The sequence below is a fragment of the Dipodomys spectabilis genome, unplaced genomic scaffold (assembly GCF_019054845.1).
Source record: "Dipodomys spectabilis isolate Male_0828 unplaced genomic scaffold, ASM1905484v1 ptg000002l, whole genome shotgun sequence".
Taxonomy (NCBI): Eukaryota; Metazoa; Chordata; class Mammalia; order Rodentia; family Heteromyidae; genus Dipodomys; species Dipodomys spectabilis.
In genome coordinates, this window is record NW_024870679.1 from 56,823,124 (window position 1) to 56,932,647 (window position 109,524).

General features: G+C 43.2%; 2 protein-coding genes, 1 long non-coding RNA gene and 1 pseudogene across 3 annotated transcripts in view; 3 read left to right on the forward strand and 1 right to left on the reverse strand.

Moving 5' to 3' along the window:
• Nucleotides 1-5,419, reverse strand: part of LOC122107424 (cytochrome c oxidase assembly factor 7) — an 8,496-nt gene extending 3,077 nt beyond the window's left edge. Inside the window, exons 1-2 of the mRNA XM_042679142.1 lie at nucleotides 5,281-5,419; nucleotides 3,193-3,333 (exon numbers count right to left, since the gene is read on the reverse strand). Of these exons, the coding sequence (XP_042535076.1) occupies nucleotides 3,193-3,333; nucleotides 5,281-5,386 (247 nt within the window). The 5' untranslated portion in view covers nucleotides 5,387-5,419. The remainder of the gene's footprint in view (nucleotides 1-3,192; nucleotides 3,334-5,280) is intronic.
• A 4,346-nt stretch (nucleotides 5,420-9,765) lies between these two features.
• On the forward strand, nucleotides 9,766-11,925 carry LOC122103933 (annotated as a pseudogene).
• Nucleotides 11,926-36,707: 24,782 nt separating this feature from the next.
• Nucleotides 36,708-100,145, forward strand: Zyg11b (zyg-11 family member B, cell cycle regulator). The gene is made up of 14 exons (XM_042676167.1): nucleotides 36,708-36,923; nucleotides 48,336-48,501; nucleotides 54,876-55,630; nucleotides 60,827-60,967; nucleotides 65,829-66,005; nucleotides 72,019-72,083; nucleotides 74,062-74,161; nucleotides 74,718-74,768; nucleotides 81,233-81,394; nucleotides 81,500-81,547; nucleotides 90,964-91,161; nucleotides 91,298-91,350; nucleotides 94,717-94,814; nucleotides 98,648-100,145. Exons 1-14 carry the CDS (start codon nucleotides 36,894-36,896, stop codon nucleotides 98,836-98,838), a joined length of 2,235 nt encoding a protein of 744 aa, XP_042532101.1. The 5' UTR covers nucleotides 36,708-36,893; the 3' UTR covers nucleotides 98,839-100,145.
• Nucleotides 100,146-101,322: 1,177 nt separating this feature from the next.
• Nucleotides 101,323-103,433, forward strand: LOC122105087. The gene is made up of 3 exons (XR_006147003.1): nucleotides 101,323-102,467; nucleotides 102,602-102,860; nucleotides 103,090-103,433. It is a non-coding gene; the product is annotated as an uncharacterized LOC122105087 (long non-coding RNA).
• Nucleotides 103,434-109,524: the final 6,091 nt, after the last annotated feature.

Sequence of the window (109,524 nt, forward strand, 5' to 3'; positions counted from 1 at the left end):
CACCACTTCCGACTTCTTCTGCTTATATGGTATTGAGGAATCGAACTCAGGGCCTCATGCATGCAAGGCAAGCGCTCTAACCACTGAGCCACCATCCAGCCCAAGTCAGTGAGATTCTTTTTTTTTTTTTTGTCGGTCATGGGGCTTGAACTCTGGGCCTGGGTGCTGTCCCTCAGCTCTTCAGCTCAAGGCGAGCGCTCTACCACTTGAGCTACAACGCCACTTCCGGTTTTCTGGTGGTTTATTGGAGATAGGAGTCTCACGGTCTCTCCTGCCCGGGCTGGCTTTGAACCGCGATCCTCAGATCTCAGCCTCCTGAGTAGCTAGGATTACAGGCGTGAGCCACCAGCGCCCAGCGTCAGTGAGATTCTTATCTCTTACCTGGCCAGCAAAGCCCAGAAGTGGAGGTGTGGCGCATGTGATAGAGTAGTATTAGCTTTCCTGAAAAGGTTCAAGGACGATTGCTGGTGGGAAGGTACATTAATACAACCACTTTGGAAAGCAGTCTGGAGGTACCTCAGAAAGCTAAATATGGGTTCAAAGCCAGCCATGAATAAACCACTTGAATAAACCACTCAGAAAACCAGAAGTGGCGCTGTAGAGTGCTGGCCTTGAGATGAAGAGCACAGGGACAGTGCCCAAGCACAGAGTTCAAGCCCCACAACAAACATAAAGAAAAAGAGACCGACAAAAAAAAAGAAGTGGTGGAGTATTATCCTTGAGCAGAAAAGCTCAGGGACAGTGCTCAGGCCCTGAGTTCAAGCCCCACAACGAACATAAAGAAAAAGAGAAGAGCCGGACTCCAGTGGCTCAAGCCTGTAATCCTAGCTACTCAGGAGGCTGAGATCTGAGGATCCCGTTTCAAAGCCATCTCAGGCAGGAAAGTCCATGATGCTCTTATCTCCAATAAACCACTAGAAAACCCGAAGTGGCGCTGTGGCTCAAGTGGTAGAATGCTAGCCTTAAGCTGAAGAGCTGAGGAACAGTGCCCAGGCCCAGTTCAGGCTCCATGACCGATATAAAAAAAAAAAAGGGGGTGGGGGGGAGATGGGAAGGGATGGGAAGGAAAACAAAGGAGGAGGCAACAATGCTTGATAAGAAATGTACTCATTACCTTGCCCATGTAATTGTAACCCCTCTGTACGGTATTTTCACAATAAAAAATTAAAAAGATAAAAGGAAAAGAGGAGAAACTGCTTTTGATAAAAAGCACTGACTCGCTCCTTTCTTAGACCCATGAATTAACTAAATTCATGGGAGGGAGAAAAGCTTGGTATAAGTTTCCACTGTTGTATCAGTCTTCATTATAATCCATTCACCACCTTGGATTCCAGGAAGCCCAGGACAGATCAACATCTTTAAAGGTAGGATGAAGGACACTGCCCCATATAAGAGCAGAGCCTCTGCAGGACAGACCATCCACCAGGAAACAAAGACATCCTGAATATATTGCTTTCTCAAGTGATAAACCTAGTAACAATTTCTATTTAGAATCCCTCCCCAAACCAACAGTGAGATAAAGATCAACCAGAAAATAATAACTATGCATACCTTTTATTCCAGATCTAAAGTCTTTCTCTATTTAAAGATCGTATTTGCATCCTAAAGATGAAGTGCTTATTTTGCTTCTTCCTGCAATTTGATACATAAGAAATCTGCTTTCAAGCCAGGCGCTGGCTCACGCCTGCAATCCTAGCTACTCAGGAGGCTGAGAGCTGAGGATCATGGTTCAAAGCCAGCCCGGGTAAGAATGTCTACAAGACTCTTATCTCCAATAAACCACTAGAAAACTGGAAGTGGCACTGTAGCTCCAGTGGTAGAGTGCTTGCCTTGAGCTGAAGAGCTGAGGGACAGTACCTAGAACCAGAGTTCAAGCCCCACAACTGAGAAAAAAAAGAAAAAGAAAATTTCCTTTCAACTAGGAGCTGGTGACTCACATCTATAATCCTAAAAGGTCAAGAGGCTGAGATCTAAGAATCCAGGTTTGAAGCCAGCCCAGGGAGGAAAGTATGAGACTAATCTCCAATTAGCCAGCAAAAGGCTGGAAGGGGAAACTGTGGCAAGTGGTAGAGTGCTAGCCTTGATTAAAAAACTCAAAGGGGGCTGGGAAGGTAGCTCAGTGGTAGAGCACTTGCCTTGCATGCTCCAGGCCCTGGGTTCGATTCCTCAGCACCACATAAGAAAAAAAAAGCCGGAAGTGGCGCTGTGGCTCAAGTGGTAGAGTGCTAGCCTTGAGCTGAAGAGCTGAGGGACAGTGCCCAGGCCCAGAGTTCAGGCCCCACGACTGGACCCAAAAAAAAAAAAAAACTCAAAGGGGGCCGGGGACTGGTGGCTCACGCCTGTAATCCTAGCTACTGAGAAGGCTGAGATCTGAGCATCACGGTTCAAAGCCAGCCCAGGCATGAAAGTCCGTGAAACTCTTCTCTCCAATATACCACTCAGAAAACTGGAAGTGGCGCTGTAGCTCAACTGGTAGAGCACCTAGCCTTGAGCTGAAGAGCTGAGGGACAGTGCTTAGGCCCAGAGTTCAAGCCCCATGACCAAAACAAAAACAAAAACAGAAACAAAAAAACAAAAAAAACTCAAAGGGGGGCTGGGATGTAGCTCAGTGGCAAAGCGCTTGCCTAGGAAGTGCAACGTCCTGGGTTCAATCCCCAGTACCAAAAAAGAAAAGACAAAAAAAAAAATACAGTGAAAAAAAACCCAAACAAAAAACTCAAAGGGCTGGGAAGGTGGCTCAGTGGTAAGAGCGCTTGCCTCGCATGCATGAAGCCCTGGGTTCAATTCCTCAGCACCACATAAGCAGAAAAAGCTGGAAGTGGTGCTGTAGCTCAAGTGGTAGAGTGCTAGCCTTGAGCTGAAGGACAGCGCCCAGATCCTGACTGACCAAAAACAACAACAACAACAACAAACTCTGAGACTATGCCCAGGTTCTAAGTTCAACCCCAGTACTGGCACAAGAAGGAAAAGGGGGAGGTACAGGGGGGGGGGGGGGGACAACAAACTTTATTCTGCTCTTTTCTATTACTCATCTCTTTATTTGGCTTGTAGGCCAAGTGTCAAGACCTGTGATATGCAATCTTTGGAGTTGGGTTCTGGAACCTAAAATCTGTTTCAAAGGATGAGATTTGTGATTCAGACGTGACACCAACACTCGTTAACAAGGACCAAAGAAAGTAGGCCTCCCCTTACCTTTTCCAGTCATATAATAGGCTCCTAGTTTGTAGCAGCTATTACTATGTTTGTTCTCTTCACAGTTGAACTTCAACACCTTAGCTGCCTCATCAAAATTCTTCTGGATCCCTTCCAAATAGTCCACCAGCCGGTAGCAACCTGTGAGAAGAGAGCTGTTCAGGTCTGGGTTGCAGAGGGCCAAGACATGGAAGGTGAAATTGAATCTTTTATGTAGAACCAGCCCTTATCCCTTTAAGTATGGCAAGCTGACCTTACCACAAAGAAGGAAGGTGGTGATCATCCACTCCCACAAGTAGCCTTGTCTCCTTAGCTAGGGACTGAGCAATATATGGACTGGGGAGACCTAGATCTTTGCAATATCTCTACCACTCACTCTCCAGCTTTTCTGCTCCTGATCAGCCTGGCTCAAGACCTACTGACTTCCATGACTGAAAATCTACTAGCTTCAGAACATCTCATGAAATTTAGTAGTAAGATAGTTAAAAAACGTAATGGGCTAATCTTTTTTTTTTTTTTTGGGTCTGGTTGTGGGGCCTGAACTCTGGGCATGGGCACTGTCCCTCAGCTTTTCAGCTCAAGGTGACCACTCTACCACTTGAGCCACAGCGCCACTTTCGGCTTTTTTTTTCTTTTTGCTTATGTGTGCTGGGGAAATCGAAACCAGGGAGGGCCTCATGCATGCAAGGCAAGTGCTCTACCACTGAGCCACCTTCCCAGCCCCTGGGCTAATCTTGTAGCAGCATGAAATGCAACAATGACTGGTCCTCATGCCTTTGACTCATTGCTATGTGGATCCTAAAGAGAAGTGGAAGCAGGGGCTGGGAATGTGGCTTAGTGGTAAGAGTGCTTGCCTTAGCCAGGCGCTGGTGGCTCATGTAATCCAAGCTACTCAGGAGGCTGAGATCTGAGGATCGCGGTTCAAAGCCAGCCCGGGCAGGAGAGACTGTGAGACTCTTATCTCCAATAAACCACCAGAAAACCGGAAGTGGCCCTGTAGCTCAAGTGGTAGAGCGATCGCCTTGAGATGCAGAGCTGAGGGACGGCGCCCAGGCCCAGAGTTCAAGCCCCACGACCGAGTGCTTGCCTTGCATGCATGAAGCCCTGGATTCCATTCCTCAGTACAACATACACATAAAGAACTGGAAGTGGCACTGTGGCTCAAATGGTAGGGTGCTAACCTTGAGCATAAGAAGCTCAGGGTCAGTGCCCAGGCCCTGAGTTCAAGCCCTAGGACTGGGAAAAATAAAGTGGGAAAGGAAACCAGAAGACCAGATCAACCTTTGGAGTTAGGACTTTATTTTTCTTGTAAATATTGAGGTTTGAACTCAGGCCCTCTTATTCCAGCTTGTGTGCTAGGCTGGAGCCATGTTTCAAACCAGACTTTCTGCTAGTTACTTTGGAGACAGTCTCACCGGCTTTCTGTCCCAAATTAGCTTCTCTTTGATCCTACAGATCTCAGCTTCCCGAGTTGCAAAGGTTAGAGGCATGAGCCAGCTGCGTGAGTGTGTGTGTTTCTGTGTGTGCAGGCGCTTACGGCTGAAATCTGGGCTTTTTCATGCTAGGCCAAACACTCTACATTTCCAACCCAGGAGTTAGGATACTATTCTAAGTACAACAGTAACAGCAAGGTTTTACGGGGAGAGGAGAGTTTCCAGAACTTTGTTTTCCCCCTGAGCTGACCTTGAACTGTGATCCTCTAATTCTGTCTTGGGAGTAGCTAGGATCACAGTTTAAACAACCTCTGTGCTCAGCCCCTCGCACCGCAGAATCACTCTAGCTGGGGAGAGAGCTCCTGAGCGCCGGTGCCCGCGCGGCCTCGGCCTCCGAGCGCAGAGGTGACAGACGCACGCCGCCGCGCCCGGCTGGCGCTCGCGCCCACGCCCAGCCGGCACGACCGACTGCAGGACCATCTCCCCGGGTGCCGAGACAGCTCCAGGCTTCACACCGCCGACGCCCGGACCCCGCTCTCCCTCACGCCCACCGCAACGCAACGCCGCGCCCACCCCGCACCAGACCCCGCGGCGTCCACAGGGGCCCGCCAGGTCTCCTCTCCCCCCACTCCCTCCCCCCGCGAACCCCGCTCACCATCCGGGTCTTTCTCTTTGTAGCACTGGTAGTGGCACTCCACCTTCATGTTGTCTAGGAATAACTTTACCTGTTCCTCGTCTTGGAAGTCCACTGGACCAGCCATGATTCGGCTTTCCTCCACCCACGTTGCCCCGGCGTCCCGCCTACGGTCACGTGAGCCGGCGCGTGGAGGCGGGGCGTGGAGGCGGGGCGTGGAGGCGGGGCGTGGAGGCGGGGCGTGGAGGCGGGGCGTGGAGGCGGGGCGTGGAGGCGGGGCGTGGAGGCGGGGCGTGGAGGCGGGGCGTGGAGGCGGGGCGTGGAGGCGGGGCGTGGAGGCGGGGCGGGGGAGGGCCGGCGCTGACGCCTGTACTCCCCGCGGAAGTTCCAGGGAGCGCGCGGCACGCATGCGCGGAGCTTCCCGTCAGCCATTGCGCTGTGCGGGTCTTCCGGCGCCGGAAATCTTAGGACGGTCTGGTGTCTCCAAAGAAGGGCTTGAGTTTCAGCGGCACCTGACCTGTCCCTGCAGCGCTTTATCCAGCGTACCTTTCTTTCCTTCCTTCGTTCCTTCAGCAATGCCTTAAGTGCCTTTGTCACCGGACACAGGTGAGGTTTAGGGAAGCTCCCCTTTAAATATAGGAACTCTTCACTTAGGGTCCTTGACTTCCAGCGCAGAGTAAGAATTTCTGGGCAAGTCACAATGGTAAGAAAACTTGGCAGAGCTTTATTAAGTAAACAAGCAAGGAGACAGACGAGCTGACAAAAAAAAAAGCAGGCAAACAGAAGGGCAGAGGCACACTCTAGCAGAGTGTGGGTGCTTCTTTCCTAGGCAACACTAGGCCTATTTAGTAAAGGCAGTAAATAATCAGCCTCCAACCCCCTCTACCTTGGGACAGCTACCAACATATAAGGCAACAAGAGCCCCTTAGAGTGACCTTCACATCTGGGCAGCTGCAAGGCCCCTTATCTGCTACTAGGGCAGCAGCCATAAATCCTAGATCACTAAGATGAAGTCCCTGGTCCTCATGTCCATTCCAGGGTTTCTGCCTCTTAGGTTATATAGGTCACCTCAGACAGCAGCTGGCACTTCTCACTTCTCTCTTGTGAGAAGAGGTCTTGCCAGCCCCTTTTCCTGGTAATAAACCTTTCTTTGTTCTTTTACCTAGATCTCTGCATGGTTTTCTAGCAAAGTCTGATATACTCTACCACCAACCATTTATTTTTTGGTCGGTTGTGGGGCCTGAACTCTGGGCCTGGGCTCTGTCCCTCAGCTCTTCAACTGTAGACTAGTGCTCTACCACTTGAGCCTCAGCCCCACTTCTGGCTTTTTCTGCTTATGTGGTGCTGAGGAATCAAACCCGAGGGCCTCATGCATGCAAGGCAAGCACTCTACCACTGAGCCACCTTCCCAGCCCTATATTTTTATAGATGTAATGTGTGTAAGCCCAGTGAGCTCCATTCCCATAGTTTAGGATGCTCCTTTCCTAGGCAACACTAAGCCCATTTAGTAAAGGCAATAAATAATCAACCTCCAACCTCCTCACCCCTTTACCTTGGGATGACACTCCTCTCAGGCAGCTACCACCATAAAAGGCAACCAGAGCCCCTTAGAGTGACCTTCAGGTCTGGGCAGCTACAGGGCTCCTTATCTACTACTTGGGCGGCAGCCATAAATCCTAGCCTGCCATGATGAAGCCACTGGTCCTCACGTCCATATCAGGGTCTTCACTTCCTAGCCCCTACTAGACTTCTAGGTTATATAGTCACCTTGGACAATAGCTGGCACTTCTCACTTCTCTCTTGTGAGAGTGGGTCTTACTGGTCCCTTTAATGGGTCTGCTGATCCCTTTATTAGCAATAAACCTTTCCTTTGTTTTTTGTACTTGGATGTCTGCTTGGTTTTCTGGCAAAGTCTAATATACTATAACAATGTGCTTATTAGCACAGTACCTGGCTTAGAATAATTCTGTTCCAGAAATGTTTCTTGTCTTGTTTGTCATTGCATGAAAGTCTGTATCTCTTAGCATACTGTGATCACTGTGACCCTTCGAAGTGGCCTGGCACCGGTGGCTCACATCTGTAATCCTAGCTATTCAGGAGGTTGAGATCTGAGAATCACAGTTCAAAGCCGGCCTGGGCAGGAAAGTCCATGAGACTCTTCTCTCCAATTAATCACCAGAAAACCAGAAGTGGCATTGTGGCTCAGGTGGTAGAGCACTAGCCTTCAGCTGAAGAGCTGAGGGACAGTGCCCATGCCCAGAATTCAAGCCCCAGGACCGACAAAAACAAACAAACAAAAAAACAATACGGAAGTGCATTGAGAGTATAGCTCAGTAGAGCACTTGTCTAGCATGTGCAAAATCCTGGGTTCAGTTCCCAATTCCACAATACAAAAAACAAAAGAAAATATGGGTAAATGAGGTGGTTGAGCTCTATAATCCCAGCTATTTGGGAGGTGTAGATTAGGAGAATCATGGTTTGAGGCTAACCCATGCAAAAAGTTAGTGAGACTCCCATCTTAATCAACGAAGTCAATGTTATGGCATACACCTGTGTTCTCAGCTATGTAGGAGACCTTGGTAGGAGGATTGAGGTCAGGCCTGGCCCATGGTTAATCCTGGAGGCCCCCCTGAAAACTAAACCAGAAAAGGGTGGGTTTGGGGCTGGAAAGGTGGCTCAGTGGTAGAGTGCTTGCCTTGCATGCCTGAGGCCCTGGGTTCAATTCCCCAGCACCACATAAGCAAAAAGAAAAAAAAAGCCAGAAGTGGCGCTGTGGCTCAAGTGGTACCCACGCCCAGAGTTCAGGCCCCAGGACCGGACCCCCCCCAAAAAAAGAAAAGGGTGGGTTTCCAGTGGTAGAAGGCTTGCCTATCAAGTGAAAGGCCCTAAGATTTTTTTGTTTTTGTCTTTTAATGTTTTTTATTGTAAAAATACTGTATAGAGAGGTTACAGTTACATGAGTAAGGTAATGAGTACTTTTCCTATTGAGCATGATTACCCCCTCCTTTGTTTTTAAGGCCCTAAGTTTATTTATTTATTTTTTTAGGGGTCCGGTCGTGGGGCCTGAACTCTGGGCCTGGGCGCTGTCCCTCAGCTCTTCAGCTCAAGGCTAGCGCTCTACCACTTGAGCCACAGCGCCACTTCCGGCTTTTTTCTTTTTGCTTATGTGGTGCTGAGGAATCGAACCCAGGGCCTCAGGCATGCAAGGCAAGCACCACCTTCCCAGCCCTAGGCCCTAAGTTTAAACTTCAGTAACACACACACATATGCAAAGACACACAAACACACATATACTTCTGAGAGCTCAGAGATGATATAAGATAACCAAGTCAAGCACTCAGACCGACTAAAAGTAATGCTTTTAATCATTTTTTCAGTTGAATTTCTTTGAAATGAAATCACTTGAACAGTAGAGGACAGTAGAGAGTTGGTAAAAGGGAAAAGAGGCTGGGCCAAGTATGAAATGCTGGTCCCTGGGATTGAACTGTCCCTGAACTTCTTTTTACTCAAGGCTAGCATTCTACCACTTGAGTCATAGCACCACTTTCAGATTTTTCTGAGTAGTTTATTGGAAATAAAAGTCTCATGGACTTTCTTGCCCAGCTGGCTTTGAAACAGGATCCTCAGACCTTATCCTCCTGAGTAGCTAAGATTATAGGTGTGAGTAACAAGTACCTGGATTGTCTCTGAAGTTTTTTGCTCAAGGCTAGCACCCTACTACTTGAGCCACAGCTCCACTTGCAACTTTTTGCTTGTTAATTGGAGTAAGAGTCTCATGGACTTTCCTGCCTAGACTGGCTTCAAACTGTGATCCTCAGATCTTAGTCTCCTGAGTAGCTAGGATTACAGGTATAAGCCACCAGCACCTGGCTGAAGTCATACTTTAAAAAGAAATTTTATATCTTTGCAAGGGCAGTCTCTCAGCCCAGTACCAGTGGCTCATACTTGTAATCCTAGCTACTCAGATCTGAGGATCACAGTTCAAAGCCAGCCCTGGCAGGAAAGTCTGTAAGACTCTTATCTTCAATTAATCACAGAAAAAAACAGAAGTGGTGTTATAGCTCAAGTGGTAGAGTGCTAACCTTGAGCAAAAGGAGCTTAGGGACAGCACCCAGGCCCAGAGTTCAAGGCCTAGCGCTGGAAAAAAAAAAAAGAAAAGGGGCAGACTTCTCCTCTTCTCCCCTTCCTCCTCTTTGTCTCCCTATAGTCTTCTTCCTTCTCCCCTCCAACTCCCTCCCCCCCATTTTCTGATTGGTTGTGCGGCTTGAACTCTACTTTTCACTCATTCCACAGATATTCTGAGTGCTCAATAATGAATAGGGCTTAAGGGATGCAATTTTGAAAAGTTCAAGTTCAAAAAAGTTCAAGAACATACTCTTTGAAAAGGAAAGACACTTTTTAATAAACACCTACAATGTTTATAAGATTTATTCCTTTTGTACTGAACAGTGCTGCTCCTAGCAGTGCTGTTATGGCAGTGCTGGAGAGAGGTATGACCTTTTGAGGATGAAGTATAATGGAACAGACTTTACCACCTCTAATTGCTCCTTTAAGTTCAGATCAGGCAAGGAACAAACCTCTTATCAACCAACAAGACCAAAGGATTATATATTAAATTGAAGATCAACATTTAAATCTAAAACACAAAGTTTGTGTCTACTCAACAGCTTTGAAAGAACACTCCACAATGCTGTTAGTAGTTTTAGTGTTTTTTTTTTTCAGTGCTGTACTGTGAGATTTCTTGGTGCAACAATAGTTGTATTTTTTGTTTGTTTGTTTTTGTTGGTTATGGGGCTTGAACTTTGGGCCTGGGTGCTAGCCCTGAGCTCTGTAGCTGAAGGCTAACCCTCTACCACTTAAGCCACAGTGCCACTTCTGGTTTTCTGGTGGTTAACTGGAGATAAGAGTTCCATGGAGGGCTGGAAAGGTGGCTCAGTGGTAGAGTGCTTGCCTTGCATGCCTGAGGCCCTGGGTTCGATTTCTCAGTACCACATAAGCAGAAAACGCTGGAAGTGGTGCTGTGGCTCAAGTGGTAGAGCACTAGCCTTGAGCTGAAGAGCTAAGGGACAGCGCCCAGGCCCAGAGTTCAGGCACCATGACTGGCAAAAAAAAAAAAAAAGAGTTCCATGGACTTTCCTGTCTGGAACCAGGATCCTCAGATCTCAGCCTCCTGAGTAGCTAGGATTACAGGTGTAAGCCACTGGTGCCCAGCAATAGTTGTATTCTTTATTGGCTTCGTAGATCATTTTATTTTACTCGTGTGTGTGTGTGTGTGTTTGTGCACGTGTGCGCGCACGCACGCGCACACACACATGTGCATGCGCACTATTCCTGGAGCTTGAATTCAGGGCCTGAGCACTGTCCTAGAGCTTTGGTACTTAAGGCTAGTGCACTACCACTTTAGCCACAATTCCACTACTGGCTTTTAGGTGATTAATTGGAAATCAGAATCTCACACTTTTCTTCCTAGACTGGCTTTAACTCCTCAAATCTCAGCTTCCTGACTAGCTAGAATTAAAAGTGTTGAGCCACTGACTCCTGGCACTTGTTTTTTTTTTCTTTTTTGCCAGTCCTGGTGCTTGAACTCAGGGCCTGGGTGCTGTCTCTGAGCTTATTTTGCTCAAGGCTAGCACTCTACCACTTGAGCCACAGCACCACTTCCAGCCTTTTCTGTTTATGTAGTACTGAGAAATCGAACCCAAGGCTTCATGCATGTTAAGCTTGCACTCCACTGCTAAGCCACATTCCCAGCCTTTTTTTTTTTAATACTAACAGCTTTTATCCTTTAAAACTTGTGCTGAAAAAGAAGAGCAATCAGCATAAAAGTTCTATCAAATATATTTCAGTTCACCAGTGAAGCTGAAGAAAGGGTATGATTGCTAGCATGAGAGATGGTTTTGGTTTCATCAAATGTGTCTTGTGGTTCTTGTAGGTTCTTCCACTTCGGTGAAATTCTAGATGAGAACTAGCTCTATATTGCAGATAAAATAAAGTCTCCTCTGGTCCTGATATGTTCTCTGCCCAAAGAAACCGGATGGTTTCTTTGGGCATGTTTCTTTGGGATGATTTCTTCTGGGATGTTAAGCACATCCCAGTGGTATGGTTTCATTCCATTCCCTTTTAGATCATTGTTTCTGAGCACTATGGAAAACAAAGCTACTTTTCCAATCCTAAAACCACTAGCCCAAATAGAGGCAAAAGGAGGGGATGGTATTACTACTGCTTGCTGCTTATAATGATTATATAGGTAAAGCTGGCAGTTGCTTTTCAAGCCAGAGATGTGGAAGGAACTATTTCTCCACAAATAAGATTGAGTTTATTTTCTGGATAGAAGATTACAATTTATGAGCAACTTCTAAGTCATAATTCCAGTTTCTAAAGGTTCTTGGGTTATGTGGCAACTCAGAAACATAATTTTGGATTCATCCACTCAGCCAATCATGATAAGGAAATCATTTTCCATTATAGTGAGTTCTCGGGTGATGTGGATAGCTTGAAACTGGGTATCCGAGTCACATACAGCTTTTCCATAAGCAAAGGCAATAGAGTCAGTGCTGAAAAACTAAAGTTCACTCAGTGAATGACATTACTCAGGAAGTTGATCCTACTGCTTACCTCTTGAGGGTTGTTGATGTAGCCCAGACTGGATATCAAGGAATTATTTGAGATTATAGAGAATTTGGGAGGGGAGGGTAAGAAAGGTGATGTCTAGGGGCTGGGAAGGTGGCTCAGTGGTAGAGCGCTTGCCTTGCATGCCTGAGGCCCTGGGTTCGATTCCTCAGCACCACATAAGCAGAAAAAAAAAAAAAAAGGAAGGTGATGTCTATGCCTTAGGCATAATAGGGATGACCAGAAAAGGGGATGGCCTGCAGAAAGGTGAGCGTCACATTCTACTGTGTCTCCTAGGCCACAACAGACTATGACTACATTCACCCTACATTGGGCCCTGGAGGACTGTGTGAGGTCAGTTTGGCTTCATTAATTAGGAAGTAGGATCAGCATAGGAAAAAAATTTCCATGTGAAATATTATCTATGTGAAAAAAAAATTCAGGATAGCACTGAGCTACAGGCAGAATACAAGGTGGGGTTCTCAGTGATTCTAAACAAACATTGAGCCCAAGGTCCTGAATTAAGGCCCCACTTCCAGTACGTTCACACACACACACACACACACAGTGTTTTTGTTTGCTTTTTGTTGATTCTGGAGCTTGAACTCTGAGCCTGGGCACTGTCCCTCAGCTATTCAGCTCAAGGCAAGCACTCTACCACTTAAGCCACAGAGCTACTTCTGATTTTCTGGTGGTTAATTGCAGATAAAAGTCTCACGGGCTTTTCCTGCCCTGGCTGGCTTTGAAACACGATCCTCAGATCTCAGTCTCCTAAAGTAGCTAGGCTTACAGTCATGAGCCACTGGCGCCTGGCTGCACACAGTGTTTTTTACCTAGAAATTCAACTTCCCTGAACGTATCACTTACACACACATGCACACACACTATGTTTTTCATCTAGAAATTCAACTTCCCTGAATATATCATACTTTTGCACAAGTACTATTTGCTATAGGTTTTGTTGTTGCACTGTTGGTAGTCTTAAAATAGAACAAGTTCCATGATAGTGAATTAGTGAATTCACAATAGTGAAATAGTGAATGTCTACAATGTAGATACTAAAAAGAATCAGAGCGAGGCCCAGGTGGCTCATGCCTATGATCATAACTACTCAGGAAGCTGAGATCTGAGAATCACATTTCAAAACCAAACAGCAGGAAAGCCCATGAGACTCTTAATATCCAGTTACCACCAAAAATCCAGATGTGGAGCTGTAGCTCAAGTGGTAGAGTGCTAGCTTTGAGCAAACAGCTCTTGGGAAGAGCATCCAAGCCCTGAGTTCAAGCCTAGGAATGGCAAAAAAGAAAAAAGAAAGAGAAGGAGACAGAGAGAGGAGGGAGGAGAGAAGGAGGAAGGGAGGGAAGAACGGAAGGAAGGAAGAGGGCTGGGAATGTGGCTTAGTGGTAGAGTACATGCCTAACATGCATGAAATCCTGGGTTTGATTCCACAGTACCACATACACAGAAAATGCCAGAAGTGGTGCTGTGGCTCAAGTAGTAGAGTGCTAGCCTTGAGCAAAAAGAAGCTCAGGGACAGTGCCCAGGCCCTGAGTTCAAGCCCCAGGACTGGGGAAAGAAAGAAAGAAAGAAAAAAAGGAAGGAAGGGAAGGAAAGAAAGGAGGGGGGGAAGAGAGAGAGGTTTGAATGTATTGTTTTGTGGGGTTTTTTTGGGTTTTTTTTGGGGGGGGGTCTGCTCATGGGGCCTGAACTCTGGGCCTGGGCACTGTCCCTCAGCTCTTCAGCTCAAGGCTAGCACTCTACCACTTGAGCCATAGCATCACTTTTGTTTTTTTTCTTTTTGCTTATGTGGTGCTGAGGAATTGAACCCAGGGCCTCATGCATGCAAGGCAAGCGCTCTACCACTGAGCCACCTTCCCAGCCCTGTTTTGTGGGGGGTTTTTGTCAGTGGTGGGACTTGACCTCTGGGCCTGGGCACTGTCCCTCAGCTCTTCAGCTCAAGGCTAGCGCTCTACCACTTGAGCCACAGTGCCACTTCCAGTTTTCTGGTGGTTTATTGGAGATAAAAGTCTCACAGACTTTCCTGCCCAAATTGGCTTTGAATCATGATCCTCAGATCTCAGCCTCCTGAGTAGCTAGGATTACATGTGTGAGACAATGGTGCCTGGCTGAATGTATTATTGTATGGTATAATTTAGTTTTAAAATTGAATTATTTAAAAATTAAAATTTTAGCCATACATGGTAATATGAGCCTGTAATTCTATCTCCCTGGAGGCTGAGGGTCAAGGATTGCTTGAACTCAGGAAGTCCAAGACAGAGTGGGAAAGGCAGGAAGACATCTTAAAAAAAAAAAAAGGGCTGGGAAGGTGGCTCAGTGGTAGAGTGCTTGCCTTGCATGCATGAGGCCCTGGGTTTGATTCCTCAGTACCACATAAGCAAAAAAAGCCAGAAGTGGCACTGTGGCTCAAGTGGTAGAGTGCTAGCCTTGAGCAAAAGAAGCTCAGGAACAGCGTCCAGGCCCTGAGTTCTAGCCCCACAACAGACAAAAAAAAAAAAAAAAAATTCAGGGCTGGGAAGGTGGCGCTGGGAAGGTGGCTCAGTGGTAGAGCTCTTGCCTTGCATGCCTGAGGCCTTGGGTTCCATTCCTCAGCACCACATAAGCAAAAAGAAAAAAAAAAATAGCCGGAAGTGGCGCTGTGGCTCAAGTGATAGAGTGCTAGCCTTGAGCTGAAGAGCTGAGGGACATGCCCAGGCCCAGAGTTCAGGCCCCACGACCAGACCCAAAAAAAAAAAAAAAAATCACATTTAATTCCATTTTGAAAATAAAATAAAGATTAAACTTTGTGAGCTGGACATTTAACCCAGTGATCGATTGCTTGCTTAGCATGTACAAGGCCCTGTATTCAACTTCTAGTATTGAAAATAAAAGGTTAAACTTGAGGTAAATATACTAAACTGTAAACAGCTTAAAAGTATGCAGGTCAGAAACAAAGGAAAAGTACTCTTAACACCGGAGCCACAGTGCCACTTCTGGCTTTTTCTGTGTATGTGATACTGAGGAATCGAACCCAGGGCTTCATGCATGCTAGGTATGCACTCTACCACTAAGCCGCATACCCAGCCCTCATGTATTATTTTTGTAAAATAAGAAGAGTACCTTTTAAAGACAATTTTTTTCTAGACGTGTCCATTGTCATATTGGCTCTTTCAGAACAGGTTATTAGTATTTCCATTTTTAAAAGAAGATGCAAAGAAATAAAGTGATTTTCTCAAGGTCACACCGAGGTCTAAGAAAGCGTTCCCAGGCAGCAAGCTAACAGGACCCACCCCTTGCAGAGAAACAAGACCAATCATGTTTGCAGTGAGATCACTTTAAAGGCCTGGGATTGGTGCTCTGAGCTGCCTTTCCCGGGAGCTGGTGCTGCTCCCGGAGGAAGCTGGGCACTGGCTGGCCCTGGGGCTTACTCAGGGTCGTGCCCATCTCCCAGGCTCTGGCAAATCCCCCGAAAATCTTCAGCATTCAGTGAGTTAGAGGTGCAAGAGACCCTTCCTGCTCTGGCCAATCGCCGGAGCCTGCACCCCTCCCTCACGGCACCACTCCCCCTCACCCCAGACTAAGGGTGTAACAGCTGCCACCCCTGCCCATACTCGGATCCGCACAGGGATGCTTGCACAGCGCATAATCCTTACATGACCTGCCTGGCCTAGAGCCAGTGCAGAGCCAGAAACTGGGCTCACTACAACCTCTGCTCCTCTGCCTTGCTTGTCAATGAGGCTGTGCACTGCGCTTTAAACTGGAAATTCTCCTGCTTTTCAGAGAGGAAGGATGATAAGAAAGGGGAGAGGGGAATTGCCCCAGGGCACACAAAAAGTTAGTGACAAGACCCAAAGTCTCCCCTCAGGGCAGCAAGTTGGGTGCTATCCATTTCAACTTAATCTTCAGCTCTTATTGGGCAATCTCCTACCTTGCTCAGTTTCAGCAGGGTACCTAGGGGATGATAGGGACTTTGTTAATTTGCTGTGGGATCTTGGAAACTGTTACTTTTCTGGCTTCGTTTTTCCCCCCTCATCTGCTAGAGAACACGAATCTCCACTTTGGCCTTATTTGGGGGGGCGCTGGTTTTTAAAGTGTGAATGAGGGCTGGGAAGTTGGCTCAGTGGTAGAGCACTTGCCTTGCATGCTCCAGGCCCTGGGTTCGATTCCTCAGCACCACATAAGCAAAAAGAAAAAAGCCGGAAGTGGCACTGTGGCTCAAGTGGTAGAGTGCTAGCCTGGAGCTGAAGAGCTGAGGGACAGTGCCCAGGCCCAGAGTTCAGGCCCCACGACCAGACCCAAAAATAAAGTGTGAATGAGCACCATCAGAATCATCTGGTAAATTGTTAGGAATGAGAATCCCTCAATCTACAGAATTGTATGTTCTGGGTGTGGGAGCCTCACACACACTCCTGCATAATTATGGTGCATGCATTTGAGAACCAGGGATAGACCTAGAATAAGTCCCTCGGGTGACACCATCAGACAATCTTGGATTCTAAAAGCACTTTGGTTCTACCTTTTACTGTTGGGAGGCCTCAAGGAGAACTTTTTACCAACATAATCCTTAGTTTACAATCATGTGAAACAGAGGTAAAAGTCATTTATCTAACAAGCTTGTTTATTCATTTGACAACAAGATTTTAATGCCAGCCAGGAGTGATGATATTCATCTATAATTCCAATTCTTGAGATGTTGAAGCAGAAGGACATGTTGGACTATGTAGCTAGAACCTATTGAAAGAAAAGGAAGGAAGGATGGAAGGGAGGGAGGGAGGAAGGAAGGAAAGAAAAAAGGAAGGGACAGAAGAGAAAAGCGAGGAAAAAAATAATCTGGGACATAGTGGCTCATGCCTGTAATCCTAGCTACTCAGTAGGCTGACATTTAGAGTTCAAATGGAGCCAGCCTGGGTAGGAAAGTCCATTAAAATGTCAGAAGTGGAGCCCTGGCTCAAGTAACAGGAGTACCAACCTTGGATTAAAAAAACAAAAAACAAGCTGGGCTAGGAAGGTGGCTCAGTGGTAGAATGCTTGCCTTGCATGCATGAGACCCTGGGTTCGATTCTTAAACACTATATAAGCAGAAAAAGGCGGAAGTGGTGCTATGACTCAAGTGGGAGAGTGCTAGGCTTGAGCTGAAGAGCTGAGGGACAGTGCCCAGGCCCAGAGTTTAGGCCCCATGACTGAAAAAACAACAACAACAACAAAACCCTAAACTTTCCCTTAGCTTTTTCACTCAAGAGTCAAGCCTTAGTACATACACAAAAGAATAATGTCTACCATGTGGCATGTTCTAGGTTCTAAGTTTACACCAGTAAAGAAAATTCCCTGCACACTATAGTGAAGTTGAGGATTAGTTAAAATAATTATGACTAAAATGCATGCAGTTTAGTTCAATGCTGCCCATATTAAGCACTCAGTAAATGGCATTGTTATTCATGGGAAAAGAGTTTATAAACAGAAAAACCGTTGAATTAGACTAAGATAATTTTTCCTTATGCTAACAGCTCAAGTGTAAGCCACAAGCTCTAATAGCCTTCTTCCCTATATTTGTATTTTTATTCTTTTCAGTTAAGAGTTCAGTATTCACATCCTTAGCAGTCATACGTTGTGACTCTATCTAAAATATAGTTGCTGTGGGACTTACCCCTTATAAGTCCCTGCTAAATCAATGAGTGAACACTTCAATTATAAAGCATGAGAATATGCTGGAAATGGCACTGTAATATGTTTCAGGAGACATGGGCTCTAATTCTATTCTGCCAGTTCTATACTCTTTGACTCTTTCCCTTTTCAGATACCCAGTCTCCTGTAAAATAGGACTCATATTCCCTTCCCCACTCCAAAGTTTTAGAAATAGCTCTGGATGTTGGGGTGTCACATAGGAACAAGACCAACTCCAAAGGAACTCAGCAGGGCAAAGTTTACTAAAAGGCTGGCAAGTAAGCATACAGCCTGCTCTGATTTTATCCTTAACCCAGCAGGCCCTGCCCCCCCTGCTCATATTGGCTGAGCTCAGATTCACAATCTGCAAAAGGATGTGGTCCAATTAACAGGATACAACTAAAATTCTAGGAGCTTCTAACAAGTTGTCTTAATTAAAGTACTCGGGAAAAGGATGTATGTAACCCAAACATAATCAACAAGTGCCAAAGCTCTTGGCCAAAGCAGGAACCCTTCAGAAAAACAATTCTCTCAAGATTAACACTTAAATCTCTCAGTTAAATCTCTCAAGATTTAACTACTTTGGTAGAAAAGACACTTTTCTAACATAGTTAGGAAAATACAGATCAACCTTAATACCTGAGTCTTAAAGGTATTTTCCACAACTCAAATTGTGTTGTCTCTGTATCTTACTTCTTGCAAATGGGTATTGGGATGTTCTCCTTCTCTCAGTATATCTCTTTGTAATCCTTAAAATACTGTAAAAAATAAATAAAATACTATTTCTAGCCAGATAATTTGTGGAACTTACACACTGAAAGGACTCTAAAGCCTTGTTCTCAAAATGCAGCATAGGTATCATTTGAGATCTTGGCAGAAATGGAGAATCTTGGGTCCCCAATTCAAACCTACCAAACTAAAATGAGGAAATCAGAATCTACATTTTAACAAGGCTTCCAGCTGACTTGACAGGTGAGAAAGTATGAGAAAATCAGACTCCTGAGACACATGCATTGAAAAAAAAATTGAAAATGATCATCTCCTTCATTTTATAGCACACTAGGCCTGACAAATTGGTTTTCTGAAAGGCAGAGCAAGCTCTGTTGCCTCTATTTGGAAATCAAAGGCTCCACAAGACACACTCAGCATCCCTGCCATCCCTCCACTGGAGACCACATCGCCGGATACTTCCCCACCTATACGATATGAACCAACCATTCCAAATGGCTCCTTTTCTCTGAACTACTCAGGCTTTCTCTGAAGGCTACCCTATTACTTCTCTCCAGCCTCAGCATAAGCTGTACCACCCTTGACCTCAATCCTTACCTAAGATGCCTTCCTAATCTTCACTGACCCTGGGCAGAGGTTAGCCAACTAAGACTTCCTCTTCCTGAGGCATTAAGATAACTTCCTGTTTTTTTATTGGGGGGGGGGGGTCCGGTCGTGGGGCCTGTACTCTGGGCCTGGGCGCTGTCCCTCAGCTCTTCAGCTCAAGGCTAGCGCTCTACCACTTGAGCCACAGCGCCGCTTCCAGCTTTTTCTTTTTGCTTATGTGGTGCTGAGGAATCTTACCCAGGGCCTCAGGCATGCAAGGCAAGCGCTCTACCACTGAGCCACCTTCCCAGCCCAACTTCCTATTTTTTGTTTGTTTGTTTTTGTCAGTCATGGGGCCTGAACTCTGGGTCTCTTCACTGTCCCTCAGCTCTTCAGCTCAAGGCTAGAGCTCTGCCACTTGAGCCATAGCTCTACTTCCAGCTTTTTCTGCTCATATGGTGCTGAGGACTGGAACCCAGGGCCTCATGCATGCAAGGCAAGCACTCTAGCACTGAGCCACCTTCCCAGCCCTCTTCCTGTTTTTCATTACTTATTTAGCTAGTACTCAGATTTTAAAGTCATAACCTAGGTGCTCTCCCTTATATTTTTCACCCAAGGCTGATACTCTACCACATGAGCCACAGTGCCACTTCCTGCTTTTTCTGTTTATGTGGTGCTGAGGATACAAACCCAGGGCTTCATGCATGCCAGGCAAGCCCTCTAACACTAAGCCATATTACCAGCCCTACAGTACCTATTTTATCAGACTATGAACTCATTAAGGATAGGAATCAGCTGAGCACCCAATAGTTCATGCCTATAATCCTAACTGCTCAGGAGGCTGAGATCTGAGGATCATGGCCAGCATGGGCAGGAAAGCCCATGAGACTCTTCAATAAGCCACTCAGAAAACCAGAAGTGGTGCTGTGGCTCAAATGGTAGAGCGCTCACCTTGAGCAAAAATAGCTCAGGGATGGCACCCAAGCCCTGAGTTGGAGCCTCAGGACTGGCCAAAAAAAAAAAAAAAAATGAAAAGAAAGAAAAAAAGGAACCAGGTCTGATTTATTTGCTCACCAGATTCCAACTCTGGGCTGAGATTTAGTGCCTTCTAAAAATGTTCACAAGGATTTAAACTATGACTTCTATTTGTGAAGCCTTTCACTTGTAATTAGGAACAGATATAAGAGCTCAGAGCATGTGCATGAATGAGTAAATTAATATGACTTCTAAATGTAACCAAATGCTGATGGTCAGAAAAAAAAGCTCTTGTGCCAGAAGAGAATTTGTAACCAAATGTCATATAGCATGAAAGATGAACTATCAGCTGTTTACCTTTGTCCACAAAGCCATCAGTAATCTGCCCCAGCCTGCCTTCCCAGCTTCATCTCTTTCCCTATCCATGCACACTATTTGTAGACCCTAGGAACATCATCTGGTTTCATGCTCCAATGCCTTCACATAAATGGTTCTCTATACATAGGATGCTCTTCCTTCCCTTCCTAATGGAAGTAATTCTTATTTGTCCTTCAAAATCCAGGTCAAGCCTTGCAGTAACTCTGTAAAGAAACCTGTTCTGATTACCACCCCCACCCCAACCTGGGTAGAATGCCTAGGTCTGTAAAAGGCTCTTTTTATTTTTTTATATTAACATACATTAGTTTACTGGAGGGCTTAATTTCCATACATGCATACATTGTATCTCACCCCCATCACTTTCTCTTACCCTTCTCCCTACTTCTTAAAAGAATTCTACAGGCTTATTTCATTATTCCATTTTCTTCTTTAAATTTTTTTTTCTTCCTTAATCAGTGTCTATGTTGCCCTGGTTGTTGTCCAACTCTTGTGTTCTATCAAACCTCCATCTCAGCCATCCAAGCAGATGGGACTATTGGATCACACTACCACACCAGCCTAACAATATGTCTTTTTTTTTTTTTTTTTGGTTGGTCGTGGGGCTTGAACTCTGGGCTTGGGCGCTGTCCCTGCACTCTTCAGCTCAAGGCGAGCGCTCTACTGCTTGAGCCACAGCACCACTTCTAGGTTTCTAGTGGTTTATTAGAGATAAAGAGTCTCATGGGGTTTCCTGCCCAGGCTGGCTTTGAACCGTGATCCTCAGATCTCAGCCTCCTGAGTAGCTAGGATTGCAGGTGTGAGCCACCGTCGCCCAGCATAATATGTCTTTTTTGGAGAACTAATCATATTTCTTTTTTCCATTTTTTTTTTTTTTTTTTGGGTCCAGTCGTGGGGCCTGAACTCTGGGCCTGGGCACTGTCCCTCAGCTCTTCAGCTCAAGGCTAGCACTCTACCACTTGAGCCACAGCGCCACTTCCAGCTTTTTTTCTCTTTGCATATGTGGTGCTGAGGAATCAAACCCAGGGCCTCATGCATGCAAGGCAAGCGCTCTACCACTGAGCCACCTTCCCAGCCCTCTCTTTTTCTTTTGTGGAGGTTGGTGCTGGGCTTTGAACTCAGGGCCAGGGTACACTCAGCTTTTTTTGGTAAATGCTGGTGCTCTCCCACTTGAGATACACCTCCACCACTTTTTTGTGGTTAATTGGAGATAAGATTATGACATACTTTTCTGCCCAGGCTGGCTTCCCTTCCTGTCTCTTTCTTTCCTTTCCCTGTTTAAGATTTATGGCACTGTGGATCCAACCCACATGCTAGGCAAGTGCTCTATTACTGAGCTGCATCAACAGCCCCAGATTGGCATGTTTCTAAAGAAGACTGTGGTCTATTGCCTCACCAATAAAATAATTATCTGAAAAGGACGGTGTCTGGCCCATAGCAAATACTGAGAAACAAAAAGGTAATTCAGTACTCACAGTTGATGAGATGGAATAGGCTGAGATTACATTACTCTCAGGAGTGTGTGTGTGTGTGTGTGTGTGTGTGTGTATATGTGTGTGTGTGTGTGTGTGTGTGTGTGTGTGTGTGTGTGTGTGTGTGTGTGTGGTGTTTCTGTCCTGGGGCTTGAACTCAGGGTCTGGGCACTGTCCCTGAGCTATTTTGCTCAAGGCTAGCATTCAATTAATTGAGTCTTACAGGAGAGAAAAACTGTGAGAAAACAAGGGACAAGCTGGGCACTGGTAGCTCACACTTGTAATCCTAGTTACTCAGGAGGCTGAGATCTGAGGATCATGGTTCAAAGCCAGTCAGGGCAGCAAAGTCTGTGAGACTCTTATCCCCACTAAACCACCAGAAAACCAGAATTGGCACTGTGGCTCAAGTGGTAGAGCACTAGCCTTGAGCTAAAGAGCTGAGGGACAGTGCCCAGGCCCAGAGTTCAGGCCCCATGACTGGACCCAAAAAAAAAAAAAAAGTCTCACTGACTTTCCTGCGCAGGCTGGCTTTGAACCGCTGTTCTCAGATCTCAGCCTCCTGAGTAGCTAGGATTACATGTGTGAGCCATCAGTGCCTGGCTGCCTATGGCTATTTTATTATTTTTTTTGGGGGGGGGTCCGGTCGTAGGGCCTGAACTCTGGGCCTGGGCGCTGTCTCTCAGCTCTTCAGCTCAAGGCTAGCACTCTACCACTTGAGCCACAGCACCACTTCCAGCTTTTTTCTTTTTGCTTATGTGGTGCTGAGGAATTGAACCCAGGGCCTCAGGCATGCAAGGCAAGCGCTCTACCACTGAGCCACCTTCCCAGCCCCGTCTATGTCTATTTGTCTATTTTAATATGCCTAAAGAGGCAAGCTGGTTTTGCTTTCTGAGAAATTGGAAGAAATTCTTAGTATTTGAGCCAGAGGGCACTTGGAGGACACTGGCATCATATGAAATAAATTCCTTCCAGTCAGGCTATGTTCTAGGTTTTGAAGATGAATATAAATCAAATCCAGCTCTCAAGCTGCTCACAGCCTAAAGGAAAAAGAAACAAAAAGGACAATCCAATACAGTGGAATCCATAGTAGGATGGCCATAAAGGGTGATTAAGTGAATTATGCAGGGAATGATCAGGAAAAGTCTTCCAAAAGAGAAGAGACATGAATCTAGTATTAAAAGGCAAGTGGAAAGCATATTTAAAGAAAGCAAGACCAAGTTTATTGGCAGAGGGAATGCCATGAGCAAATGCACAGAGCCCTGAAATAGCATTGTATATTCTAAGAGCTATGAGTAATTCAGTTACAGCTTTGGTGGCAGGGCAGAGCTGTAAGACATGGAGTGAAGGTGTTGATAATCAAGTGTTAGAATTTGAGTTGGAAATGTCCCCCACAGGCTCAAATGTTGAATGTTTGGTTCCCAGGGGGTAGTTAGTGTTACTTGGGAAGTTTCTTGAACCCTCAGGAGGTAGAACCCAATAAGAGGAAAAAGGTCGCTGAAATCCTTTCCTTTGCTTTGCTTTCTGTCTACCAGGAGATCACAATCTCCTTCTCATCTATCTCTGGGGGGTAAAGAGGCCAGGGCGGGGGGCACAGAATGGAGGGATAAAGGGTGAACAAATGTAGCAGTTGTACTCACTGGAAAACATGTTGAAAATGAACTATAATCCAGGCACCAGTAGCTCACATCTGTAATCCTAGCTATTCAGGAGCTGAGATCTGAGGATTGCAGTTTGAAGCCAGCCGTGGCAGGAAAAGCCTCAAGACTCTTATCTCCAGTTAACTGCCAGAAAACTTGAAGTGGCCCTCTAGCTTAAAGTGTTAGAGTGCTAGCCTTCAGTGAAAAAGCTCAGGGACAGTGTCCAGGTCCCGAGTTCAAACCCCATGACCTACAAAATACAAGAACTACATAACTTTTTTTTTTTTTGGGGGGGGGGTCCAGTCTTGGGGCCTGAACTCTGGGCCTGTGCGCTCAGCTCTTCCGCTTAAGGCTAGCACTCTACCACTTGAGCCACAGCGCTACTTCCGGCCCTGACTTCAAGCCCCAGGACTTGCAAAACATAAATAAACAAATAGAATAGAATAACCATATGACACAGTGGTTTTGCTTCTTGTCCAAGAGAAATGAAAATAAACATTTGTGCTCATAGTATTATTCATAATCTCCAAAAAAGTAAACATAATACAAATGCCAATCATATACATAATATGTAGCTGTAAAAAGGAATTAAATCCTGATAAAAGCTACAACATACATGAGCCTTGAAAATATAATGCAGAGTGGAAAGAGTCAGACACACACAAAAAATTACATGTTATATGATTACATTTCTATTAAATGTCCAAAGTAGGCAAATCCACAGAAATAGAGTAGATTTGTGGTTACCAGGGGCTGGGGAGTAATAAGAGTCACTGCTGCTAGAGCGCTAGCCTTGAGCTGAAGAGCTGAGGGACAGCGCTCAGGCCCAGAGTTCAAACCCTATGACTGACCAAAAAAAAAAAAAAATTACTGCTTTTCAATATGGGTTTCTGAAGGTAGTAGTAATAATTGTATGATTTTGTAAATATCAGCAAAAGCCACTGAATGATACCTTTTTTAAAGAATGAGATTTGCTGGGCTCTGGTAGCTCATGCCTGTAATCTTAAACTACTCAGGCAGCTGAGATCTGAGGATCATGGTTCAAAGCCAGCCCAGGCAGGAAAAGTCCATGAAACTCATATCTCCAATAAATCACCAAAAAGCTGCAAGTGGAGGAATAGCTCAGATGGTAGAGTACTAGCCTTCAGCGAAAAGCTCGGGGACAGTGCCCAGGCCTGAGTTTAAGTTCCAGAATGGGTACATGCACATGCGTGCACGCACCAACACACACACACACACACACATATACACAAAGGATGCAATTTATTACTTGTGGCAGAGTGGCCAGTAAAAAGGTTGCAGCAATACTCTTTCAGGCTTCAAGTAGTGGAAACTTATCCATCCCTGGAGACTCACAACAAGACTATGAATTCTGAGGTCAGCTGACTTGTGAAGGTTTCTTTCTCTGCGACTGCATTTTCTCATTGTTAGAAATGGCTCTGTATGTTGGGGTGTTGTTGTTGTTTTTTTTTTTTTTTGGGTCTGGTCATGGGGCCTGAACTCTGGGCCTGGGCGCTGTCCCTCAGCTCTTCAGCTCAAGGCTAGCGCTCTACAACTTGAGCCACAGAACCACTTCCGGATTTTTTCTTTTTGCATATGTGGTGCTGAGGAATCGAACCCAGGGCCTCTGGCATGCAAGGCATGCGCTCTACCACTGAGCCACCTTCCCAGCCCCTGTTGGGGGTGTTATGTAGGAACATCAACTTGACCGGAGCTCACAATGCAAAGTTCACTTCTGCAGAAGGTTAGATACGTCATCAGTCTAAAAACCCGGCAAGCAATCACACAGAACAGGCAAGTTTCTCCCTTTTTGTCCCTAACTCAGCAGGCCCTGCCCCTCTGCTCAGATTGGCAAAGCTCAGGTTCACAAACTGCAAAAAGATGTGTCTTAATTAACAGGATGTAACTAAAATTCAAAGAGTTTCTAACAGGACATTTTACTTAAAGAGCAGCAGGAAAAGGATATAACTAAAATGTAATCAACAAGGGCTAAGCCTCCAGGCCAAAGCAGGAACTTTTCAGAAAAACAGTTCTCACAAGATTGATAAAAAAGAGACAACCTACTTTCATAGGAAAGACCTGCCAAATGCAACAATAGCACCTTTTCTCAGCAACAAAGAACTGTAATGGGACTGGCTGATAAGTTTTTTTAAAAATAAAATCAAATCAAAACAAACAAAACACCCCAAAAAATAAAAACTGGGCAGGCCCATACCTGTAATTGCAGTTTTTAGGAGGCCAGTAGATTCAGAGTTTGAGGCCAGCCTGGGCTCAATCTAAGACCTTGTCTTAAACAAATAAAACTACAACAAGAAGGGGGATATAGTTCAGTGGTAAAGTGCTGTGTAGCATGCCCAAGACCTTGAGTGATTCCCAGGAGGGAGTGACCTCAAGAACAAAAACTTTTTATACTATACATGGCTGATACTTTATATGATTTAAAACAGCAACAAACAACAAAGTAACTATCTGCTATGACTCTGAAAAGGATTGCTGTTTTTCAGTTCTGGAAAACCCTGTGCTATGCCTATGCCTAATTCAGCAGAGAATAGTCCAGCCCACAAACTACAGGCATTCTTTAAATAGATGGTGTTTGCTGGAAACTTCTGTGTCTTGTGTTCTGTGAGTTGTTGGACTAACTAGGATTACAGGCCTGAGCCATAGTACCCACCCAGCAAGAGAGTATTTAAAAACCTTTCTTTTTGGCTTTTTTTTCGGGTGTGGGGCCTGAACTCTGGGTCTGGGTGCTGTCCCTTCAGCTCAAGGCTAGTGCTTTACTCCTTGAGCCACAGCACCACTTCCAGCTTTTTTCGCTTATGTGGTGTTGAGGACCTTATGCATGCAAGGCAAGCACTCTACCACTGAGTCACCTTCCCAGCCCTTTTTTTTTTTTTTTTGAGACTAGTTTGCTAAGTAGCTGGAGCTAGCCTTCATAAGTTGGCAGTAGAAGTTGAAATTTCATCATCCTGTTAGTTTGTGTTCTTTATTAAATAGTTAAGGAGTGGGCTGGAAATGTGGCTTAGTGGTAGAATGCTTGCCTAGCGTACATGAAGCCCTGGGTTTGAGTCCTCAGTACCACATAAACAGAAAAAGCTACAAGTGGCACTGTGACTCAAGTGGTAGAGTGCTAGCCATGAGCAAAAGAAGCTCAGGGACAGTGCCCAGGCCCTAAATTAAAGCCTGAAGACTGGCAAAAAAAAAAAAAAAGTTAAGGAAGAGTTCATTTATTTTTAATTGAGTTTTTTCCCCTCTATCATTGAATTCATGTCAAAGATCTACTTCTACTAAATGCTTCCTTATAAAATTGAGTTTCTGTGTTAATCAAAACAAAGGAGAGCTTTCAAAAACAGAAAAAAAAAAAGTTTAATAGTTCCCACACATTTTATTTGTATTTTTGAAATATGAATTGCCAGGAAGAAATTATGAATTGTTATTAAGAATTGTTATGGGGCTGGGAAGGTGGCTCAGCGGTAGAGCGCTTGCCTTGCATGCATGAGGCCCTGGGTTCGATTCCTCAGCACCACATAAGCAAAAAGAAAAAAAACCGGAAGTGGTGCTGTGGCTCAAGTGGTAGAGCGCTAGCCTATGACTGGACCCAAAAAAAAAAAAAAAAGAATTGTTATAAAGAGAGGGCTGGGAAGGTGGCTCAGTGGTAGAGTGCTTGCCTTGCATGCCTGAGGCCCTGGGTTCGATTCCTCAGCACCACATAAGTAAAATGAAAAAAGCCATAAGTGGCGCTGTGGCTCAAGTGGTAGAGTGCTAGCCCTGAGCTGAAGAGCTGAGGGACAGCGCCCAAGCCCAGAGTTCAGTCCCTACGACCGACCAAAAAAAATTGTATATATATGAGTTCAGTCCCTACGACCGACCCAAAACAATTGTGTGTGGATATATATATATATTCTTCAAAACAATTCTTTTTTTTGGAGGGGGGGAGTCTGATCGTGGGGCCTGAACTCTGGGCCTGGGCACTATCCCTCAGCTCTTCAGCTCAGGGCTAGCACTCTATCACTTGAGCCACCTTCCCATCCTTGAGCTCTTCAGCTCAAGGCTAGGGCTCTACCATTCAAGCCACAGTGCCACTTTCTGGCTTTTTTCTGTTTATGTGGTGTTGAGGAATCAAACCTAGGGCCACATGCATGTGAGGCAAGCACTCTACCACTGAGCCCAGCCCCAAGAATTATATTTGTTAGAGTATTTGCAGTTAAAAAAAAAACCAGAAACATTTGGTTACAGAGTTCAAGCCCCACTAACTGACAAAAAAAAAAAAAAAAGTTCAAGTCACCAGTAAGCTGTCCAAAAGATGTAGGGGTAAAGATGTAGTTCAGTAGTTGAGTGCTTGCCTAACATGTGCAAGGCAAATCCCAGTAACACAAATAACAACAACAACAATAATAATAAAATCATTCCAACTTACTGGAAGTGGCACTGTAGCTCAAGTGGTAGAGCACTCGCCTTGAGCTGAAGAGCCGAAGGACAGCGCCCAGGCCCAGAGTTCAAGCCCCACGGCCGACCAAAAAAAAAAAAAAAAAAGAAAAAATTATTCCAACTTACACTCCCAATAAGAAAATGGAAATATTTGAAAAAAAAGAACATATATGGTAAATATCACCTCTTTCTTATTACACATCTTATCAGTTATATGGCTTTCTGTTTGAAACTAAATTCTTATTTTTCTTTTGATTAAGAGAGTATTTTATTTTAAAATATATATATATATTTTTAGGTTGGTTGTAGAGCTTGAATTCAGGGCCTGGGTGCTGTCCCTCAGCTCTTCAGCTCAAGGCTAGTTTTCTACCACATGAACCAAAGCGTCACTTCCAGTCTTCTGGTAGTTAATTGGAGATAAGAGTCTCACAGACTTTCCTGCCTAGGCTGGCTTTGAACTGTAATCCTCAGACCTCAGACTCCTGAGTAGCTAGGATTACAGGTATGAGCCACTGGTTCCTGGCTTAAGAGAAAGTATTTTTTTTTAAAATTTTTTGTGCCAGTAATGGGGCTTGAACTTAGGACCTTGGCTGTTTTTTAGGTTTCTTTCTTTCTTTCTTTCCTCCCTTTCTTTTCTTTCTTTCTTTGTTTTTTGGTCAGTCCTAGGACTTGAACTCTGGGCCTGGGTCCCTCAGCTCTTCAGCTCAAGGCAAGCGCTCTATCACTTTAGCCACAGCACCATTTCCGGTTTTCTGAGTGGTTTATTGGAGTTAAGAGTCTCAAGGAAGCCGGCATCGGTGGCTCAGGCCTGTAATCGTAGCTCCTCAGGAGGGAGATCTGAGGATCCAGGTTTAAAGCCAGCCCAAGCAGGAAAGTCAGTGAAATTCTTATCTCCAATAAGCCACCAGAAAACCGGAAGTGTCACTGTAGCTCAAGTGGTAGAGCGCCCGCCTTGAGCTGAAGAGCTGAGGGACAGTGCCCAGGCCCAGAGTTCAAGAGGGAGTTTCTTGCTCATCTGGCTTTGAACCGCAATCCTCAGATCTCAGCCTCCTTAGTAGCCAGGATTACAGGCCTGAGCCACTGGCACCTGGCATTTTATCTTCTTTTTCTCAAAACTAATGTTCTCACATTTGGGCCACAGCTCCACTTCTGGCCTCTCTGTCTGTCTGTTACCCCCACATACACCCACACCCACACCCACTCTCTCTCTTTGCGATTATTAATTAGACATTAGAGATCCACAGACTTTTCTGTCTAGGCTAGCTTTGGACCACAGTGCTCAGGTCTCAGCCTTCTGAATAGCTAGGATTATAAGCCTGAGCCATCAGCACCCAGCAAGAGAGAGTACTTTTTATTTTTATGGCTTTTTTTTTTTAGACAAAGTCTTTTTATGAAGCTGAGGTGGGCCTTGAACTGGTGATTTTCCTGCTTCTAATGGGCTTATAAGCATGTGCCACCATACCTGGCTTCTGGCTTCTGTTTCTTTTTGTATCAGTTCAAGTCTCCTGTTCGATTTATTCTTTTTTTTTTGTCTGTCATGGAGCTTGAATTCTGGGCCTGGGCACTGTCCCTTCGCTCAAGGCTAACCACTTCCAGTTTTTTGGTGGTTTACTGGAGTCACACTCTCACAGACTTTCCTTGCCAGGGCTGGCTTTGAACTTCGATCCTCAGATCTCAGGCTCCTGAATAGCTAGGATTACAGGCGTGAGCCACCAGCACCTGGTTTCCTTTGCTTTTTTTTTTTTTTTTTTTTAGTGGTACTAAGTTGTGTGTGTGTGTGTGTACATATATATATATATATATATATATATATATATATATTTTTTTTTTTTTTTTTCCCTTTTTTGTCAGCATGGGGCTTGAACTCTGGGCTTGGGCACTGTCCCTGTGCTCTTCAGCTCAAGGCGAGTACTCTACCGCTTGAGCCACAGTGTCACTTCCAGTTTTCTAGTGTTTTTTATTGGAGATTCGAGTCTCACAGACTTTCTTGCCCGGGCTGGCTTTGAACCATGATCCTCAGATCTCAGCCTGCTGAGTAGCTAGGATTACAGGCGTGAGCCATCGGCGCCCGGCTTAACTTATGTATATTAACATAACCATTATCTATTTTCCTAAGATATGAAATGCAAATATATGTACAATGTCATTTGTCATCTGATTCTATTGATTTTTGCCTTACATACATTTTTTTTTCTACATAGCTGAATGTATCAGTCTTCTTTTTTATGTTAGGTTTTATTTTGTATTTAAAAAGATCTTCTCCACTTTGAGATTATTTTTTAAAAAGTTCTCCCATGATTCCTTCCAGTATATTTATTTTGTTGCTTTTTTTCCCCCTAACATTTAAATTTATCATGCTGGATAATGTACTGTGTAGTGGCTATCCAGCCATTCTTTTTCTTCTTATTATTATTGTGAGAATACCAATTACATGGGCAAGATAATGAGTACATTTCTTTTTCTTTTCTTTTCTTTTTTCTTTTTGGTTGTGGGGCTTGAACTTTAGTATTGGGCACTGTCCCTGAGCTCTTCAGCTCAAGGTTAGCACTCTACCACTTGAGCAAAAGCGCCACTTCCAGCTTTTTGTGTTTATGTAGTGCTGAGGAACTGAACCCAGGGCCTTGTGTATACAGGGCAAGCACTATACTGCTGAGCCACCTTCCCAGCCCCATGAAGAGTACATTTCTTTTTTTTGGGGGGGGGTTCCAGTCGTGGGGCCTGAACTCTGGGCCTGGGCGCTATCCCTTAGCTCTTCAGCTCAAGGCTAGTGTTCTACCACTTGAGCCACAGTGCCACTTCCAGCTTTTTTCTTTTTGCTTATGTGGTGCTGAGGAATAGAACCCAGGGCCTCAGGCATGCAAGGCAGGTGGCAGTACATGTGACAGAGCCACATGTAGGTGACAATGTATGTGACAGAAGCAGTCAATAATCACGAATAACAATTTCCAGGGTTTAACTGATGTTTACTAAAACACATCCCAAACTTCCTATTTACAAAAAAAAAAAATACATTTCAAACACACTTCACATATTCTAAACAAAAATACATTTCAAACACATCTCACACACCCTAAATTTCTTGTTTGCCAAATCTAAGGCCAAACCACCTTCCGGGTTTCTGGGCTTTTCCTTAATTCTGCTGTTATTTACCACATTTCAGTAAATTGATGTTTAACTTGTGTAATCTGGACTTTCTCTCTACGAAGAGGTTCTGCCTTAAATGCTTTGTCCTATTTTTGTGTGTGTGTGTGTATGTCGGTTGTGGGCCTGGGCTCTGTCCCTCAGCTATTAGCTCAAGGTGAATACTCTACCACTTGTACCACAGGACCACTTCTGGTTTTTTGGTGGTTAATTGGAGATAAGAGTCTCATGGACTTTCCTGCCCAGGCTGGATTTGAACTATGATCCTCAGATCTCAGCTTCCTGAGTAACCAGAATTAGGTGTGAGCCACCAGCACCTGGCTGCTTTGACTTTTTTGGGGGGGGGTCTGGTCATGGGGCCTGAACTCTGGGCCTGAGCGCTGTCCCTCAGCTCTTCAGCTCAAGGCTAGTGCTCTACCACTTGAGCCATAGCGCCACTTCCGGCTTTTTTCTTTTTGCTTATGTGGTGCTGAGGAATCGAACCCAGGGCCACATGCATGCAAGGCAAGCGCGCTACCACTGAGACACCTTCCCAGCCCCAACTTTGTCTTATTTTTAATAATCAGTAATTTTGTTCTGTTTCTGATTTCTCATTTTACAGGCTTAATTAGGTAGACAATGAAGAGAATACCATGCAGTATGCAGGCAGGAAAGAGAAGTTTATTTTATTACAGATCTGTTGTCCCACTGTGCATGGTGGAAAGCACATGGCCAGTAAGGGCTAGCTGATGTCCTCCCACGGTTTAAGTAGGGAAGGGGCAGGGGAGAAGGTGGGGCCAGGTGGGCCAGGTGTCAGGGAGGGGTGGTCATGCTGGATGTGACCTCATGGCTTGGGGCAGCCTAGGATGTGACCTCAGAGGAAGGGGAGGTGACTGCTATTACATAAGCCATGCTTTTACTCTTTTTTTTTTTCCTGGTTCATTAGAGGTAGTCTTGGACTTCTCTTCCAGGGCTGGTCTTGAACCTTGATCCTCAGATCTTAGCCTCCTGAGTATCTAGGATTACAAGTATGAGTCACTAGGAGTCACTAGCATGCAGCGCTGACTTTTTGTTGTTCTGTTTTGGTGTGTGAGTAAATATTTTGAGTACTAGAAGTATAAATAAGAAAGGCACAGGAAGTGGTGCCAGGCCCAGAGGTCAAGTCCCACCACTGACAAAAAACCCCACAAAACAGGGCTGGGAAGGTGGCTCAGTGGTAGAGCGCTTGCCTTGCGTGCATGAGGCCCTGGGTTCGATTCCTCAGCACCACATAAGCAAAAAGAAAAAAGCCAAAAGTGATGCTGTGGCTCAAGTGGTAGAGCGCTAGCCTTGAGGTGAAGAGCTCAGGTACAGCACCCAGGCCCAGAGTTCAAGACCCACGACCGACAAAAAAAAAAAAGAAAAGAAAGAAAGGAAGGAAGGAAGGCACCAGTGACTCATGTTTTAATCCTAGCTACTCAGAAAGCTGGGATCTGAGAACTGTGGTTTGAAGCCAGCTTGGGCAGGAAAGTCCTCATGAGATTCATCTCCAAAAACCACCAGAAAACTGGAAATGATGCTATGGCTCAAAGTGGTAGAGCACTAGCCTTGAGTGAAAAAGCTCAGGGACAGAGCTGAGGCCCTGAGCTTAAGCCCCATGATGGACCAATTTTTTTTTAAAAAAAGGACCTGAAAGGTGTACTCAATAGACCCACAGATTTTTTTTTTTGGACTGAAAAACCTGAATAAGGCAACTAAGTCTCCTTCAGTCTGGCTGAAGAAAAATTGCCTGGCCTTCTGAACTACTAAGGTCTTTTTATTATGCAGATAGATTCAGGGTGACCTGGAGGTGGGTGAGTTGGAGGCTGGGAGCAAAGTTACCTTTTTTTTTTTTTTTTGTCAGTTGTGGGGCTTGAAAACTGGGCTGGGGCGCTGTCCCTGCACTCTTCAGCTCAAGGTGAGCGCTCTACCTCTTAAGCCACAGCGCTACTTCTGGTTTTCTAGTGGTTTATTGGAGATCAGAGTATCACCGACTTTTCTGCCCGGGCTGGCTTTGAACTGTGATCCTCAGATCTCAGGCTCCTGAGTAGCTAGGATTACAGGCGTGAGCCACTGGCACCCAGCTGCAACGTTATCTTCAGCAGAGAGTTTCAAGGTCTGGACAGCATCTGCATTCCTTTGGCAGTGATGTCAGCACAGACCTTGGCCTTGGTCTCAGGCTTTCTTCCCAGACCTCTGAGTGCAGGTGCATTTGTTTAGGAGAGAAGTTGATTCTGTGTATAGTGAGGACAGTTCTAAGATACGGCTGTCAAGGGGAAAGGTAAGTGCTTTTAAGTCATTTTCCTTTATGGTGCTGGTACTGGGTCTTGAACTCGGGCTTGAGCACTGTCCCTGAGCTTTTTGGCTCAAAGCTACTTCTCTACCACTTGAGCCACAGCTCCACTTCTGGCTTTTTGGTGCTCCCCCTTGTTGCCAGTCCTGGGGCTTTTAAACTCAAGGTCTGGGTGCTATCCCTGAGTTTTTGTGTTCAAGGCTACTGCTCTACCACTTGAGTCACAGCACCACTTCTGCCTTTTTGGTGGTTAATTGGAGATTAACCTGCACAAACTGGCTGCAAACAGCAATCCTCAGATTTTAGTCTCCAGAGAAGCTAGTATTATAGATGTGAGCCACTGGTGTCCAGATGAAAACTTAAAGAAAAAAAATTGACATGGATCACCATGTTGCCTAGGCTGTTATCAATCTTCTGGGCCTGCTAGACAGATATTATTATTATCATCATCATGATTATCATTATTATTATTTTGGTTGTGGGCCTTGAACTCTGGGCCTAGATGCTGTCCCTCAGTTCTTCAGCTCAAGGCAAGTACTCTACCACGTGAACCACAATGCCACTTCCGGTTTTCTGGTGGTTTATTGGAGGTAAGAGTCTCATGGAGCTGGGCACCCGTGGCTCACACCTGTAATCCTAGCTACTCAGTAGCCTGAGATCTGAGGATCACGGTTCAAAGCCATCCGGGGCAGGAAAGTCCATGAGATTCTTATCTCCAATAAATCACCAGAAAACTGGAAGTGGCACTGTAACTCAAGTGGTAGAGCACTCGCCTTGAGCTGAATAGCTGAGGGACAGTGCTCAGGTCCAGAGTTTAAGCCCCATAACCGACAGAAAAAAAAGTCTCATGGATGTTCCTGTTCGGGCTGGCTTTGAACTGAGATCCTCAGACATAAACCTCTTGGGTAGCTAGGACTGCAGGTGTGAGCCACTGGCGCCTGGCTAGACAGAAATTTTTGTTTGTTTGTTTATATTTATTATTATATAATAATAAAAATCTGGAATTTGCATTGTGATTCAGTGGTACAGTGTTTGGCAGCCTTCCCAGCACCTTCAAAGCACTGGATGTAACCCCTAACATAAAGAAACAAATAAGTTGGGCGCTGGTGGCTCATGCCTATAATTCTAGCTACTCAGGAGGCCGAGATCATGGTTCAAAGCCAGCCTGGGCAAGAAACTCCATGAGACTTATCTCCATTGAACCACTTGCATGAGGCCCTGGGTTCAATTCCTGAGCACCACATAAGCAGAAAAAAGCCAGAAATGGTGCTGTGGCTCAAGTGGTAGAGTGCTAGCCTTGAGCTGAAGAGCTGAGGGACAGTGCCCAGGCCCAGAGTTCAGCCCCCATGACCAGACCCCCCCAAAAAAGAGATCCTGACTTCCATCCTCAGTACCATCACCAAAAAAAATAATTCTAATCTATAGCTGAGTAGTCAGATTCATATAGAATAATTCATAGAGACTAATGCATCCTCCACTACTATAATGTGAACTGCTCTGCTCTGCTCTGCTCTGTCATGTCTTCTCGGTCTGATGGACTGACATCTCTGAAATAGCTAAAACAAATTTTTCTGAGGAGGAAGAAGAACAAGAGGAAGAGGAAGAGGAGGAGGAGTTGTCTGTGGCAGCCACTTAGAGTGAGGTAGAGTTCACACAGCACTCCTGAGGCCCTCAGTTTAATTCCCAACACTGAAAACCCAACAACAAAGATAGACCATGCCTATCAGTGAATGGAGGGGGAGAAGACAGAATGAAGTTATTGTTTACTGGATACAAAGCTCCCATTTTGCAAGATGAAAAAATTTCTGGAGCTGCATGGTGATGATTGCTGCACAATAATGGATATGTATTTAATGACACTGAATTGTATCCTTAAAAATGGCTAGCTACTATTGGGGCTGGGAAGGTGGCTCAGTGGTAGAGCACTTGCCTTGCATGCATGAGGCCCTGGGTTCAATTCCTCAGCACCACATAAGCAAAAAGAAAAAAGCCGGAAGTGGCGCTGTGGCTCAAGTGGTAGAGCGCTAGCGTTGAGCTGAAGAGCTGAGGAACAGTGCCCAGGCCCAGAGTTCAGGCCCCACAACGGGACCCAAAAAACAAAACAAAAACTGGAAATGGTTCTGTGGCTCAAAGTGGTAGAGTGCTTGCAAAAGAGTTTTTTTTGGGGTCCGGTCATGGGGCCTGAACTCTGGGCCTGGGCGCTGTCCCTGTACTCTTCAGCTCAAGGCTAGCACTCTACCACTTGAGCCACAGTGCCACTTCTGCCTTTCTCTGCTAATGTAGTGCTGTGGAATCCGACCCCAAGGCCTCATGCATGCAAGACAAGCACTCTACCACTGAGCCACCTTCCCAGCCCAGGTGGTAGAAACATGTACACCTCTCCCTCCCATCTGTCTTTTTGTTAGTCCTTGGGCTTGAACTCTGAGCAGGGTGGGGCACTGTCCCTCAGCTTCTTTTGTCCAATGCAAGTGCTCTACCACTTTTGCTACAGCTCCATTTTTTTTTTCTTTTTGTTGGTTATAGGGCTTGAACTCTGGGCCTGGGCACTGTCCCCCAGCTCTTCAGCTCAAGAGGAGCGCTCTTCCACTTGAGCCACAGCGCCAATTCTGGTTTTCTAGTGGTTTATTCGAGATAAGATTCTCACAGAGTTTCTTGCCCTGGCTGACTTTGAACTATGATCCTGTGATTTCAACCTCCTGAGTAGCTACGATTATAGGTATGAGCCACCCGTGCCACGCTACATTCTCTTTTGTTCTTTTCATTTTCTCAGTGATTGGGAAGAAAAAAGTATCAAGGCGATTAGACTGTGGGAGGAAATGTTGGAGGTTTGAAATAATTATTTAGGAGGGTAGGAGAGCATATGCAACTGACAAAATGTAGTGTGATTTAGCATTAAGACCCCATTAATGTCAAATTTAAAAAAGTTACTCTCACCTCTAGGTTTTGCTGCAAGTTCAGAATAAATGAAGGTGAGGACTGAAAATGAAGGTGAATACTTTCAACGTGGACAGTAGGATCTAAACTATTTAAAGGAAGGAAGTGAACAGATGAGGGCAGTATGGGCAGTAGTGAAAAAGCACTGTCAATTGATTTTGAGTCTCCGTGCAGTTGAACAATTGGAGTTGGAGTGCTGGAATGCTGAAATACTGCCGGAGGTTGCATTGGAAAAATTTAGATGAATAAATATATGGGGATTGGACTACAGGGATTGTAGACATGCCTCAGTAGTGGAGCCACATAATGAATGTCAGAGAATCAGAAGTAGCTAGGAACGCAGGCGAAAGGCACAGTACGTCTGGAGACGAAAGCGAGTACTCTAATGGGCTACTCTATGTTTAAAGCTCTTCTAATTAAAGGGGATAAGCGGCTTTGAAGGGGGTATCGCCCCTTTAAGGGCTGGCGGATGAGAAGCTAGAGGTGTGATTGGCTGCAGACCTCCGCAGCGAGTCTGCGCAGAAGCGGAGGCGGAGGCAAGGTGGCCGGGCGCCGGGGTGGGGCCTCGCGCTGGGGCGGGGCCTCGGGGGGCGGAGCCTTGCTGGCTTTGGGCTGGGGCTGCGGCTGCGGCTGGGGCTGCGGCTGCGGCTGCTGCAGCAGCGCTGCTCTTCTGAGGGCCTGGAGGCCGAGGCCTGGGTTGAGCCCGGAGCCGCTGCTCGACAGAGCCTCCTGGAGCCCCCGCGCCGGCTGAGCCTGGGGGCGGGCTCGGGTCCGGCCCGTCGCAGCACCCAGGACCGAGGCTGCATGCGCGAGGACCAGGCCGGCGCAGCCATGGTGAGGGAACTAGGCCTGCCGCGGCGTAGCCACCCGGCCGCCCGCCTAACCCCCGCGGGCCTGCCTCTCCCCTGGTGTCCCTCGGGTTCCCGCTTCGCCTCACCCCTCGTTCCCTCACCCTCGGCGTCCAGCTCCTTTTTCCTAGTGCCCCCTGTCCACCTACTGGGCGAACCCCTTTCGGTGACACCCCCTTAATCTCCCAGCCCTTCGGTGACACCCTTTTGTCACCCCCAGTGACAGCCTCCTTTGCGACCCCCCATCATCCTGAACCCTTCTTTCTTTTCTCTATCATTTTGCCTGTTTCCTCAGCTGTGATCTTTAGCGCTTCTCTGTTTCCCTCCCCATGTTTTGCTCCTGTAGTTTGTCCCCCACTCCCTTCACCGATTTCCATCTCCCCTTCTCCCTTTCACCACGTTCCACATTTCCTTGACCCCTTCTCGGATCTCCTAGCCCCTCGGCTCTCCAGCTGCCCTCACTTCCTTCCACCCGCTTTGAGGGCGGGGGCTCAGCAGGAACAATTTGTAAGCGATTGCTTTTCAGGAGCTGTGATCGAGCACACAAACGATTCATAGGATTTCTGCTCTCTCTCTCTCTTTCTTTCCCTCCTTCCCTTCCTCCTTCTCCCCCCTTCCTCCCTCCGCATCTCCCTCTTTTTCGGAGGGTGGAAAGGGGAGAAGGGAGGTAAAGGAAGAGAGTCTGGAAGCTGTGCCGCCTGGTGTCATTGCAAAACCTGAGTGATGACCCTCATGTATGTTGTGACCTTATAAGAATCTAGCCTTTTTGACAGAAGTCTTTAAAAATGCTTTTAAATTTATTTTTATTTTGAGCCTACTTGGATTGGAGATAGGGTTTGGGAATTTTTTTTAATTGCAATTTTGACTGATAATTACTTAGAACAATTGATTTGGTTTTGTTTGGAGGCAGACGAAGGGCATTTGAGGACTGAAAATCAACTTGGCAGTCAGACTGACAATCTATTTAATACCTTCTGAAGGGTTCATTTGTTTTGCCCTTCCTGCCCTTTCTTCAGGGAATCTTTTATTTGCAAATTTTCTTCCTGTTTCAAAATAGATTGTGACTTCAGTTGGTTTTTCATTGCGTTGGATTGCAAGTGTTTTGCAATACATTAAATTGAAAACATGGCTTTATATACAGTAGGTATAATTTTTATCTCTGGGAAGGATAAGACATTTTAGACAAGTAAGTCCTAATAATCATGTTCTCCTAGGTTAGTCACTTGTTTTTCTTTCATCTGATTTTTAGGAAAGTGGTGTATTAACATATCACTTAATCTATAAACATTCCTGACTCATTGACTCCTGTATTTATAGGTTGTTAATCTCTTGTGTCTGTCTCTCTCACTTTTACAACCCACCACAGTCATTGTGTTCTAACCTGTTTCTTCTAGGGAATGCAAGTTCTTGAAGCAATTGTGCCTTATTTATTCCTGTTATTCCAGGAATGAGTGAGTGCTTGATTTCCGTTATGGTCTCATTTTCCTACCAAGTAGTCTCAAACTGTAATTTGAAGCAACTAGTGGACTACAGAGTGAGTTGAGCATTTTAGGATTATTTGTGTGTGTTTGTGCAGATACTGGGGCTTGAACTCTGGGCCTGGATGGTGTCCCTAAGCTCTTTTGCTTAAAGCTAGTGCTCTACTACTCACAGTTCCCCTTCTGGCATTTTGAGGTTAATTGGAGATAAGAGTTTCACAGAGTTTCCTGCTAGGCTGGCTTCAAACTGATTTTCACATCTCAGCCTACTGAGTAGCTAGGATTACAAGTAGGAGCTACTGGCGCCTGGCTGAGCATCTTTTTTTTGGGGGGGGTTTGGTTGTGGGGTTTGAACTCTGAGCCTGGATGCTGTCCCTCAGCTCTTTAGCTGAAGGCTAGTGCTCTACCACTTGAGCCACAGCACCACTTGAGCATCTTATTTTTTATATGAAAAGGAATATAGTAAGAGGTGAGCCATTACATCCAGGACAAAAAGGTAGCATCAAACTTACACATTTTTGGAAATCTACTGAGAAAGAGTATGTGGCTATGAACTTCCCTTTGGGTATTTAGGATCCCAGAGTGTCATTAGAGGTATGAGGAAGAATGTTTTATTGTGAATGGGAGTTGAAAGAGTAGGATGTGTTGTAGGAAGGATTACCTTTATATAATATAGAAAGATGCAGGAGTCAAGAGGTATAGTAAGAAGTGAATCTAGAAAGATAGTTTATTAAATTCTTTTGGGCTGCTAGAACAAAATACCATAAATTGACTATAGACAACAGAAATTTCTCAGAGTGGGCTGGGAAGGTGGCTCAGTGGTAGAGTACTTGCCTTGCATGCATGAGGCCCTGGGTTCGATTTCTCAGCACCACGTAAGCAAAAAGAAAAAAGCTGGAAGTGGCACTGTGGCTCAAGTGGTAGAGCGCTAGCCTTGAGCTGAAGAGCTGAGGGACAGTGCCCAGACCCAGAGTTCAGGCCCCATGACCCGACCCCCCCCCCCCAAAAAAAAATCCTACTTCCCATGTCATCACCTTGGGGGTTAAGAGTTCATTTGGTTTATTTGGGAGAGACAAACGTTCAGGTCTACTAGGCATTGTGTTTCAGACTTTGCATCTAACTAATGTGAATTTACTTGTGAAAACATGTACATAAATGTAGTAAAGAGCACAAAGAGAAAAAAATACCAGGGCTAGGAAGATAGCTCAGTGGTAGAGCGCTTGCCTTGCATGCCTGAGGCCCTAGGTTCCATTCCTCAGCACCACATAAGCAAAAAGAAAAAAAAGCCGGAAGTGGCACTGTGGCTCAAGTGGTAGAGCACTAGCCTTGAGCAGAAGAGCTAAGGACAGCGCCCTGGCCCAGAATTCAGTCCCCACGACCAGACCCCCAAAAAAAAAAAAAAAAAAAGAAAAAAATACCAGTTTATTCTGAGCTTGAATTTATAGAGGCTGTTTTTTTTTTTGTTTGTTTGTTTTGTTTTGTTTTTGGTCAGTCATGGGGCTTGAACTCTAAGCTTGGTTGCTGTCCCTGCGTTCTTCAGCTCAAGACAAGTGCTCTACCGCTTGAGCCACAGCTGCATTTCTGGTCTTCTAGTGGTTTATTGGAGATTAGAGTCTCACAAACTTTCCTGCCCAGACTGGCTTTGAGCCGCAATCCTCAGATCTCAGCCTCCAGAGTAGCTAGGATTATAGGTGTGAGTCACCAGCACCCGGGCTGAGACTGTTTTCTTTTCTTTTCTTTTTTTTTTTACTTTTTTTCGGTTCCGGTCGTGGGGCCTGAACTCTGGGCCTGGGCACTGTCCCTCAGCTCTTCAACTCAAGTCTAGCACGCTACCACTTGAACCATAGCACCACTTTCGGCGGTTTTTTTTCCTGCTTATGTGGTGCTGAGGAATTGAACCCAGGGCCTCATGCATGCAAGGCAAGCGCTCTACCACTGAGTCACCTTCTCAGCCCCTGAGACTGTTTTCTTACTTGTGCAATATGTTTAGTAGACATTTGACAAAATAGAATTGAATGAATACTTACACAATTTTGCTTTTTTTATACTCATTTTTCAAATATTCTGTATTGTTATGAGTAGTTGAGAAGTCTGACACAGGGCTTTCTCAAACTTTGCTGCACATCAGAACCACTTAGAGGGCTTGCTGGCTGCTCCATCTCTAGAGTTTGATTTATTAGGTTTAGATTAGGGCCTGAGAGTTGAACTTCTGACAAGAACCTATGTAATACTTCTTGAACTCTGGGCCTGGGCTCTTCAGCTTTACCATTTGAGCCACAGTGCCACTTCCGGTCTTCTGGTGGTGGAGATAAGAGTCTCAGGGACTATCCTGCCTGGGCTGGCTTTGAATAGTGATCCTCAGATCTCAGCCTTCTGAGTAGCTAGGATCACAGGCATGAGCCATCGGTGCCCTGCCAAAAGATGTTTTTGTTTGTTTGAGACAGGATCTTGCTATGTTGTCCAGGCTGATCTTGCTATGTTGTATTCCTGCCTCAGCCTCTTAAAAACTGAGACCATACCTATTTCTTGTGTGAAATAATTAAAGATTTTGAGGATGGTCATTCTAACTACATTATGAAACAGTTGGGAATGAAGAGCACTTTGTACTAGTCTTTTATCCTTGCTTTGTCATAGTAATGTTTATTTAAGCTGGAGGAAAAAGTATAAGGAAATAATATATGACAATATATCACATCACTTTTTGACTTAGTGAACTTTCCAAAGACAGATTATTGTGTTAGGGGCTGGGAAGGTGGCTCAGTGGTAGAGCGCTTGCCTTGCATGCATGAGACCCTGGGTTCGATTCCTCAGCACCACATAAGCAAAAAGAAAAAAGCCAGAAGTGGCTCTATGGCTCAAGTGGTAGAGCGCTAGCCTTGAGCTGAAGAGCTGAGGGACAGCGCCCAGGCCCAGAGTTCAGGCCCCACCACTGGACCCCCCAAAAAAAAAACAACAACAGATTATTGTGTTATTGGAGAGGTGTAGAATCACTAACAGTGTTACAGTTTTGCCTATCAATCTCTGTTTTTGATATATGCTATCTTTGTGGATTTATGAAAATATCAAAATAAATTATTAAAACTAAAACCCTTCACAGTGTCTCAAAGGTCATATATTAGATAATCAACATTTTAACTCATTAATATTTTGGTTGCTTTTCTTTTTCTTTCAGTGCTTGGGATTGAATTTAGGTCCTGTTTATACTAGGCATGACCTCTAGCCCTGAGTTATGTCTCCAGTGCTTTGGTTGCTAATACCATCTTTATTGCCCTATAATGGCTGAATATAGATTATATTGAGCATTATTTACCATATGAAAAGTACAGTAATCCACAGACACATTTTTTTCACATGTGTGCGTATAAGGAAGCCAGAAGTCAGGTAAGAGCACTCTTGACAGTGTTCTCTTGTAAGGTTGGAGTTCCAGGAGCATGTCTTGGTCATTTTCTGAGTACATGGTATTTGCCTAAGGCTTCAGATATAGAGTGTGTTAGGATATGATGAATATAATTTCCTTGTTATAAGAAAAAGTGTGCAAAGCTACAGCAAGAAAATAATTACTAGGCAACTATGTCTTTCCTTAGAATTTGTATCAGGATTATCAATTTTTTCTTTTTCCTTTTTTTTTTTTCTTTCTTTTTTTTAGTACTAGAGGGTTGAAGGCCCTGAGCTTACTAGGTGGGTGCTTTCCTGCTGAGCCATGCCTCTAGCCAGAAGGTAGTTTTTTGAGTGCATGCTGGTCCTGGGGCTTGAACTCAGGGCCTGGACACTGTTCCTGATCTCCTTTTTGTTGTTGTTGTTGTTGATTATGGGGCTTGAACTCTGGGCCTGAGCTCTGTCCCTCAACTCTTCAGCTTAAGGCTAATGCTCTACCACTTGAGCCACAGCGCCATTTCTGGTAGTTAATTGAAGATAAGAGTCTCATGGATTTTCCTGCTCCGGCTTGCTTTGAACTGTGATCCTCAGCTTCCAAATAGCTAGGATTTAGGATTACAGGCGTGAGCTACCAGCAGCAGCTGGCCCCCTATTAATTCTTTTTTTTTTTTTTTTTTTAAGTTTTTTTATTGTGAAAATACTGTACAGAGGGGTTACAGTTACATGAGCAAGGTAATGAGTACATTTCTTTTTTTTTTTTTTTGTCGGTCGTGGGGCTTGAACTCTGGGCCTGGGCACTGTCCCTCAGCTCTTCAGCTCAAGGCGAGCGCTCTACCACTTGAGCTACAGCGCCACTTCCGGTTTTCTGGTGGTTTATTGGAGATAGGAGTCTCACGGTCTTTCCTGCCCGGGCTGGCTTTGAACCGCGATCCTCAGATCTCAGCCTCCTGAGTAGCTAGGATTACAGGCGTGAGCCACCAGCGCCCGGCTATGAGTACATTTCTTATCAAGCATTGTTGCCTCCTCCTTTGTTTTTCCCCTACCGTCCCTTCCCTCACACTTCTACAACTACACTCCCACCCACCCCCCACTAATTCTTTATGTGAGGTCTGTGGGAGGCTCCATGTTCTGTTTTGTTTGTTTGTTTGTTTTTTGGGTCCGGTTGTGGAGCCTGAACTCTGGGCCTGGGCACTGTCCCTCAGCTCTTCAGCTCAAGGCTAGCGCTCTACCACTTGAGACACAGAGCCACTTCCGGCTTTTTTCTTTTTGCTTATGTGGTGCTGAGGAATCGAACCCAGGGCCTCAGGCATGCAAGGCAAGCGCTCTACCACTGAGCCACCTTCCCAGCCCCTGTTTGTTTGTTTTTTAAGATTACAATTGATATCTGATGCTGATTACCTAATAAAATCTGTTCCTAGAAGTGTTTGTCCTTCTACTGAATCTAGGGCTGATATTGGTGTATTTTCCCAGGGTCTCAGTTAATCATTGTAGAAGAAAGGTTAGGTTTTTAATTTTTCATTCTTTCCTAAGTGATCTTTAATCTATTATAATTAACAGCCTTGACACTGTTTATTCTTTCAATTAAGTAATTAATAATGTAATTTCCTAATTCAATATGGCATTCCCAACTCAGTAAATCCAGTATGGTTCATCATTGGGAATGGGAACATTTCCAACCGGTTTAGTTTAGCTTTGACATGGACAGTGTCAGCATAAACCTGATCTGCTGAATGCCACAAACTGAGAAGAGAACACGTAAATCCTTCCAGGTTGTCAAAACCAAGTTTCCCTTTACTTTGAGATAATTTGTTCATGAAAAGAGAACACGTGCCTACTTAGTGCCTCCATCTATAACTGCATTTTAGTTGGTTTTGGTGGTATAATGCACCACTGTGTGTGGTGCCCTCAGAGTTTATTTCTATCAAAGGGGTAAAAGGATATTTGTTGACATAAGTGGGGGGAGGTAGGAAATAATGTGGGAGATATAAATAAGAACTAGATGCTCTAGTATAATTGAGGCAGAGGGAGTGGCTACCTTCTAAAATTCGGTAGCGTCTAGAACAGGGATGCCCATGGAGGAGATCTCCTGACAATTCATCCCGTATCACCCTCTTCCCAGAGGGGAAGCTGGAACATACAGAATCACACATTTTTCTCTGAGTTTAAGGCTTCTGTGTCATCAGAAAAGGCTGTGTATAGAGGTTTTCAGACCAGTTTCCCTGGCTTTTACAAAGCAATCCTAGCTGGAGAACAGTATTAAAACCAAAGCTCTTATTTATAGGCTAGTTTTCTCCCTTACCTAGCTTACATTGTGGTTATAGTGTTTGCAGTAGTAAAATTCTTTAATCCTTTTAAAGACTCCATTATTTGGCTTGAACTCAGGGCCTGGGCTCTGTCCCTGAGCCTCTCTGTACTCAAGGCTAGTGCTCTGCCAGCTAGGCCCAGCACGACTTCTGGCATTTTCTGTGTATGTGGTACTGAGGAATGGAACCCAGGGCTTCATGCATGCTAGGCAAGCATTCTACCACTAAGACAGCTTTTCTTATCCTTTCAACAATTACCTTGAAATTTCTGAAATCTCAGAAATCTGCATGTCAGACAGGAAAAGGGGATCTTCCAGTCACAAAATCCCAAATGCCTTATTAAACCTAAGGAGAGGGTTGCCCTCCTGCCTTTTAACTAAAGGCATAATGTGGAATACTGAGTTCCCAGACTTAAGTATATAGGATATTTGAGCAGGCAAGGAGAAATTTAGTCAAGAAAATTCTTTTCTCCTCCCTGTTTTTCACATCAGTCCTCCTATCAACAAAGTGGTATTCCTACTAAGCTACAATCCTAGCCTAGTATAGGTGTCATAGAGACTATTACCAAATTTTTTATGATGAGAAAACAAGCTTATGCCAATTAATACTTTTTTTTTTTGGTCTGGTCGTGGGGCCTGAACTCTGGGCCTGGGTGCTGTCCCTCAGCTCTTCAGCTCAAGGCTAGCGCTCTACCACTTGAGCCACTTCTGGCTTTTTTTTTCTTTTTGCTTATGTGGTGCTGAGGAATCGAACCCAGGGCCTCAGGCATGCAAGGCAAGCACCCTACCACTGAGCTACCTTCCCAGCCCGCCTATTAATATTCTGACTAGCAGTGTTTGAGAGACCCCCCATTTGGGAAAATGTTGAGTAATTCACAGTTATCAGGATTATTTCATATCCAGAAAGTATTCTGCTAACAAAAAAAAATAAAGATGGATTGCACAGTTCCCTCAGCCTGGAATAGTTTATATTTTCCACAGATACTTTTTCATCCATTGTTCAAAGACAATGTTATACTTCAAGTAGTTAATTATAAGGCTAGTTACTACTTTTTTTTTTTTTGCTGGTCGTTGGACCTGAACTCTGGGCCTGGGCGCTGTCCCTCAGCTCTTCAGCTCAAGGCTAGTACTCTACCACTTGAGCCACAGTGCTACTTCTGGCTTTTTTTTTCTTTTTGCTTATGTGGTACTGAGGAATTGAACCCAGGGCCTTATACATGCAAGGCAAGCACTCTACCACTGAGCCACCTTCCCAGCCCCCCCGCTTTTTTTTTTTTTGAGGAGGGGTGGTCCTGGGCCTTGAACTCAGGGCTTGAGTGTTGCCCCTAAGCATTTGTGTTGGAGGCTAGCACTGTACCACTTTGAGCCACAGCTCCAATTCTGATTTTCTGATGGTTAATTGGAAATAAGACTCTCGTAGACTTTCCTTCTCAGTCTGGCTTTGCACTGTGATCCTCAAATCTCAGACTCCTGAGTAACTAGATTACAAGTGTGAGCCACTAGCGCTCAGCTTGTAACCACTTTTGAGTACTTTATTCATTGTACTGGATATCACCAGTTTGTGGTGGTCTTAAAGTCTATTGTTAAAATCAGCTCACTTCTTTCACTATTTTTGTAATTGTCTAAGCAGTTGTACTTTCCATCTGTTACTTAAAGGGTTGAAGAAATAATCTGTTGCCCAGTGAGGGTATGAGGGTATGTGTGTGTATGAGGGTGTGTGTGTATGTGTGTGTGTGTGAAGAAATAATCTGTTGTCTAGTGAGGGTATGAGGGGGTGTGTGTGTGTGTCTGTGTGTCTGTGTGCCAGTCCTAGGGCTTGAACTCAGGACCAGGCACCTGTCCCTGAGTGTTTTCTCAAGACAAGCACTCTACCACAGCTCCATTTGTGGGTTTTTGGTGGTTAATTGGAGATAAAAAATCTCATGGACTTTATTGGTGGGCTCGCTTTGAACTGTGATCCTCAGATCTCAGCTTCATGAGGAACTAGGATTACAGATGTGAGCTAACAACACCTGGCTCTTGCCCAGTTTTGTTATGTTTTGTCTATAAGATTATGGGAGTATTATAATTTTATTTATTTGAATAGTTGCAGATTTACCCAAAGTTATAAAAATAATAAAAAGGATTCTCATATAATATTTACTTAGATTCTCTAAATGTTAATAAGAAGTGACCATTTTTTTAGATACTGATTACTATTTTTTTGGGGGGGGTCCGATCGTGAGGCCTGAACTCTGGGCCTGGGTGCTGTCCCTCAGCTCTTCAGCCCAAGGTTAGCGCTCTACCACTTAGCCACAGCGCCACTTCTGGCTTTTTTTTTTTTTTTTGTCAGTCGTGGGGTTGAACTCTGGGCCTGGGTGCTATCCCTGAACTCTTCAGCTCAAGGCTAGCGCTCTACCGCTTGAGCCACAGCCCCACTTCCGGCTTTTTTCTTTTTTCTTATGTGGTGCTGAGGAATCAAACCCAGGGCCTCAGGCTTGCAAGGTAAGCGCTCTACCACTGAGCCACCTTCCCAGCACCCCTGATTACTTAAGCCTTGAATTTATATCCCAGCTTCCTCCTCTTCTACCTTTCCTCTCCTTTAGCTAATAGGTAGGAGAAAACAATTCCCAATCAAGGTTCAAGGACTAATTGTGTTGTATTCTAAATGGTTCTATTTGGGTATTCACCCATTATTATTTTTGTGATTCAAGGTTTTCACTTACACAGTGGTCTTTTTTTTCTTGTTTTTTTTTTTGGTCAGTCATGGGGCTTGAACTCTGGGCTTGGACGCTATTCCTCAGCTCTTCAGCTCAAAGAGAGCGCTCTACCTCTTGAGCCACAGTGCCACTTCTGGTTTTCTGGTGGCTTATTGGAGATAAGAGTCTCACGGAGCAACAATGAGAAGTACAAGTTGTCATGTCGAAAACGAACTTTACGGAGCCGGGTGCTGGTGGCTCACGCCTGTAATCCTAGCTACTCAGGAGGCTGAGATCTGAGGATCGCGGTTCAAAGCCAGCCCGGGCAGGAGAGACCGTGAGACTCCTATCTCCAATAAACCACCAGAAAACCGGAAGTGGCGCTGTAGCTCAAGTGGTAGAGCACTCGCCTTGAGCTGAAGAGCTGAGGGACAGCGCCCAGGCCCAGAGTTCAGGCCCCACGACCGACAAAAAAAAAAAAGAAAACGAACTTTACAACTTTGGTGGGGGGGGGGGGGGTGGGAGGAGGATTGGATGGAGGGGGAGGCTTGGAAGGGATGGGAAGGGAAAACAAAGGAGGAGGCTACAATGCTTGATAAGAAATATACTCATTATCTTGCCCATGTAATTGTAACCCCTCTGTACAGTTTTTTCACAATTAAAAAAAAAAAAAGAGTCTCTCGGAGTTCCTGCCCGAACTGGCTTTGAACCGTGATCCTCAGATCTCAGCCTCCTGAGTAGCTAGAATTATAGGAGTGAGCCATCAGCACCTGGCTCCTTTTTTTGCTTTAGTCACTTTTCAGATAGGATCTGATAGTTTTGCCCAGGTCTACCCAGAACCACAGTTCTCACCTGTGACTATTCATGTACCTGGGACTACAGATGCTTACCATCACATATGGCTTATTGATTGAAAAAATAATTTTTTGTGTGCCAGTCCTGGCACTAGAACTCAAGGACGGGTATGGTCTTGCACTTTTGTTCTCAAGGCTAGTGCTAGAAACCACAATGTACATTCATAGTAACCAGTATGTCCTCTATGGTATTTAAAAGATCATGTGGAAATGTTTATTTTAGTGGTTCTTTTCTCTCTCTCTCTCTCTCTCTCTCTCTCTCTCTCTCTCTCTCTCTCTCTCTTTCCTCCCTCCCTCCCTCCCTCCCTCCTTCCTCCCTCTCTCTTTCTCTCTCTCTTTCTCTTTCTTTCTTCTTCTTTTTTTTTTTTTTTTTTGCCAGTCTTGGGGCTTAAACTCAGGGCCTGGGCACTGTCCCTGAGCTGCTCAAGGCTAGTACTCTACCACTTGATTTACAGCACTACATCTGGCTTTTTCTGTTTATATGGTATTGAGGAATCAAGCCCACTGCTTCATGCATGCTAGGCAGGCACTCTACCACTAAGAACATTCCCAGGCCATGTGGTTCTTTTCTTCTTAGAAAATGGGTCACACATGTCTACTGTATATACACTCAGTAAATATTTATTGAATGAGTAATGCTTTTCTGTCTACTTTTCTGGAAATTAATATGTTCATTTTTGTTTCCCTTTATGTTTCTTTCTGGACTCCAAGGAGGAGGCATCTCCTTATTCCTTACTTGATATCTGCTTGAGTTTCCTGACCACTCACCTGGAAAAGTTCTGTTCAGCAAGACAAGATGGAACATTGTGTTTGCAGGAACCTGGAGTATTTCCACAGGAGGTGGCAGATCGCCTGCTTCAGACCATGGCATTTCATGGTAAAACAAAACTATGTGTACCTAATTGGCATTAGATTTTTAAGTACAACAGTGCTTTAATATTATCTTAGAAATAACTGAAAAATGGTAGAGCATCAGCTATGAGTGATAAAGCTGATGTAGAGTGAAGGCCATGAATTAAAAGCACTAGCTTAAAAACAAAAACAAAAAACTAGAGAAAAAGCTGGGCGCTTGTGGCCTATGACTGTAATGGTAGCTACTCATAAGGCTAAGAACTGAGGGAGGATCGCAGTTCACAAGGCTCTTACTTCTAGTAAACTACTCAGAAAAAGCTGGAAGTGGCCTGTGGTTCAAGTAGTAGAGCTCTCGCCTTAAGCACAAAGAGGCTCAATGACAGAGCCCACATCCTGATTTCAAGCTTTAGGACCACAAACAAACAAAAAAATGAAAAACCCACTGCAGAGTAAGAGAAAAGGATAACACAAAAAGCCAAATGAACCTGATTCTGGGAAAAGGAACACTCTCCTCTTTCCCAGCACTTAAATTTGATACCTGATGCTTTTGCTCATTGGCTAATACTCTACCATCTGAGCCACATCTCCAAGTAATTTATTTTTATACATCCTGGCTCTTACTATATAGTTTAAGAATTTTTATTTCTCTTTTCTAATACAGGCAAATGCTTCCTTCCTCCTTCCCTCCCTCATTCCTTCCTTTTCTCTATTCATTTAAATACTCTATGTAAGATTTGCAATTGTGGGCTGGTGCCTGTGGCTTATGCCTTTAATCCTAGCTACTCAGGAGGCTGAGATCTGAGGGTTGAAGTTCGAAGCCAGCTTGGGCAGAAAAGTCTGTGGGCAGAAAAGTCCGTGATACTCTTTATCTCCAATAAACCACTCAGGAAACCGGAAGTGGCACTGTGGCTCAAGTGGTAGAGGGCTAGCCTTGAGCTGAAGAGCTGAGGGACAGCACCCAGGCCCAGAGTTCAAGCCTCAGACTGACCCCCCCCCCAAAAAAAAAGATTTGTAATTGTTTTTGTCTGTGCTCCCAGTGAATCCAGTCCTTTGAGATGAGGGAGGGTAGATGTGGGGATATGGCTTTACTTTTTTTTTTTTTTTGTATGTCTTAGGGCTTGAACTCTGGGCCTGGGCACTGTCCCTCAGCTCTTAAGCTCAAGGCTAGTGCTCTACCACTTGAGCCACAGGACCACTTCTAGTTTTTGGTGGTTATTTGGATATAAGCGTCTCATGTACTTTCCTGCTGGGGCTGGCTTTGATTATAGGTGTGAGCAACTGGCGCCCAGTTTGGCTTTACATTATTTCTTCACTGAAATTTCTTCACTTTTATTTTTATTTTTTTATTTTTTTGGGTCCAGTCATGGGGCCTGAACTCTGTGGGGCCTGGGCGCTGTCCCTCAGCTTTTCAGCTCAAGGCTAGCACTCTACCACTTGAGCCACAGCGCCACTTCCGGCTTTTTTCTTTTTGCTTATATGGTGCTGAGGAATCGAACCCAGGGCCTCATGCATGCAAGGCAAGCGCTCTACCACTGAGCCACCTTCCCAGCCCTTCTTCAACTTTTAAAATGATGATCTAGATGATTACTTTTTTTTTTTTTTTTTTGATCTGGTCATGGAGCCTGAACTCGGCCTGGGTGCTGTCCCTCAGCTCTTCAGCTCAAGGCTAGCGCTCTACCTCTTGAGCCACAGTGCCACTTCCAGCTTTTTTCTTTTTGCTTATGTGGTGCTGAGGAATCGAACCCAGGGCCTCAGGCATGCAAGGCAAGTGCTCTACCACTGAGCTACCTTCCCAGCCCAGCAAATTTTACCCTTCTTTCATTCCTTCCTTCCTTCCTTCCTTCTTTCCTTCCTTCCTTCCTTCCTTCCTTCCTTCCTTCCTTCCTTCCTTCCTTCCTTCCTTCCTTCCTTCCTTCCTTCCTTCCTTCCTTCCTTCCTTCCTTCCTTCCTTCCTTCCTTCCTTCCTTCCTTCCTTCCTTCCTTCCTTCCTTCCTTCCTTCCTTCCTTTCTTATCCTAGGGTTTGAACTCAGGGTCTGGGCACTGTCCCTGAGCTTTTGCTCAAGGTCAGTACTCTACCACTGGAGCCACAGCGCTACTTCTGGCTTTATATGTTTATGTGGTACTGAGGAATTGAACCCAGAGCTTCATGCATGCTAGGCAAGCACTCTACCACTGACCCACATTCCCAGCCCTAGCTGTAGTTTTTAAGCTGTTGTAGTTTTTAAATTGTTTTCTTGATGCTGGTACTTTGTTAGAGATGTGGTTTGCAAATAGTTTCACTCTAGCTTATCTTTTTATCTTTCCTAAAAGATTTTTTTTTAAGTGAAAGTGAGTTTATTGATTATGCTTTTGGTATCAAATGTAGACCCTTTGTCTAACATTATATTACAACAGACTTAGTTCTATTTTTCTAAAAATTTTGCAGTTTTATGTTTATGTATAAGTTCATGGATCTATATTGTTAGAGTTTTGTTGTTGTTATTGTTTTGTTTTTGGTGCTGTACTGGTCTTGAATTCAGAGGTTGGGTGCTGTCCTGTAGCTTTTTCTTCTCAAGTCTAATGTTCTATCACTTGTTTTTACAGCTTTTTGTTTTTTTTTTCCTTCCTTATGTTTCTTCCCTTAAAGAGAACTAGTGACCTCAGTCATAATTGTATTTTTTCAGTTCCTTATGTTTGAAAAAGCTTTTTTTTCAAGGATGCTTGTAATTGTTCACTTTTGAAAATGTAATTGCATTTTTATGATTCCCTCTTTATAATTGTCAAATAATCTTAATGTTCTGTTACCTCAGTTTTGATATTTATTACCTTGCTTTCAGTTTCTTTGTACCATGATGATTTTTGGCTGAAATGTGGACATCTGGGATATTATGTCTTTTTATTTTTTTAGTTTATGTCTCTGAATATGGAAAGTAGGAGCACTGCCTCATTATTGGCAGCAGACATTTAGCTTCCACTTGACTTTTACTGACAACCTGTGTGGAGCTACTTGTTACTACTGTGTAGGAATTGGAATTCTGGCTCTCCTTTAGAACCCTACCAATACCTCTCTAGCTGAAAGGGATATGAATGTGACACTTCGCTTCCCAGTTGGCCTCCACTGACACCATGTTGGTAGGAGATGGTTTTATTACTCTTGGTCAACTGTGAGAGTGTTCACTTTTCACTGAGCTTCTTCTTACACTGCCCCAGCAGGGAGCAGGGAGGATCTCTTTACCGCTGGGTAGGTTTCAAAGTCTTGGCACCCCAGACGGGTGAAGGTGGTTCTTACTACCTTCTGAGTACTAGGATTATAGGTACCACCTTATATAGAGTTATAAATTGAGTGTAGAGGTGTGTCTTGCCTTTCTTTGTATCTACAGCATTTAATAGTTCTTTTTCTTTTTTTTGGGGTCCGATCATGGGGCCTGAACTCTGGGCCTGGGCGCTGTCCCTCAGCTCTTCAGCTCAAGGTAGCACTCTACCACTTGAGCCACAGCGTAACTTCTGGCTTTTTTTTTCTTTTTGCTTATGTGGTGCTGAGGAATTGAACCCAGGGCCTCAGGCATGCAAGGCAAGCGCTCTACCACTGAGCCACCTTCCCAGCCCCACATTTAATAGTTCTTTACTTATAGTGTTTGCTTAGTGGCTATTCAATTGTCAGAACCATGAAACCCCTTTACCCCAGAAAAGAGCTTAGCCTGGAGCTGAAGAGCTGTGGGACAGCATCCAAAGCCCAGAGTTCAGACCCCATGACTGACCAAAAATTTAAAAAAAGGAATGTCTTTAGAGTATCACTGTCCACTCTGATCATATAAAATAATATTTACTGAAATGAACTCTAGGAAATGGGAAACAAGAAGCGTTTTCTTTTTTTTTTTTTTTGGTCGGTCATGGGGCTTGAACTCTGGGTTTGAGTGCTATCCCTCAGCTCTTCAACTCAAGGCTAGCACTCTACCACTTAAGCTTCAGTGGTAGAGTGCTTGCCTTGCATGCCTGGATTAGATTCCTCAGTACAACATAGGCAGAAAAAGCTGGAAGTGGGGTTGTGGCTCAACTGGTAGAGTGCTGGCCGTGAGCTTAAGAGTTCAGGGACAATGCCCAGGCCCAGAGTTCAGGCCCCAGGACTGACAAAAAAGAAGGAAAAGGAGAAGGAGAAGAAGGAGAAGAAAAAAGAAATAGGGGCTGGGAATGTGGCCTAGTGGTAGAGTGCTTGTCTAGCATGCATGAAGCCCTGGATTCAATTCCTCAGTACCACATAAACAGAAAAAGCTGGAAGTCATGCTCTGGTTCAAGTGGTAGAGTGCTAGCCTTGAGCAAATGAAGCTCAGGGACAGTGCCCAGGCCCTGAGTTTAAGCCCCAGGACTAGCAAAAAAAAAAAGACAAATAGATGAAACTAGTTTCAATTTTTATTTTATTTTATTTTTTGTCAGTTGTGGGCCTTGAACTCTGGGCTTGGGTGCTGTCCCTCAGCTTTTCAGCTCAAGGCTAGCGCTCTATCTCTTGAGCCACAGTGCCACTTCCGGTTTTCTGAATGGTTTATTGGAGATAAGAGTCTCATGGACTTTCTTGCCCAGGCTGGCTTTGAACTATGATCTCAGCCTCCTGAGTAACTTAGATTACAGGTGTGAGCAACCAGCCCCCGGCTTCAAAATTTTTTCTGTTATTATAATTTCAACATGTAGTTACTATAAAATATATTGATATTTTTATGTTTTATAAGTCTATGTCTTCAAAATCAGGTATATATTTTACTTCCTTTTTTCTTTTTTTTGTTGGTCATGCGGCTTGAACTCTGGTCCTGAGTGCTGTCCTGAGCTCTTCAGCTCAAGGCTAGTGCTCTACCACTTGAGCCACAGCACCACTAGCAGTACATTTATTTATTTATTTATTTATTTATTTATTTATTTATTTATTTATTTATTTATTTATTTATTGGGTCCGGTCGTGGGGCCTGAACTCTGGGCCTGAGCACTGTCCCTCATCTCTTCAGCTCAAGGCTAGCGCTCTACCACTTGAGCCACAGTGCCTCTTCCGGCTTTTTTCTTTTTGCTTATGTGGTGCTGAGGAATCGAACCTAGGGCTTCATGCGTGCAAGGCAAGCGCTCTACCACTGAGCCACCTGCCCAGCCCCTAGCTGTATATTTTATATTGAAAGCCTTCCTCAGAAGTTTACTATGTCTACTTTTACTCACGTTCGTCTAACAGAAAAGGTATAACTACTAAATCCTTTAAGTAAGTTTCAAATCAGGCTAGCAGTTTAATAAGTTATAGGCATTATATATTTGCTAGATATATATTTTATACATATTTGTGTATATAAAATACATTGTGAATTTAAATGATAGGCTAGAAGTGCAGTGATAAGAAATCAAGTACTTTCTCACACAGTTTAAACCTCACTGTGGTACATAAACTTGCAAATCCATTAAGGTTCTGATCCATAGCCACCTTAGTATTCAGATTAATAGAAGCTCAACCCTTCCAAACCTCTTTAGAACTTGAAGCTTTTTTCCTTTTTCTTTTTTTTTTGGTCCGGTCGTGGGGCCTGAACTCTGGGCCTGGGCGCTTCCCTCAGCTCTTCAGCTCAAGGCTAGCGCTCTACCACTTGAGCCACAGCGCCACTTCCGGCTTTTTTCTTATGTGGTGCTGAGGAATCGAATCCAGGGCCTCGAGCATGCAAGGCAAGTGCTCTACCACTGAGCCACCTTCCCAGCCCCCTTTTTCTTTTTTTTTTTTAATACATTTTTTTTATTGTGAAAATACCGTACAGAGAAGTGACAATTACATGGGCAAGATACTGAGTACATTTCTTATCAAGCATTGAAGGCTCTTTCTTTGTCATAGCAGGACAACATAGCATGGAAAATTATGCGTTGGCTCTCGGGCACTTCAACTTACAGCCCACTGCCAGAACTATCACATGGCTTCATGTAATACTAAGGAAGGGCTACAAAATATAGTTGCCAATGTCTGGTAAAGTGAGAACCCAGTGTTAGTGGATATCCTGTCTACCACAGTCCTACTTGAGCCACTTGTTAGTTCTATAATCTTGGAAAGCCACCTTTGTGGGGGGACAGTAGGTGGGTGGTGGTGGTGGTGGTGGTGGTGGTGGTGGTGGTGGTGGTGGTGGTGATTGAATCCCAGAGCCCTGAACATGCTAAAGCAAGTGCTATACTAATGAGTCTTATCCAAATCCCTCCAGCATTAGAATTTTTGTTGTTGTTGTTGTTGTTAGTACTGGAGTTCAAACTTGAGGTTTTGTGATTTGAAAAGCCCCTTTCCAAAAATGTTATAATCAGCTCACTGAATTGTGAGCATCAAATGAGTTAGCATTACATGGGAACATTTTGGAAATGAAAAGTAAGATAGAAATGTTATTGAACTTTCTTGAAGTTAAAGTGCTGCTTATTTTCCCCAGGTTTACTGAATGATGGTACTGTAGGTATTTTCAGGGGGAACCAGATGCGGTTAAAGAGAGCTTGCATTCGCAAAGCGAAGATATCTGCTGTTGCTTTCCGGAAAGCCTTCTGCCACCACAAGTTAGTAGAACTTGATGCCACAGGTGTGAATGCTGATATTACTATCACAGATATTATCAGTGGTCTTGGCAGTAATAAGTGGATCCAGCAAAATCTCCAGTGCTTAGTGCTGAACTCACTAACTCTCTCCTTGGAAGATCCTTATGAGCGGTGCTTCAGCCGACTTTCTGGTCTTCGAGCTCTAAGCATCACCAATGTTCTGTTTTACAATGAAGACCTGGCTGAAGTTGCCTCATTGCCAAGATTAGAGAGCCTGGATATTTCTAATACCTCCATCACAGACATCACTGCTCTGCTGGCCTGCAAAGACCGACTCAAGTCTCTAACCATGCATCACTTGAAATGTTTAAAAATGACAACTACCCAAATATTGGATGTTGTTCGAGAACTAAAACATCTGAATCATCTTGATATCTCCGATGATAAACAGTTTACATCTGACATAGCTCTTCGCTTACTAGAACAAAAGGATATCCTACCCAATCTTGTCTCTTTGGATGTTTCTGGGAGAAAGCATGTGACAGATAAAGCTGTTGAAGCCTTTATACAACAACGGCCCAGCATGCAGTTTGTAGGTTTGCTGGCTACTGATGCTGGTTACTCTGAATTCCTGACTGGTGCAGGACATTTGAAGGTCAGACATTTAAAACGTATTTTCTCCAACTGAACAATGTCTTAGTTACATAAGACTCTTATTAATAAAGATGAATGTCTAATATATGTAATATCTTTTTATTTTTATTTTTGTCGGTTGTGGGGCTTGAACTTAGGGCCTGGGAGCTCAGTCCCTCAGCTCTTCAGCTCAAAGTGAGCACTTTACCACTTGAGCTACAGTGCCACTTCTGGTTTTCTGGTGAATTATTGGAGACAAGCATCGCACAGATTTTCCTTCCTGGGCTGGCTTTGACCTACAATCCTTGGATCTCAGCTTGCTGAGTAGCTAAGATTACAGGCCTGAGCCATCTGCACCCAGCTTGTAATATGTTTTTGAAAACAGAGCTTTTTCTAGTGGAAAGGCTTGTATTAGGATCAGAATCCTAATTAAAACCTCAGTTTTGTTTGTGACCCAGAGCAAGATACAAGGTTACTTTTTTGTGTTTTCATATCTATATTTGTAATGTAGATATCATTGCATAATTCTCCTGAAGATTACTAACTGGAAATGTAAAGGGCAAGTCATATAGTTTATCCCAGATAAGCAGTGTGACTTGTTAGGGCAATATTTATATATTTTGAGCAATTTAAACAAAAATTTTCATGTAGAGATATTTCAGTAGGGATATTCATTGTTCAATTGAATACCTAATTTGAGATCAAGTTCTCTGAGTTCTCTCATGGTAAATTTTCTTTTCTTTCTTTCTTTTTTTTTTTTCGGTCATGGGGCTTGAACTCTGGGCTTGGGCGCTGTTCTTGTGCTCTTCAGCTCAAGGTGAGCGCTCTACCGCTTGAACCACAAAACCACTTCCGGTTTTCTAGTGGTTTCTTGAAGATAAGAGTCTCACAGGCTTTCCTGCCCAGGCTGGCTTTGAACGGCGATGCTCAGATCTCAGCCTCCTGAGTAGCTAGGATTACAGGTGTGAGCTACCGGCGCCGGGCTATGGTAAATTTTCTTTTCTTTTTTCTTTTTCTTTTTTTGGCCAGTCCTGGGGCTTGAACTCAGGGCCTGGGCACTGGCCCTGAGCTTCTTTTGCTCAAGGCTAGCGTTCTACTACTTGAACCATAATACCACTTCTAGCTTTTACTGTATATGTGGTTCTGAGGAATTGAATCCAGGGCTTCATGCATGCAAGGCAAGTACTCTACCACTAATCCACATTCCCAGCCCCCTTTTCTTTCTTTTTCCTTTTTTTTTTTTTGCCAGGCCATGGGGTCTGAACTCTTCAGCTCAAGACCAGTGCTCTACCACAGCACCACAGCCCCACTTCCAGCTTTTTCTGTTTATGTGGTGCTGAGGAATTGAGCCCAGGGCCTCATGCATGCAAGGCAAGCACTCTACCACTGAACTACCTTCCCAGCCCCTCTTTCTTTTTTTTTTTATTTTTTAAAAATTTTTATTGTTATTATAAAGGTGGTATACAAGGGTTATAATTATATGTCAGTAAAGAGTACCTTCCTTCCTTCCTTCCTTCCTTTCTTTCTTTCTTCCTTCCTTTCTTTCTTTCTTTCTTTTTTTTGGCACTGGTGCTGGGGTTTGAGTGCTATCCCTGAGCTCCTTTTGCTCCAGGCTAGTGTTCTGCCACTTGAGCTACTGGTGCTTGGCAAGAGTACATTTCTTTTTGGACAATGTCAAAATTTTTCTTAAAGATTAGCCAAGTTGGGTGCCAGTGGCTCATGACTAATCCTAGTTACCTTGGAGGCTGAGATCTGAGGATTGTGGTTCAAAGTCACACAGGAAAGTCTGTGAGAGTCTTATCTCCAATTAACCACCAGAAAATCAGAAGTGACACTGTGGCTGCCTGTAATCCTAGCTACTCAGGAGGCTGAGATCTGCAGATCATGGTTTGCAGCCATGCTCGGCAGAAAAGTACATGAGAGTCCTCTCAGTTAACCAGCAAAAACCCAAAGGTGTAGTTATGGCTTAAGTGGTGCATTGCCAGCCTTGTGCTAGAAATTTGAGAGAAAGCACCCAGACCCTAAGTTTCTATACTGGCACACACAAAAAAAGTATTTTGTAAAGAAATTTCCATTGTGTGCTTTTATGGCACATGATATATATCATTGCATATAATTGAGTTTATTTTAAGCCTTTGTAGCATCAATAACAATGTGAAACACTAACCATGGTACATCTATTCATTTCCTCAAGGCTACGTTTTCCAGTATGATTATTAAAAAATTTACTGAGTTTAAGCATTTGATTATTAAAAAAAATTTAAATTATCGTTAGTTGTATGAAAGGTTGCAATTCAACAAATCAGTTTATAAGTAGAGTGCGTATCAGTGTCACCCTGACCATCATTCTCCCCCATATTTCCCAACCCTACCCTGTTTATTTATTTATTTTTGGTTGGTCATGGGACCTGAACTCTGGGCCTAGGCATTGTCCCTCAGCTTTTCAGCTCAAGCTAGCACTCTACCACTTAAGCCACAGCGCCACTCCTGGCTTTTTCTATTTATGTGGTGCTGAGGAATAGAACCCAGGGTCTCATGCATGCTAGGCAAGCACTCTACCACTGAGCCACCTTCCCTGCCCCCCTGTTTATTTTTATGTTAATGAGGTTGCATCTTTCCTGTAATGAGATTATATCTCTTTGAATGACATTTTTGCATTTATTTTTATCTTTTTTTTTTTTTTTTTTGGTCGGTCGCCGGGCTTGAACTCTGGGCCTGGGTGCTGTCCCTCAGCTTTTCAGCTCAAGGCGAGCGCTCTACCACTTGAGCTACAGCGCCACTTCCAGTTTTCTGGTGGTTTATTGGAGATAGGAGTCTCATGGTCTCTCCTGCCCGGGCTGGCTTTGAACCGCGATCCTCAGATCTCAGCCTCCTGAGTAGCTAGGATTACAGGCGTGAGCCACCAGCGCCCGGCTTATTTTTATTTATCTTATTGCAAATAAACCTAGATTTAAAAGTATAAGTAGCAGTTGCATAGCTTATGAGTGAAAATAAGGTGACTGAGACCATCAGTCAGGGAATTTTGTCAGCTTTCTCAAAGGTCTTCTCTGAGCCCTCCTGTGAACACAACTCCCTTTTCCTTTTTTTTTTTTTTTGGTCAGTCATGGGGCCTGAACTCTGGGCCTGGACGCTGTCCCTCAGCTCTTCAGCTCAAGGCTACCCTACCATTCTACCACTTGAACCATGGTTTTTTTCTGCTTATGTGGTGCTGAGGAATCAAACCCAGGGCCTCATGCATGAAAGGCAAGCACTCTACCACTGAGCCACCTTCCCAGCCTACAACTCCCTTTTTCTTCGTCCTCACTTGGATAGTAACTATGTCCTTACATTTACAGTTTTATGACTCAGCTTTCTCATTTAAACACTTTGGGGTTTTTTTGTTTGTTTGTTTGTTTTGGCCAGGCCTGGGTCTTGAACTTGACCTGAGAGTTGTCCCCTGACCTTTGTTGCTCAAGGCTAGCGCTCTGCCACTTGAGCCACAGCTCCACTTACTGCTTTTTGGGTAGCTAATTGGAGATAAGAGTCTCACAGGCTTTTTTGCCTGGTTGACTTTGAATCTTGATCCTCAGTTCTCAGCCTTGTGAGTAGGTAGGATTGTAGACGTGAGCCACCCACATCTAACTTAATATGTCTTTTGAGTTCATAAGTTTCTCCCCCATCTCTTTCCTTCAAAACATGTCCTGCTTGTGGAGTTTTCCTCAATGTGGATCTTATTGATTATATGTGCTTAATGCTGCATATTTCTGTTGGTATGTTTCGCAAATTAATAGCTAGATTTTGGAGGTTTAATTCACTAATACTTGATATCTTTGGCAGGATACTATGTGTTACACTCTTTCATTATATACTGTCTAGTTGTTTCTAATGATGTGTAATGCCTATACCTATTATTTCATTGGTAACATTATGGTAATATTTTAGTCATTTCTTTTGCACTAGTTAATTTTATTTGTTACATTTATAAATAATCATTTACTTAATAGTGTTTGAATCATGTAATATAAGTGTATTATTAACTGGTGTAAATGAAAAATTCCTAGATTTAAGTTTGAGCAGAACTTCTTACAGAAGTTGATGAATCTGGGGAAATTATTTGGGAGTTTATTTGATGGACAGTTATTGTTCTGAGTAAGCATAATGCTAGCTGTTGAGGTGCAGTGGTGAATGGGTCAGTCTGGTGGGAGTAATATGGTAATAACTATGAAGTCCATGAAAAGTTTTGAAGGACCTGATTTATATTTGTGTGTTAAGGAAGACCTCTCAAAGATGTGTTTAACTTTAGTTAGGACTAGTAGAGGGGCTGGGAAGGTGGCTCAGTGGTAGAGCACTTGTCTTGCATGCATGAGGCCCTGGGTTTGATTCCTCAGCACCACATAAGCAGGAAAAAAAAAGCCGGAAGTGGCACTGTGGCTCAAGTGGTAGAGCACTAGCCTTGAGCTGAAAAGCTGAGGGACAGCGCCCAGGCCCAGAATTCAGGCCCATGACCGACACCCCCCCCCCCCCCCCCGAAAAAAAAGAAAGAAAGAAAGAAAGGACTAGTAGAAGTTAGTTAGGCAAAAAAAGACAGAGGTAGCTGGGTAGCTGGGTGCTGGTGGCTCACACCTGTAATCCTTAGGAGGCTGAGATCTGCAGATCACGGTTCAAAGCTAGCCTGGGCAGGAAAATTCAAGAGACTTTTATCTCCAATTAACCACCAGAAAACTGGAAGTGGTGCTGTGGCTCAAGTGGTAGAGTACTTGCCTTGAGCTGTAAGAGCTCAGGGACAGCGCTGAGGCCTAGAGTTCAAACCCCATGACAGACCAAAAAAAAATAAACTGAGGTTTCACTTAGACAATGTATGTAATGGCCTTTTTCTGAAGAAGAGCTTAGTTTATTGAAAGCTTAGAAGAAGAAAAAGGGCCATTGTAGCTATAATATTGGGAGCTAGGGTAGAGGTTTCTTTTTGTTTATCTCCTTCTTATGAGCCTAGTTATATAATAAGACCATGTAATCAGCGTTAAGTATCTTGAGATTTATTTTAGGTACAGAAAAGGTATTTGTGCTAGGTTCTGAGTCTAGCTAACAGACATCTCTGGATGAGCTGAAAAGTAATTTTTCCCACTTAATTAAAGCCTTACATAGCTATACTGGGTAGCATCTTTACAACTGATGTTTAGGTAAAGAAATTTAGAGAGTTGATAATAATTCTGGGCACTAATCTTTTGATTATTTTCAAAAGGTGTCTGGTGAAGCCAATGAAACTCAGATTGCAGAAGCATTAAAGCGGTACAGTGAACGGGCCTTTTTTGTCCGAGAAGCTCTATTTCATCTTTTTAGCCTGACACATGTCATGGAAAAAACAAAGCCAGAAATTTTGAAGGTAAGAAAAAAAAACTGGTTATGAAAATTTTGAAATGGTGTTCCTGGTCAGATGATGAAGGAAATTTTGTATTTTGTTTGTTTATTTATTTATCCTGCCTGTAGCTTGAACTCAGAGACTACTGTTCTCACTCAGCTTTTTTTTCTTATGGTTGATGCTTTGCCATTTGAGCCATGCCTCCCATCTAGCATTTTGCTGGTTAATTGGAGATGAAGTCTCTCAGACTTTTCTTTTTGGGATGGCTTTAAATAGAAAGCCTCTAGGCCTGCACCTCCTGCATAGCTAAGATTACAGATGTCAGCCGCAGGTACTTGGCTTGATTTTTAATGGGATTGATGGTCTGCTATTTCAATTATTAGCTATACATGGGGAAGATGATAGTTGCATAGTATTACTCAAGTTTTATAGTAGTCACAATAAGCAATATAAATGCTTTCTAGTGCATATATAACTACTAAACCATTAACCACATTTTATTTGTACATGTAGTTGAAAATAGAAATATATGACTGGAATCAGCTTACTGCATTGTATATTAACTTTATATTTCTTCCCACTTAAAGAGTTTTTATAGAGGGGTGGGGAAGGTAGCTCAGTGGTAGAATGCTTGCCTTGCAGGCATGAGACCCTGGGTTCAATTCCTCAGCACTACATAAACAGAAAAAGCAGGAAGTGGCACTGTGGCTCATGCTAGCTTTGAGCTGAAGAGCTGAGGGACAGCATTCAGCCCCAGAGCTCAGACCCCATGACCAAAAAAAAGGTCTTTTTAGAAATGCAATATTAAGAAGCCCAAAGACACTTTTCTACACCATTAATGATCCTCCTATGCCTCAGTATTTGATCCCCGTTATTTTCCAATTAAGATGCTTTAAACTAAAGAGCTTTTAACAAGAATAAAAAAGGAGATTCTTAACTTAGTTGCTTAGGGCAGTATTTGTTCTTTTGGTCACTAGAAATCTGAGATATGGCCTATTTTTCCTTCCTTCCCAGATATGGCCTTCCTTCCTTCCTTCTTTCCTTCTTTCCTTTCTTCCTTCCTCCCTTCCTTCCTTCCTTCCTCCCTCCCTTCCTTCCTTCCTTCCTTCCTTCCCTCCCTCCCTCCCTCCCTCCCTCCATCCTTCCCTTCCCTCCCTCCCTCCCTCCTTCCTTCCTTCCTTCCCTCCCTCCTTCCTTCCTTCCTTCCTTGTCCGGGGGTTGAACTTAGGGCCTGGGCACTTTTTCTGAGCTGCTTTTGTTACAGCCAGCACTCTACCACTTGAGGCACAGTACCACTTCCAGCTTTTTCTGCGTATGTGGTACTGAGGAATCGAACCCAGGGCTTCGTGAATGCTAGGCAAGCACTCTACCACTAGGTCACATTCCCATCCAATATCGCCTATTTTCAAAAGCATATTCAGGTCAAGTGTGGTGGCACATTTCTGTAATTTAACCCTCAGGATGCTAAAACATGAGTATTACCAGTTCCAGGCCAGTTTGCACTACTCAGGAGCCTGAGATCTGAGGATTGCTGTTCAAAGCCAGCCCGGGTAGGAAAGTCCGTGAGACTCTTATCTCCAATAAACCACTAGAAAGCCAGAAGTGGCGCTGTGGCTAGAGAGCTCGCCTTGAGCTGAAAAGCACAGGGATAGCACCCAAGCCCAGAGTTCAAGCCCTATGACCAACCAAAAAAAAAGGTATTTGTTTCTAGCTGAGATCTGAGGATTACAGTTCGAAGCTAGCCTGGGCAGGAAAGTCTGTTAGACTCTTACTCCAGTAAACTACTCAGAAAAAGCCGGAAGTGGCACTGTGGCTCAACTGGTAGAACACTAGTCTTTTTTTTTTTTTTCTCAGGTAAGGGGTAGGTTTATTCATCGTTCCAGCTGGCACCAGGCCATCTTGGTCCTCCACGTGGTGGGGAAAGGCCTGGGAAAGAGAGCTGGGAGAGCTGGGAAAGAGAGAGAGGAGCTAGAAAAGAAAAGAGAGAGAGCAGAGAGAGAGGAGAGAGCAGAGAGCAGAGAGAGCTAGAAAAGAGCAGAGAGAGCAGAGCGAGAGCTAGAAAAGAGGAGGGAGCTGGGAAAGAGAAGAGAAGGAAAGAGCTGAGAAAGAGCTAGAAAAGCAGAGAGAGCTAGAACACTAGTCTTAAGCACACAGGGGCTCAGGGACAGAGCTCAGGCCCAGAGTTCAAGCCCCAGGACTGCCAAAAAAAAAAAAAAAAAAAGGTATTTGAGTGGCTACAGGTACAACTAGCTCAGTGCTTTTCTAACATGTGAAAGGTTTGATCCCTGGCATCAAAATAAATGCCTCAAGAAATTTAAATTTGATATGGCTAGATGAGCCCCTGAGATCAATCTTAAGCATACAACTTTGAAAAACAGAGAGTATATTATATTTGGCATTAATATTTATTATTTATTTATTTCCTTATTTATTTATTTATTGTCAGTCCTGGGGCTTGAACTCTGGGCTTGGGCGCTGTCCCTGCGCTATTCAGCTCAAGGTAAGCACTCTGCAGCTTGAGTCACAGCGCCACTTCCGGTTTTCTAGTGGTTTCTTGGAGATAAGAGTCTCATGGTGGGGCTGGGAGGGTGGCTCAGTGGCAGAGCACTTGCCTTGCATGCATGAGGCCCTGGGTTTGATTCCTCAGCACCACATAAGGGAAAAGCCAGAAGTGGTGCTGTGGCTCAAGCGGTAGAGCGCTAGCCTTGAGCTAAAGAGCTGAGGGACAGCGCCCAGGCCAAGAATTCAGGTCCCATGACCGGACCCAAGAAAAAAAAAAAAAAAGAGTCTCACGGACTTCCCTGCTCGGGCTGGCTTTGAACCGCACTCCTCAGATCTCAGCCTTCTGAGTAGCTAGGATTACAGGCGTGAGCCACTGGCACCCAGCTGTTAATATTTATTGAACACAAGATTTTTTTTTTTTTTTTTTGCCTGACCTGGGGCTTGAACTCAGGGCCTGGTCTCTGTCCCTGAGCCTCTCTGTGCTCAAGGCTAGCACTCTACCCACTTGAGTCACAGCGCCAAACCAGCTTTTTTCTGTTTATGGTGCTAAGGAATTGAAGCCAGGGCTTCATGCAGGCTAGGCAAGCACTCTACTAAACCACATTCCCAGCCCTTTATCATCGGTTTTACAGATTGTGAAACTGAGGGTCTGTGAGAGTGCAAATTCAATAAGTTAGTGGAAAAACAAGAAATCACCCTTTAAGTACCTTAAATTTTGAGAATGGGCTGCTTGGATACGAACTACATTGCTTAGTATATCATCATCTACACCTGTCACTCTCTCCATGGGTACCAGAGGACATTGAAATTTACTATGTACTTGTCTTTTTTTTTTTTTTGCTTTTTGAACAAGAAATCTTGTTTCAAAGGTAAACAACAACCAAAAAGGTGGTAAATGAATAAAGAAGTAGTTTTTTTTCTTTTTTTCTTTCTTTTTTTTTTTTTGTGTTGTTTGGTAGCCCTGAAATACTACCTTGAGTTTGCTAGATAAATGCTCTCTACCAAGCCCTGCCTCTCTAGCTTTTTTTTAAATTTATTTTTCACATAGAGTCTCATGTTTCTTGTCTGATCTGGCTTCAGACTATGATATTCCTACCTCTACCAACCACATAACTGAGATTACAGACTTGAACTACCATGACTGGACATTTCACTACATTTTTTTCTTAGCCTGGCCTTGAACTGTATTCATGATCTCCACCTTTCAGTGCTTTGTTTTTTACAGATGGAGGAAATAAACCAGGTACAGCAATTCACACCTGTATTCCTAGCTACTAAGAAGGCTGAGAACTGAGGATCATAGTTCAAAGGCAGCTTGGGTACACACATCCAAGAAACTCTTAACTTTGTTTAATCAACAAAAAAACTGGAAGTTGGAGGGGTGGCTCAAATAGTAGAGTACCAGCCTTGGGTGAAAAAAACCTAAGAAAGAGTGCAAGTACAAGTCCCAATAACCCCGTCATAAAAAGATGGGGAAATAATAGTTTTTGTATGCTAATGATCCAGTGTCGAATAAAAAAAAAAATGATGTGGAGCCAGGCACCCTTGGCTCATGCCTATAATCCTAGCTACTCAAGAGGCTGAGATCTGAAGATTGTGGTTTGAAGCCAGTCTGGGCAGAAAAGTCTGACCACATATCCCCTTACCAACATACAGATTTTCATGTTATCACAATCATCTTACTGGATTTTTGTTGTTGATTGGTTGTGGGGCCTGGACACTGTCCCCTGTCCCTTAGCTCTTCAGCTCAAGGCTAGCACTCTACCACTGGAGCCACAGCACTACTTTCAGTTTTCTGAGTGGTTTATTGGAGATAAAAGTTTCACACAGCCTCTCCTGCCTGGTCTGGCTTTAAACTGTGATCCTCAGATCTCAGCTTCCTGAATAGCTAGGATTACAGATGTGAGCCACCCGTGCCCAGCTTTTAATTTGATTTTATTGTCAAGGTGATATATAAAAGGGTTACAGTTACATATGTAAGGTAATGAGTACATTTCTTTTCAACTTGTTACCCCCTCCCTCATTTTTCTCCAGCTTTGCCTTCCCCCAACCCCCCCCCCCAACTTGAACCTGTTATACTAAAATAAATCCTTGTTAAAACTTAAAAAAAAATAGAAGGTTTGTATATATAAAGTAAACTAAAAAGGCTGAGGTGGCTCAGTGGTAGAGTACTTGCCTTGCATGCATGAGGCCCTGGGTTCAATTCCTCAGCACCATATAAGCAGAAAAAGCTGGAAGTGACACTGTGGCTCAAGTGGTAGAGCGCTAGCCTTTTGCTGAAGAGCTGAGTGACAGCGCCCAGGTCCAGAGTTCAGGCCCTATGACTGACAAAAAGTTTTTTTTTTAAAAAAAAGTAAATTAAGACTGCTTTTTTTCTTCCTAGCTTGTGGTAACTGGCATGAGAAACCACCCCATGAATTTGCCAGTGCAACTGGCTGCAAGTGCCTGTGTCTTTAACTTAACCAAGCAGGATCTTGCTGCAGGAATGCCTGTCCGGCTCCTGGCTGATGTAACCCATTTGCTGCTTAAAGCCATGGAACATTTTCCCAATCACCAGCAGGTAAGTACATATGAATTCCTATTCAAATAGTCCTTCTATGTTTTTCTTTTACCTCCTATCTTCATAAAATTCAGTTTAATTGACCAAGCCTGGGAGTTTAAAGTGCTTTGGGAAGCTAGATAGTTACGAATTTGTGGTTTGTGTAGAATAAGACAACAGAGAAGTAGACAACAAAGAATACTTTCCTGGGGATGCAGCTAGGTGGTAGACCATTTTTCTAGCATGCACGGAGGTAGTGGGTTCTATCCCTAGCACAGGACAAAAAAAAGTAAATGCCTCACTTAAAGGCATTTAAATATATTATTGTATAGTACAAGCCATACAAAATTCGACTTCCCCATCAAAGTAGAGTTTGTGATACTTTAAACAAGTAAGCAAATAAATATGTTCTGGACTAGGCACAACCAAATGTTGGTATCAGAAGTCAGCAAAGACAATATGTTTCTATTTCCTTCTTTACTGTGTTTGAACTTAGGGCCTGTGTTGAACCTAGGGCTCTGCAGGTGCTCTACTCCCTAGCCCTATGTTTTAAAGATTAGGAAGGCTTCCTCATAAATGTATTATTGTCCCTGTGCTAGGTTGCAAAGAAAATTTAGGAGTTTTCAAGATAAAGTAGGAGGAAGAATGGACTTGTCACACAAAGTAATTGGAATAGCATTATTGCCCTTCTTATTTCCATAGATCCTGTACAAATTCTTGCTTATTTGCTGAGAAAAATAAAAAAGAGGAAAAAGGTAACATGGGAGCCAGATCCCTCTTAATCATTTTTCTGTCAGAAACTATTCAGAATTCAGGGGAGGGAAATGCAGAGTCTATTCTATCACCTCACCGCCAATGATTCATATAAAACTTCCTGACTTGCTCAATGTCATATACTATTTTGTCTTTCTGTACCATTTCTTCTTTATATAATCTCCATATATCTTTCTTGCAAGGATATTGATTTTATATCAGTTTTTCTATTTCTTGACTAGCTGTTTGTGTATATGTGTGCGTGTGCATGTGCATGTGGAGCTTTAACTCAAGTCTCTAGTTCTTGCTTAGCTGTTTTCCTCACAGCTGGTACTTTACCACTTGAGCTATGCCTCCACTTCTGACTTTTTGCTAGTTAATTGAAAATAAGGGTCTCATGGATTTGTCTGCCTGGGCTGACTTTGAACCTGGACCTTTAGATTTTAGCTTCCTGAGTTCCTAATATTAAAGGCCTAAGCTATCTGTGCCCAGCTTTACTAGCTTTATATATTCCATTAATATGAATTTTGTTTTCTATAGTTGGACTCTTTTATATTAAATCTCCTTTAATTAACTAATTGTTTTTTGGTGCCAGGGCTTCAACTCAGGACCTTGAGCTCTCACTTGGATTGCTCATTCACAGCCACTACTCTACCACCTGAGTCATGCCTCAGTCTGGCATTTTTCTGGTTGACTGGAGATGGAGTCTTGCAGACTTTTCTGCCCAGGCTAGCTTCAAACTGAGATCTTCCAAGTCTCAACCTCCTTAGTAGTTAGGATTACAGGTATGAATCACTGCTGCCTGGCTATCTTAAGTCTTTTTTAGATGAAAGATTTTCCAACTGCACCACATATGAACGGCTTTTAAAAATGTTAAAAAAGCAACTTCCCAAATTAAAAAAAAAGTAATATACAATATGAATTTTTTTGGTGGTGGTATTTGAACATAGGCCTTTGTGCTTACTTGCTAGGCAAGTGCTTTCTTTACCTTGCTTGGTCTATGTCCCCTTTACTTTTTGCTTTAGTTTGGTTTTAGATAAGGTCTTGTGCTTTTGCTTGGACTAGCCTTCGCCTTTTATCTTCCTATTTGCCTCCTGTGTATTAGGGATTATAGCATGTTCCCCTATAACTCGTACAATATTTTATAAGCCATTAAAAGCTATTATTGACAGGAATAACCTGTGTGTTATAATGGTGTACTTTCCTTTTTCTTTTTTTGACCAGTCCTGAGGCTTGAACTCTGACCTGGGATCTGTCCCTAAGCTTTTGTGCTATAGCACTCTAACACCTGAGCTACAGCTCTTCTTCAGTTTTTTGTAATTAGTTGGAGATGAATCTCAGAGACTTTCCTGCCCTGGCTGGCTTTAAACCACTATTTTCAGATCTCAACCTCCTAATCAGCTATGATTACAGGTGTGAGCCACTGGCACCGAGTATAGTGGTATACTTTCATTGGTTGTTGAATGATTCATGTGTTTGTTCCCTTCGCGCGCCCCCCCCCCCTTTTTTTTTTTGTCAGTTGTGGGGCTTTGAACTCTGGGCTTGGGCGCTGTCTCTCAGCTATTCAGCTGAAGGTGAGCACTCTACCACTTGAGCTATAGCTCCACTTCCCATTTTTTGGTAGTTAATTGGAGATAAGAGTCTTACCGATTTTCCTGCTCAGGCTGGCTTTGAACAGTGATCCTCAGATCTCACCCTTCTGAGTAGCTAGGATTACAGGTGTGAAGCACTGGCGCCTGGCTTTCCCCTTTTTTTTTTGGTGCTAGTCCTAGGGGTTGAACTGAGGGACTGGGCACTGACCTTGAGCTCTTTTGCTCACTTGAGCTACAGTGCCACTTCGGACTTTTTTTGGTAACAAATTGGATAAAAGTCTCATGGATTTTCCTGCCTGGCCTGTCTTGGGGCCGGGAAGGTGGCTCAGTGGTAGACTGACTCACATGTATGAAGCCCTGAGTTCGATTTCTCAGTACCACATATACAGAAAAGTCCAGAAGTGGTGCTGTGGCTCAAGTGGTAGAGTGCTAGCCTTGAGCACAGAGAAGCTCAGGAACAGCGCCTAGACCCTGAGTTCAAGCCCCAGGACTGGACAAAAAAAAAAAAAAAAGAGAGACTTGGTCTCAAAAAATGAAAACAAGGGGCTGGGAAGGTGGCTCAGTAGTAGAGTGCTTGCTTTGCATGCGTGAGGCCTGGGTTCGATTCGTCAGCACCACATAAGCAAAAAGAAAAAAGCCAGAAGTGGCACTGTGGCTCAAGTGGTAGAGCGCTAGCCTTGAGCTGAAGAGCTGAGGGACAGTGCCCAGGCCCAGAGTTCAGGCCCCACGACCGAACACCCCCCCCCCCAAAAAAAAAAGAAAAAAAGAAAAAGAAAAAGCTGGGAGTGGTACTGTGTGGTTCAAGTGTAGCTCATGCTAGCCTTGAGCTGAAGAGCTCAGGGATAGTGCCCAAGCTCAGAATTCAGGGCCCAGGACCGACACAAACAAACAAACAAAATGTGTTTGAAATAATTCTGGGGCTAGGAAAATGGCTCAGTGATAGAGTACTTACCTTGCATACATGAAGCCCTGGGTTTGATTCCTCAGCACCACATAAGCAGAAAAAGCTGGAAGTGGTGCTGTGGCTCAAGTGGTAGAGTGCTAGCCTTGAGCTGAAGAGCTGAGGGACAGTGCCCAGGCCCAGAGTTCAGGCCTCAGGACTGACAAAAAAAAAAAAAAGGAAAACAAGTTAGAGTGAATATTAGTCTTTATTGAAGTGGCCAAGTATAGACTACTTCCAACATATGCTATAAATGCTATGATAGAATCAGACTTTTTTTTTTCCCCTCCAGTTTGAACTCAGGGCCTAGGTGTTGTCTTATAGCTTTTTCACTTAAAACTGATGCTTGAGTCACACACTTGAGTCACACTTCCACTTCCAGGCTTTGGTGGTTAACTGAAGAATCTCATGACTTTCTTACCCAGGCTGGCCTTGAATTGCAGTCCTCAGATTTCAGCCTCCTGAGTAGCAAAAATTACAGGCATGAGCTACTGGTTGACTTGAGTCAGACTATCTTTTTTTTTTGTCATGAGGCTTGATCTCTAGGCTTGGGCCTTGTCCCTGTGCTCTTGAGCTGAAGAGGAGCATCCCACCACTTGAACCACAGTGCCACTTCTGGTTTTCTAGTGGTTTATTGGAGATAACGGTCTCACGGACTTTCCTGCCTGGGCTGGCTTTGAACCGTGATCCTCAGATCTCAGCCTCCTGAGTAGCTAGGATTACAGGCGTGAGCAACTGACACCCTGCAGATCAGTCTATCTTAAAAGCAATTGGCTTTAATTTCTTGCTGGTGTGTCACCAGGAAAAACCTTCAACCATTGTTATTTGTATGACTATGTATATATGTGTATTAATATGTTATATCTATATACGTGCTTATGTTCATACATTGTTTTCATGGTACTAAATTGGCTTATAGATGAGTGTCCATAAATTAAAAGTGTTAAATTAGCCCAATTGCTTTCAAGTTCATATGAGTCAGGTTAATTTAAATTTGTTGCTAAAATGGAACAGTTTTTGTTTGTTTAGTTTTTTACCAGTCCTGGGGCTTGACCTCAGGGCCTGGGCACTGTCCCTGAGTTCTTCAGCTCAAGGCTAGTGCTCTACCACTAGAGCCATAGCGCCATTTCCGGATTTTTCTGTTTATGTGGTGCTGAGGAATCGAACCCATGGCGTCATGCATGCAAAGCAAGCACTCTACTGCTGAACTACCTTCCCAGCCCATCCCTCAGCTTCTTTTGCTCAAGGCTAGTTAGCATTCTACCAGTTGAGCCACAGTGCCACTTCTGGCCTTTTCTGTTTATGAGGTGCTGAGGAATTGAACCTAGGCTTCATGAATGCTAGGTAAGCTCTCTAAGCCATATTCCCAGCCCTGGGTTTTTGTTGTTGTTGTTGTTTGTTTGTTTTTTGTTTGTTTTTTTTTTGTCGGTCGTGGGGCTTGAACTCTGGGCCTGGGCGCTGTCCCTCAGCTTTTCAGCTCAAGGCTAGCGCTCTACCACTTGAGCTACAGCGCCACTTCCGGTTTTCTGGTGGTTTATTGGAGATAGGAGTCTCACAGTCTCTCCTGCCCGGGCTGGCTTTGAACCGAGATCCTCAGATCTCAGCCTCCTGAGTAGCTAGGATTACAGGCGTGAGCCACCAGCGCCTGGCTGTTGTTTGTTTTTGGTGCTAGTCCTGGGGCTTGAATTCAGGACCTAGATGAGCTGTTCCTGAGCTTGCTTTCTTTTCTTTTTTTTCCTTAAGGCTAGCACTCTGCACTTGAACCACAACTCCACTCTGGCTTTTTTGGTGACTTATTGAAGATAAGAGTCTCACAGACTTTGCCACTCAGGCTGGCTTAAAACTGTAGTCCTCATTCAGATCTCAGCCTGGTAAGAAGCTAGGATTACAGGTGTGAACCACCAGGCACCAAAATTTTTAAAGTTTTTAATTTGTGATTTTAGCTTAGGTTAGCCAATCAGAATTTTTTTTTCTTCGCTATTTAAAATTTTAAGATACAATGTTCAGTGATACCTGCATTTTAAGTACAGCAACTTTTTAATTTTTTCTTTCTAAGTAAATAATTTAAAGTACTGACTGTGCTTTTCTAACATCTTGGTTCTATTGAGAAATTAAATAGAACTTAAAAATAAATTAGGTAAATACAAAGGGATAGGTGCTTACAATATGCAGAGATAAAACATCTGAGTTATATTTAAGTCAAAGTACTGAAACACTGGTAAGTTTATTTAATGTATAGGTATTATGCCAAAATCTAAATATATAAGTTCAAACAAAGAATGTTTTCTTAGAATATCAATATCCTCTTAGGAACATTTGCAGAGAAATTGGAATAAAATTCACAGTGATTTTCTGTGTTATCAAGGTAAAAAACAGAAGTATTATTTCATTAGTCTGCTTCCTTTTTTAATGGAGACAGCCTTTAACTAAAAGATTAGGATGAAATTGGGTGGTAGTGGCTCAAACCTGTAATCCTTACCCACTCAGGAGACTGAGATTTGAGGATATTATTGGGTCAAAGTCAGCCCAGGCAGAATAGTCCAAGAGATTCTTAGCTCTAGTTAATCACCAAAATGCTGCAAGTAGAGCTGTGGTTCAGGTGGTAAGGTGCTGGCCTTAAGTGGAAAGAGCTAAGGGACAGTACCTAGGCTCTGAGTTCAGGCCCCATTGCCATAATTCAGAAAACAAAGATTAGATTGGTATTTTACTTATATATATTTTTTGTCCCTTTGATTTTTTTTTTTTTTAGTTACAGAAGAATTGCCTCCTTTCCCTTTGCAGTGACCGGATCCTTCAAGATGTTCCATTTAACAGGTAAGTGATTGACTTAAAATTCAAAATCTTACAAATCTTTTTTTTTTTTTTTCCCTCTAGTCAGTCATGGGGCTTGAACTCTGGGCCTGGGCGCTGTCCCTCAGCTCTTCAGCTCAAGGCCAGTGTTCTACCACTTGAGCTACAGCACCACTTCCTACTTCTGGTTTTTTTGAGTGGTTAATTGGAGATAAGAGTCTCCCTGGGCTTCAAACCTCAATCCTGAGATCTCAGCCTTTTGAGTGCTAGGATTACAGGCATGAGCCACCAGTACCCAGCAAAAAGTAATTCTTTACTAAGACTATGTGACCTGTTACACACCTCTGACTTCACCTCTTAGAATCTTTCCATTCTCTCAGGTCTGCCTGTCTTCCATGCTCTATCTCAAAACTCCCAGACAGCTGGGTGCTGGTGACTCATGCCTATAATCCTAGTTACTCAGAATTCTGATAACTGAGGATCGTGGTTCAAAGCTAGCCTGGGCAGGAACATCCCTGAAACTCTTTTTTTTTTCTTTTTGTCGGTCGTGGGGCTTGAACTCTGGGCCTGGGCGCTGTCCCTCAGCTCTTCAGCTCAAGGCTAGCGCTCTACCACTTGAGCTACAGCGCCACTTCCGGTTTTCTGGTGGTTTATTGGAGATAGGAGTCTCACGGTCTTTCCTGCCCGGGCTGGCTTTGAACCGCGATCCTCAGATCTCAGCCTCCTGAGTAGCTAGGATTACAGGCGTGAGCCACCAGCGCCCGGCATCCCTGAAACTCTTATCTCCAGTAAACCACCAGAAGATCGGAAGTGGCGCTGTGGCTGTAGTGGTAGAGCACTCTCCTTGTGCTCAAGAGCTGAGGGACAACACCCGGGCCCAGGGTTTAAGCCCCATGACTGACAAAACAAAAAACCCTCTCAGACACACTCCCACTTCAGTACTACTGTATTTCGAATTCCCTTTGTCTAGAATGCTTTCTCTTGGAGGTCCATGTAGCTGTCTTATTGCCTACAAAAGATTCAATGTCATCTGCCCTTGAGACGTTTTTTTCTTTTTTTGGTCATGCCCTTGAGTTTGGGCTTGGGCCCTGTCTTTGCCTCTTCAGCGCAAGGCCAGCACTCTACCACTTGAGCCACAGCACCACTTCCAGTTTTCTAGTGGTTTATTGGAGATATGAGTCTCATGGCCTTTCCTGCCTGGGCTGGCTTTGAACCATGATCCTCAGATCTCAGCCTCCTGAGTAGCTAGGATTACAGGTGTGAGCCACTGGCACCTGGCTTCCTTGCAACATTTTATATCTATTCTTCCCAGTTTTTCTCATAGCATATGTCAAAGATACTTACTTATATGATTTATTATTTTTTCTTCTTTCCTACAGTGTAAACTTTATGTGAGTAATGAGAGTAGAGATATGTTACTTGGTTTGCTGTTCTATCACTAGGAACAGTATCTGGCTCAAAGCAGGAGTTCACTAAATGAATGTCTCCATTGTGCTGGAGACACTTAATTTAAGCAGCAGTATAGAAATACTGAAATATGTCAGGCACCAGTGGCCTGCATATAATCCTAGCTATTCAGAAAGCTAAGATCTGAGGATCATGGTTTGAAGCCAGTCCAGGCAGGGAAGTACATGAGACTCTTACCTCCAATTAATCACAAAAAAGCCAGAAGTGGAGTTGTGGTTCAAGTGGTAGAGTGCTAGCCTTGAGCCTGAAAGCATAAGGACAGCGTCCAGGTCCTAAGTTCAAGTCACAGGACTATCACCAAAGGGGAAAATAATTATCACTATAGAAAAGGAAATGCTACTTTTTACTATTTTTTCCATAAGCTCTTGTTGCTTCACTAAATCTCTAAAGCACGAGGTGTCAATTATTCTCTATAAAGTTAGAGAAATTTTCCTTTTTCTTATTAACTTAAATTATAGTATCAGCTTCCATCTAGAATTCAGAAACTGTGTCTAGATCACCAGGATTAACCTAGGAAACCTTCCATGTGTTTCAGGTTTGAAGCTGCCAAACTTGTAATGCAGTGGCTTTGCAACCATGAGGATCAAAATATGCAAAGGATGGCTGTCGCTATCATTTCCATTCTGGCTGCCAAGGTAATTGATCTCTTGCTGAATGATTTTCTTTTTCTTTATTTTGCCAGTCCTGGGGTTTGAACTTGGCCTGGGCGCTGTCCCTGAGTTTTTTTTTTTTTCTTTTCCACTTGCCAATTTTTAATGTTGGCTCTTTATCAATCTTGGTACCCCTTCCCTCAATTTTCTCCTACTCCCCCCAACTGCCTCCCGAGCCTCCTCCTCCCCGCCCCCCCGCAAGTTATACAGATCATTTTGAGTTTTTTTGCTCAAGGCTAGCACTCTACCACTTGAGCCACAGCACCACTACTGGCCTTTTCTGTTTATGTGGTACTGAGGAATCAAACCCAGGGCTTCGTGCATACTAGACAAGGAAAGCACACTACCACTAAGCCACATTCCCAGCCCCTGCTGAATGATTTTGTACAGGCAGTTGTTTCCCATTTTAACTACTTTTTCCTCCCAATCTTTGTGCCAGAATCCCTCTGCTGGTCTACTTATTCAAGCTGTCTACAGTATTCAGAAGTCCAGTCACTGTCTAGTTCTTAGACATTTACTTTATTGTATGTTTTTTTTCCAGCTTTCTACAGAACAAACTGCACAACTTGGTGCTGAGCTTTTTATTGTCAGGGTAAGTTCATTACCTTCTCTATTCAGGCATAAAATAGTATTCATTTTTATTGCTGTCGGCAATGTTGTGTCAGTATTCTGTACCTTTTGACTTTGTGTGTGTGTGTGTGAGATACTTGGGATTGAACCTATGGCCCCATCCTAGGTAAGTATTCTACCACTGAGCAGTATTTTTCATAAATAGTCCCTATATTTAAAATAATTTGAAATATTTTAAAAATTATTTTAAAATAATTTAAAATATTTAAAAGGAATTTGTGGCTTACTGTATAATCCAGGGAATAATTACAAGTAAAAATCTGACATGTTCAGTAAAAAGAATAAATAAATAAAATAAATTTTTTCCTTTTTTTTTTTTTTTTTTGTTGTTGTTGTTGGTTGTGGGACTTGAACTCTGGGGCTGGGCGCTGTCCCTGAGCTCTTCAGCTCAAGGCAAGTGCTCTACTATCTGAGCCACAGTACTACTTGCTGTTTTCTAGTGGCTTATTGGAGGTAAAGAGTTTCATAGACTTTCTTGCCTGGGCTGGCTTTGAACTTCAGTCCTCACATCTCAACCTCCAAGAGTAGCTAGGATTACAGGCGTGAGCTACCAGCGCCCGCCCAGCTAATTTTTGTTTATTCTAAATGGACATGTTTGTTTGTTTTTTCATAGAGGCAGCTTTACTCCCTGATAGATGATCTAAGTTCTAACTTGTAAAGTCACTTTAAATTTAGCAAATTACTTGAACAGTTAGGACCTACTTGAACATTAAAATTTTATCTAGAGGTTTAAGGTGTAGCTCAGTGGTAAAGAACTTGCTTAGCATGCACAAGGCCCTGATTCAATTCCTAACACTAGAAAAAAAATTGTCTAAAATTCTGTGATTGTTCTTATTTTATGAAGAAAATGTAAAGCCTATTAGACACATTGTGCTAGATAATTTGAGGAAATAAATAATTTAAATACCTGATACATGATTTTACTTATAATCATTTGAGGAGTACAGTTCTAGGCCAGCCCAGACAAAAAAGTTAGAAAGATCTTGCCTTAAAAAACATGCCAGCATGGGGCTGGGAAGTTGGCTCAGTGGTAGAGCGCTTGCCTTGCATGCCTGAGGCCTTGGGTTCCATTCCTCAGCACCACATAAGCAAAAAGAAAAAAACCGGAAGTGGCACTGTGGCTCAAGTGGTAGTGTGCTAGCCTTAAGCTGAAGAGCTGAGGGACAGCGCCCAGGCAGAGTTCAGGCCCCATGACTGGACCTAAAAACAACAACAACGACAACAAAAAATGCCAGCTGCCAGGCGCCAGTGGCTCACGCCTGTAATCCTAGCTACTCTGGAGGCTGAGATCTGAGGATCTCTGTTCAAAGCCTGCTGAAAACCAGGAGTGGCGCTGTGGCTCAAGCGGTAGAGCATTTGCCTTGAGCTGAAGAGCGCAGGAACAGCGCCAAAGCTTAGAGATCAAGCCCCACGGCCAACCAAAAAAAAAAAAAATGCCAGGGGCTGGGAATGTAGCTTAGTGGTAGAGTGCTTACCTAATATGCATGAAGCTCCCAGTCCAATTCCATAGTACCACATACACAAAAGCCGGAAGTGGCACTGTGGTGGAAGTGGTAGAGTGGTAGTCTTGAGCAAAAGCAGCTCAGGAACAGTGCCCAAGCCTGGAGTTCAAGCCCCAGGATTGGCAAACAACAACAACAACAAAAAAAAATACCAAAACCTAACACCTGTGGCTTAAACCTGTAATCCACTCCTTAGGAGGCTGAGATATAAAGATGTGATTCAAAACCGGTCACAGGAGAAAAGCCTGAATGATTCTTATCTCCAGTTAAGTAACAGAAAGCCAGAAATTAAGTTGTGGCTCAAGTGGTAGAGTACTAACTTTGAGCAAACAAAGCTTAGGGACAGGATCTGAGGACCAGCACCAAAAAAAAAAAAAAAAACAACAAAAAACAGTCAGCCAGGTACTTGTGGCACATGCCTATAATCCTAGCTACTCAGGAGGCTCAGATCTGAGGTTTGTGTTCAAAGCCAGCTCATGCAGAAAAGTCTGGGAGACTATTACCTCTAATTATCAAGAGCTGGAAGTGGAGGTTTAGGTCAAGTGGTAGAGTGTTGGCCTTGAACAGAACAATAAACAAAAGCTCAAGTCCTGAGATCAAACCCTAGCCCCAGCATGTGAGCACACTTGTGCACGCATTTGCCACATGTGTGTGCATGCGTGGGCACACACACATACGATGGATATAGTAAAGGCTTATAACCTCAGTTACTTGGGAGGTATAGGTAGGAGGATTGGAGTCTGAAACTAACCCCAGCAAGAACAAGACCCTTTCAGAAAAATAATAAAGCAAAAGGGGTGGAGACATGCCTCAAGTGGTAAAGTGCCTGCCCAGCAAGCCCATATCTATGAGTTCAAAACCCAGTACCACCCCCTAAAACAACAAAAATGAAGAGACTATAGGTAGAAGCAGTATCTTTTTTTGGGGGGGTGGGTTGGGGTTGGTCGTGGGGCTTGAACTCTGCCTGAGTGCTGCCCCTGAGGTGCTCTACCACTTGAGCCACAGCACCACTTCTGGTTTTCTGGTGGTTTTTGGAGATGAGTCTCTCACAGGCCTTGAGAAGGTGGCTCAGTGGTAGAGCGCTTGCCTTGCATGCCAGAGACCCTGGGTTCGATTCCCCAGCACCACATAAGCAAAACGAAAAAAAGCCGGAAGTGGCGCTGTGGCTCAAGTGGTAGAGCACTAGCCTTGAGCTAAAGAGCTGAGGGACAGCGCCCAGGCCCAGAGTTCAGCCCCCACGACCGGACCCAAAAAAAAAAAAAAAAAAAAAAGAACCCAGCCTAAAAAATATAACCAAGCTGGGTGCCGGTGGCTTACGCCTGTAATCCTAGCTACTCAGGAGGCTGAGATCTGAGGATCACAGTTCAAGCCAGCCCAGGCAGGAAAGTCCTGACACTTATCTCCAATAAACCACCAGAAAACCAGAAGTGGCTCAAGTGGTAGAGCACTAGCCTTGAGTTGACTAGCTGAGGGACAGTGCCCAGCCCAGAGTTTCAAGCCCCATGACCGACCCAGGGGATAGATATAGATATAGAAATATGTAATACTGTAAAGAGAAGGAAAGAAGCTGGGAGCTGGTGGCTCATGCCTGTAATCCTAGCTACTCAGGAGGCTGACATCTGAGGATCCTGGTTCAAAGCCAGTGGGGCAGGAAAAGTCCTCGAGACTCTTATCTCCAATAAACCACTCAGAAAACCAGAAGTGGTGCTATGGCTCAAGTGGTAGAGTGCTAGCCTAGAGCTGAGGGACAGTGCCCAGGTCCAGAGTTCAAGCCCCATGACTAGAGAGAGAGAGAGAGAGTGAAAGTGAGAGAGAGAGAGTGAAAGTGAGAGAGAGAGAGAGAGAGAGAGGAGGTCTTTGAGACATAACAGAAAGAGCAGGAATTTCAGAGTTGACAAAACTATATTTATTCTCAATTCTGTCTTTTACTAGTTGTATGATTTTGAGCAAGTCACCTTAGTTTCTTGGTTGTGATTAAAAAAAAATATTTTAGGGGCTGGGAATGTGGCTTAGTAGTAGAGTGCTTATGTAGCATGCAAGAAGCTCTGGGTTCGATTCCTTACCACCACATAAACAGAAAAAACCAGAAGTGGTTCTGTGGCTCAAGTGGTAGAGTGCTAGCCTTGAGCTGAAGTGCTGAGGGACAGCAACCAAGCACAGAGTTTAGGCCCCACAACCAGCAAAAAACAAAACAAAAAAAACACAAAAAATCCCCTTTCAATTGGAATTAAAAATGAGTTCCAGAAACTGGAACATGTTTTTGTTTTGGTGGTTTATCTTTTTGGTGGGGGAAACAAAAGAGGGCACAGGAATGGAGATGAAGGGTGAACAAATGCAGTCATTATATTCAGATATATATTATGTAAAAAATGAATTATGCAACTTGTGAGCAGGGATGAGTGAGGGAGAATGGGGAAAGTGAAGGAAGGGTTAACATTGTCCAAGAAGTATTGTACTGACATATAGAATTATAACACCTTTGTACAACTCCTTAGTAACAATAAAAAAAAATTCAGTTGGTTTTTTTGTCATTATTGTTACTGACTTTGTTTGGTTTTCTTTTTTTTTATTGTGAAAATACTGTACAGAGGGGTTACAATTACATGGGCAAGATAATGAGTACATTTCTTATCAAGCGCATTGTAGCCTCCTCCTTTGTTTCCCCTTCCCATCCCTTCCCATCCTCCCTCCGCCCCCCCCCCCCCCCCCCCCCGCCCCAGTCAATCCTCCCCGCCCCCCCCCAAGTTTTTTTTTTTTTTTTTTTTGGGTCTGGTCATGGGGCCTGAACTCTGGGCCTGGGCGCTGTCCCTCAGCTCTTCAGCTCAAGGCTAGCACTCTACCACTTGAGCCACAGCACCACTTCCAGCTTTTTTCTTTTTGCTTATGTGGTGCTGAGGAATCGAACCCAGGGCCTCAGGCATGCAAGGCAAGTGCTCTACCACTGGGCCACCTTCCCAGCCCCCCCAAGTTTTTTTTTTTTAATTTTATTTATCCCCCATACTATAGGTGAGGAAACCAATAATTAAAATTAATTTAGTCAGATATAGTGTTTACATTTAAGCTCAGGTGACTTAATTCTGAAGCTACATTCCTAGCCATAAGTTCAATTGTACCTAGAATTTGTGCCTCTAATTTTTTTTTTTCTGAATTGCCTATAATTATGTATATGTGGGGGGCTACTGGGGTTTGAACTCAGCCTGGACATTGTCCCTTAGCTTTTTTTTTTTTTTTTTTTGTCGTCGGTCATGGGGCTTGAACTCTGGCCTTAAACGCTGTCCCTCAGCTCTTCAGCTCAAGGCTAGCCCTCTACCACTTGAGCCTCAACGCCACTTCCGGTTTTCTGAGTGGTTTATTGGAGATATGAGTCTCAAGGACTTTCCTGCCAGGGTTGGCTTTGAACCAATCCTTAGATCTCAGCCTCCTGAGTAGCTAGGATTATAAGTGTGAGCCACTGGCACCTGGCTGTCCTTTAGCTTTTTTACTCAAGGCTAATGCTCTACCACTTGGACCACAGCTCTGCTTCTGGCTTTTTGGTGGTTAATTGGAAGTAAGTCTCCTGGACTTTCCTGTCCAGGATGGCTTTGAACTGTGATGCTGGATATCAGCCTCCTGAGTAGCTAAGGTTACAGGTGTGAACCACCAGCATCCAGCCTATGTTTTCTTCAATATATATTTTAGTAGGTTCCTTTTTAACTTCAAAACTATTACTAAAAATGGAATTACGGATGCCTACTTAAACTACTTACCTTCCAAACTTAAATTTCTTAGGGTAAAACTATGATAAAAATAGTTTACAACTGGAATTTCAAGGCTATTGTCATTCTGATATCCAGCATATATTGTAATTCACTTGTCATTGTGTGTAGTGTGTGTGTGTGTGTGTGTGTGTGTGTGTAATTTCAAGGCTATTGTCATTCTGATATCCAGCATATATTGTAATTCACTTGTCATTGTGTGTGTGTGTGTGTGTATGTGTGTGTGTAATTTCAAGGCTATTGTCATTCTGATATCCAGCATATATTGTAATTCACTTGTCATTGTGTGTGTGTGTGTGTGTGTGTGTACTGGAACTTGAACTTAGGGCCTTAACACTCTTACTCAATTTTCTTGTTCATGGGTGGTACTCTACCACTTGTCCAGCATTTTGCTGGTTTATCAGAGATGGAGTCTGGTTGGCTTTTCTTCCCCAGACTGACTTTGAGCCATGATCCTCCAGGACTCACCTTCCTGAGTAGCTGGAACTACAAGAGTGATGCATCAGTACCTAGTTATTTTTTTCTTAAGGAAAATGTGGAATTTGTTAGAATCAGGCCAGTTAGGTCTTGAAATTCTTACTTCTTTTATTAAGTTGACTGTGATCACATTACTTAATATTTCTCATACTGTTTCCTGCCCTGGGAAATGGTATAATAGTATTATAATATAGAATGTAATTTATTGGTACTTAGTAAATATCAGTTTTACTCTCCACCTTTTTTTATCCCAAGCTCAGCTTGTTTCAGGGCTGAGGACACTCTCTTTAGTGGTAGAGGCCTTGGATTTAATCCCAAGTACCACCTTAAAAAGAAAGAAAAAAAAAGAAGGGAGGGAGGGAAGTAGAGTTGGGAAGGAGGGAGGGTTGGAAAGGAGGGAGGGAAAGGAAGATGATAGCTGGTCAAAGTTTCAATCATGTGCTTTTAAGTGTTATTCACATATGATTAATTACAGGCATCAGCAAAAAAACATAGAGCATTTATCAAAATCCCACTGAAAGCAAGGTATGATCCTTGGGACTGTTGTATTTATAAAAAACCCTTCATGCTGGGCATATTAGCGCTTGAAAGACAGGGGCAGAGATTCATGAATTCAAGTCCAGCCTATGATAATCCTCATGGATTTGTGGGTATAAATTATCTTAAATTTTACAATTCTGTTTTCTTTTCAGCAACTTCTTCAAATAGTGAAGCAGAAAACCAATCAGAATTCAGTGGACACTACATTGAAGTTTACTCTGAGTGCACTTTGGAACCTTACAGATGAATCCCCAACTACTTGCAGACACTTTATTGAAAACCAAGGGTTAGAACTTTTCATGAGGGTTCTAGAGGTCAGAACCAGAATTTAGTTTCATTTTAACATTTATTAACTTATTTCAACAATTACTTGCTATATTTGATTCTTTGAGGAGTTATAAGTTTCTCTTCTTTTACAGTCCTTCCCAACTGAGTCATCCATTCAACAGAAAGTTCTAGGACTTCTGGTAAGATACGAACTTTTCCTGTTACATCTCAATGTGTAATAATTTTCTGTTTAAGGGAATACATTGGAAGTTGCTGCTGTAGCATTTGTGAATACTTAATGGCATTGGAGAATACATGCATACAATAATTTTTTTTAAGTGAAGAATAAAAGAGGGAGCTAGGTGCCAGTGGCTCATGCCTGTAATCCTAGTTACTCAGCTCTTCAGCTCAAGGCTAGCGCTCTACCACTTGAGCCACAGCGTTTCTTCTGGCTTTTTTTCTTTTTGTTTATGTGGTGCTGGGGAATCGAACCCAGGGCCTCATGCATGCAAGGCAAGCACTCTACCACTGAGCCACCTTCCCAGCCCTCCGTGAGACTCTTATCTCCAATTAATCACCAGAAAACTACAAGTGGCACTGTGGCTTAAGTTGTAGAGTGCTAGCCTTGAATTGAAGAGCCAAGGGACAGTGCCTAGGCTGAGAGTTCAGGCTCTACGACTGACAAAAAAAAACAACACATAAATGAATTTATTATTTATGTAGGGAATAGTACTTCGACATTACATCACTTTATAGTAGTATTTATCAAGCTATACCTTGTGAGTGCTCAAAAACAAAACAGCTAAAATGTAACTTCAAAAAACTCTAATAGTGGGCTGGGAAGGTGGCTCAGTGGTAGAGCGCTTGCCTTGCATGCCTGAGGCCCAGGGTTCGATTCCTCAGCACTATATAAGAAAAAAGAAAAAAGCCGGAAGTGGCGCTGTGGCTCCAGTGGTAGAGCGCTAGCCTTGAGCTGAAGAGCTGAGGGACCGTGCCCAGGCCCAGAGTTCAGGCCCACGACTGGACCAAAAAAAAAAACACAAAAACTCTAATAGTTTTTGTGGGATAATTTACAAGTGTTTTTTTTTTGCCAATCCTGGGGCTTGAACTCAGGGCCTGGGCACTGTCCCTGAGCTTCTTCTGTGTGCTCAAGGCTAGCACTCTACCACTTGAGCCACACCACCACTTCTGGCTTTTTCTGTTTATGTGATACTATGGAATTGAATCCAGGGCTTCATGCATGCTAGGTAAGCACTCTACCAATAAGCCACATTCCCAGCCTGGATTTTGGCTTTTTTTTTGGGGGGGGGGGGGGTCCAGTCGTGGGGCCTGAAACTCTGGGCCTGGGTGCTGTCCCTCAGCTCTTCAGCTCAAGGCTAGTGCTCTACTACTTGAGCCACAGCGCCACTTCCAGCTTTTTTTCTTTTTGCTTATGTGGTGCTGAAGAATCGAACCCAGGGCCTCAGGCATGCAAGGCAAGCACTCTACCACTAAACCACATTCCCAGCCTGGATTTTGGCATTTTTTATTTTTCTTTTTTTTTTTTTTTCTTTTTTTTTTTTTTTTACTTTTTTTTTTCTTTTTTTTTTTTTTTTTTTTATTGTAAAGCTACTATACAGAGGGTTACAGTTACATGAGTGAGGTTATGAGTACACTTCCTCTTGAACATTGTTACCCCCTCCATTGTTTTCCCCCTACCATCCCCTCCCTCCCTCCCTTCCCCGAGGTTCTTTTTTTTTTTTTTTTTTTTTTTATTGTGATTAAATGATTACATAATTTCAAAGTCACAAGTTCATTCTAACTTCCCTGGAGCAAATTGTCTACCACAGTCTGTAATATATAACAGTGTTCACATGTTATATACCATATTTGTGATCAGCAGCATGAGGATATTTAGTAGTGGTTCAACCAGATGAGCGGGAGTTCTTTGTTTCTTAAGTCCTGTTAGTTTTGTCGTATCACCTAACCTTTTGGATTTAGCATCCACTTATGAGGGAGACCATGTACCGTTTGTCTCTTCGTTCTTGGCTTACCTCGCTCAACATGATTCCTTCTAGTTCCATCCATTTCCCTGCAAATGCCATTATTTTGTCATTTCTAATGGCTGCATAATATTCCATTGTGTATAGATACCACAATTTTTGGATCCATTCATCTGTGGTGGGGCACCTAGGTTGTTTCCATATCCTAGCTATTGCGAACAGTGCTGCAATAAACATGGAGGTGCACGTGTCCTTGTATATTGGTTCCTGTTGTTCAGGGTAGATGCCTAGAAGTGGTATGACTGGGTCGTAAGGGAGGTCAATCTTTAGCTTTCTAAGGACCCTCCAGACTGCTTTCCAAAGTGGTTGTATAAGTGTACATTCCCACCAGCAGTGTAATAGGGTTCCTCTTTCTCCACATCCCCTCCAGCATTTGTCGTTGGCTGATTTGTGGATGTGGGACATTCTGACTGGGGTAAGGTGGTATCTCAGGGTTGTCTTTATTTGCATTTCCTTCACCACCAGGGATGATGAACATTTCCTCATGTGTTTCTTTGCCATTTTTATTTCTTCATTTGAGAAGTCCCTCTTTAGTTCCCTTGCCCATTTAGTAATTGGTTTGTTAGGTTTGGGAGGGATTAGTTTCTTGAGTTCCCTGTATATACAGGATGTTAACCCCTTGTCTGATATATTGCTGGTAAATATTTTTTCCCAATTAGTTGGTTGTCTTTCTAGCTTAGTTGCGATAGATTTAGCTGTGCAGAAGCTTTTTATTTTAAGGTAGTCCCATTTGTCGAGTCTCTCTCCAACTTGTTGTGACCCTGGGACTCTGTTCAGGAAGTTCCTTCCTGTGCCTATTAGTTCAAGTGTCTCTCCTACTCTGTCCTGCAGTAGTTTCAGAGATTCAGGTTTAATGTTAAGGTCTTTAATCCATTTTGAGTTGATGTTGGTGCATGGTGATAGGCTGGGGTCCACTTTTAGTTTTCTGCATGTGGCTGCCCAGTTTTCCCAGCACCAGCGGTTGAAGAGGCTGTGTTTCTTCCATTGTATGTCTTTGGCTCCTTTGTCGAATATCAGCTGGCTGTAGGCCTGTGGATTTATATCTGGATCTTCTATTCTGTTCCATTGGTCTTCGGGTCTGTTTTTGTGCCAGTACCATGCTGTCTTTGTGATTATAGCTCTGTAGTAGAGTTTGAAGTTCGGCATGGATAGCCCTCCCATATTGTCTTTATCCCCTAGAATTGTTTTGGCTATTCTAGGTCTTTTGTTGTTCCATATAAATTTTTGGACTGTTTTCTGTATTTCAGTGATGTACGTCATTGGGATTTTTATAGGAATTGCATTGAATTTGTATATTAGTTTTGGAAGTATCACCATCTTTACTATATTAAGTCGGCCTATCCAGGAGCATGGGAGGTCTTTCCATTTCCTAGTATCTTCTGCAATTTCTTTCTTTAACTTTTTATAGTTCTCATTAAATAGTTCTTTTACATCTTTGGTTAGGTTAATTCCTAAATATTTTATTTTTTGGGAGGTTATTGTGAATGGGGTTGCTCCCTTTATTTCCCTCTCTTCCTGTGCGTTATCAGTGTATAGGAAGGCAACTGATTTTTGTGGGTTTATTTTGTATCCTGCTATTTTGCCGAAGTGACTTATGATTTCTAAAAGTTTGGGGATGGAGTTTTTGGGATCGTGGAGGTATAGTATCATGTCGTCTGCAAAAAGGGATAGTTTCACTTCTTCTTTCCCTATGCGGATCCCTTTAATGTCTTTTTCTTGCCTTATTGCCCTGGCTAAGGGTTCTAGGACTATGTTGAAGAGGAGTGGAAACAGTGGACATCCTTGCCTTGTTCCTGTTTTTAGGAGGATTGGTTGTAGCTTTTCCCCATTAAGTATAATATTGGCTATTGGTCTGTCATAAATGGCTTTTATTGTTTTTAGAAATGTTCCTTCTATTCCTATTTTCTCCAGAGCTTTTAGCATGAATGAATGTTGAATTTTATCAAAGGCCTTTTCTGCATCTGTGGCGATAATCATGTGATTCTTGACCTTGGCTCTGTTGATATGCTGGATTACATTTATTGACTTACGTATGTTAAACCATCCCTGTGTCTCTGGGATGAAGCCTACCTGATCATAGTGTATTATTTTTTTAATGTGTTTCTGGATTCTGTTAGCTAGAATCTTGTTAAGGATCTTTGCATCTGTGTTCATCAAGGAGATTGGCCTGTAATTCTCCTTTTTGGTTGGGTCTTTGCCTGGTTTGGGGATGAGTGTGATATTGGCTTCGTAGAATGAGTTTGGGATAGCTCCCTCCTTCTCTGTTTCTCTGAAGAGCTTGAGGAGTATGGGTATTAGTTCTTCTTTAAAGGTCTTATAGAATTCTGCTGTGAATCCATCTGGTCCTGGGCTTTTTTTTGTTGGAAGACTTTTGATAGCTTCCTGTATCTCATTATAGGATATTGGCTTATTTAATTGGTTAACTTCTTCTTTGCTCAGTTTGGGTAACTTGTATTTCTCTAAAAATGCATCCATTTCCGCCAGATTTTCTTCCTTTAGAGAGTATAGCTTTTGAAAGTAGTCTGTTAGAATTGTTTGGATATCTTGGGTGCGTGTTGTGATGTTTCCCGTGGCATCCCTAATCCTATTAATATGGGTTTCCTCTCTTCTTTTTTTAATTAATCTTGCCAACGGGCCATCAATTTTGTTTATTTTTTCAAAGAACCAGCTTTTTGTTTGGTTTATTTTGGTTATGGTTTTCTGATTTTCTAATTGGTTAATCTCTGCTCTCAATTTGGTTATCTGGCTTCGTCTAGTAGCTTTAGGTCCCATTTTTTCTTGTTTTTCTAGCTGTTTTAGTTGCATCATGAGATTATTTACTTGGTCTGTCTCCATTCTCTTGATGTGGGCACTGAGGGCAATAAATTTGCCCCTCAGGACTGCTTTTGCTGTGTCCCACAAGTTTCTTTGTGAGGTGTTTTCATTTTCATTGAGTTCTAGGAAATGCTTTATTTCTTCTCTGATCTCTTCTGTTACCCAGGCCTTGTTAAGGAGTGTGCTGTTCAATTTCCATGTATTAGAGAAATTTCTGCGGTATGCTTTGTTATTGAGAGCTAGCTTGATTCCACTGTGGTCAGATAGGATACAGGGGATTATGTCGATCCCTTTGTATTTGCTTAAGTTCCTTGAATGAACTATGATATGGTCTATTTTGGAGAAAGTTCCATGAGCTGCTGAGAAGAATGTGTACTGTGTTGTTTTAGGGTGAAATACTCGGTAGATGTCAGTTAATTCCGCTTGAAGTATGGCCTCACTTAATTCGGTAGCTTCTTTACCAATCCTCTGGTTGGTAGACCTGTCCTTTGGTGAGAGTGGCGTGTTAAAGTCTCCTAGTATTATCGTATTGGGATCTATTTTATTCTGTAAGTTTGAGAGCATTTGTTTAACATATCTGGGTGCACCAATATTTGGGGCATATAAGTTGATGATGGTTATATCCTCCTCTTGGATTGTTCCCTTTATTAATATGTAGTGTCCGTCCTTGTCTTTCTGTACTGATTTTAATGAAAAGTTTATTTTGTCAGATATCAGGATAGCTACACCTGCTTTCTTATTGGGGGAATTTGATTGGTAGATCCTTTTCCACCCCTTCACTCTGAGTTTGTTTGTATGTTTGGCTGAGAGGTGGGTCTCCTGAAGGCAACAGATGGATGGGTCTTGTTTTCTGATCCAGTCCTCAGTTCGTTTTCTTTTAATTGGCGAATTCAGCCCATTTATATTAAGAGAAAGTATAGAGAGATGCATTGTTGTCCCTGCCATTCCGTTTTCCTAAGTTTTTCTTCTTTCCTTTCCTCCTGTGCTTGCTCAGTTAGACTTTGAGTAATGCCTGTTTGGGGCAGGTCCCAGTTCCTGGTTGCTTTCTTCAGGTTGTGTCCCCCCTCTTAGAATTCTTTGTAATGCTGGCTTAATGTTTATGTATTCATTTAGTTTTTCTTTGCTATTAAAAGTTTTCAGTTCTCCATCGAATGTGAATGCTAGCTTTGCCGGGTATATCAGTCTGGGTTGGCAGTTATTGGCTCTCAGGGCTCGTATGGTGCTTTCCCAGGCTTTTCTTGCATTCATTGTTTGTGTGGAGAGATCTGCAGTGATTCTAATTTTTTTCCCATTGTAGTATAGCTCCTTCTTCATTTTTGCTGCATGCAGGATTGTTTCCTTATTATTCAGATCCATCATTGTTACTATTATGTGCCTAGAAGTGTTTCTCCTGGGATCTTGCTTGTTGGGTGTTCGATAAGCTTTTGTGATGTAGTTAAGATGGTCGTTTTTGAGGTGGGGAAAATTTTCATTGACTATCTTGTTAAATAGGTGTTGCATTCCCTTGCTCTGGAATTCCTCACCTTCGTCCACTCCGATTATGCGAAGGTTAAATTTTTTAGCATTATCTGCTTGCTCTTGAATTTCCCTTTGGTTTAATTTGAGTGATTTTTCCATATCTGTCACTTTTTGGTCCAGTTGGTGTATTCTGTCTTCTGTATCTGACACTCTACCTTCCATTTCATTCACTCTGTTGACCGTGGCTTCTATTGTGGTTTGCATGGTGGAAATGGATCCCTTTATGGATTCAATGTTGGTTCTCAGAGTACTGATCTCACCTCTCAATGAGGTGAGATCAGTATGCATTACCTCTAATTTGGCGTTTATCTCACTTCTTACTGAGGTTTGTGCAGCTTCTATTTTTGCATCCAATTTTTGTTTGATGTCCTGTATATCTTTTGATAGTTCATCCTTGTGCTCTTTCAATTTCTGATCCATTTCTCGCTTTATTTCTTGAGTCATTGCCTCCAGCAACCCTTGGATGTAGTTTTTGTCTTCCATTCCTGCTTTGCTCCCACTGGGGCTCTCCCCTGCGTGGCTGCTGGCTTTTGAGGTGAGCTTGCTGTCCTGGGTAGTGGTAAACCTTGTGATTTTTCTCTGTGATTTTCGCATGGGGGTTCAGGAGACTGCTCTTCAATCTTGTTTTGGTGTGTCTGTCTTTGCTTGGTTGCTGATTCTGTATTGGTAGAGAGAGTCTGTGCCTGATCTGGATTCTATTGGGAGCCTATTTCCAGCTGCTATTCACTTAGGATTCTCAGCTCTCTGCTGTAGCAATTCCCGCCTTTGGAAGGGTTGAGCAGCCTGGACTGCTTGTGTTTGCTCCTGCGGGTGCTCTTGGGAAGATCAGATGCTCTGGATGCACTCTCCCAAATACTGGAGTCTGCTGTGGGCTCCTGATGTGTTTTTGTTTGTTTGTTTTGGGCTGGTTGTGGGCTTGAACTCTAGGTTTGGGTGCTGTCCCTCAGCTCTTCAGCTCAGGGCTGGCACCCTACCATTTGAGCCACAGCCCCACTTCTGACCCTTTTTGCTTTGTTCAGGCGCCGGTCCCCTGGCCTGGTTCCGGCCCCAGCCTGGAGCGCGCTCGTTAGGCCTGTGCTAATGTGTATACCACCTTGGTTATGCAGCCTGGAGGACACAGTTCAAATTTCTTCTACTGTTGGTAGTCTTGACCCAGGGGCACTGTTCCTGGCTTGAGCATTTAAGCTCCCTTCCAGGGGCGCTCTTGCTCTGGCCTGGCCAGCAGAGTGTGCTCTACCGGCTGGTGGAGCTCTCGAACAGTTCCCAGTTTTAGTGGGTCCTGTGGTCCGGGTGTTGGGGTAGGGAGTCTAGGTCAGGGTCTGGGGATTCCCTCCAGCTCTGATCTCCCTTGATGGATTCCCTGTCCCCTGATGGGTACTCACCCTGTAGGTCGTCAGTTGTTGTTGCAGTCCGTCAGTTGTTGTTGCAGTCCGAGTTCAGTTGGGGTGGTTGCGGGCTGGGTTGGGCGGCCCCCCGCCGTCGTTGCGATCGCGATTGGGCGGGTGGGTCTGCGGACAGGTCCCTTTGTGGCGCTGCTGGTGCCGGGCGGCTTTGGCGGGATGGAGCCTCTCCGCTCCGGTGGAGAGTGATGGGTGGGGTGGGATCCTCCTGGAGACTCCCGGCTGGTAGGTTTCTCTGTTCCTGGCGATCCGCTGTTCTGCAATCCGGTACCTGGTGATCTGCAAGCAGCCCCCTGTGTCTCTGTGGCTCCGGCAGCCCCCGCCGGGCCGGCTGGCCGGCGGCTTGGCGCACTGCCGCGCGGCCAGTAAAGGTTGGGGGAGGGGTCTTCGCTCTTCTCTGTTCTGAAATTCTTCTTTTCCTCTCTTTCTTTTTTTTGTTATCTTCCACCTCTGGTTTTTCTCTGAGTGTTCGTCTTTTTGTTGTTGTCGGTCTCTTGGGGAGATTAAACGTTGGAACTCGAACTCTCTTTTTGGTTGGAGAGAGCTGTGGCGTTTCCCTACTGCCCCGTCGCCATCTTGGTCCCCCCCGATTTTGGCATTTTTAAAGGAAAAATAAATACACATTTCTGGGCATTATACTAAATTTCATATTGAACATGGTTTACTTTATAGTCAGAAAAAAAGATGCTATCAACAAGTGACCTCAAAAGCCGGGCGCCGATGGCTCATTCCTATAATCCTAGCTTCTCAGGAGGCTGATATCTGAGAGTTGAGGTTCAGACCCAGCCTGGGCAGGAAAGTCTGTGAGACTCCCCAGTTAACCACCAGAAAACCAGAAGTGGTGCTGTGGCTCAGAGTGGTAGAGTGCTAGCCTGGAGCAAAAAAACTCAGGGATGGCACCTAGGCCCGGAGTTCAAGTCCCACAACTTACCAAAAAAAAAAAAAAAAAGACATCAAGACAGGCACCAGTGGATCACACTTGTAATACTAGCTATACAAGAAGTTGAGACTTAGAGAATCTCAGAAGCAAACCCAAGTAAGAAAGTCTAGAAGACTCCTATCTCCAATTAAGTAGCTAAAAGCCAGACTGGAGGTGTGGTTCTAGTGATAGAATGCCAACTTTGAGCAAGAAAACTCAGCAACAGTGTGAGGCCCTGAGTTCAAGCCTCAGTACCAGCAAAAGAAGGAAGGAAAGGAAAAATTCTGTGTACAGGTCCTGGGGCTTGAACTCAGGGCCTGGGCACTATCCCTGAACTTTTGTGCCCAAGGCTAGCACTCTACCACTTGAGCTACCCTCAACTTTTGGCTTTTTGGTAGTTAATGGAGACAAGAGTTTCATAGATATTCCTGCTCAGGCTGGCTTTGAACCATGATCTTCAAATCTTAGCTTCCTGAGTAGCTAGGATTACAGGCATGAGCCACTGGCACCCGGCTTTACCTTGTATTATATTATTATCCTGCCAAAAATTTGATAAGAATTTTGTTCAGGTATATCATTTCTGTCTATCAGTGCATGTGTTTATCCGTATGTTTGTCTTTCTCCCTCTGTGTATGTGTATATCCATCCCTTTCTGATTCTGATACTATGATGTTTTTCTTCTATACACAGTTTAGCAGCATGGCAACCCTAAACTATGATTTTTGTCTTCTCAGCTTAACAAAATTGCCAGGTTCTCTTTGACTCCTGGTTCTCCTTATTTTTATTGCAATATGGAAACTGCTCCATTTGAATACTTCAACTCTGATTAGCTTCTGGTCTTTTTCAGTGTTGGAAAGCAGTTCTCCCAACCACTTACAAATATACAAATCACTTAAACTCTTGTACCCTCTTTTTTGTTTCAGAACAATATAGCTGAAGTACAAGAATTACATTCTGAATTAATGTGGAAGGATTTTATAGACCACATCAGTAGTCTCCTACACAGTGTTGAAGTGGAAGTCAGTTACTTTGCAGCTGGAATTATTGCCCATTTAATATCCAGAGGTGAACAAGCTTGGACACTGAGCCGTAGCCAGAGAAATTCTCTTCTTGATGACTTGGTAGGGTCATTTAGTGTTTTCTGAAGGAATATAAACAATATTCATAACTGCTAAAATGTCAGTTCACCATTATGTAATAATATGATGCTAAATAACCATTGTAATTTTTGTGTGTGTGTCTTTATGTCTTTTCTAGCACTCAGCTATATTGAAATGGCCAACTCCAGAATGTGAGATGGTAGCATACAGGTAATTACCACAATTAATAATAAGCCAGTAACCTGGCCATTTTTCTTTTTCTTTTCTCTCTTTTTTTTGGCCAGTCCTTAGGCTTGAACTCAGGGCCTGGGCACTGTACCTGAGCTGCTTTTGCTCAAGGCTAGTACTATATCACTTGAACCACAATGCCATTTGCAGCGTTTTCTGCTTATGTGGTCCTGAAGAATCAAACCCAGGGATTCATGCATACAAGACAAACATTCTACCACTAAGCCACATTCCCAGCTCTGATCATTTTTCTTATCTCAAGATTACTCATTCCCAGGCCTTTCCCCACCTCGTGGAGGACCAAGATGGCCTGGTACCAACCGGAATGATGAATAAACCTACCCCTTACCTGAAAAAAAAAAAAAAAAAAGATTGCTCATAGTCGGGGTCTGGTGGCTCCTGCCTGTAATCCTAGCTACTCAGGAAGCTGAGATCTGAAGGTCATGCTTTGAAGCCTCGTGAGACTCTTATTGCCAATTTACCACTCAAAAACTGGAAGTGGTGCTGTGGTTCCAGTGATAGAGCACTAGGCTTCAGCACAAAGAAGCTCATGGATAGTGCTCAGGCCTGAGTTCAAGCCCCAGGACTGGCCCAAAAGAAGATGACTCATATGTAATTTTTTTTTTGCCAGTTATGGGACTTGAACTCTGAGTCTGGGCATCGTTCCTCACCTCCTCAGCTCCAGGCTAGCGTTCTACCACAGCACCACTTCCAGTTTTCTGGTGGTTTATTGGAGATAAGAGTACCATGGGACAGGAAAGTCTGGCTTTGAACCGAGATCCTCAGATCTAAGCCTCCTGAGTAGCTAGGATTACAGGCATGAGCCACAGGTGCCCAGCTCATATGTAATCTTTGAAGTATCTCAGTACTGGCTTTTTTTTTTTTAATGTATTTTAACTTTTTTCTATCACTTATTCCATCCTTAATTCATATGTATTGACAATAAGTTCTAGGGATTTGTTCTGTGTTCTTAAAATTAAAGGTGACTAAGACATGATGCTACACAAGAACTTTATTATTTATTTATTACTACTATTATTTTTACTTTTACTTTTTGTAGGCCTTGGGACTTGAACTCTGGGCCTGGGCGCTGTCCCTCAGCTCTTCAGCTCAAAGAGAACATTCTGCTGCTTAAGCCACAGTGCCACTTCTGGTTTTCTAGTGGTTTGTTGGAGATAAGAGTCTCATAGACTTTTCTGCCTGGGCTGGCTTTAAACCATGATCCTCAGATCACAGCCTCCTAAGAAGCTAAAATTATAGGCATGAACCATTGGTTCCCAGCTAAGAACTTTATATTTTATGAAGGAGATCACAATATCTAGCATAATATTTATATTCAATCATAATATCTAGCATATATTATAATGTCTATAAGATAATATTTATCAAGATAAATCAAGATATCTATCAAGATATCATAATATCTATCAAGATAACTACAAGATCTATAGGATAATATCTAACAGTATTATGCTAGATGTTGAGAATGTTATAAAAGTGAGAGCACTTAGCTGGGTGCTAGTGGCTCACACCTGTAATCCTAGCTACTCAGGAGGCCGAGATCTGAGGATCGAGGTTCAAAGCCAGCCCGGGTAGGAAAGTCTGTGAGACTTTTTTTTTTTGGGTCCAGTTATGGGGCCTGAACTCTGGGCCTGGGCACTGTCCCTCAGCTCTTCAGCTCAAGGCTAGCACTCTACCACTTGAGCCACAGTGCCACTTTTTTCTTTTTTCTTATGTGGTGCTGAGGAATGGAACCCAGGGCCTCAGGCATGCAAGGCAAGCGCTCTACCACTGAGCCACCTTCCCAGCCCAAGTCTGTGAGACTCTTATCTCCAATAAACCACTAGAAAACCAGCAGTGGTGTTGTGGCTCAAGCAGTAGAGCACTGGCCTTGAGCTGAAGAGTGCAAGGACAGTGCCCAAGCCCAGAGTTCAAACCCCACCACTAACCAAAAAAAAAAAAAAAAGCACTTAATTCTATACTAGAAGACGATAAAAAAGTTTTCAAAGGAGGTAAATTGTAAACTGACTTAGAAAGACAAATAAGGGCAAGAGATTTTTAGGAAGAGAAGGCATGGAGTTTTAGAATAATATGACTACATTGAGGAACTAGAAGTACACATTTTTTGGGAAAACAATTGCAATAATAAGGTGCATACTGTCTAATCCTGATGATGTCAATTAAGTCACTTGTTAGGCAGTTTATTCATTATCTGAAATACTCCAATTGCTATACAATTAACTTTATTGCAACTTTTTGTGTGTGTGTGCTGTTACCAGCACTTAAACTCAGGGAACTTACACTTTTGCTCAGCTTTTTCAGTTGTAGCTGTCCTGAAAAAGCCACTTGAGTCATGCCTCCAATTTAACTTTTTTACTGACTTATTGTATATAGAAGCTCTTGGATTTTTCTGCCTGGACTGCCTTTGAACCACAGCCCTTAAATCTTAGCTTCCTGAATAACTAGGGTTACAGGTATGAGCCACCAATGCCTAGCTGCAACTTATTTTTGTTGACTACTTCATATGTGTATCTTGGGTGAGTACTAGTAGCTCACACCTGTTATTATAGCCTCTTAGGACTTTTGAGATCTGAGGATCAGGAATCAAAGCCAGCCCAGGCAGGAAAGTTGTGACATTCTTTTTTTTTGGTCCGGTCGTGGGGCCTGAACTCTGGGCCTGGGCGCTGTCCCTCAGCTCTTCAGCTCAAGGCTAGCACTCTACCACTTGAGCCACAGCGCCACTTCCGGCTTTTTTTTCTTTTTGCTTATGTGGTGCTGAGGAATCGAACCCAGGGCCTCATGCGTGCAAGGCAAGCGCTCTACCACTGAGCCACCTTCCCAGCCCCAGTTGTGACATTCTTATCTCCAGTTAACCATCCAAAAGCCAGAAGTAAAGCTGTGGTTCAGCTGGTAGAACACTAACCTAGAGCAAAAAAAAAAAAACAACCTCAGGGACAACACTTAGAATGTAAGCCCCAGGAGTGGCACAACAAACCAATAGTAGAACTGTGGCTCAAGTAGTAGAGCACTAGCCTGGAGCACAAGAGCTCAGGGACAACACTCAAAGCCCTGAATTCAAGCCCCAGTAAACTGACTTAGAAAGACAAATAAGGACAAGAGATTTTTAGGAAGAGAAGGCATGGAGTTTTAGAATAATATGACTACATTGAAGAACTAGAAGTACACATTTTTTGGGAAAACAATTGCAATAATAAGGTGCATACTGTCTAATCCTGATGATGTCAATTAAGTGAATTCAAGCCCCAGTTTGGTACAAAAAAAAAAAGAAAGAAAGAAAAAGACACTATGTATAGAATATAACTTTGGTTCTTTTCTTTTAAACTTTAGGTCCTTTAATCCATTTTTCCCACTGCTTGGCTGTTTCACAACACCTGGAGTCCAGTTATGGGCAGTTTGGGCCATGCAACATGTCTGCAGCAAGAATCGTATGTACTAAAAAAGAGAACCATGCTTTCCTGTTCAAGTGAAATTCTGCTTTTATAGGAAACCTAAGAAAGCTCCCTGCTTCCCCTCCCCTCCCCTCCCCTCCCCTCCCCTCGTCTTAAGGATCAGCCCAGTGGCTAGGCAAACACTTCATTATGAAATTACATTTCTAGCCAGGCTCTGGTGGCTCACACCTGTAATCCTACCTTACTCAGGAGGCTGAGATCTGAGGATCACCATTTATAGCCAGCTTAAGTCCAGGAGATTCTTATCTCCAGTAAACCACCAGAAACACTGAAGTGGTGCTGTGGCTCAAGTGGTAGAGTGCTCGCCTTGAGCTGAAGAATGCTGGGACAGCATCTAAGCCCAGAGTTCAAGCCCCATGACCAACAAAAAAATAAAAATAAAAAAATTACATTTCTAACTAGGAAAGCCTTTTTGGGGAGGGGGGGCTGAGGGGTCATGGGGCTTGAATTCTGGTCATAGGGCTTGTAATCAGGGCTTAGGCATTTGTTGTCCCTGAGCTTTTTTTTTTTTTTTTGGTTAGTCGTGGGGCTTGAACTCTGGGCTTGGGTGCTTTCCCTGCACTCTTCAGCTCAAGGCAAGCACTCTACCCCTTGAGCCACAGCACCACTTCTGGTTTTCTAGTGGTTTATTGGAGATAAGAGTCTCATGGACTTTCTTGCCCTGGCTGGCTTTGAACTATAACCCTCAGATATGAGCCTCTCCAGTAGGATTACAGGTATGAGCCACCGGTGCCCGCCCTGAGCTCCTTTTGCTCAAGGCCAGCACTATCATTTAGAGTCACAGCATTACTTCCAGTTTTCTGGTGGTTAATTGGAGATAACAGTCTCAGAGACTTTCTTGCTCAGGTTGGCTTTGAACTTTGATCCTCAGATCTCAGCCTGCTGAGTAGTGAGGCATGAGCCACAAAAGCCCAGTTAAAAATGCCATTTCTGGTTTATTCTTGTTGTAAGTTTTTTTAAATAATATATTTTTTATTGTAAAGATAGTGATGTGGCTCAAGTGGTACACCACTAGCCTTAATCATAAAGAGGCTTAGGAGCCAGGCACCAGTGGCTCATGCCTGTAATCCTAGCTACTCAGGAGCCTGAGATCTGAGGATTCCAGTCCAAAGCCAGCCAGGGCAGGAAAATCTGTGAGACTCTTATCTGTAATAAACTACTGGAAAACCGGAAGTGGTACTGTGGCTCAAACGGTATAATACTAGCCTTGAGCTGAAGAGCACAGGGACAGCACCCAAGCCCAGAGTTCAAGCCCCAAGATTGACCAAAAAAAAAAAGGTTTAGAGAGAGTGAACACACACCCTGAGTTCAAGCCCAACTGACCAAAAATAAATAAAAGAGTATGTTTCTTTGTTGTAGTTTTAAGGACATTGACTTTTGTTTTGGGTTGGATTTTTGCTTGTCTGTTTTGCAATATTAGAGTTTGAACTGCTGGCTTGCCACAAAGGTTTCTTACCACTTGAGCTATGGCTCCAGACTAGGACACTGACTTTTAAATATTCACTTTAAGAGAATTGGCTGGGTGCTGGTATCTTGTGCCTGTAATCCTAGCTATTCAGGTGACTGAAACTGAGGATTAAGATTCAAAGCCAGGGCTGGGAAAGTGGCTCAGTGGTAGAGCACTTGCCTTGCATGCATGAGGCCCTGGGTTCTATTCCTCAGCACCACATATGCAAAAAGGAAAAAAGCCGGAAGTGGCGCTATGGCTCACAAGGTAGAGTGCTAGCCTTGAGCTGAAGAGCTGAGGGACAGCACCCAGGCCCAGAGTTCAGGCCCCACAACTGGACCAAAAAAAAAAAAAATATTCAAAGCCAGCTTCTGCCAGTAACCAGCAAATACCAGAAGTGGAGGTATGACTAAAGTGGTAGAGCACCACCCTAGAGCAAAATGCTAAGAATATAAGGCCCTGAATTCAAGTCCCAGTATTGGCACAAAAATAGTTAAGAGAATTGTTTATTATAAACAAAATACCAGAAAACAGACCAACAAGTAAACAAATGGATTCTTTAAAATGAACTTTGCAACACTCACAATAGTAGATTACTGTTCTATCCTCAAGCAATTTAAAAATTAAGATCCCATGGTAAATAGGACTTGGTGATAAAAATCTTAAGTAGGGGCTGGGAAGGCGGCTCAGTGGTAGATGCTTGCCTTGCATGCATGATGCCCTGGGCTTGATTCCTCAGCACCATGTAAGCAGAAAAAGCTGGAAGTGGCATTGTAGCTCAAGTGGTCGAGCACTAGCCTTGATCTGATGGGCTGAGGGACAGCACTCAGGCCCAGAGTTCAGGCCCCACAACCAACCAAAAAAAAAAAAAAAATCTTAAGTAGTCTACTGCTATTTGTGGTATGTTCCAGTCCTCATTCTTTAGTCACCATAGCCAGCCATTGTCTCTAGAAAAATGAAATTTTGTTTGTAAGATGGAAAGTCCATGAAATTCTTACCTACAGTTAGCCACCAAAAGCTAGAATTGGAGCTGTGATAGAGTACTAGCCTTGAGTGAAAAAGCTAAGGGAGGCCGGGCGCTGGTGGCTCACGCCTGTAATCCTAGCTACTCAGGAGGCTGAGATCTGAGGATCGCGGTTCAAAGCCAGCCCGGGCAGGAGAGACTGTGAGACTCCTATCTCCAATAAACCACCAGAAAACCGGAAGTGGCGCTGTAGCTCAAGTGGTAGAGCGCTAGCCTTGAGCTGAAAAATTGAGGGACAGCGCCCAGGCCCAGAGTTCAAGCCCCACGACCGACAAAAAAAAAAAAAAAGAAAAAAAGAAAAAGCTAAGGGATACTGCCCAGGCCCTGAGTTCAAGGCCTAGTATTAGCAACACATATATACATACATGCATGCATGTATAAACATAGATAGTAAATAATAAATTTTTTCCAGTACTTATCTGTGATTTGATTTGAGGTGAGTCAGATACCTAATAAAAATACTTGTGTTGGGCTGGGAAGGTAGAGTGCTTGCGTTGCATGCATGAGGCCCTGCGTTCAATTCGTTAGCACCACATAAGCAGAAAAAGACGGAACTGGCACTGTGGCTCAAATGGTAGAGTGCTAGCCTTGAGCTGAATAGCTGAGGGACAGCACCCAGGCCCAGAGTTCAGGCCCTATGACTGACAAAACAAAAGAAAACTTGTGTTTGTTTTCCAAATTGTCTGTCTTAAGTTTAACATAAGAAATATTTGGTTTTGAATATTACTTATGAGTGGGAATAGTACTATGGACATTACATCATTACAGTAGTATTTCTCAAGCTATACCTTGTCATGCTCAATAACAAAACAACTAAAATGTAAATTCAAAAAGCTCTTAAAGCTCCTTGTTTTTTTTTGGTCAGTTGTGGGGCCTAAACTCTGGGCCTGGGTACTGTCCCTTAGCTCTTCAGCTCAAGGGTAGTAGCGCTCTACCACTTGAGCCACAGGTGCCACTTCCGGCTTTTTATGCTTATATGGTACTGAGGAATAGAACCCAAGGCCTCATACTTGTAAGGCAAGCACTGTACCACTGAGCCACCTTCCCAGCCCCTCAAAAAGCTCTTAATAATATTTTTGTGGGATAATTTACAAGTATTTTTTTTTCTTTTTTCCAATCCTGGGGCTTGAACTCACAACATGAACACTGCCCCTGAGCCTCGCTGTACTCAAGGCTAGCACTCTACCACTTGAGTCACAGCACCACTTTTGGCTTTTTCTGTTTATGTGGTACTGAAGAATCGAACCCAGTGCTTCATGCATGCTAGGCAAGCACTCTTACCATAAGCCACATTCCCAGCCCTACAAGTGTTTTAATAAAAATGTTGTTTCATTTCAGCTTCAAGGTATTGCAGCATGCTGATTGAAGAAGGAGGACTGCAACATTTATACAACATCAAAGAACATGAACAAACTGACCCCCATGTCCAACAGATTGCAGTGGCCATTCTGGACAGCTTAGAAAAACACATTGTGCGCCATGGGAGACCACCTCCCTGTAAAAAGCAGCCTCAGGCCAGACTAAATTGAGAGCCATAGATAGTTGAATAATTGAATGGTAGGAATCCTTTTTGTGATTGGTTTGGAATATCTTCCTCTCTGTGGTGTTTTGGGCATTCTATAAGAGTCATAAAATCAGTTTGGGATTGATATGTACAATACTGCCCATGTGAACAGTCTAATTTGTCTTGTGATTTTTAACTTATGAGGCAACAGAAGTATCTATCTTCCTTCATTGTTGTCTTTTAGGAATTTTCCCATCTATTTCAGTGTTTAAACTTACTTGTGCTTGAGACTCTACAGTTTTATGAAAAGTTTGCACGAACCTCTATGCCAGACTTTCCTGATCCTTCCAGTTCCTTCCAGTTAATTTGCAGCTTCAGATGAGCTGTTGATTTGATGTCTGGCATTGCTTTAGTTGTAAATTTTATACCACTTCTGTATAAAATGCCTTTATTCTCTGTGTAACTTTTATATGCTGCCCTTCTTAGTGTGAAAGAATGGAAATCTGCGTTGTTGTTGTGGAAGATACTTACTGTCTGGATAATGGACTGTTGGCAGAAAATTATTAAGGAAGAAGAGAGTTTAGGAATTGAGAATTGCTATTATGGTAGAGTTTTTTAAGTGGAATAGGCTACCCACCTGGAGGCCCCCTCTCTTGAGACAGTAAGTAGAAGCTGTTTGTTTTCCATATCTGTGGCTGGAAGCATGGACTGCCACTTCCTACACAGACTGTAGGTTCCTCTACAGATATTTCCCCTAAGTATCACAGTATAAAGTACCACAGCATTTTGTATAAAGTCTGTCTGAGTCTCTATATGTCATACTGTTTTTTTTTAAAGTGAATTTAAAAATATATCTCTGGTTAACACTAGCCATCTTTCTCTTCTATTTCAAAGTCATTTTTGTTTAGTGAAAGTATTGTTAACTTGCTTAAAGTACAGTTGACAAGAGTAAATTTTGCCACAAAAAGTTAAATTTGAGCTGAGGGTGTAGCTCAGTGGTAGAGTATATGCTTATTAGCACATGTGAAAACCTGGGTTAAATTTTTGTTCAAATACATGTATCATGTGTCTTCTTTGTTTTATTTTGAGGTACTAGTGATTGAACTCATACATGTACCTTCTTAATGTGTTCATGTTGGAGAAAAACCTTGGCATTTCACTACCAAAACAAAAGCAAGAGACAACTAAACTAGACTATGGTTAAATGGTTAAATGTAATGATTTTACTCTGGATAAAATGGAATGAATCATTTTTTAGACAGTTGCCTTTTTGCTAAAGTATTTGATACAGTATAATGATCATTTTCCTAATAAATTATAGCAAGTCTCCAAGGAATTTAATTTTCGTTTAAAGCTGGGCATGGAGGTACACATCTGGTGATCTGAGCACTTGGGAAGCTGAGACAGGAGGGGTATAATATGAAGGCCAACCTGGGCACCATAGCTCTTACATGACCATATTTTCTTGGTAGATGGTTAAATATTTTCAATAGAAATTCTTAAACAAGATATTTGAATTAGTTATTCAGAAGCATTTTCGTTTAGAAAGGAGCTGCTTTATTAGTATGTTAATAATATTTCTCACATATGGTTTCATGCCAATAATCAATACTTGAAATTTTTAGAGTTAATATAAAATATAAAAAATATAAATAATAAAAAATTATTTACAACTGTTAAAAACATAACTTTTAATTCTGATCTAATTGGTTTAAGGAATTTTATAGGAATGATAATTTTCACAGATTAATTTTATTTTTGAAAAAATGGAAAATTCAGTTTTTTTGCCTTAATTTTAAGTTCTGAGGCAAAAATTCAGAAAATAGGATGGTCTATAGTAGCTTGAGAGTTGTTAGCAGTGTTAACACTTTCCAAATCTATCTAATGTTGATAAGAGGAAAGTCTACTTGAGAAGCGTAGCTTCAAGTCTCTACACTACTGTTCAGGACAAAAGTGCATGTTCCTTATAGACTATTGCTAGTTTTTTGTTTTTGTAAGTCATCAGAAATGGCATAATGAGGCCAGCTACCAATGGCTTATGCCTATAATCCTCCTCAGGAAGCTGAAATCTTAGATGATGGTTCAAAGCCAGCTCAAGCAGGAAAATCCATTATACTCTCATCTTCAGTTAACCATCAGCAGGAAAGTCAGAAGTAGAGCTGTAGCACGTGTTAGAGTGCTAGTCTTGAGTAAAAAAAGCTCAGGGACAGTGCCTAGACAGTGAATTAAGCCCAATGACAGCCCCCCCCCCCCTCAAAAAAGGCATAAATGAGCTGAGCGCTAGTGACTCAGACCTGTAATTCCATTTACTCAGGGGACTGAGATCTGAGGATCCTGGTTTGAAGTCAGCTGGGGAAGGAAAGCCCCGTGAGACTCTTTATCTCCATCTAATTAGCTAAAAACTGAAATTGGAGGTATAGCTTAAGTGGTAGAGCTCTAGTCTTGAGTGAAAAAGCCAAGTGAGAGCAAGAAGCCCTGAATTCAAGCTCCAGTATGGGCACAAAAATAAAAATGGCCTAAAATATACAGAAAACATTAAATCCCTTAAAAAAAACAAACAAACTCAGAGTAACTTCATAATACATGAAGCCTCAAAAATATTTAAAGGGAAGTAGTGCTGTGTCTCAAGCGGTAGAGCGCTTGCCTTGAGCTGAAGAGTGCAGGGACAGCGCCCAAGCCCAGAATTCAAGCCCCACGATCGACCAAAAAAAACAACAAAAAAAAAAACCAGTTAAAAAAACTATTTAAAGTTTTATCACTTTGAGACTCAGTAGTCGCCACCTAGTTCTGAATCTTCAAAATAACCACATCCTAAATATATAGAAATTGGTGCCTTTATGGTTGGGATGGTTACTTAAAGTTGTGGAATTATGGCATAGAATTATCTATAAGGTTTGAAATCTGGCTAAAATACAGTAGATATATATTTTGGAATTAGGAGGTATACATTGCTAGTCTCTTGGTGAATATATGAGTACTGGTGCCTTCAGAGATTCCCTTTTGGATTCCCTTTTGGTGGCGTAGGGGGTCTCTTTTAAGCACAATGTAGACAAGGGTTGAACAACTCATTGTTCAAATAATCACTGTGCTGAATATTGTAAAATACCATTAGTTTAGTCTTCAAGCAACAGCAAAATTTGAACCTACTGAAGAACATGGATGCACAAGGCCCTAGATTTAATCCCCCAGCACCACAAAAACAAGGGAAACGATGTTTCAGATTTTAATGTTATATATTGCTGTCGTTGAGTAAAACAGAAAGTAATCTAAATATAATTAAGGCATTTTATTCTTTGCATCAAGTAACTTTCCCTATGGTCTTTATACTCTTAAAAACATATTTTTTGCCTTAGGTTGAGGGTATAGCTCACCTCAATGCTAGGAGCATGAAACCCTTGCTTTTGCCTCAGCACCAAAAATACAAAACAAAAATAAACTACTCTCTGGATCAAGTAATGATAGGGGGTTAGTTTGTCCTCTGTCCAAGGATATTGATCTCAATTGAAGATTTCTAAAAAAGCATATCAGACCCACAGTCCCAGGAATTGACTGTAAGTTATTGCTGCTTGTTTCTTCTGATGGGAATGCCATTTAGTGGTGCTAGTAAATTTTGAATAAGACTACTATGAGAGTTTGCTTTTATGACAGAATCAGGTTCATGTTTTTTTGTTGTTGTTGTTTGTTTGTTTTTTATTAAAGAAGCAACTTTATTGAGAAGGTTCCTACACTGACCATCCAGGGCTGCAGCACAGGCTCGGGAGCTGATACTGCGACCCCGAGCAGCCCAGGTTCATGTTTAAAGCCATCAGTCCTATATATTCAGTTTAGGAAGCCACTCTTACAAATGAGTCCTTTTTAGTTAGCCTGTGTTCTTCAGTCACTTTGGCTGTTTTTAATTATATGTCACAATAACATTGGTTGACTTTGATCACATTTTAATGAAAATATATGCCAAATTGAAGTAAATGAGGCAATTTGGCTTAGTGTTTTGGTGTTGTCTTGCCTCCTCAAAAACAGCTGCAGTAGCCAATAACAGGTGACAGGAAGGTAATGGGTTTTGTTTTTTTGTTTTGGGTCTGGTCGTGGGGCCTGAACTCTGGGCCTGGGCGCTGTCCCTCAGCTCTTCAGCTCTTCAGCTCAAGGCTAGTGCTCTACCACTTGAACCACAGCACCACTTCCGACTTTTTTCTTTTTGCTTATGTGGTGCTGAGGAATCGAACCTCATGCATGCAAGGCAAGCACTCTACCACTGAGCCACCTTCCCATCCCCAGGAAGGTAATGTTTAAGTAAGGTAAAATGCATCCCCACTTTCCTGCCCTCTTACAGTATGTTTACATTATTTGGTTATTGTACAAACTCAAATATCATATAAACAATATTACTAAACTGAAGGCATAAGTTAAAGGCAGTATCATACTTTGGGCTCTTCTAATTTTATCTGTATATTATTTATTTGGAACTTCATATTGTTCTGGCTTCAGAACTGCTCTGAGGCAGCTTTTAGTTTGCAAACTTTTGATTTCTCTCTTAAATCCCTTTTAACAGTTTAATATTTATCATTTGCTGTGAGTTGACACATTTTTAATGTTGTGTGCCTCAAGAACTGTTTATATTAGGAATAATGCAAAATAACCTTTGTCCAGTGATGAGAATAACAGTATGATAGGAAAATTTGCTGGTTCAACTTTGAATGAGTGATTGCTTTTATCTCATTTATTTAGTGCTTAATAGACTTTGCATGATTCCTAATTATACATTCTTTGACTTTCAAATCTTAACCCAAGACACTATGTTGACTTACTGGTAGTCTAAGAAAAAAAATTCTGTTTTCTCCTGCCCCACTTTTTTGGGGGAGAGTTAATTATACCAAGATTGATGCAATTTCTCATTAGTCTAAATGAAGCAGAAGCTCTTTTGGACAGCATAGCCTAACTTCATAACCAGATAAATGCTGATTAAAAATAACAGGTATGGTGACACACATCTATCTACAATCCTCGCACTTGGGAGGCTGAGGCACAGTATTGTTTCAGGCCAGCCTGGCTACAAAGCCAGTTTTACTCTGCTTTACATATTTGGAACCTGTCTCTAAAAAGAGAGAGAAAAGAGACATTATGAGAGCCAGAAAGTAAGAAAAAGAGGAGAGAAAAGAGGAGGGGGGCGGGGAGAGAGAGAGGTAAAGAAAGAAAAAAGTTTTACTCGGTGGCTTACACTTGTAGCCTCAGCTATGAGGGAGGCTCAGGCAGGAAGGTCACTTGAGACCACTAGTTGGAGACCAACCTGGGCAACATAGTGAGATTCCCCTCTCCAAAAACAAACCAAAACAAACTCCAGTAACAACAAAAATGGGCTGGAGGCATGGCTCATGTGGTTGAATGTCAGCAAGCAAGAGGCCCTGAGTTCAAGCCCTGGTACCAGCAAAAAAAAAAAAAAAATTGAAACTTCTAAATTAATCAAAATTATAGGAAATAAATGGTTTATTAGTAGAATGTCTTTGGAGCTTACTTTGAGGAAAACTTCAAGTTGGGTTGTTTATTTTAAATCAGCTATTTAATGAAAATTGAAATACTTTCATAAAAGGAAACTCTTGATAGCATTTTTTCTCTAAAAATGAGGAAATGTCATTTCAAGATTTATAGTCTCAGATAATATGAAAGAATACATTTTTTTAATCCCTGACTTTTGTAGGATTCCCTCTGCCAAATGTTCACTGACTGTGATAATAGAAAAGCTTTTGCTTAAATTCTGATGGAATTTAACTTCTTTTAAGAGTATGAAAAATTATTGAAAAGCATATTGTATGTAAATTTCAAACTCAATTATCTGGACTGAAGACATAGTTCTTATTGTTGTCAGACGAATGGAAGAGTTTCTGTACATGAATCATGCTATATATTAAATGAGGACATCACTAAAGTATTAATGTTCTGTGTACAGATTGTTTTGGAATTTTTTCATAAATAAATGTTACAAATTTTATGTAAAGTGTCTTTTTTAAGAATAAATTTAAAAAATTACCTTGAAATAGTTGTACAAAAGGATTTCAGTTCAGTATATATGTCAGTTTATATGTACAATGTATCTTGGTCAATGTTAATCCTTCCATTTTTCTCCCTAAAGTTTGTCTTATATACTTTGATTCTAGACATTTGTTTTTAAAACCTAATACTAGGGGGCTGGGAAGTTGGCTCAATGGTAGAGTGCTTACCCCTCATGCATTGAGGCCCTGGGTTCGATTCCTCAGCACCACATAAGCAGAAAAAAGCTAGAAGTGGTACTGTGACTCAAGTGGTAGAGCATTAGCCTTGAGCTGAAGAGCTGAGGGACAGCGTCCAGGCCTAGAGTTCAGGCCCCATAACCGACAAAAAACAAACAAAAAAACCACAAAACTTAATACTAGGGCTGGGAATGTGGCTTAGTGGTAGAGTGCTTCCCTAGCATGTAGGAAGCCCTAGGTTCCATTCCTCAGTATCATACAAACAGAAAAAGCCAGAAGTGGTGCTGTGGCTCAAGTGGTAGGGTGCTAGCTTTGAACAAATAGAAAGCTCAAGGACAGTGCCCAGGCCCTGAGTTCAAGCCCCCAGGACAGCCAAAAAAACAAACAATATTAACTAAAGCTTTGGATTCCTTATTGAGCCACTTGGAACAAACTACTTTCTGAAAACTTCAGAAGGTTCTAATACTGGGACATCATTTCATTAAATAATTATTTAATAAGCCAGGCGCCGGTGGCTCAGACCTGTAATCCTAGCTACTGAGGAGGCTGAGGTCTGAGGATCACAGTTCAAAGCCAGCTCCGGCAGAAAAGTCCGTGAGACTCTTATCTCCAATAAACCACTAGAAAACTGGAAGTGGCCCTGTGGCTTAAGCAGTAGAGCACTCACCTTGAACTGAAGAGCGCAGGGACAGCACTCAAGCCCAGAGTTGAAGCCCCACAACCGAAAAAAAAATTATTTAACTTACAAATCCTTTGGAGAATTCAAATTTAATAGAGAATAATTGTTAAATTACACATTATTAACTGGATTTTTGACCATTTCACAGTGCTTGCTGTAGAGACTAAAAGCCACTCCTAATTCCCAGTGGACGGTCCAACACAATTCAACAAGAGTTCCTGGGTCGGGCAGGGAAGGTGGCTCAGTGGTAGAGTGCTTTCCTCTCATGCATGAGGCCTGGGTTCTATGCCTCAGCACCACATAAGCAGAAAAGGCCAGAAGTGGGATGTGGCTCCAGTGGTGAGTGCTCCCTTGAGCTGAAGAGCTGAGGGACAGTGCCCAGGTCCAGAGTTCAAGCCCCATGACTGAACAAAAAAGGTTCTTGTTTTTTGTTTGTCATTTGTGAGGCTTGAACTCTGGGCTTAAGCGCTATCCCTGAATTCTTCAACTCCAGGCAAGCACTTTACCACTACAGCCACAGCACCACTTCCAGTTTTCTGGTGGTTTATTGGCAATAAGTGTCTCACGACTTTCCTGCCTGAGCTGGCTTTCATCCATGATCCTCAGATTTCAGCCTCCTGAGTAGCTAGGATTACAGGCATGAGCCACCAGTGCCCAACTTTACACAGGCATCGCAGTAATTAACTGGTAGCTGGTCGTTGGGTACAGGTTCATGACACTGTCAAACACACAAGATTCATCAAGGTAGAGGCCAAGAAAGTATATTAGTAAAGCAAAAGATAGTACACACTCAGAGAAGAGATGGCTTAAATTTACCTTAAGCTGAGTGTTTCCCTTTGTTCTGGACACCTGGTACATTCAATCTTTTTTTTTTGGTCTGTCATGGGGCTTGAACTCTGGGCTTGGGCGCTGTCCCTGTGCTCTTCAGCTCAAGGCTAGCGGTCTACCGCTTGAGCCACAGTGCCAATTCTGTTTTTGTAGTGGTTTATTGGAGATAAGAGTCTCATTTTCTGCCCTGGCTAGCTTTAAATCATGATCCTCAGATCTCAGCCCCCTGAGTAGCTAAGATTACAGGTGTGAGCTACTGGTGCTTGCACCTGGCTTGTTATACTGTTTTGATATTAACAATTGGACACAGAGATAAGTCATCCACTGAATTGGGTCATTGTGACATACATGTATGTTTACCTTGAGTATCACTTTAAAGAAAGGATAACAAAGGAGGAGGCTGCGATGCTTGGTAAGAAATGTATGCATTATCCTGCCCATGTAATTGTAACCCCTCTGTACAGTATGTTCTCAAATAAAATAAAATTAAATTAAAAAAAAAAAGAAAGGATAGGTTTCAGATGCTCCTTTTAAGCCAAGTATCCTTTCTTAAGGTATTTTTTTCTTTGCAAACACTTATGTGAAGTCATTTTACATGTTTTTCCCCAAGGATAACTTACCTTTTAAGATATCCTTGCTAAGTTTCCAAAGTGTACTATTTGGACATGCATACAAGATCATAAGGAAATTATCTGACTATAAAGACTATGAAGCTTAAAGCAAAGGAAGTTGTGCCCTGTGTTTCATTGATACTTTTCACTAATACAGTGTCTTTGAATTCCTGTCTTCGCTTTCCAAGATTATTTCCTCTGATTTATCTTACCTCGTGATGTGTATTCTTTTTAAGTTCATTTAGGGGGATTATCAGAGGGGAAAATTACTAGTGATTTAGTTTGAGAACCTTTATTTTACAGTTAAAAAGTAGTTTTAGGCCAGGTACAGTGATTTGCATTTGTAATCTAGCTACTCTGAGGTATAGATTGGGAAGGATTATAGTTCATGAACCCAGGCAAAAAGTTAGAGGGTATAATACTAGGTACTTATGGCTCACACTTGTTATCCTAGCTACTCAGGAGCCTGAGATCTGAGGATCAAAGTTTGTAGCCAGCCAGAGCAGGAAAGTTCATGAGACTAATCTCCAATAAACTACCCAAATGCTGGAAATGGAGCTGTGGCATAAGTGGTAGAGTGCTAGCCTTGAGCAGAAAAGCTCAGAGATGAGCTGAGATGTATGTAGCTAAGTGGTAAAGCACTTGCCTAGCAAGTGCAACATCCTGGGTTTGATCCCCAGTACCAAAAAAGAAAAGGCAAAACAACAACAACAAAAAGTTAAATCCAAACAATGACAAAAAAGCTCTGAAACAGTACCTAGGCCCTGAGTTCAAGCCACAGAACTGATATCAAAAAAGAAAAAAAAATGGGTATAGTGAAGTTAGCAGGTTATAGTCAAGCTTGCCTATCATCTTGGTTCAGGTCAGCCCAAGCAAAAAATGTGAGATCCTATTAGGAAAATAACTAAAGCAAAAAGAGCTGGAGACATGGCTCAAGAATTAGAACACTAACCAGGCACTGGTGGCTCACACCTGTAATCCTAGCTACTCAGGAGGCTGAGATCTGAGGATCGTGGTTCAAATACAGCCTGGACAGGAAAGTCCGTGAAACTCTTATCTCCAATAAACCACCAGCAAACCAGAAGTGGCGCTGTAGCTCAAGTGGTAGAGTGCTAGCCTTGAGCTGAAGAGCTGAGGGACAGCGCTCAGGCCCAGAGTTCCAGCCCCATGAACGACCAAAAAAAAACAACAACAACATAAGAATTAGAACACCTACTCCAACCCATCTGTACATCTTTTTTTTTTTTTTTGTCAGTTGTGGGCTTGAACTCTGGGCCTGGGCACTGTCCCTGTACTCTTCAGCTCAAGGCAAGCACTCTACCACTTGAGCCACAGTGCCACTTCTGGTTTTCTAGTGGTTTACTGGATATTAGAGTCTCATGGACTTTCCTGCCAGGGAAAGTGTGGTGCTTTACAGCCATAGCTCGGCTCTGGCTCCCCCCCCCCCCCCCCCCCCTTGCAAGTGGTTAAATGAAAATCAAAGTCTCAGCCTTTCCTGCCCAGGCTGGATTCAAAATGAAATCTTCAGATCCTAGGCTCCTGAGTAGCTAGAATTACATAAGCCACCAGCACCAGCAGAGGTCTCTATTGAAGAGATGATTGACCACCTTGATTTTGCTCTGAGCTATTTTTCTTTCTTTCTCCTCCTTTCCTTCCTTCCTTCCTTCCTCCCTCCCTCTCTCCCTCCCTTCCTTCCTTCCGTCAGTGGTGGGGCCTGAACTCTGGGCCTGGGTGCTGTCCCTCAGCTCTTCAGCTCAAGGCTAGCGCTCCACCACGTGAGCCACAGAGTCACTTCTGGCTTTTTTCTGTTTATGCGGTGCTGAGGAATCGAACCCAGGGCCTCATGCATGCAAGACAAGCACTCTACCACTGAGCCACTTTCCCAGCCCACTATCTATTTTTCTATCAGTTGTGGGGCTTGAACTCTAAGCCTGGGCACTGTCCCTCAGCTCTTGAGCTCAAAGCTAGTGCTCTACCACTTGAGCCACAGTGCCACTTCCTGCCTTTTCTGTTTATGTGGTGCTGAGGAATGGAACCCAGGACCTCAAGCATGCAAAGCAATCACTCTACAGAGCCATCTTCCCAGCCCAGAAAGACAAATTTCTTAGGGTAATTTTTAACCAGCTTGTTGATTGTAAATAGCCATAGAAAGAGTAAGAAAGAAAAGCAATAAAGAAGAAAGAAAAAGAGAGAAAGAAAAGAAGTAAAATAACACAAGTATTCACCGGGTCTTCTTCCTCAACTTTCAGCTTTTGTTATGATGATTGACTTGGTCTATTCTTCTACCCTACCCTCCAGCTTCCTATTACAGGTCCTCAATCTGCATAATAGAAGTCTAAAAAAGTCTCCTACTAAGAAGAGGAAGCCAATGGGCA

Coding starts and splice junctions, on each gene's coding strand:
- Zyg11b (XM_042676167.1), top strand. CDS start 36,894: ATGCGCGAGGACCAGGCCGGCGCAGCCATG. Junction 72,084..74,061: donor CAAGATGTTCCATTTAACAG/GTAAGTGATTGA, acceptor CATGTGTTTCAG/GTTTGAAGCTGCCAAACTTG. Junction 94,815..98,647: donor ACATGTCTGCAGCAAGAATC/GTATGTACTAAA, acceptor GTTTCATTTCAG/CTTCAAGGTATTGCAGCATG.